General features: G+C 39.1%; 1 protein-coding gene across 2 annotated transcripts; it reads left to right on the forward strand.

Annotated features, from left to right (window-relative positions):
* The first annotated feature begins 60,337 nt into the window (after nt 1-60,337).
* LOC107760230 (DNA ligase 4) lies at nt 60,338-110,839 on the forward strand. Of its 2 annotated transcripts, none has more exons than XM_075236837.1 (26): nt 60,338-60,840; nt 62,812-62,903; nt 76,691-76,776; nt 76,861-76,997; nt 80,120-80,194; nt 80,341-80,432; nt 81,346-81,417; nt 82,143-82,222; nt 82,380-82,421; nt 82,653-82,808; nt 86,673-86,748; nt 89,590-89,714; nt 89,796-89,830; nt 89,926-89,984; nt 91,620-91,703; nt 92,387-92,482; nt 92,558-92,606; nt 92,870-92,957; nt 93,080-93,283; nt 93,631-93,756; nt 94,312-94,411; nt 94,517-94,622; nt 94,762-94,892; nt 95,008-95,172; nt 108,230-108,385; nt 110,026-110,839. In XM_075236837.1, the coding sequence occupies exons 1-26, from the start codon at nt 60,466-60,468 to the stop codon at nt 110,720-110,722; spliced, it is 3,504 nt and encodes a 1,167-aa protein (XP_075092938.1). In that variant the 5' UTR covers nt 60,338-60,465; the 3' UTR covers nt 110,723-110,839. The 2 variants fall into 2 exon arrangements, with proteins under 2 accessions (XP_075092938.1, XP_075092937.1); XM_075236836.1 differs by having other exon boundaries at nt 60,341-60,840; nt 86,670-86,748.
* Nucleotides 110,840-144,179: the final 33,340 nt, after the last annotated feature.

The following is a 144,179-nucleotide window of genomic DNA, read 5'->3' on the forward strand; positions in this document are numbered from 1 at the left end:
ATTCTGACAAGTGGGGCGCGTTCATCAGTGCCATGTTCCGATCGAGCCTGGTTCTGTTGACGAGCCCTCGAGGGTCTTGTCCTCGATCTATCCTCCGGTCGTTGCGGGGTAAGTTGCGCCTCGGGGCATTTCTTCTATCTTCGAGGTATGGTTGGTATCTTTCTTTGTTGTTTCGTCTCCTTTGCTAGGAGTCTGTTGGGGTATACTAAGCCTGAAGGAGCTCCCAGGTGGTCATCCTCGGCCCTGATCTTCGACTGGTATCGATTGTGAACGTCCGACCAGGTTACGGCTGGGTATTCGATTAAATTATGCTATAGTTGTTTTGAGGCCATCGAGCTTCATTCGTTTAGGCCTTGGGTGAAGGCCTGTACCGCCCAGTCATCGGAGACTGGTAGTAGCTCCATTCGTTCCATCTGGAAGCGAGATACGAATTCCCGCAACATCTCATTCTCCCTCTATTTGATTTTGAAAACGTCGGATTTCCTTGTTGCTACTTCGATGGCTCCGGCATGTGCTTTTACGAAGGAATCTGCTAGCATGGCGAATGAATCTATGGAGTTGGGAGCCAAGTTGTGATACCATATCATGGCCCCCTTTGAAAGTGTTTCTCCAAATTTTTTCAACAATATTGATTCGATCTCATCGTTTTTTATGTCGTTGCCTTTTACCGCACAGGTGTAAGCGGTGACATGTTCGTTAGGGTTGGAGGTGCCGTTGTACTTAGGGAGTTCCGACATTCTGAACTTTTTCGGGATGGGCTTTGGGGCTGCTTCCTCGGGGAACGGCCTTTGAATGAACTTCTTTGAATCCAAGCCTTTGAGGACTGAGGGCACACTTGGGATCTGATCGACCCTGGAGTTGTAGGTCTCAAACTTTTTATCGTTAGCCGCAATCATTTTCTCTCCTGATTCAATTCTTTTGGTGAGGTCCTCGAGCATTTTTACGATGGCGGGATCGGCCACCGATCAGTTGTTGCTTGATCTTTCGAGTATTCGCTCGATGGGGGGAGCCATCTCTGGTGCCGCTGTGCTGGGGGTCCTTGGGTGGCTTTGCAGCTGAGCGATGGCCAGTTGTTGTGCCTGCAACATTTAAAAGATAACGTGAAAACTAACTTCCCGTTCTTCCTGGGCTAGGGTTTTTGTGCTTCCTGTTGGTCGTCGTGTCGTACGCTCCTGTCATTGTGAGAGGTTTCGTCGACTTGTTGTGCGTCTTGTGAATCTGCGTCTGCTAGGATCGGTCCGGGGGCGATACCAGGATTCTGTGGAGGTGCTCCAGCGGCCGGGACGGCCATGCCATTTTCCCCGTGATTTTCGAGGTTATTGTTTTCGTCTCCATTTATCGAGTCAGACATTTTAGCCTGAAATCAAAGGATCTTGGACAAGAAAAGTATGAAAAGATAATGTATGTTTGTGTGACGAAACCAACAAGGAAATAATCACTATTATTTTTAGACCACACGGTGGGCGCCAAACTATTTACTATGAAAATGGTAACAACAACTAAATTTGTAAATGGGATTCTAAAAATACGTGATCTATTCTCGAGCTAGTTTTAAGGGCGGTTTGTGTTAAGATTATGCAGTATAACGATAAAATACAAATTAAATCGAGGCAGTAAGCAAACCGAAAGGCCTGTTGCCCGAGCGTGGGGCGGACCGATAAAGGCCTTGGGGCTGAGGATTGAGTCGATATCGAGCTATCGGGGACAGTCGGGGAAGGGATGATAGGCAGAAATGCGATTAGGCAAGGCTTTTCTCAGCCAATATCGAGCTATATAATGAAGAGCAGGCTAAGAGACAATGGATACAAAGGCGGCTTCGAGCCAATAAAAAGGACGATCGAATATGAATAACTTCAAACTAAGGAGAACGAGCAATTTAGAAAGAGAGAGAGAGAAGATATTATTGCCTTTTGTGGAGAAGTGGAGCTCTGCCCTACAACGCATTAATGACTCCCTTTTTAAAGAAAAGGGGATGCCCAAACTTAGTATAGAATCTTTTGACATGACAAAAAGGGACGAGATGTGACAGTTCGTTGTCTTTTCGTCGTGTGAGGGCTGGCATCGAACCGTTTGAGGAGATTCGACCGACCCCGGGTGCATTCCTAGGGGGATTTTTGCGCTCGTCGGGTCTCTAGTAATCCTTTTTTTCTTGGCAAGGCATCGACGGGCTTCGGGGGAGGCGACCGACTCGAGATCCCGTGCTTCCGGGGTCATTCTTCAAAGTATCTCGTCGGGGGAGGGGGAATCGGTTCCCCAGTTTTCACCGCATACAATTTTCTATGGCATTATTTGATGATTTTGAGTTGCTTTTGGCTAGATTCGGGCCGTTAAGAGGTCGATTCGGGCGGGATGGCATTTTAGAGTATTGTTTTGGCTTGTTCGAGGTAAGTAACATATATAAACTTGGATTTGGGGGTAATTATTCCTGAGAACTGTGACATTTGAGATGTGTTGAGAGTGACGCGCGTGCTAGGTGACGGGCGTGTGTACGTGTACCGGAGTATTCATGGTTCTGGTAGACTTTGGATTATTATGGGACTTGTTTTGCTATCATGCCTCGTTATATCCGTGTTTTCTTTATTGATACTATTATTTGAGCTATGATTTATGTTATAAATCATGTCTAGGCTATATGTTTATTTGTTTGTAACATGATAGGGTTATTCTTGCTGTTTTGAGCTATTTGTCTTAATTGTAGACATACTCGCAGTCATGACGCTACATCCGTGTATGATATCTTTGTCTTAGTGCATTCTTATTATGATTTCTCACATGTTGTTGATGCCTCATATGTGTAACACTGTTGGACTGAGTACTGTGAGATGTGTTTAATTGAGACTTGAGCGGCAGTTACATATATGTCATAGTTCTTTATTCGCATATTATATCTCAGTCTCTGTATATTATTTGTTTGTCCTATCACATGTTGTTGTTGCCTTTTATATGTGAGACTGTTTGGGATGAGTTCTATGAGATGTGAGCCGTTAAGACATGAGCGGTTGGTGACTGATGTGGGTCATAGAGCCGTATTAAGTTATGTTGAATTGGGTTACACGTTGCAAAAAATTGATATTTAGATCGGATTGCATGCCGCAACTGATTGATATTTGGATCAGGCTGCACGCCGCAACGGTTATATTGATTATTGATTAGCACTTGGGCCAGGATCCACCCTTTCGGAGTCTGATATTACAGTGAGTGTAGGCACAATGATATATAGGTGTTTTGGTGAGGGGCCTTTGTGCCAGGCACCCATACTGTGCTTAGTGATTGTCTGTGATGGTTTGGGTCATTTGTGCCAGGCACCTTGAGTGTGCTGAGAGTGAGTGTACTTTATAATTTTACTGTGATGTTGTTGACTTGACATGTATATTTGACATGTAGACATAGAGATGTGTCTTTCCTCATGCTAGATTGTAATTAAATGTCTTACCAATTGTTGAAAGTTTGAACAAAATCACAGTTCCTTGTTAAACTCATGTTTTAGTGATTTCGATGAAATATTTGGGCTTTAACTGTTATGCTTGTAAAACATGTTTATTTTTACGTATTTATGAACGAGTTGAACATAATTTCTTTTGACATTATTATATCATGTATTGTTATTGATTAGTGATGTTGGACATTGACCTTCTTCTAAGCTCGTCACTACTTTTAGTTCGAGGTTTGGTTTATTACTTAGTGAGTACATATGGTTGGTTGTACTCATACTACACTTTTGCACCTTGTGCGCAGATCTTAGAGTTGATGTTGTTGATGTTGTCCTTAGTAGTTTTAGATTCGTATTCTGTTTATGTATATTCTAGATAGATGTTATATTTATTTTCATACTAGCTTTGTAAATTTAAGTTTTAGCGGCTCATGACTTGCACTACCAATATTTAGGTTATTATATGGGAATTCAATTATTTTACTTGTTGATTTGCTTATTATTTTTATTAGAATTGTGTTGACTTTTGACTTACCTAGTGGGTTGGGTTAGGTGACATCACGACTAGGTGGATTTTTGGGTCGTGACAAGTTTTTATCAGAGTCTAGGTTCATAGGTTCTACGAGTCATTAGCAAGTGTCTAGTAAAATCCTGCAGATCGGTATGATGACGTTTATACCTATCTTCGAGAGGCTATAGGGCACCTAGAAAACTTCCCATCTTTCTTTCCTTACCGTGCGACAATGATTCAGCTTGAAATGTATCTCTTTGAACCCCTTCCATCCACTTGTATGTGATGTTGAGTACTCAGTATCAGCTTTGCACTGACGGTTTGTGATGTCATGGACGAGATGCGAGATGTGTTCTCTGTGTTATGGAGATAGGTCGGTCTGGAGGCCTTCTGGCCAGGTTTAGACTGCAACTTGGGCTCGATGGTTTCAGTTGCGTGAGCATATACTTTTGGACTTATATGTCCGGTAATGTCCGTAGGAGTAGGATTGATGGCTTAGTGAGTGGTTAGATAGCTATATGATGAGTATTATATGACTACGAAATGTGCTTAGATGGTTTGGATGTGACGAGAAGAATTTTGCTCTAAATGCGAAAGGACTATGGATGCTTGATTTCCGTCTTGATGTGTTGTACAATCTTGAGTTATGAGTGTGTTGAGGGATCTTTCATATGTACATTTCTTGAACAAAATATATTTTTATGCCTTGATGACGAGTTCTGACTCGGGAGGATTAAATGATTTCATAGTGGTGGTGGCCATGATGGGGTCACAGAGAGATGCATGTTTGAGCCTAAGCAGGTGGGTTATCTCTTAGGTGTGGTCTACGGTTGTGTGATCCCTATGAGATTTATATGAAGAATTTTACGTGTGCCAACGAGATGTGTAGGTGCTGCAATTTGAGCTTAGGTCGCTAGAGGAAGTTCGCACGATTGTCAAGAGGATGGACATGCGTTTAGCATATGGTATGAGGTATTTTATAGTTAGTGCTACATAAGTGTATTAAGGATTTAGTTGAATTATAGTCAGGATTATGGCAGTTATGGAGTAGGGATATTGTGGGTTATCAGATGTTATGTTCTATAGCTTCAAGCTAAGCGGAGGTGTCTGCTATCAACGATCAGGTTGAATGGTCATGTGTTATATTAGATTCGGTCTGAGGCATATTTGTGGATCACTTATGACTTGAAAAGGTTGGTTTTGAGCAAGGCAATTTCTAAATGCATGATGTGATACACTTTATGGATATATGGAAACTTGGAATGATTCGGGTTTGTTATTCGTGGTGGATGTAGTGTGCAAAGAGAAGAGATTCACTCGGTTGCTTAAAGGTGGTGTGGGGTTACTTCTTTAGATGTTGGTTTGCTAATGGAGCACAAGTCGCTCAGTTTCTGTTGTTAGTGCATAGGATATTGGGGCGGAGTGGATGACTCTCGGGAAGGTTCTAATGAGTTCAAGATTCACATGTTTTATTTGAAGATTTTTCCCGAATTTGTGCACTGCTAAGATCTGAGATTTGTGTTTGTTTGGTGCCGGAACTTACAATATTTCTATATCATTTTGGATTCTACATTTCAATATCAGATAGGTCAAGGAAACAACTTCAAATTCACAGAAGGTCTCTTTTGAATGGGTATTTTGGTGGCGGTACGATTGGGTGACTAAGAGGGTATATAGTGGCTTATGGGCTTTATGATGACGTGGTTTCATTCTAGGATCTCGTGTGGTGAGCTTTGGGTTAAGGATCGTAATGTACTGGCAAAAAGAAGTGTTAACTTAAAAGCAAGTCGAGAGGAACTCGAAGAAATAGGACAGCTTGGTACTGAGGTTGGATTAGCATAGTAATAGATGTGATCGGTTCCATTGGTGTGGTAAGACTCTACAGGTGTTATGTGGCAATACTCCTGGGTTTGGCGATATACGTGATTTGGTTTAGTTAAAGGGATTCAGTTTTGATGGCTTAGTTGTGTGCAAATGGAGTTAGAAGAGTTCTTGATGATTTCGAGCACGGCTTAGGTCGGATGCTTTCGACAGGCATGAGGAGTATGTTGCATGTTGTGATTTTCTCTTAGGCAGGGGTCAAGTGGAAGGTTTCTGGGTGATAGAGTATGTATCCTGCTTGTGATTCAGAGTTAATAATGGGGTTTTCATATTTTTGTATGATGGCATATTAGATGCGGTGCGACGTGTGGGATTGAGGTTTGCATATACAAGGTTGCGGTTCTATTTTGAAGAGAAGGGTCATGAGTTCTAGACAACATAGACATTCAGATGTTTAGAAGAATGTTGGCACTATCTGGTATCACCCGAGAAGGGTGCACATTACCGAAGGCGCTCTATGTTTCGACTTGTGGAAGCTTGACTGGTATTATGGTAATCGTCAGGATGATTGACCGCTGATATTAAAATTTTGCTATGTGGCATGGGGGTTTTTGGGGGGTATTTCCCGAGAGATGATTATACTTGAGAGATGTGTTACTTATTTGAGTGTCGGAGTTGAGATTGAATACGAAGATTCTTGTATTCTAGGGATTTGGTGGCTAGGAGTTCTCAAAGGCATATTGTTCCATGGTCATAGGCGGTGAGGATATGTTAAGAGTTTGATGGTTGATTGCATGTGCTTGGAAAGGTTGTTGTGGACTTTTCAGAGGTTATCTACCTATTTCGGGACGATCGGAATTGATTTGGTGGCCACTGGTAGACCTAATGAGGATTTGTTTACTTAGAACAACTATTGCTGAGGGGTGTGTCATTCAGTTGGAATTGGTCTTATTTGTGTTCTGATATGTTCCATGTGTTACTCCCATATGCTACGATGAGTTGTGAGACTGATGACTATTTACACGTGATGCGGTTTTGTTTGGGTTTTGTGGTGGAATTCGACGAGGTGGATCTTGGGGTGTTGAATGGTTGATTGCGCCTTGGTTATGGTCTTCCTATTTGGGATATATTGTACTACCCTTTTCTCTATAATTATGGTCATGCACTTCGTGTGTTTGTTATTGATATGCATATGGTTGTTGATTATGATCCTTTGTGTTTATTTCGTGTGCTTTGGTTCTCTCTTGTTCGATGGGTTCGTAGCATTGTGCTTGTGGTAATATCTGTTGATCTTATGGGACGGTTCTCTCATTTGATTATCTTTCCACCATTGGTTACATTTGAGTTGTTTCTTGTTTGATACACGAATGCGGGGTTATGTGGATCGAGGAAGTGTTAGTGTGGCATGTCAGTCGAGCGGCATGTAATGGATGAGATGGGATTATTGGACCTGAAATGAGTGCTATCGGATTTGATTAAGTTATGTATGGAGGAATAACATCACTAGTCAGCTCAGAATTTTGCAATGGTTCTTATCGGGTGAGAAAGCTCCACAACTTGTTGATCTGATGAGTGGTTATGAGTTTTTGCGTGTTTCTTTCATCATTGGCAGTGTACGAAGGTTTGGAACAAGGTTTGATTTGATATGAGGTTTGTTACCAGCACCAAATTTGTTATTGAGCAGCTATTGTGGTCGAAAGTTATTGCTATGATTGTTTGAGTTATACGATATATCATGTGATTAAATTTTGGGTTATGGTTATGACTTGATACAACTTTTTTAGACTTATAAAGTGCATAGATGTAAGAATCGGGCCTTATAATGAGTTCCAGATGTTGGAGATTGGGTTCTAAATTTTATGGACTGAGGTTGAAGTAAGGATCTTCAGTTAGGTTGTGTTGTCAGGCTTATATGGATTTGGGTGACATGGGATCACCCTTGGGTATGTTCATTGTGAGTTTGTACAGTGATTTGATGGCTTTGGAACGATTCTTGGCACGTTCGAGGACGAACATATGTTTAAGTGGGGAGAATGTAAAGACCCGACCGGTCATTTTGAGCATTTGCATTCAGCTCGGTGGTTTGAGATCATGAGTAGCTTCATATGGTGTATTATGTCCTGCGTGTATCATCCGATTTTGGTTTTCGAGTGGTTCGAGATTGATTTGGAAGAATGATTCTCAACTAGGAAGCTTTAAGTTGGAAGAGTTGATCAAGTTTTACTTTTGTGTATTTGACCTCGGATCAGAGCCTGAATTTGCATTTGGATGTTTCTAGAATGTTTTGGCACAATTTGGCGAAAGTTGGCAATTTGAAAGTTTGGAAAGTTCATAGGTTTGACCGGAAGTTGACTTCGATGTTATCGGGTTCAGATTGTTATTCCAGGAGCTGGAATAGGTTTGTTATGTCATTTGGAACTTGTGTGTGAAATTTGGGTGATTTCGAGTGGTTTAGACATGTTCGGTGTAAGTTTGGAATTTAGAAATTTGAAGTAGTTCGCTAAGATTGAACTGAGATGTGATTCATGGTTTTGATCTTATTTTATGGGATTTGAGGCCCCGAGTAGGTCCGTGTTATATTTTGGGACTTCTTGGTATGTTCGGATAGGGTCCCGAGGGACTCGAGTGTGTTTCGGACTGATTTCGAACCAATTTGGGTCATGTTGGATATTGTTGGTTAGCAGGGATTTGGTGTGGTTGCACTTGCGGAACTTTAGGCATGGGTGCGGAGCTGCAAATGCGGCACAAGAGGCGCGAAAGCACATTTCTGGGCGAGGGCAGGTCGGTGCACAGGTGCAGAGTTCTAGAGTAGGTGCGGAGCGGCGCAGATGCTCATGTGGAGCGCACTGGCGGTACCGCATATGCACATTTTGGCGCGCAGAAGCGTGGAGGAGGGAGATAAGTGTTCTTCGCATATGCAATGCATATTGCGCACATTTGATGTTGCAGAAGCGGAAATCCCTGGGCAAAAGCTTATATCTTGATGGTTTTGCTCATTTCGTCACATTTTCAGTTTGGGAGCTCGAATTTGGACGATTTTAGAGAGTATTTGCACGATTCAGATTGGGTAAGTACTTTGGACTCATATTCGATTATTTTACATGATTCCATCTTTGATTTTGGTATTTGATTGCACAATCTAAAAGAGAAATTGGAGGCTATTGTCAAAACATTTTCTGAAGCGAATAATTGAGATTTGAACGTCGGTTCGGAGTCGGATTTGAGTAAACTAGTATGGTTGGACTCGTATCGGTTGTCAGAATTTGTGAGTTTTGTCGGGTTGCGAGGTGCAGACCCGGGTTGACTTTGAGTATTTGATTAAATATTCGATATTTATTGTTTGGGTTTGTTTCCTATGACATTATTTGATGATTTTGACTTGCTTTTGGCTAGATTCGAGCCGTTCAGAGGTTGATTCGTGTTGGGTGGCGTTTTACAATATTATTTTGGCTTGTTCGAGGTAAGTAACATATCAAAACATGTATCTAAGGGTAATTATCCCTGAGAACTTTGATATTTGCAATGTTTTGGGGGTGATGCACATGCTAGGTGACGGGCGTGCGTGCATGCACCAGAGTATTCATGATTCGGGTAGACTTTAGACTATTATGGGGCTTATTTTCCTATCATGCCTCGTTACATCAGTGTTTTCTCTACCGGTACTATTATTTGAGCTATGATTCATGTTAGAAATCATGTTTAGGCTATGTACTTATTTGTTTGAGACATAATAGGGCTATTCTTGTTGTTTTTTATATGTTTGTCTTAATTGTAGACAAACTCGCAGTCATGACGCTACATGTGTGTACGATATTTCTGTCTTAGTGCATTCTTATTATGATTTCTCACATGTTGTTGATGCCTCATATGTGTGACACTATTGGACTGAGTACTTAATATATTAAGTTTACTGGACCTGATTTTTGTGTGTGTATGAACCCACCATTGTTGAGCTTGAAGCTCCTAATTTGAAATTTTATTTATTGTTTGATTTGATGTGGGTGCTATAAGATATTGCTTATAATACCTTAGAGTAAGCTTTATGGATCTGAATTTTTATGTATATTTGAATATCCACAATTGTTGGGCTTGAAGCTCTTGACTTTGAAAATTTTATTTTGAAGATTTCTTGTTTGATTCAAAGTGGGTGTTATTAAATATTGCTTAAAGTACCTTCAGGATTTTCTAGATAGGTGTTAGTGGATTCTTCGTTCTTTAGGTCTTTTGGACACCAGTGGGGTTGCATTCACTACATTTTAGCTGACAAGGGCAGTCTACAGATAGTGGCAGGCCTATGAGTTGAGCGAACTAGCCAGCAGAGCACTACTTATGTGGCATGAGTTCTCAGTTCTCTTCTTAGAGAAGTTTGTCCAACAGACTCACGGAGAGGAGTTGCCTAGGTAATTGAGCAACTGTGCCAGGAGGGTATGACAATGACTCAATATGAGATGAGGTTCACAGATCTGGATCGTCATGTAATATGGTTGGTTCCTACTGAGATAGAGAGGATCATGAGGTTCACTGATGGCCTCAACTATAGCCTACGCTTCAGTTTGGCTGGAGAGACTGATATAGATGTTAGGTTCGACCAGGTGGTCAAGATTGCCAGGCGTTTAGAGTCGGTTCACAGGCTTGAGCGCGAGGAGGGGGAGGGCAAGAGGATCCATTTTTCAGGTGGTTTCATTGATACCTCATTTGGAGGTCAGTCACATCACAACAGAGGCCGTCCTTATAGGACCCGCTCAGATGGCTCGTCCGGTTCATTGTGGTGCATCAACTAGCCATGGTTTATACAGTACCTATCCGGTTTAGTCATTTTTCAGTGCACTTCCAGCTCAGAGTTCATACCGTGCTCCATTAGTTCAGGATTCGTTAGTACCGGATTCTTCTAGTGGCTATTCTAGCTTTAGGGGTCCAGTTCAGGCCCCCACAAACATCCCTAGATCTAGGTTGCTTCGAGTGCATGGAGTTGGGGCATGTGAGGAGGTATTGCCCTGTCTTACCGGAGGTCCTATTCAGTATAGAGGTCAGGCTACTATTTTTGCACCAGTTACTACACCACCCACTCAGCTAGCTCAGGGTGGGACTCAGGCAGTTCGGGGTCGCCCTAGAGGGGGAGGTCGATCAGGTGGTGGTCAGGCTCGATGCCATGCCTTTTACGCCAGGCCAGAAGCCGTTTCTTCAGACGCAGTGATCCCAGGTATTATTCCAGTATGCCACATGGATGCTTCAATATTATTTGACTATAGTTCCACTTATTCATATGTGTCATCATACTTTGCTCGTTATTTGGATATACCCTCTGATTGTTTAGTTATGCATGTTCATGTATCTATGCCGGTGGATTATACAATTATTGTGGACTGTGTGTATCAGTCGTCTGTGGTGTCTATTAGGGGTTATGTGATGATGGTTGACCTTTTACTACTCAACATGGTTGATTTTGACGTGATATTGGGCATGGATTGATTGTCACTGTGTCACACTATTCTGGATTGCCACGCTAAGACCGTGACGCTAGCGATGCCAGGGGTGCGAGGTTGGAGTGGAGAGGCTCCTTGGATTATGTTCCTAGTAGTGTGATTTCACATTTGATAGCTCAACGGATGGTTGAGAAGGGATGTCTAACATATTTAGCCTTTGTGAGGGATGTTAGTGCTGATGCTCCTACCATTGTGTCAGTTTCGATAGTAAGAGACTTTTCGGATGTGTTTCTTGCAGACCTGTCGTGCATGACACCCGATATGGACATTGATTTTGGTATTGATATGGTGTCGGGCACCCAACCTATATCTATTCCACCATATCGCATGACACTAGCAAAGTTGAAGGAATTGAAGGGACACCTTTAGGAGTTACTTGATAAGTGTTTCATCAGGCCTAGTGTGTCGCCTTGGGGTGCGCCAGATCTATTTGTGAAGAAGAAGGAAGGTACTATGAGGTGTGTATTGATTACAGGCACTTGAATAGAGTTACAATTAAGAACAAGTACCCACTACTATGTATTGATGACTTATTTGACCAGTTTCAGGTTCTAGAGTGTTTTCGAAGTTTGATTTGAGGTCAGGGTATCATCAGTTGAAAATTCGGGATTCTGAAGATGGCATTGAAGACTTACTATGGTCACTGAGAGTTTCTTATGATGTCTTTTGGGCTGACCAATGCCCCAGCAGCCTTTATGCACTTGATGAGCAATGTATTCCGACCATATCTTGATTCATTCGTCATTGTGTTCATTGACGACATATTGGTGTACCCATGCAACCAGGAGGATTATGAGCAACATCTGAGTATTGTACTCCAGACCTTGAGGGAGAAGAAGCTATATGCTAAATTCTCCAAGTGTGAGTTTTAGCTTGATTCAGTGGAGTTCTTGGTCCACGTGGTGTCTAGTGAGGGAACAAGGTGGATCCGAAGAAGATTGAGGCAGTTCAGAGTTGGCTAGACCGTCTTCAGCTACTGAGATTTGAGTTTTCCTGGTTTAGCTGGTTATTATCGCCGTTTCGTGGAGGGTTTTTCATCCATTGTTGCACCTTTGACTAGATTTACCCAGAAGGGTGCTCCTTTCAGTTGGTCCGAGGAGTGTGAGGCAAGCTTTTAGCAGCTCAACACTGCCTTGACTATAGCCCCAGTGTTGGTGTTGCCTACGAGTTCGAGATCTTACATCATGTATTGTGATACGTCACGAGCTTTCCGCGGTGTTGATGCAGGATGATAGGGTGATTGCCTATGCATCTCGGTAGTTAAAGGTTCGTGAGAAGAATTACCATATGCATGACTTAGAGTTGTCAACTATTGTTCATGCATTTAAGATTTGGAGGCACTATCAGACAGTGTTCATTGTGAGGTCTATATCGATCGTCGGAGTCTTCAGCATTTGTTCAAGCAGAAGGATATTAATTTGCGGCAACGGAGATGGTTAAAGTTTCTGAAAGACTAAGATACCACCATATTATATCATCCGGAGAAGGCTAATATGGTGGTCGATGCATTGAGTAGGAAAGCTAAGAGTATGGGCAGTTTGGCATATTTACTGGAAGTAGAGAGGCCAGTAGCCATGGATGTTCAAGCCTTGGCCAATAAGTTTGTGAGATTGGATATTTCGGAGCAGTCGTGTTCTTGCTTGCGTTGCAGCAAAATCATCATTGTCGGAGCATATCAAGGCTCGCCACTTTGACGATCCTCACTTGTTGGTGTTAAAGGACACGGTGCAGTGGGATGGTGCCACGGAGGTTGTGATTGGTGATGACGGTGTTATGCAGCTTCGAGGCCAGATTTATGTTCCAAATGTTGATGGGTTGAGAGATTTTATCCTTGAGGAGGCTCACAACTCATGCTATTCCATTCACCCGGTGTCACGAAGATGTATCGTGACTTGAAACAACATTATTGGTGGCGGAAAATGAAGAAAGATATCATTGTTTATGTCTCTCGGTGTTTGAATTGTCAACGGGTGAAGTATGAGCATCAGAAACCGGGAGGGCTGATTCAAAGATTGGAGATACCAGAGTGGAAGTGGGAGCGCATCACTACGGATTTTCTAGTAGGCTTACCACAGACCTTGATGAAATTTGACGCAGTTTAGGTTATTGTGGATCGGTTGACTAAGTCCGCACACTTCATTCCGGTGGCGACTTCCTATTCTTTAGAGCGGTTAGCTCAAATTTACATCCATGAGATTATCCGCTTGCATGTCATGCCCATTTCCATCATTCCTAATGAGGCATGTAGTTCACATCGTAGTTTTGGAGAGCGGTGCAGCGAGAGTTGGGCACCCGGGTTGAGTTGAGTTCAGCATTCCATCCTCAGACGGACGCGGGTAGTCCGAGCACACTATTCAGATATTGGAGGATATGTTACGTGCATGTGTTATAAATTCCTGTGAAATGAACAAGATGATTGTGATAATTCTTTTGAGTTACTTATTGCTATTGTCCTCATTATATCTATGTTGTTTTTTATATTGGTGTCTAACAATCTTCTTCTGAGTTTGTCACTACTTTCAGCCCAAGGTTAGTTCTGTTACTTATTGAGTACATGAAGTCGGTTGTACTCATACTACACTCTGCACATCGCGTGCAGATCCATGTACATCTAGACGTGGTGATTGCTAGATCCATGCTGGTGCCAGTACTGGGTGACTTTGAGGTAGCTACTATGACGTCCGCAGACCTTGACTCTCTTTCCTTTATTTTTATTATTACTGTTCTATTGTTCTGACAGTTGTACTACAAATTTGGTTTATATTTTGATACTCAGTAGTGCTCATGTACTCGTTGACACCAGATTTTGAGGATGGTTGTAGCAGTATTGTTATTGTTTTTATCATATAATTATGATAATTCTGTTGTTATGTTTATTGAACCATGTTTATTCAGATGTTTAGTTATTATGTGACTGTTATCTTGCCTGAAAATTAGTATTAGGCACCGTCGCAGCTCCGGTGGGAGTTGGATCATGACAATTTGATGCAATTTATGAATTAGTTAAGGGCTCAATGATGTGGAATAGAAAGCTTTTCCAACGGGCCCAATTAGTGTATGGAAGAATCCTAGTTTTGCCTACTTTCTCTTAGAGGAAGAAAGAATAAGGGACATAATGCAGGGAGTTTTTGTTCGGGTTAAGCAGTTGTGTCAGGCGGGTTATTCATAAGATAGGGAGAGTTTTTTTATCCAATGGCAAAATACCATATGGATTTTTAAGGCTTGAATGGAGGATTTAATGGATGAGGGGTAAAAATAAACCTAATGTATAATGATATGGATGGATGTACTAAGAAACTAAAACAAATAATAAATATAGCTTATTTTCGACAGTAAAATATTAAATATGGCCCTTTTTTATTTTTAAAATGGGGAAGTATTTTTTAGATTAAAAAATGGGAAAATCTCACTTTATACTCATTAAGCCCAAACTATTTATCCTTTAATACCCAAGCCTAGACTATTTACTTTTTCTACCTATGCGGCCCTAACTATTTACCCCGTCCACCCATTAGCTATTCGCCTTCGCATTTAAAGCACAAAATATTAAAATATTTAGCTTCATTTTGTAAGGTTACTTAGTAGCTATTACAGTGTGATAACTAAATAATTTAGTCTTTCTTTATTTTAAGTAGCACATACGATTACTCAATATATTAAGTTTATCAGATCTGATTTTTGTGTGTGTATGAAGACCCATTATTGTTGAGCTTGAAGCTCCTGAATTTGAAATTTTATTTTGAAGATTTATTTTTTGATTCGATGTGGGTGCTATAAAATATTTCTTATAGTACCTTCGAGTAAGCTTTCCGGATCTGAATTTTTATGTGTATTTGAATATCCACAATTGTTGGGCTTGAAGCTCTTGAGTTTAAAATTTTTATTTTAAAGATTTCTTATTTGATTCAAAGTGGGTGTTATTAAATATTATATATAGTACATTCTAGAAGTTTATACTGAAATTTGATCGTAGTTGGAACTAATTTGAGGTAATTGAGATCGAATTTGTTAGTTGAAAATCGAATACGGTATACAATATGCTGTAGGAGTGTACACTGCAACAATATACTGTTATAGTATATAATATACTACAATAATCAAAGAAGAACATATTTACCTAATAGTATACGGCTACGGTATAAAATATACTTAGGAGTATATAGCTATAGTGCAATAGTATACTGTGATAGTATACAATATATTATAACGGCATATTGTAATAATATGCAATATACTAACAAATATGCTATAATAGTATATAATATATGTCACACCTCCTTTTTGCGCACCCGGCCCCGAAGGGTTAAATGCGCGAGGGGAGTTTTTCCAATTTAAGTGACAATATTCGAAATGGGATTATTTATTTAATTCAGAGTCGCCACTTGGGAAATGTTTGGGTTTTGGTGTCCCAAGTCACCGGTTTATCTTGAATCCCAAATCGAGGAAATTTTCGACTTTTCCAAATGAAGTCTGCGAACCAGAAATTCTAAGTAAGGAATTCTGTTGACCCGAGGGAAGGTGTTAGGCACCCTCGAATCCCGTGGTTCTAGCACGGTTGCTTAAATTGTTATAATGGCTAAATATCTGATTTAAATACATGTTATGACTTACGTGCTTTCATTAAGTTTAAACCGCTTTTATTATTATCATTTATTTTTATAGAATTGCAACGTCGTGAAAATGTATCTCGAACTACGTCGCAATCAATGCACCCGTAATTGTTAAACACACTTCGACTCCGTTGAGATTTGGATTCGGGTCACATCAATGCGCACCCAAGTTTAAGAATGTAATTTAATCGAGCCGCGCCTAAAGAGTTTAACGCATTATTATTTTTGGAGAAGGCCATGAAATTCGCTAAACAGCCTATCCTGAATTCTAGATATTTATTATGGTTAATCATTGAGGGCCCCGCAATTTGCATTGTTTATTTAGCGAGGCTCGTCTCATTATTTTAGAAGAGGATATCCTAAAGTGACTACATTTCTATTATGTTTGTTTCCAGAAATAGAAGAAAGAAAATGTATGCTAATTGAAGTATATGCTTTGGCCTAAACCGGACTCTTATCAATTTCTGATTAATTACTTATAAAGTGAAAAGACGTCATACCTTACGAAAATGCTTTGGTTGAACAAAGAAATTACATATGAGATTGATGAAATGCAACACTTAATCTGAACAACATCCTTAAGTCGAGTTTAAATTAAATTGCTTAAACAGGATTAATAGAGTTCCTTATTAAAGGATGTTACTGATGATGTTCAAAACTAGTCCTATAAACTGCCTAAAGAAATCGAAACTGGATGATTCAAAACTGTATTATATTTGGCTAGATTTAACAGTCATTTGCCCCTACCTATTCAAGCATGCTAAAAGAATGAGTTTAAGTTTAACAATTGTATAAATAGTGTCACATTCCATGGATTGTATTTACATCCTGTATGCTACTAAACGAATCAAATACCGCAGTTTCAGATTAACATAAACTTTATTTAAGTACAAACTTACTAATGTATTCTCTATTAGCTATAAACTAAAATTTACACAATTTAACAACATTTATGAAAAGGCAGTCAGTAAATAACCGGTGATTATAACTCCTTCAAATCTTTCTATTCATGCTTTTCAATGTTACAATCAGCTACACCAATGTGAGACTCGAGATGTGTACCTGGAAATACTGAAAATGCAAAGGAGAAGAGGAAGAAGATAGGGAAATCAGCAGCAACAAGAAACAGAATAGCAGTAGCAGCAGGACACAGAATAGCAGCAGCAACAGGTAACAGAATAGCAGCAGCAACAACACACGAAACAATTGGAGTGGGATCAAGACCCCAACTAGACCAAGTCCCCGAGTAAAACAACAACAACCAGCAGACTCAGTTGGGATTTGGAAGAAATCAGTATTGCACAAACAGGTCAAGACCAGTGAAATCAAGACAGCAATCAAAAAATGTAATTTCTAATTCTGCCTGTCTGTGTTATCAAAGAGAATGCTTTTCCAGTTTTCTGTTTTTTTTTTTTCAGAACTTCAACTTTCAATCTCCAAACTAAATTTTCTGTGTGTATTCTCTTTGTCTCTGTCTGTGTGTGTGCATCTATGTCTCTCTTAAGGTCTGTGTGCCTGTCTATGTATATATGTGTATGTATTTTGCTCTCTCTTCTCGGATCTATATGATGTGTTTTCTTATGTCTGTCTGTTCTCCCCAAACTGATGGAAGTTCTTCCTTTCATAAGCCTAAGGTCTGCCCTTTAATAGCCTGTTCATCAATCACCAAACACCCTCCCATGTGCTCTCTTTCTTTTCAGTTTCCACTTACCATTTAAATAAAAACAAACCCCATCACATTCTCTGGCAAACTTACTTTTTAGTAAGGTTTATTATTTCTGAAACTAAAGCAGAGTATGGGCAGCAGAATATAGTCTGACAGCATATGCTGTCAACTATTTTATTCAAAAGCCCTTATGCAGGGCACAGGCTGTGCACAAATGCACCTGTGGTGCACCAATGCACATGTTGTGCACAAGTGCACATGCCCTCCAATTTCAGAACTGTAACTAAACAAAACATTTGATTTTACATTTCTGATTCAAATCAACAATTATAAGTACTAACTCAGTTCCTAATTGATTCAAGCAAATGTGTCCAGAAGCAAATCGATTTGTTATTGTTCAGGCAGTTAAAACTAATTGATGACACATGTCGACTCGACTATATTAATCATAACATGTACAATCGTAGCCAAAATCAGACCTTTAATAGTATCACACAAGGGGTTCGGATTGCAATGCTAAAACAGAAATGACCTTGGGAGCTAATTGAATGACCAATTACGAATTCAATTGAACACACAGTTTACACACACACATTATGAAGAAAGACTTGACCGAATACAGAGGTCCGGCCAAGGTGGACAATAGCAGTTCAAAAACACAAAACAAAAACGTTTGGCCATACGGACGGACCTTTAACAACACACAAACATACGAACTGAAATAAAGAAAAGAAAATTAACTCACCTTAAAGCTTTGAAAGAACAAATCAGAAAAAATCCACTGGTGTTTGAACAGACCCTCCTTAAGGCTGAACGGACTTTAATCGAAGTATTTCTCAGATGAGGAACACTTCGATTAAGGTCCATTAGACCTTAATCTCTTGGTTTAAACGAGATACGGACCAGTGACGAGGAACCCTAAGGTTCCAAAAATTAGATCTGGGATTCATGCTTTCCTGGTCAGATTCGGACCAAACCAAGCATGGTTTGGTCACGAGGGGGATCTGGGGAGTGTCTGGTGTGAAACTGGGGTTAAACGGTGTAAGTCAAGTTCCGACTCGAATCTTCAAACGAAGATTCGAGAAGGTGGGAAGGGATTCGAGCTAAGTGGTTAAAAGATCCAGGTTCAGGATGGCAAGGGGGTTCTATGGTGTTAAGGGTGTGGTCACCGGCGTCCATGCCGCCGGCTTTCATGGTGAAGAATACAGGGGCGGCTAGGGTTTGGAGGCCTGAGGTCTGATGAAGACGACCTAAGGCAGGGGGGGTTTGGACTAGGGCGCGGGGTGAGAGATCTTGGTTTATATAGTTAGTGGATAGATGGATCCTGGCCATTGGATGAGACACGATGAAGGGCCAGGATCCTTCGACTAACGGGGAACAGTGTCGTTTCAAGGGTAAAGGGTTGAGGTCGGTCCGGGTGAGACGGGTCGGGTCTGTTAGTGGGTACGGGGTGAGAGATCTTGGCCGTTGATCTCGGCTCAGATCAGCCTGGATTAAAACGGCGTCGTTTGGACGTTCTTGAAGTAGGCTGGTCATGGACCGGGCAAGCACGGGTTTTGGGCTGAGTTTGTTTGGGCCAATTTGTTTAAAATTGGACTGGCCCAAGTCCGAGAGTTCTTTCTTCTCTTTATTATTATTATTTTTTTTTTTTTGAATTAATTTAACACATAATACCATGTAAAACCATAAACAACATTTTACATTAATTATACTAACATCACTTAATGACAGAAATAAAAATGAAAGATGCACATTTTTTATTTATTTATTTATTGAATAAAATAAACACGGACGGGATTACAGATAACTAACGAATATGCCACACAAAAATCCAAAACCTGTACAGCAGGACCATTTGTCACATTTTTTTTTATTTCTTTTGGAGCGATTGTCGCGCGAAACAAAAATCACGTGCTCACAGCTGCCCCTCTTTGTTCGGAAACACGAAGAGTTTTCGTGCAAAGATAAAGTGAGTGGGTATGAGCGATTTTCGCCTATGGACTACTCCGTGTGAAGCATGTTTTGAAAGTTTTGACCGAATCTTGCTTCAAAGATTTTCTACATATCCTGGGCTAAACAAGAATCAGGTCAATGTAGTTCGGGAAGCTTCGGTAGCTGGGACTACCATGGGACTGCAATGCTTGCTGTTACTGCTGTTGCTGTGGTCATCACTGCTCTACTGACCGCCTTATTACAACCAAAGAAAAATTAAAACTTAACTAAACACTTATGTGCACGTCAACTGCTAGTTACAAGATTCATATCTATGATTCTTTGCGACTTGATCATGGGTCTTAGCTGATTTTTCTTGGAGACTTCGATCCGAATCTTGATGCTTGCGAGTTGTTGGTGCTTTTTTTAATCTCTGGGATACTCAGTGAGGCGTGACTGGCAGAGTTCTGACTCAAATGTTGGAGTCGATTCGTCTTCCATTTACTCCGATATCTCGGGACATCTTCTTTTTGTCTCTTTTTTTTCTTCTTTGATTCTGAGCTAAGACTCATCTCGTGGGTCATTTCGATCCGTGTGGCTCGAGGTTAGACCTGCGGGAGAAAACAAACAAACAAACGAACGAAATTTTCTGCCCCAGTTTCACTAGGAAAATTTCCTGAATTATTCGCCAGAAAATTCATAAAATTGATGAAGGAAGATAAAAATGCTCAGTTCAGGGTAGGAGCCCTAATACCGGTTAGCTGGGGAGAAGTTTAGTTTTAGAGTTGAAACTCTAATACTGACCAACTGGGGAGAAGTTCAGCTTAAGGTTTTAAAACCCAAATGCTGATTGCAAATAAAAGCTCAGTATAGGGTTTAAAACCCTAATGCTGACTAAAAGTCAAATTCAGTTTAGTGTTTAAAACCCTAATGCTGATTGCATGGAAAAGCTCAGTTTAGGGTTTAAAACCCTAATGTTGGCTGAATGGAAAAAAGTTCAGTTTAGGGTTTAAAACCCTAATGCTGACTAAAGGAAAAATTCAGTTTAGGGTTTAAAACCCTAATACTGATTGCATGGAAAAGCTCAGTTTTGGGTTTAAAACCTTAATGCTGGCTGAGTGGAAAAAAGTTCAGTTTAGGGTTTAAAACCCTAATGCTGACTAAAGGAAAAATTCAGTTTAGGGTTTAAAACCCTAATACTGATTGCATGGAAAAGCTCAGTTTAGGGTTTAAAACCCTAATGCTGGCTGAATGGAAAAAAGTTCAGTTTAGGGTTTAAAACCCTAATGCTAACTAAAGGAAAAATTCAGTTTAGGGTTTAAAACCCTAATACTAATTGCATGGAAAAGCTCAGTTTAGGGTTTAAAACTCTAATGCTGGCTAAATGGGAAAAAGTTCAGTTTAGGGCTTAAAACCCTAGTGCTGACTAAAGGAAAAATTCAGTTTAGGGTTTAAAACCCTAATACTGATTGCATGGAAAAGCTCAGTTTAGGGTTTAAAACCCTAATGCTGGCTGAATGGAAAAAAGTTCAGTTTAGGGTTTAAAACCTTAATGCTGACTAAAGTAAAAATTCAGTTTAGGGTTTTAAAACCCTAATACTGATTGCATGGAAAAGCTCAGTTTAGGGTTTAAAACCCTAATGCAGGCTGAGTGGAAAAAAGTTCAGTTTAGGGTTTAAAACCCTAATGCTGACTAAAGGAAAAATTCAGTTTAGGGTCTAAAACCCTAATACTGATTGCATGGAAAAGCTCAGTTTAGGGTTTAAAACCCTAATGTTGGCTGAATGGAAAAAAGTTCAGTTTAGGGTTTAAAACCCTAATGCTGACTAAAGGAAAAATTCAGTTTAGGGTTTTAAAACCCTAATACTGATTGCATGGAAAAGCTCAGTTTAGGGTTTAAAACCCTAATGCTGGCTGAGTGGAAAAAAGTTCAGTTTAGGGTTTAAAACCCTAATGCTGACTAAAGGAAAAATTCAGTTTAGGGTCTAAAACCCTAATACTGATTGCATGGAAAAGCTCAGTTTAGGGTTTAAAACCCTAATGCTGGCTGAATGGAAAAAAGTTCAGTTTAGGGTTTAAAACCCTAATGCTGACTAAAGGAAAAATTCAGTTTAGGGTTTAAAACCCTAATACTGATTGCATGGAAAAGCTCAGTTTAGGGTTTAAAACCCTAATGCTGGCTGAATGGAAAAAAGTTCAGTTTAGGGTTTAAAACCCTAATGCTAACTAAAGGAAAAATTCAGTTTAGGGTTTAAAACCCTAATACTAATTGCATGGAAAAGCTCAGTTTAGGGTTTAAAACTCTAATGCTGGCTAAATGGGAAAAAGTTCAGTTTAGGGCTTAAAACCCTAGTGCTGACTAAAGGAAAAATTCAGTTTAGGGTTTAAAACCCTAATACTGATTGCATGGAAAAGCTCAGTTTAGGGTTTAAAACCCTAATGCTGGCTGAATGGAAAAAAGTTCAGTTTAGGGTTTAAAACCTTAATGCTGACTAAAGTAAAAATTCAGTTTAGGGTTTTAAAACCCTAATACTGATTGCATGGAAAAGCTCAGTTTAGGGTTTAAAACCCTAATGCAGGCTGAGTGGAAAAAAGTTCAGTTTAGGGTTTAAAACCCTAATGCTGACTAAAGGAAAAATTCAGTTTAGGGTCTAAAACCCTAATACTGATTGCATGGAAAAGCTCAGTTTAGGGTTTAAAACCCTAATGTTGGCTGAATGGAAAAAAGTTCAGTTTAGGGTTTAAAACCCTAATGCTGACTAAAGGAAAAATTCAGTTTAGGGTTTTAAAACCCTAATACTGATTGCATGGAAAAGCTCAGTTTAGGGTTTAAAACCCTAATGCTGGCTGAGTGGAAAAAAGTTCAGTTTAGGGTTTAAAACCCTAATGCTGACTAAAGGAAAAATTCAGTTTAGGGTCTAAAACCCTAATACTGATTGCATGGAAAAGCTCAGTTTAGGGTTTAAAACCCTAATGCTGGCTGAATGGAAAAAAGTTCAGTTTAGGGTTTAAAACCCTAATGCTGACTAAAGGAAAAATTCAGTTTAGGGTTTAAAACCCTAATGCTTATTGCATGGAAAAGCTCAGTTTAGGGTTTAAAACCCTAATGCTGGCTGAATGGAAAAAAGTTCAGTTTAGGGTTTAAAACCCTAATGCTGACTAAAGGAAAAATTCAGTTTAGGGTTTAAAACCCTAATACTGATTGCATGGAAAAGCTCAGTTTAGGGTTTAAAACCCTAATGCTGGCTGAGTGGAAAAAAGTTCAGTTTAGGGTTTAAAACCCTAATGCTGACTAAAGGAAAAATTCAGTTTAGGGTTTAAAACCCTAATATTGATTGCATGGAAAAGCTCAGTTTAGGGTTTAAAACCCTAATGCTGGCTGAATGGAAAAAAGTTCAGTTTAGGGTTTAAAACCCTAATGCTGACTAAAGGAAACAATTCAGTTTAGGGTTTAAAACCCTAATGCTGACTAGCTGGGGACAAAATTCGAGAACAACGACTGACCTCTTTTTTTTTGAATTTTCTTGTTTTAGTAAAAGACAAAAGGGAGTTTCGTAGAAACTTACCTTTCGAGTGAATTCCTTATTGCCAAAATATTTATTGTACCCATGTACCTTCTTCTTTGGACGACATGTGCTTCTTGCACAATTGTCTTGGATTAAACCTGTTTCAACTCTTCAGACAAAGAACAATTATTAGTTCGGAAATGACGGTCGGTTTGGTGACCTTGATCGTTCCCGGTTGCTTTATTGCGTCTTCATTTCTGTTGCGAAGTCCCGCCATTGATTTGATTCATATGTCGAAACCTTTTAGATTGCTCAGGCTTGTATTTCCAGATTCTATGATGATTTGCCTCGTAAGGCTCTTTTTCTTTCCCTCTTTTTGTGTCCCGTTTTGCTTGGAGGTTCTCAACGGGGATTTTATTGGAGGTATTCTGTGGGGATTTGTACAAAAGGAAGCTCTGTGGGAGAATATTTACAAAGGGGATTCTTTGTGTGAATTTTTGTACAATGGGGGCATGCTGGGTAATTGTTTCGAAGCGGGCTTTCTAGGCTTGGTTGGGGTAAGCTTGTTGGGGAATTTTTACAAAGGGACTCGCGGGGGATGTGTTGGGGAAATTCCAACGGGGATTTTTTTAATATATATTGGGGAGACTCTGTGGGAGGATTGTATAAGGAGAGACTCCGTGGGGGTTTGTACAAGGAGAGACTCTGTGGGGATTTGTACAGAGGGAGACTCTGTGGGGATTCGTCCGAAGGCGGACTTGCTGGGGGAAATTTCTCTTTCTCCTATTTACTTTGAATATCATCAAACATCATGATTCATCAAGCTTGGACAAACGTACCAGCGAAACGAAGCGTTTTTCCTTCATGAAACGGACTTCCGTGCACCCAAACTTGCCACCTGTCCTTTCCGGTACATCTAGAACTTGGGCTTAAACATAAAAGAGATTCGAAGAAAAACAAAGAAAAGATAAAACGAATTTCAGAAAAGGAGTGCCCCCTTTGGGACGAGAAAGACTTATCTGAGGAAGATAACGCTGGCTTTAAATGACATGAGATGCTCTTTGGACTGGACGCCTGACCTTCCATGAACTTGCGCTTCCCTGAACCAGAACGGAATCGTGATTCCAAACTGGTGGAACTTTGCCGAGACCTCTTTGGGGTGGAGTCATTCTTTTCGGCCAACAGCGCCCTTTGCGGGTTTTCGCTGGCTGACCTCTCTCATTTCTCTTCATGTCATCGCTTGATAGCACTCTTTGTGAGTTTTTACTAAACAAGCTCTCTCATTTTTATTTCTCTACTCCCGTCGCCTCGTGGTGCCCGAAGGTTTTCACCGACGAGACTCTCTCATTTTATCTCTCTCAATTCAGAGTGTGCCGGTCTCCATTTGTGACGCTTATTGGTTCCCCACTATCTTTGGTAATTGATTTAAAGGCTGGTGCTTGGTAAAGAAAGGTAGATGATACTAACTTCTCAACTGCTCGACGTGCCCCGGTTTCAATTTCAGGGTGAATGGGATTTTATTGTTGGTATGACTGAACCTCAGGGAGAGGCTGCCTACGTATCCTTTCGGAATCAAGTCAAACGTAGTTCAGGCCTCAATCAATGTTTTTTTTTTTTTTTGTAAGAGGCTCAAAGGTTTGTAGAGAGGATTGGACAGTGTTTGGGGAGTAGTGGGGAATAAAACCTTCATCATTTCAAATGTGTCAAGACTACTGGAGTATAATTCAGACGTAGTATCTCTTGACTGCATCTGCATTTACTGCTGCGTCGGGGTCATTTCCTTCGATATCACCTAAATACAATGCTCCTCTCGGCAATATCTTCCTTATGATGTATGGGACTTTCCAATTTGGAGCAAACTTCCCTTTTGCTTCCTCATGATGCGGCGGAATACGCCTCAGTACTAGCTGACCTACTTCGAAATTCCTGGGTCGAACTTTCTTGTTGTAAGCACGGGCCATCCTCCGTTGGTATAACTGTCCGTGAAAAACTGCGGCCATTCGCTTTTCATCAATCAAAGTCAATTGCTCTAACCGAGTCTTGACCCACTCGCTGTCTTCGATTTCTGCTTCGACAATGATTCGAAGCAAAGGAATTTCTACCTCTGCCGGTATTACAGCCTCGGTCCCATAAACCAAAAGATAAGGAGTCGCTCCTACTGATGTGCGTACCGTAGTGCGATACCCCAACAATGCAAATGGTTACTGCTCATGCCACTGTCGGGAACTTTGGATCGTTTTCCTCAAAATCTTCTTGATGTTTTTGTTCGCCGCTTCCACAGCACCATTGGCTTTCGGCCGATAAGGAGTAGAATTCCTATGCGTTATCTTGAATTACTCGCATACATCTCCCATCAAGTGACTGTTCAAGTTTGCTGCGTTATCTGTAATGATAGTCGCAGGAATACCGAAACGACAGATAAGATTTGAGTGTACAAAATCCACTACAGCTTTTTTAGTGACCGACTTGAGAGTGACAGCTTCTACCCATTTTGTGAAGTAATCGATGGCAACCAGTATAAACCTGTGTCCATTCGAAGCCTTTGGTTCGATTGGTCCAATGACGTCCATGCCCCAGGCGACAAATGGCCAAGGTGCAGACATGGGATGCAGCTCCGTGGGAGGTGCATGAATCAAATCACCGTGCACCTGACATTGATGACACTTCCGAACGAAGCTAAAGCAATCCTTTTCCATGGTCATCCAGTAATAACCTGCTCGAAGGATTTTCTTTGCTAAGACATACCCGTTCATGTGAGGTCCGCACACACCTGCGTGTACTTCGTGCATGATCTTTCTTGCCTCCTCGATATCGACACATCTTAGAAGATTGAGGTCCGGGGTCCTATTATACAACAATTCACCGCTCAGAAAGAAACCACTTGCATGTCGCCTAATGGTCCTCTTTTGATCTCCAGTAGCGTGCTCGGGGTATTCTTGTGTCTTCAGGAACCTCTTGATGTCATGGTACCAAGGCTGCATATTTGATCCCGCCTCGATTACATTGCAGTAACCGTGTCTTTTCTTGAATTGGATTTCCAAAGGATCGACGTGGGCGCTGCCCGGGTAGGGTAGCATTGAAGCCAAAGTAGCAAGTGCATCTGCTAGTTCATTGTGTCACCTCGGGATATACCTGAACTCTATTGATGTAAAGCGCTTGTTGAGGTCCTCCACTTGCTGTCGGTAAGGGATAAGTTTGACATCCCGAGTTTCCCATTCGCCTTGAGCTTGCCGGATAATCAGGTCAGAATCTCCCATAATCAGTAAGTGTTCGACATCCTGATCAATTGCCATATGCATGCCCATGATGCAGGCTTCATACTCGGCTGTATTATTTGTGCAAAAGAAACGAAGTCTAGCTGTGGCGGGATAATGTTGACCAGAAGGCGAGATCAAAATTGCCCCAATCCCTACACCCTTGGCGTTCACGACTCCATCAAAGAACATCTTCCAAATATGAGCTTCCTCCGAGACCACTTCTACGGTGTTTGCTTCTTCATCTGGAAAGTAGGTATCCAATGGCTGGTATTCCTCATCGACCAGATTTTTGGCCAAATGATCTGCTAGCGCCTGGGCTTTCATTGTCGTGCGAGTGACATAGACTATGTCGAATTCCGTAAGCAAGATTTGCCATTTAGCCAGTCTCCCAGTAGACATCGGTTTCTGAAATATATACTTCAAAGGATCCAACCTGCTTATGAGGAATGTAGTGTGGGCTTGGAGATAATGTCTCAGCTTTTGAGCAACCCACGTGAGAGCGCAGCATGTCCTTTCCAGCAGAGTGTATTTGGCCTCGTAGCCGGTGAATTTCTTGCTCAAGTAGTAGATTGCTTGCTCCTTCTTTCCGGTTACGTCGTGTTGCCCGAGGACGCAACCGAAAGAGTTCTCCAAGACTGTCAGGTACAAGAAAAGTGGCCTCCCCGATTCTGGAGGGACCAAGACTGGGGGATTCGAAAGGTATTCTTTGACTTTATCAAAGGCTTCTTGACACTCATTTGTCCATTTAATCGCCGCATCTTTCCTTAACAGCTTGAATATGGGCTCACACGTGCTTGTCAGCTGGGCAATAAACCGACTGATGTAGTTCAACCTGCCCAACAGACTCATCACGTCTTTCTTTGTTCTTGGGGGAGGTAGATCTTTGATGGATTTTATCTTAGTTGGATCTAGCTCGATACCTCTCCTACTTACGATGAAGCCCAAAAGTTTGCCCGATGGAACTCCGAAAGCGCATTTGGCTGGGTTCAGCTTCAAGTCATACTTCCTTAATCTCTCGAAGAATTTCCTCAAGTCTTGGATGTGATTATCCTGCGTCCTGGACTTGACTATCACGTCGTCCACGTACACCTCTATTTCCTGATGCATCATGTCATGGAAAATGGCAGTCATGGCCCTCATGTAAGTAGCCCCAGCATTCTTCAAACCAAATGGCATGACCCGGTAACAGTAGGTGCCCCAAGGCGTGGTGAAGGCAGTTTTCTCGGCGTCCTCTTCATCCATCAATACCTGATGATACCCAGTGTAACAATCTACGAAAGACTGTATCTCGTGTTTGGCGCAATTATCAACGAGGATGTGGATGTTGGGCAGCGGGAAATTATCTTTAGGACTTGCTCTGTTCAGATCTCGGTAATCTACGCATACCCGAGTTTTCCCGTCCTTTTTTGGTACCGGAACCACATTCTCCAACCATGTTGTATATTGGACTACCCGAATCACTTCCCTTTTCAGTTGTTTGGTGATCTCCTCTTTAATCTTGTCACTAACCTCAGTTTTGAACTTTCGTTGCTTTTGTTGAACTGGAGGACAATCAGGATGAATCGGCAATTTATGAACCACTAGATCAACACCTAGTCCCGGCATGTCATCATACGACCAAGCAAACACGTCTTTAAATTCAAAAAGAAGTTGAATTATCGCCTCTCGCGTTTTCTTGTCCATGTGAATGCTTATCTTGGTCTCCCGGATTTCTTCCGGGGTTCCTAAATTTACCGGTTCAGTGTCATTCAGATTTGGCTTAGGTTTATTCTCGAAATATTCCAACTCTCGGTTTATCTCCCTAAAAGCTTCTTCCGCATCATATTCTGGTTCTAGGTTCATTAATTCGCAGTTAAATAGCTCATTGTGATCTGGGCGTGAAGTCCGCAAGCATGTCATATTTAAAGCCGCATTATTATAACTGAAAAGAAAGATAAAAGGAAAAATAACAAAAATCAGAACAAAAGAAAGAATGGGAAAGCAATGATGATTTTTTTTATTTTCTTTGGAAAGTTGGAAGACAACACTGTTTACAACTTAGGAATTCAAAACAACAATTGAAAGGAAGAAAACGTTCAAGTTATGTCCTGGAGATAACTTGTGACACAGGAAAGGTGGCAGGACAGGTCTACCCGGACTTCCGTCTAGTCGGGAATGGCGTGGCCTCCCAGTTTTGAAGTTGGGCGTTCGGCCCCATGTACAGCATCTCAGCAGTGCTTGTGCCTTCACCTGGTTGAACCATGTGGACCTCGTAGAGCATCTCTCTCATCGCCCCACATATCTCCTCGATTTCCTCAGCTGTGAAGACCTCATCATCTTCTTCTTCAACGTACCTTGGCCTGATGAAAGTTGCATATAAATCCGGCAGTGGTCGAGGTAACTTCCAACCCTCATTTTTCCTTTTCTTTGCCCACTCTTCGTCTGCTGGAGTAGGTTTGAAACCTAGTCCAAAAGGTTTCTTGGTGACCGGCAAGGTAATGGGTTCTGTTATTCCCTGAAGGGTTTGTCCAAGCCCCTTCCCTGGCCTAAATCCGTGCCGGATCATCTCTTTGGCCACCATAACCGAGGCGTTAGATAAGAAAGGCTGGGGGTAGGGTATTCCCTCTTCATGCTGCTCTGCCAGTACAATCTCAAAAGCTTGATAGACCGTATGTTCGCTCCCTTCTCTCGGCTCCAGATATGGGATAGATGGGTCCCGATAAATAGCATGCTCATCTTCCCCATAGACCATGATCTCTCGGTCTTCGTACTCGAACTTCACCATCTGGTGAAGAGTGGAAGGCACGGCTCCTGCCGCATGGATCCAAGGTCTGCCAAGGAGAAAATTGTAGGATGTATCCATGTCGAGCACCTGGAAGGTTACTTGAAATTCGACTGGTCCTATGACCAACAACATGTCTATTTCTCCCATGGTATCTCTTTTGATGCCGTCGAAAGCCTTTACGCAGACATTGTTGGGTCGGATTCTTCCGGTCCCAATTTCCATTCTTTGTAACGTGGAGAGCGGGCAAATATCAATGCCTGATCCCCCATCCAACATTACCCGCTTGACATAATAGTCTTCGCATTTAATTGTTAGATGCAAAGCCTTGTTGTGTGCCGCTCCTTCCGGGGGTAGATCGTTCTTGCTGAAAGAGATTTGGTTGACGGCGAAGAATCTTTCTGTCATCCGCTCTAATTGCTCTACCGAGGTTTCAACTGGCACATATGCTTCATTCAGGGTCTTTAGTAAGATCTTTCGATGCTCGGTTGACCTCATTAACAATGACATCATAGACACTTGCTCGGGGTACTTGCGCAGTTGATCTATCACTTCGTAATCTGGCATTTTCATTTGTTGGAAGAACACCTCCGCTTCTTCAACACTTACGGGCTTCTTTGGCGGGAAGCGCCTTTGTGTGGCGTCGTTCAGTTCTTGGGTATTTGAATACCTTCCAATGAAAGTATTTTCTGGAAGTTCTCCCATGACCTCTTTGCCCTTGTACATTACCAAAGTCTTTTGATAATTCCACGGCACTGTGGACGGGTTGGTCATTGGCTTTTGTGGCACGCGTCCGATAACCACTGGCTCATTCAGCCGAGGTGGTTGAATCATTCCCCGGACCACATAGGCCCCTTTCGGCACGTACATAGGTTTTGTCTTTTTGATTGCGAAGTTTTGCGTCTTCTCAGCTCGACCTCGTGGTATGTAAAGAACTCCATCCTCTTCCGGTACCACTTTCTTCTCCACCTTCTTTTCAGGCTCTTTCTTTATAGCCTTGGCCTCCTCCCCCTTTTCTGGTTTCTGATCTGTTTCGGGCCTCTTCCTCGTGTCAACAATGGCAATTATGGCTTTCAGAGCAGGGTCGAACTCTTTGTCTTCACAAATCATTCCGATCAGCGGCCCATTATTGTGAGGAGGTAATGGATTGTTAGTTACATTCGGGATCTCCTCGTCCCTTAGCACTATTTTCCCTTGCTCTATCAAATTTTTGACCACTCTTTTCAACGACCAGCAGTCATTTGTATCATGTCCCTCGGCCCCTGAATGATAGGCGCATCTGACTCCAGCTTTGTAAGAAGGTGACGTCGGGTTTTGCCTTGTTTGAGGGATTGGTTGAAAGAAACCCAATTGGACTAGCTTAGGGAACAAAGTTGAGTATGGTTCACCGATGGGCGTGAAAGTCCGCCTTCGGGGTGGCTCTTGAGGGCGGAAGTTATTCTGCGGGGGTTGTGGGTTATAGTGGTTGCGGTAAGGAGGCTGATTTCTGGGAGGTGGAGCTGGGCCTCGGTTGGCTTGTTGTGGTGGATGGGCATAAGGCTGGGCATTCATGACCATATAAGGTTGATGAGCATATGCCAAATTGGAGTGGGGGTAGTAGTGTTGTGGGGTTCTTTCCAGGAAACGGGGCCTGGGATGACAATACTCCCTTGCTTCCGAGGCTGCCATAGTCGTTTTTCTTTCTTCTTCCCTCTTGTCATTCCTCCGGACCCGCTTTGGACGGCCTGGGAGGTTGCCCTTATGGCTGCTTGACTCAAAATCCTACCTGTTTTCAGACCATTTTCTACCATCTCTCCAATCTTGATCGCTTCCGCGAATGGCTTACCCATGGCTGACATCATGTTTTGGAAATAGTCAGACTCTTGAGCCTGGAGAAAGGTAGTGACCATTTCCACTTCATCCATGGGAGGCTTCACTCTTGACGCCTGTTCACGCCACTTAATAGCATATTCTCTGAAGCTTTCTAACGGTTTCTTCTTCAAATTCGACAGAGAATTTCGGTCTGGCGCAATGTCAATGTTATACTGGAATTGTTTCACAAAATCTCTGGCGAGATCATCCCATATGTGCCATCGGGAAATTTCCTGGTCCATATACCATTCCGAGGCTATCCCTACTAGACTTTCCCCAAAATACGCCATTAGCAGTTCTTCTTTTCCGCCGGCTCCCCGCAATTGGTTGCAGTATTTTTCTTAAGATGTGCAATGGGGTCACCGTGCCCATCGTATTTTTCGAACTTTGGGGTCTTGAAACCCGTTGGCAGGTGCACGTGAGGGAATATGCATAGGTCGGCGTAAGAGACGCTCTTCTGTCCGCTCAATCCTTGCATATTCTTCAAACTTTGTTCAAGACTTCTCATTCTCTTGGCAATCTCATTTTGTTCTGCAATTCTGGGGTTCTGATCCTGCCCGGGTGCAAGCTCGCACTGAGGTGGTAGAGGATTAGTGCTGGTAGCGAACCTAGTTGGTTCCATTGAGAACGATGGTGCTTGAAATGTAAAAGAGGATGAGTCAAAGCTTGGCTTGTACGTGGCAGGCTGTGCCGTAATCGGGCAAGGCGATGCAGTAAAGATGTTCATGCTTGCATCAGTGGATGACATTCGGGGATGAGGCTCAGAAGGCGATCCAGCAGAGAAGGCTGAGGTGGCTGGGTACCCGAATGGGGTAGCAAGATAATTTATGGGGACATTAGAAGTCCCACTCGACCTAGAGAATAATTCAGGGAATCCGGGGACGACACTTGGCGGTTCTTTCCCATTATTCCAGTCGTCCAGCATTTCCAACATGCGGAGCCGTAGGATTCTATTTTCCTCCGTAGTTGCGGATTCAGGTGTGAGGACGGCTGAGATTGAGCTCTCCTCAGAAATAGGGATTGTTTGCAATGGAATTTCTGAAGACATTTGCACACTTCCTTTTGACCTGGTGAAGTAAGTGTGAGTACTGCTTCTGGTCCTAACAACATGTAGTTGAACACTTCTCCTTGACCTCGTGAAGTATGAGTGCGAGGCCAGACTTTCACCAAACCAACCGTCTTTTCAAAAAACCTTGGAGGATACTCAACGACAAACGCACGGTTAATTTTGCAGCAAATAACAGATAGTTAATCTCACGTTGGGCATGATGCACCTATACAGTTAAGTGGATTACTACATGTTTGCTACGAGTGCATGCGTCCTTCCGGCATTTTTCCTATTATTAGTTTTCCCCCATTTTTCTTTTTTTTTTATCATTATTTTTTTATTATTTTGCAGTAAAAGAAATGCGACCGGATCCGATGAGGATTGCCTACGTATCATGATGCCTACGTGAATCAGATCATTACGTAGTTCGAAAAACACAAATGAGCGTAAAAGAAGCAACCTCTTTATTGTTGAAATGGTCTATTACAAACTACATTTTGCAAAAGAAAGAGCAAACTTTGAAAATAAACCTAGACTCAAAATAGACTAAAAATCACCCTGATGGGAAAAACAGGCAGAAGATGCTAAGATGCAGGCTTGACTTATGAGTGCATTATGGTTTTGAAAATTGGTGTCCGCGGGGCATCGTTCGGCCTCGCCGCGGTCCTAGGCGTGAGATCCCTCTCAAGTTGCTCCAGCTTGTGCATAGTCTGCTTGACATAACCCATCACTGCTGAGAGGACGGTAACGCTGGACATGTTCTCACATCGTAGACATCGTCTGGTGATGGCATGGGCAATGGCCTTGATCCTATCTCCGGTTTGCTTCTTCTCTACGAGCAGGCATTTTATCTGATCGCTGCATATCTTGAATACTTGAGCATCCTGTAAATGCTGATGCTTTAGTCGCCGTACTTCCAACTTCATCTGGGCTATTGAGTCGTACCAATATCTGCTCTCAATCTGGAAATCCTTGGCCTGATTAACTGCTTTGATCTCAAGTGCAGCCATCTCTCTCTTTATTTTGGCAACAGTTTTCTCGTGGTCGCCTTCCAATTGATTAAGGTATTGGCGATGCTTATCTACTCTTGTATTCCACTGTGCCCTGAGCTCTGCTATGACGTTTTCAGATTTCTCCAAACCATCTTGCCATTCCCTGATTTCACTTTTTAGCCTTTTTATCATCTGCTCGTCTGATCGATACCTTGGCTGTTTGTCCGCATCCACTTTTATCTGTTTGATCTGGGCTCTGAGCATTTCGTTTTCCTGAATTAACCTGTTCCGCTCTCCCAGATTGGTAGCAACTTGCACGTTGTGCTCATATTTCAAGCCTTCCACTTGTTGCTTTAACCTGCTGATTTCGGCGCAATAGCCTCTTTCCTTTGCTAACCAATCCCACTGCCTTTGCGATGATTAGGTGAAATTCCGGATGTGGGGTCTCTTAGCCGGCCTTTCATGCTCAAATTCCCTTCTATACCATGCAAGGTAACCTGGCGCCGTCTCTCCTTTGGCTCGATCCCGCACGCAAGTATCTGATTTCAAATATTGACACTCACTCCAGATTTGGCGAATCTTTGCTTCTGGGAATTGTCCGTTAGGACTTATCTCAACTGCTTGAGTGCTAAGATCTTCCTCATGAGGTACTGTCTGGCATCTTCCGAACTGTCTCAAAACTCGGCAGGGTGCGTAAGGTTGAATGCTCTTAAGCCCCATCAGTAAGAAATAAGTTTTAGCTGCCGACATATATAGGATCTCATCAACAGGCAACCATCCTAGCGTCCATTGTATTTGGCTGGCCATAAGAGCTTGAAAGAACGAGGTCCATGCCAGGACTCCTTTGGGCAAACTGATCTCTTTGGTTCTCGTGTAAGATTCTTCTATGCAGGTCTTTTCCGGGGAACCATGGCTCAAAATCTCGGAATGATGGCAGAGGTGCTCGGTCATCCATATCTGTAGGAGCAAGTTACAACCTTCGAAGAAACCTCCCCCAGCTTTACAAACTGTGAGAGCTCGAAAAATGTCAGATACCACCATAGGCGCGAGAGTGCTGTCACTTTGCGTGAGTAAAGTGCTGACGACCCCGGATATCTTCAAATCAATGTTTCCGTCTTTCCTTGGAAATACCAGAAGGCCCAGGAACATTATCATGAAAGCTACCCGTCTGTGTTTGTCCCACTTCTGACGAACACCTTTGCTGCACAGTTTGTTGATTGGATTATTGAATCCCCCCTCATGACCGTACCTATCATATATGAACCATGGAGTACAAAATCCGGCCGCTAGATCCGGGTTGTGGACTGTTCTGGGTATCTTCAATGAATCTAGGAACCGATGTACCGTGACAACTCTTGGGGCGACCAAGTATTTTTGCCTCAACGGAAGTTCAGCATTCCCGATGTACCCGGCCATTTTTTCCAAAGTCGGGGTGAGTTCAAAATCAGAGAAATGGAAAACATTGTGTGCCAGGTCCCAGTAGGTAACCAAAGCTCTTATGATATCTCCCCGAGGTTGGATTTCCAACAAACCCACGAGACCTTTCAAATATTTCCTGACCTCATTTTGTCCTTCAGCACCTAGATCATTCCACTATAGCCGTAACTTGACAGGGATTTTGGTCATTATTGAAAAATGTTCATTTTGCATCGTGCTCATCCTGCACATTTATTAAGGTGATTTCAACAAAAATGACTTGACTCAAAAAATATTTTACAAAAGGGGATCAAGTTTTGAACACGGCCTTTAAACACTTTGAGGACGAAGATTTTAAGGCCGTGTGGGTCAACTGGACAAAAATACTAAACAAGACCCAAAGGTAGCTATTTATGCAAAGTCAGCCTTCCGGCTTCCCTTTCGGGAACATTCGGCTATTTATGACAAAACAGCATCACCCGATTTATTTATGACTCTTTTTATCGTTTTTCAAATTAGAAAACTCAATATTGCCAACACGGCCTTTCAACGCCTCGGTGACGAGGATTTTAAGGCTGTGTGGGTCAATTGGACCAAACCTTAAAAAAAATGACTCAAAGGTGGCTGTTTATGCAAAGTCAGCCTTCCGGCGTCCCTTTCGGGAACATTCGGCTATTTATGACAAAACAACATCACCTGATTTATTTACGACTCTTTTTAAAGTTTGAAACACATTTTTTCTTTTATTTATTCATTGATTTTGGCTACTTTAACTAAAAAAAATAGGGTTGAACCCGACGAGGGTTGCCTACGTATCTCACATCCGGTGAGAATCAAACCGGCGTAGTTCGGGAATATCGTGAATAGAGAAAATCAAATAAACCTAGAAATCAAGAATACGTATTTTTATTATATTTTTTTTGAAAAGAGATAAAGACATAAAGAAAATATTTATTATATTTTTTTTTGAAATATTCGGACTATTAGTCTGAATTTATAAAAAGGGGTACTGCGAAAGAAACAACATTTTTTTTTTGAATTATGAATTTTCCGTTTTTTTTTTACTTTTAAATAAATACCTTCTCTTTTTTTGATTTTGAAAGTGGTAAAAAGAAAATTTTTATATTATTTTTTTTTTACTAACTCAAACTAGAAGACAATCTTTTTTTTCCTTTTTTTTTATATATTTTTTAGAAGAAATTCCGGCGAGGTTTCGTCACTACTCGGACATTGGTTTTTCCAAAAGAAATAATTATCTCCCTACGCTGTTATTTTCCCTTTTATTTTTAGAAACCGGTCAGCATGCGGAACTGAAGCAAATAAATGCGCAAAACAAATAGGATGCAGCAGGATGGTCTTTTCATCTCAGGTTGCCTGTCCTAGACAGACCCAACCCCTGTGTTGAGTCCCCTAAGTCCAATGCAACATGATGCAAACAAGCGTTCCTACTAGGGATCCGGCATGAAGTTTCGTTATACTAGGTTCACAACCTGGGTATTTGTTCTAGACTGTGTACCCGAGCGGACAACTCGAGTCGAGGAGGGGGCTACGTACCGGGGACCCGCGAGATCGTCCGGCTTTGTAACTTGTCCGACCTCTTTCTTATTTCAGGTATTGACACTAACAGAATAGGGAGTCTCGACCAGCGAGCTTCTCCCCGGAGGTAAGAAGAGAAAGGTTTCGGCACAGTTTATATACAGTTCAGATAATATCAAAGCGGTAAAAGACAACATTTAGCACGTTATGCAAAAACATGTAATAAAGATCAGATAATAAAGCCAAATATAACAATTATTCTAAGCTCGAATTCTTGAACCCTGAACCAGAGATTCTGGGTTCGTAATCCCCAGCAGAGTCGCCAGAGCTGTCACACCTCCTTTTTGCGCGCCCGGCCCCGAAGGGTTAAATGCGCGAGGGGAGTTTTTCCAATTTAAGTGACAATATTCGAAATGGGATTATTTATTTAATTCAGAGTCGCCACTTGGGAAATGTTTGGTTTTTGGTGTCCCAAGTCACCGGTTTATCTTGAATCCCAAATCGAGGAAATTTTCGACTTTTCCAAATGAAGTCTGCGAACCAGAAATTCTAAGTAAGGAATTCTGTTGACCCGAGGGAAGGTGTTAGGCACCCTCGAATCCCGTGGTTCTAGCACGGTCGCTTAAATTGTTATAATGGCTAAATATCTGATTTAAATACATGTTATGACTTACGTGCTTTCATTAAGTTTAAACCGCTTTTATTATTATCATTTATTTTTATAGAATTGCAACGTCGTGAAAATGTATCTCGAACTACGTCGCAATCAATGCACCCGTAATTGTTAAACACATTTCGACTCCGTTGAGATTTGGATTCGGGTCACATCAATGCGCACCCAAGTTTAAGAATGTAATTTAATCGAGCCGCGCCTAAAGAGTTTAACGCATTATTATTTTTGGAGAAGGCCATGAAATTCGCTAAACAGCCTATCCTGAATTCTAGATATTTATTATGGTTAATCATTGAGGGCCCCGCAATTTGCATTTTTTATTTAGCGAGGCTCGTCTCATTATTTTAGAAGAGGATATCCTAAAGTAACTACATTTCTATTATGTTTGTTTCCAGAAATAGAAGAAAGAAAATGTATGCTAATTGAAGTATATGCTTTGGCCTAAACCGGACTCTTATCAATTTCTGATTAATTACTTATAAAGTGAAAAGACGTCATACCTTACGAAAATGCTTTGGTTGAACAAAGAAATTACATATGAGATTGATGAAATGCAACACTTAATCTGAACAACATCCTTAAGTCGAGTTTAAATTAAATTGCTTAAACAGGATTAATAGAGTTCCTTATTAAAGGATGTTACTGATGATGTTCAAAACTAGTCCTATAAACTGCCTAAAGAAATCGAAACTGGATGATTCAAAACTGTATTATATTTGGCTAGATTTAACAGCCATTTGCCCCTACCTATTCAAGCATGCTAAAAGAATGAGTTTAAGTTTAACAATTGTATAAATAGTGTCACATTCCATGGATTGTATTTACATCCTGTATGCTACTAAACGAATCAAATACCGCAGTTTCAGATTAACATAAACTTTACTTAAGTACAAACTTACTAATGTATTCTCTATTAGCTATAAACTAAAATTTACACAACTTAACAACATTTATGAAAAGGCAGTCAGTAAATAACAGGTGATTATAACTCCTTCAAATCTTTCTATTCATGCTTTTCAATGTTACAATCAGCTACACCAATGTGAGACTCGAGATGTGTACCTGGAAATACTGAAAATGCAAAGGAGAAGAGGAAGAAGATAGGGAAATCAGCAGCAGCAAGAAACAAAATAGCAGTAGCAGCAGGACACAGAATAGCAGCAGCAACAGGTAACAGAATAGCAGCAGCAACAACACACGAAACAATTGGAGTGGGATCAAGACCCCAACTAGACCAAGTCCCCGAGTAAAACAACAACAACCAGCAGACTCAGTTGGGATTTGGAAGAAATCAGTATTGCACAAACAGGTCAAGACCAGTGAAATCAAGACAACAATCAAAAAATGTAATTTCTAATTCTGCCTGTCTGTGTTATCAAAGAGAATTCTTTTCCAGTTTTCTGTTTTTTTTTTTTCAGAACTTCAACTTTCAATCTCCAAACTAAATTTTCTGTGTGTATTCTCTTTGTCTCTGTCTGTGTGTGTGCATCTATGTCTCTCTTAAGGTCTGTGTGCCTGTCTATGTATATATGTGTATGTATTTTGCTCTCTCTTCTCTGATCTATATGATGTGTTTTCTTATGTCTGTCTGTTCTCCCCAAACTGATGGAAGTTCTTCCTTTCATAAGCCTAAGGTCTGCCCTTTAATAGCCTGTTCATCAATCACCAAACACCCTCCCATGTGCTCTCTTTCTTTTCAATTTCCACTTACCATTTAAATAAAAACAAACCCCATCACATTCTATGGCAAACTTACTTTTTAGTAAGGTTTATTATTTCTGAAACTAAAGCAGAGTATGGGCAGCAGAATATAGTCTGACAGCATATGCTGTCAACTATTTTATTCAAAAGCCCTTATGCAGGGCACAGGCTGTGCACAAATGCACCTGTGGTGCACCAATGCACATGTTGTGCACAAGTGCACATGCCCTCCAATTTCAGAACTGTAACTAAACAAAACATTTGATTTTATATTTCTGATTCAAATCAACAATTATAAGTACTAACTCAGTTCCTAATTGATTCAAGCAAATGTGTCCAGAAGCAAATCGATTTGTTATTGTTCAGGCAGTTAAAACTAATTGACGACACATGTCGACTCGACTATATTAATCATAACATGTACAATCGTAGCCAAAATCAGACCTTTAATAGTATCACACAAGGGGTTCGGATTGCAATGCTAAAACAGAAATGACCTTGGAAGCTAATTGAATGACCAATTACGAATTCAATTGAACACACAGTTTACACACACACATTATGAAGAAAGACTTGACCGAATACAGAGGTCCGGCTAAGGTGGACAATAGCAGTTCAAAAACACAAAACAAAAACGTTTGGCCATAAGGACGGACCTTTAACAACACACAAACATACGAACTGAAATAAAGAAAAGAAAATTAACTCACCTTAAAGCTTTGAAAGAACAAATCAGAAAAAATCCACTGGTGTTTGAACAGACCCTCCTTAAGGCTGAACGGACTTTAATCGAAGTATTTCTCAGATGAGGAACACTTCGATTAAGGTCCATTAGACCTTAATCTCTTGGTTTAAACGAGATACGGACCAGTGACGAGGAACCCTAAGGTTCCAAAAATTAGATCTGGGATTCATGCTTTCCTGGTCAGATTCGGACCAAACCAAGCATGGTTTGGTCACGAGGGGGGTCTGGGGAGTGTCTGGTGTGAAACTGGGGTTAAACGGTGTAAGTCAAATTCCGACTCGAATCTTCAAACGAAGATTCGAGAAGGTGGGAAGGTATTCGAGCTAAGTGGTTAAAAGATCCAGGTTCAGGATGGCAAGGGGGTTCTATGGTGTTAAGGGTGTGGTCACCGGCGTCCATGCCGCCGGCTTTCATGGTGAAGAATACAGGGGCGGCTAGGGTTTAGAGGCCTGAGGTCTGATGAAGACGACCTAAGGCAGTGGGGGTTTGGACTAGGGCGCGGGGTGAGAGATCTTGGTTTATATAGTTAGTGGATAGATGGATCCTGGCCATTGGATGAGACACGATGAAGGGCCAGGATCCTTCGACTAACGGGGAACGGTGTCGTTTCAAGGGTAAAGGGTTGAGGTCGGTCCGGGTGAGACGGGTCGGGTCTGTTAGTGGGTACGGGGTGAGAGATCTTGGCCGTTGATCTCGGCTCAGATCAGCCTGGATTAAAACGGCGTCGTTTGGACGTTCTTGAAGTAGGCTGGTCATGGACCGGGCAAGCACGGGTTTTGGGCTGAGTTTGTTTGGGCCAATTTGTTTAAAATTGGACTGGCCCAAGTCCGAGAGTTCTTTCTTCTCTTTATTATTATTATTTTTTTTTTTTTGAATTAATTTAACACATAATACCATGTAAAACCATAAACAACATTTTACATTAATTATACTAACATCACTTAATGACAGAAATAAAAATGAAAGATGCACATTTTTTATTTATTTATTTATTGAATAAAATAAACACGGACGGGATTACAGATAACTAACGAATATGCCACACAAAAATCCAAAACCTGTACAGCAGGACCATTTGTCACATTTTTTTTTATTTCTTTTGGAGCGATTGTCGCGCGAAACAAAAATCACGTGCTCACAGCTGCCCCTCTTTGTTCGGAAACACGAAGAGTTTTCGTGCAAAGATAAAGTGAGTGGGTATGAGCGATTTTCGCCTATGGACTACTCCGTGTGAAGCATGTTTTGAAAGTTTTGACCGAATCTTGCTTCAAAGATTTCCTACATATCCTGGGCTAAACAGGAATCAGGTCAATGTAGTTCGGGAAGTTTCGGTAGCTGGGACTACCATGGGACTGCAATGCTTGCTGTTACTGCTGTTGCTGTGGTCATCACTGCTCTACTGACCGCCTTATTACAACCAAAGAAAAATTAAAACTTAACTAAACACTTATGTGCACGTCAACTGCTAGTTACAAGATTCATATCTGATTCTTTGCGACTTGATCATGGGTCTTAGCTGATTTTTCTTGGAGACTTCGATCCGAATCTTGATGCTTGCGAGTTGTTGGTGCTTGTTTAATCTCTGGGATACTCAGTGAGGCGTGACTGGCAGAGTTTTGACTGAAATGTTGGAGTCGATTCGTCTTCCATTTACTCCGATATCTCGGGACATCTTCTTTTTGTCTCTTTTTTCTTCTTCTTTGATTCTGAGCTGAGACTCATCTCGTGGGTCATTTCGATCCGTGTGGCTCGAGGTTAGACCTGCGGGAGAAAACAAACAAACAAACGAACGAAATTTTCTGCCCCAGTTTCACTAGGAAAATTTCCTGAATTATTTGCCAGAAAATTCACAAAATTGATGAAGGATGATAAAATTGCTCAGTTCAGGGTTGGAGCCCTAATACCGGTTAGCTGGGGAGAAGTTTAGTTTTAGAGTTGAAACTCTAATACTGACCAACTGGGGAGAAGTTCAGCTTAAGGTTTTAAAACCCAAATGCTGATTGCAAGGAAAAGCTCAGTATAGGGTTTAAAACCCTAATGCTGACTAAAAGTCAAATTCAGTTTAGGGTTTAAAACCCTAATGCTGATTGCATGGAAAAGCTCAGTTTAGGGTTTAAAACCCTAATGTTGGCTGAATGGAAAAAAGTTCAGTTTAGGGTTTAAAACCCTAATGCTGACTAAAGGAAAAATTCAGTTTAGGGTTTAAAACCCTAATACTGATTGCATGGAAAAGCTCAGTTTAGGGTTTAAAACCCTAATGCTGGCTGAGTGGAAAAAAGTTCAGTTTAGGGTTTAAAACCCTAATGCTAACTAAAGGAAAAATTCAGTTTAGGGTTTAAAACCCTAATACTGATTGCATGGAAAAGCTCAGTTTAGGTTTTAAAACCCTAATGCTGGCTGAATGGAAAAAAGTTCAGTTTAGGGTTTAAAACCCTAATGCTAACTAAAGGAAAAATTCAGTTTAGGGTTTAAAACCCTAATACTGATTGCATGGAAAAGCTCAGTTTAAGGTTTAAAACCCTAATGCTGGCTGAATGGGAAAAAGTTCAGTTTAGGGTTTAAAACCCTAATGCTGACTAAAGAAAAATTCAGTTTAGGGTTTAAAACCCTAATACTGATTGCATGGAAAAGCTCAGTTTAGGGTTTAAAACCCTAATGCTGGCTGAATGGAAAAAAGTTCAGTTTAGGGTTTAAAACCCTAATGCTGACTAAAGGAAAAATTCAGTTTAGGGTTTAAAACCCTAATACTGATTGCATGGAAAAGCTCAGTTTAGGGTTTAAAACCCTAATGCTGGCTGAGTGGAAAAAAGTTCAGTTTAGGGTTTAAAACCCTAATGCTGACTAAAGGAAAAATTCAGTTTAGGGTCTAAAACCCTAATACTGATTGCATGGAAAAGCTCAGTTTAGGGTTTAAAACCCTAATGCTGGTTGAATGGAAAAAAGTTCAGTTTAGGGTTTAAAACCCTAATGCTGACTAAAGGAAAAATTCAGTTTAGGGTTTTAAAACCCTAATACTGATTGCATGGAAAAGCTCAGTTTAGGGTTTAAAACCCTAATGCTGGCTGAGTGGAAAAAAGTTCAGTTTAGGGTTTAAAACCCTAATGCTGACTAAAGGAAAAATTCAGTTTAGGGTCTAAAACCCTAATACTGATTGCATGGAAAAGCTCAGTTTAGGGTTTAAAACCCTAATGCTGGCTAAATGGAAAAAAGTTCAGTTTAGGGTTTAAAACCCTAATGCTGACTAAAGGAAAAATTCAGTTTAGGGTCTAAAACCCTAATACTGATTGCATGGAAAAGCTCAGTTTAGGGTTTAAAACCATAATGCTGGCTGAGTGGAAAAAAGTTTAGTTTAGGGTTTAAAACCCTAATGCTGACTAAAGGAAAAATTCAGTTTAGGGTTTAAAACCCTAATACTGATTGCATGGAAAAGCTCAGTTTAGGGTTTAAAACCCTAATGCTGGCTGAGTGGAAAAAAGTTCAGTTTAGGGTTTAAAACCCTAATGCTGACTAAAGGAAAAATTCAGTTTAGGGTTTAAAACCCTAATACTGATTGCATGGAAAAGCTCAGTTTAGGGTTTAAAACCCTAATGCTGGCTGAATGGAAAAAAGTTCAGTTTAGGGTTTAAAACTCTAATGCTGACTAAAGGAAAAATTCAGTTTAGGGTTTAAAACCCTAATGCTGACTAGCTGGGGACAAAATTCGAGAACAACGACTGACCTCTTTTTTTTTGAATTTTCTTGTTTTAGTAAAAGACAAAAGGGAGTTTCGTAGAAACTTACCTTTCGAGTGAATTCCTTATTGCCAAAATATTTATTGTACCCATGTACCTTCTTCTTTGGACGACATGTGCTTCTTGCACAATTGTCTTGGATTAAACCTGTTTCAACTCTTCAGACAAAGAACAATTGTTAGTTCGGAAATGACGGTTGGTTTGGTGACCTTGATCGTTCCCGGTTGCTTTATTGCGTCTTCATTTCTGTTGTGAAGTCCCGCCATTGATTTGATTCATATGTCGAAACCTTTTAGATTGCTCAGGCTTGTATTTCCAGATTCTATGATGATTTGCCTCGTAAGGCTCTTTTTCTTTCCCTCTTTTTGTGTCCTGTTTTGCTTGGAGGTTCTCAACGGGGATTTTATTGGAGGTATTCTGTGGGGATTTGTACAAAAGGAAGCTCTGTGGGAGAATATTTACAAAGGGGATTCTTTGTGTGAATTTTTGTACAATGGGGGCATGCTGGGTAATTGTTTCGAAGCGGGCTTTCTAGGCTTGGTTGGGGTAAGCTTGTTGGGGAATTTTTACAAAGGGACTCGCGGGGGATGTGTTGGGGAAATTCCAACGGGGATTTTTTTAATATATATTGGGGAGACTCTGTGGGAGGATTGTATAAGGAGAGACTCCGTGGGGGTTTGTACAAGGAGAGACTCTGTGGGGATTTGTATAGAGGGAGACTCTGTGGGGATTCGTCCGAAGGCGGACTTGCTGGGGGAAATTTCTCTTTCTCCTATTTACTTTGAATATCATCAAACATCATGATTCATCAAGCTTGGACAAACGTACCAGCGAAACGAAGCGTTTTTCCTTCATGAAACGGACTTCCGTACACCCAAACCTGCCACCTGTCCTTTCCGGTACATCTAGAACTTGGGCTTAAACATAAAAGAGATTCGAAGAAAAACAAAGAAAAGATAAAACGAATTTCAGAAAAGGAGTGCCCCCTTTGGGACGAGAAAGACTTATCTGAGGAAGATAACGCTGGCTTTAAATGACATGAGATGCTCTTTGGACTGGACGCCTGACCTTCCATGAACTTGTGCTTCCCTGAACCAGAACGGAATCGTGATTCCAAACTGGTGGAACTTTGCCGAGACCTCTTTGGGGTGGAGTCATTCTTTTCGGCCAACAGCGCCCTTTGCGGGTTTTCGCTGGCTGACCTCTCTCATTTCTCTTCATGTCATCGCTTGATAGCACTCTTTGTGAGTTTTTACTAAACAAGCTCTCTCATTTTTATTTCTCTACTCCCGTCGCCTAGTGGTGCCCGAAGGTTTTCACCGACGAGACTCTCTCATTTTATCTCTCTCAATTCAGAGTGTGCCGGTCTCCATTTGTGACGCTTATTGGTTCCCCACTATCTTTGGTAATTGATTTAAAGGCTGGTGCTTGGTAAAGAAAGGTAGATGATACTAACTTCTCAACTGCTCGACGTGCCCCGGTTTCAATTTCAGGGTGAATGGGATTTTATTGTTGGTATGACTGAACCTCAGGGAGAGGCTGCCTACGTATCCTTTCGGAATCAAGTCAAACGTAGTTCAGGCCTCAATCAATGTTTTTTTTTTTGTGAGCGGCTCAAAGGTTTGTAGAGAGGATTGGACAGTGTTTGGGGAGTAGTGGGGAATAAAACCTTCATCATTTCAAATGTGTCAAGACTACTGGAGTATAATTCAGACGTAGTATCTCTTGACTGCATCCGCATTTACTGCTGCGTCGGGGTCATTTCCTTCGATATCACCTAAATACAATGCTCCTCTAGGCAATATCTTCCTTATGATGTATGGGCCTTTCCAATTTGGAGCAAACTTCCCTTTTGCTTCCTCATGATGCGGCGGAATACGCCTCAGTACTAGCTGACCTACTTCGAAATTCCTGGGTCGAACTTTCTTGTTGTAAGCACGGGCCATCCTCCGTTGGTATAACTGTCCGTGAAAAACTGCGGCCATTCGCTTTTCATCAATCAAAGTCAATTGCTCTAACCGAGTCTTGACCCACTCGCTGTCTTCGATTTCTGCTTCGACAATGATTCGAAGCAAAGGAATTTCTACCTCTGCCGGTATTACAGCCTCGGTCCCATAAACCAAAAGATAAGGAGTCGCTCCTACTGATGTGCGTACCGTAGTGCGATACCCCAACAATGCAAATGGTTACTGCTCATGCCACTGTCGGGAACTTTGGATCGTTTTCCTCAAAATCTTCTTGATGTTTTTGTTCGCCGCTTCCACAGCACCATTGGCTTTCGGCCGATAAGGAGTAGAATTCCTATGCGTTATCTTGAATTACTCGCATACATCTCCCATCAAGTGACTGTTCAAGTTTGCTGCGTTATCTGTAATGATAGTCGCAGGAATACCGAAACGACAGATAAGATTTGAGTGTACAAAATCCACTACAGCTTTTTTAGTGACCGACTTGAGAGTGACAGCTTCTACCCATTTTGTGAAGTAATCGATGGCAACCAGTATAAACCTGTGTCCATTCGAAGCCTTTGGTTCGATTGGTCCAATGACGTCCATGCCCCAGGCGACAAATGGCCAAGGTGCAGACATGGGATGCAGCTCCGTGGGAGGTGCATGAATCAAATCACCGTGCACCTGACATTGATGACACTTCCGAACGAAGCTAAAGCAATCCTTTTCCATGGTCATCCAGTAATAACCTGCTCGAAGGATTTTCTTCGTCAAGACATGCCCGTTCATGTGAGGTCCGCACACACCTGCGTGTACTTCGTGCATGATCTTTCTTGCCTCCTCGATATCGACACATCTTAGAAGATTGAGGTCCGGGGTCCTCTTATACAACAATTCACCGCTCAGAAAGAAACCACTTGCATGTCGCCTAATGGTCCTCTTTTGATCTCCAGTAGCGTGCTCGGGGTATTCTTGTGTCTTCAGGAACCTCTTGATGTCATGGTACCAAGGCTGCATATTTGATCCCGCCTCGATTACATTGCAGTAACCGTGTCTTTTCTTGAATTGGATTTCCAAAGGATCGACGTGGGCGCTGCCCGGGTAGGGTAGCATTGAAGCCAAAGTAGCAAGTGCATCTGCTAGTTCATTGTGTCACCTCGGGATATACCTGAACTCTATTGATGTAAAGCGCTTGCTGAGGTCCTCCACTTGCTGTCGGTAAGGGATAAGTTTGACATCCCGAGTTTCCCATTCGCCTTGAGCTTGCCGGATAATCAGGTCAGAATCTCCCATAATCAGTAAGTGTTCGACATCCTGATCGATTGCCATATGCATGCCCATGATGCAGGCTTCATACTCGGCTGTATTATTTGTGCAAAAGAAACGAAGTCTAGCTGTGGCGGGATAATGTTGACCAGAAGGCGAGATCAAAATTGCCCCAATCCCTACACCCTTGGCGTTCACGACTCCATCAAAGAACATCTTCCAAATATGAGCTTCCTCCGAGACCACTTCTACGGTGTTTGCTTCTTCATCTGGAAAGTAGGTATCCAATGGCTGGTATTCCTCATCGACCAGATTTTTGGCCAAATGATCTGCTAGCGCCTGGGCTTTCATTGTCGTGCGAGTGACATAGACTATGTCGAATTCCGTAAGCAAGATTTGCCATTTAGCCAGTCTCCCAGTAGACATCGGTTTCTGAAATATATACTTCAAAGGATCCAACCTGCTTATGAGGAATGTAGTGTGGGCTTGGAGATAATGTCTCAGCTTTTGAGCAACCCACGTGAGAGCGCAGCATGTCCTTTCCAGCAGAGTGTATTTGGCCTCGTAGCCGGTGAATTTCTTGCTCAAGTAGTAGATTGCTTGCTCCTTCTTTCCGGTTACGTCGTGTTGCCCGAGGACGCAACCGAAAGAGTTCTCCAAGACTGTCAGGTACAAGAAAAGTGGCCTCCCCGGTTCTGGAGGGACCAAGACTGGGGGATTCGAAAGGTATTCTTTGACTTTATCAAAGGCTTCTTGACACTCATTTGTCCATTTAATCACCGCATCTTTCCTTAATAGCTTGAATATGGGCTCACACGTGCTTGTCAGCTGGGCAATAAACCGACTGATGTAGTTCAACCTGCCCAACAGACTCATCACGTCTTTCTTTGTTCTTGGGGGAGGTAGATCTCTGATGGATTTTATCTTAGTTGGATCTAGCTCGATACCTCTCCTACTTACGATGAAGCCCAAAAGTTTGCCCGATGGAACTCCGAAAGCGCATTTGGCTGGGTTCAGCTTCAAGTCATACTTCCTTAATCTCTCGAAGAATTTCCTCAAGTCTTGGATGTGATTATCCTGCGTCCTGGACTTGACTATCACGTCGTCCACGTACACCTCTATTTCCTGATGCATCATGTCATGGAAAATGGCAGTCATGGCCCTCATGTAAGTAGCCCCAGCATTCTTCAAACCAAATGGCATGACCCGGTAACAGTAGGTGCCCCAAGGCGTGGTGAAGGCAGTTTTCTCGGCGTCCTCTTCATCCATCAATACCTGATGATACCCAGTGTAACAATCTACGAAAGACTGTATCTCGTGTTTGGCGCAATTATCAACGAGGATGTGGATGTTGGGCAGCGAGAAATTATCTTTAGGACTTGCTCTGTTCAGATCTCGGTAATCTACGCATACCCGAGTTTTCCCGTCCTTTTTTGGTACCGGAACCACATTCGCCAACCATGTTGTATATTGGACTACCCGAATCACTTCCGTTTTCAGTTGTTTGGTGATCTCCTCTTTAATCTTGTCACTAACCTCAGTTTTGAACTTTCGTTGCTTTTGTTGAACTGGAGGACAATCAGGATGAATCGGCAATTTATGAACCACTAGATCAACACCTAGTCCCGGCATGTCATCATACGACCAAGCAAACACGTCTTTAAATTCAAAAAGAAGTTGAATTATCGCCTCTCGCATTTTCTTGTCCATGTGAATGCTTATCTTGGTCTCCCGGATTTCTTCCGGGGTTCCTAAATTTACCGGTTCAGTGTCATTCAGATTTCGCTTAGGTTTATTCTCGAAATATTCCAACTCTCGGTTTATCTCCCTAAAAGCTTCTTCCGCATCATATTCTGGTTCTAGGTTCATTAATTTGCAGTTAAATAGCTCATTGTGATCTGGGCGTGAAGTCCGCAAGCATGTCATATTTAAAGCCGCATTATTATAACTGAAAAGAAAGATAAAAGGAAAAATAACAAAAATCAGAACAAAAGAAAGAATGGGAAAGCAATGATGATTTTTTTTATTTTCTTTGGAAAGTTGGAAGACAACACTGTTTACAACTTAGGAATTCAAAACAACAATTGAAAGGAAGAAAATGTTCAAGTTATGTCCTGGAGATAACTTGTGACACAGGAAAGGTGGCAGGACAGGTCTACCCGGACTTCCGTCTAGTCGGGAATGGCGTGGCCTCCCAGTTTTGAAGTTGGGCGTTCGGCCCCATGTACAGCATCTCAGCAGTGCTTGTGCCTTCACCTGGTTGAACCATGTGGACCTCGTAGAGCATCTCTCTCATCGCCCCACATATCTCCTCGATTTCCTCAGCTGTGAAGACCTCATCATCTTCTTCTTCAACGTACCTTGGCCTGATGAAAGTTGCATATAAATCCGGCAGTGGTCGAGGTAACTTCCAACCCTCATTTTTCCTTTTCTTTGCCCACTCTTCGTCTGCTGGAGTAGGTTTGAAACCTAGTCCAAAAGGTTTCTTGGTGACCGGCAAGGTAATGGGTTCTGTTATTCCCTGAAGGGTTTGTCCAAGCCCCTTCCCTGGCCTAAATCCGTGCCGGATCATCTCTTTGGCCACCATAACCGAGGCGTTAGATAAGAAAGGCTGGGGGTAGGGTATTCCCTCTTCATGCTGCTCTGCCAGTACAATCTCAAAAGCTTGATAGACCGTATGTTCGCTCCCTTCTCTCGGTTCCAGATATGGGATGGATGGGTCCCGATAAATAGCATGCTCATCTTCCCCATGGACCACGATCTCTCGGTCTTCGTACTCGAACTTCACCATCTGGTGAAGAGTGGAAGGCACGGCTCCTGCCGCATGGATCCAAGGTCTGCCAAGGAGAAAATTGTAGGATGTATCCATGTCGAGCACCTGGAAGGTTACTTGAAATTCGACTGGTCCTATGACCAACAACAGGTCTATTTCTCCCATGGTATCTCTTTTGATGCCGTCGAAAGCCTTTACGCAGACATTGTTGGGTCTGATTCTTCCGGTCCCAATTTCCATTCTTTGTAACATGGAGAGCGGGCAAATATCAATGCCTGATCCCCCATCCAACATTACCCACTTGACATAATAGTCTTCGCATTTAATTGTTAGATGCAAAGCCTTGTTGTGTGCCGCTCCTTCCGGGGGTAGATCGTTCTTGCTGAAAGAGATTTGGTTGACGGCGAAGAATCTTTCTGTCATCCGCTCTAATTGCTCTACCGAGGTATCAACTGGCACATATGCTTCATTCAGGGTCTTTAGTAAGATCTTTCGATGCTCGGTTGACCTCATTAACAATGACAGCATGGACACTTGCTCGGGGTACTTGCGCAGTTGATCTATCACTTCGTAATCTGGCATTTTCATTTGTTGGAAGAACACCTCCGCTTCTTCAACACTTACGGGCTTCTTTGGCGGGAAGCGCCTTTGTGTGGCGTCGTTCAGTTCTTGGGTATTTGAATACCTTCCAATGAAAGTATTTTCTGGAAGTTCTCCCATGACCTCTTTGCCCTTGTACATTACCAAAGTCTTTTGATAATTCCACGGCACTGTGGACGGGTTGGTCATTGGCTTTTGTGGCACGCGTCCGATAACCACTGGCTCATTCAGCCGAGGTGGTTGAATCGTTCCCCGGACCACATAGGCCCCTTTCGGCACGTACATAGGTTTTGTCTTTTTGATTGCGAAGTTCTGCGTCTTCTCAGCTCGACCTCGTGGTATGTAAAGAACTCCATCCTCTTCCGGTACCACTTTCTTCTCCACCTTCTTTTCAGGCTCTTTCTTTATAGCCTTGGCCTCCTCCCCCTTTTCTGGTTTCTGGTCTGTTTCGGGCCTCTTCCCCGTGTCGACAATGGCAATTATGGCTTTCAGAGCAGGGTCGAACTCTTTGTCTTCACAAATCATTCCGATCAGCGGCCCATTATTGTGAGCAGGTAATGGATTGTTAGTTACATTCGGGATCTCCTCGTCCCTTAGCACTATTTTCCCTTGCTCTATCAAATTTTTGACCACTCTTTTCAACTACCAGCAGTCATTTGTATCATGTCCCTCGGCCCTTGAATGATAGGCGCATCTGACTCCAGCTTTGTAAGAAGGTGACGTCGGGTTTTGCCTTGTTTGAGGGATTGGTTGCAAGAAACCCAACTGGACTAGCTTCGGGAACAAAGTTGAGTATGGTTCACCGATGGGCGTGAAAGTCCGCCTTCGGGGTGGCTCTTGAGGGCGGAAGTTATTCTGCGGGGGTTGTGGGTTATAGTGGTTGCGGTAAGGAGGCTGATTTCTGGGAGGTGGAGCTGGGCCTCGGTTGGCTTGTTGTGGTGGATGGGCATAAGGCTGGGCATTCATGACCATATAAGGTTGATGAGCATATGCCAAATTGGAGTGGGGGTAGTAGTGTTGTGGGGTTCTTTCCGGGAAACGGGGCCTGGGATGACGATACTCCCTTGCTTCCGAGGCTGCCATAGTCGTTTTTTCTTTCTTCTTCCCTCTTGTCATTCCTCCGGACCCGCTTTGGACGGCCTGGGAGGTTGCCCTTATGGCTGCTTGACTCAAAATCCTACCTGTTTTCAGACCATTTTCTACCATCTCTCCAATCTTGATCGCTTCCGCGAATGGCTTACCCATGGCTGACATCATGTTTTGGAAATAGTCAGACTCTTGAGCCTGGAGAAAGGTAGTGACCATTTCCACTTCATCCATGGGAGGCTTCACTCTTGACGCCTGTTCACGCCACTTAATAGCATATTCTCTGAAGCTTTCTAACGGTTTCTTCTTCAAATTCGACAGAGAATTTCGGTCTGGTGCAATGTCAATGTTATACTGGAATTGTTTCACAAAATCTCTGGCGAGATCATCCCATATGTGCCATCGGGACATTTCCTAGTCCATATACCATTCCGAGGCTATCCCTACTAGACTTTCCCCAAAATACGCCATTAGCAGTTCTTCTTTTCCGCCGGCTCCCGCAATTGGTTGCAGTATTTCTTAAGATGTGCAATGGGGTCACCGTGCCCATCGTATTTTTCGAACTTTGGGGTCTTGAAACCCGTTGGCAGGTGCACGTGAGGGAACATGCATAGGTCGGCGTAAGAGACGCTCTTCTGTCCGCTCAATCCTTGCATATTCTTCAAACTTTGTTCAAGACTTCTCATTCTCTTGGCAATCTCATTTTGTTCTGCAATTCTGGGGTTCTGATCCTGCCCGGGTGCAAGCTAGCACTGAAGTGGTAGAGTATTAGTGCTGGTAGCGAACCTAGTTGGTTCCATTGAGAACGATGGTGCTTGAAATGTAAAAGAGGATGAGTCAAAGCTTGGCTTGTACGTGGCAGGCTGTGCCGTAATCGGGCAAGGCGATGCAGTAAAGATGTTCATGCTTGCATCAGTGGATGACATTCGGGGATGAGGCTCAGAAGGCGATCCAGCAGAGAAGGCTGAGGTGGTTGGGTACCCGAATGGGGTAGCAGGATAATTTATGGGGACATTAGAAGTCCCACTCGACCTGGAGAATAATTCAGGGAATCCGGGGACGACACTTGGCGGTTCTTTCCCATTATTCCAGTCGTCCAGCATTTCCAACATGCGGAGCCGTAGGATTCTATTTTCCTCCATAGTTGCGGATTCAGGTGTGAGGACGGCTGAGATTGAGCTCTCCTCAGAAACAGGGATTGTTTGCAATGGAATTTCTGAAGACATTTCCACACTTCCTTTTGACCTGGTGAAGTAAGTGTGAGTACTGCTTCTGGTCCTAACAACATGTAGTTGAACACTTCTCCTTGACCTCGTGAAGTATGAGTGCGAGGCCAGACATTCACCAAACCAACCGTCTTTTCAAAAAACCCTGGAGGATACTCAACGACAAACGCACGGTTAATTTTGCAGCAAATAACAGATAGTTAATCTCACGTTGGGCATGATGCACCTATACAGTTAAGTGGATTACTACATGTTTGCTACGAGAGCATGCGTCCTTCCGGCATTTTTCCTATTATTAGTTTTCCCCCATTTTTCTTTTTTTTTTTTTATCATTATTTTTTTATTATTTTGCAGTAAAAGAAATGCGACCGGATCCGATGAGGATTGCCTACGTATCATGATGCCTACGTGAATCAGATCATTACGTAGTTCGAAAAACACAAATGAGCGTAAAAGAAGCAACCTCTTTATTGTTGAAATGGTCTATTACAAACTACATTTTGCAAAAGAAAGAGCAAACTTTGAAAATAAACCTAGACTCAAAATAGACTAAAAATCACCCTGATGGGAAAAACAGGCAGAAGATGCTAAGATGCAGGCTTGACTTATGAGTGCATTATGGTTTTGAAAATTGGTGTCCGCGGGGCATCGTTCGGCCTCGCCGCGGTCCTAGGCGTGAGATCCCTCTCAAGTTGCTCCAGCTCGTGCATAGTCTGCTTGACATAACCCATCACTGCCGAGAGGACGGTAACGCTGGACATGTTCTCACATCGTAGACATCGTCTGGTGATGGCATGGGCAATGGCCTTGATCCTATCTCCGGTTTGCTTCTTCTCTACGAGCAGGCATTTTATCTGATCGCTGCATATCTTGAATACTTGAGCATCCTGTAAATGCTGATGCTTTAGTCGCCGTACTTCCAACTTCATCTGGGCTATTGAGTCGTACCAATATCTGCTCTCAATCTGGAAATCCTTGGCCTGATTAACTGCTTTGATCTCAAGTGCAGCCATCTCTCTCTTTATTTTGGCAACAGTTTTCTCGTGGTCGCCTTCCAATTGATTCAGGTATTGGCGATGATTATCTACTCTTGTATTCCACTGTGCCCTGAGCTCTGCTATGACGTTTTCAGATTTCTCCAAACCATCTTGCCATTCCCTGATTTCACTTTTTAGCCTTTTTATCATCTGCTCGTCTGATCGACGCCTTGGCTGTTTGTCCGCATCCACTTTTATCTGTTTGATCTGGGCTCTGAGCATTTCGTTTTCCTGAATTAACCTGTTCCGCTCTCCCAGATTGGTAGCAACTTGCACGTTGTGCTCATATTTCAAGCCTTCCACTTGTTGCTTTAACCTGCTGATTTCGGCGCAATAGCCTCTTTCCTTTGCTAACCAATCCCACTGCCTTTGCGATGATTCGGTGAAATTCCGGATGTGGGGTCTCTTAGCCGGCCTTTCATGCTCAAATTCCCTTCTATACCATGCAAGGTAACCTGGCGCCGTCTCTCCTTTGGCTCGATCCCGCACGCAAGTATCTGATTTCAAATATTGACACTCACTCCAGATTTGGCGAATCTTTGCTTCTGGGAATTGTCCGTTAGGACTTATCTCAACTGCTTGAGTGCTAAGATCTTCCTCATGAGGTACTGTCTGGCATCTTCCGAACTGTCTCAAAACTCGGCAGGGTGCGTAAGGTTGAATGCTCTTAAGCCCCATCAGTAAGAAATAAGTTTTAGCTGCCGACATATATAGGATCTCATCAACAGGCAACCATCCTAGCGTCCATTGTATTTGGCTGGCCGTAAGAGCTTGAAAGAACGAGGTCCATGCCAGGACTCCTTTGGGCAAACTGATCTCTTTGGTTCTCGTGTAAGATTCTTCTATGCAGGTCTTTTCAGGGGAACCATGGCTCAAAATCTCGGAATGATGGCAGAGGTGCTCGGTCATCCATATCTGTAGGAGCAAGTTACAACCTTCGAAGAAACCTCCCCCAGCTTTACAAACTGTGAGAGCTCGAAAAATGTCAGATACCACCATAGGCGCGAGAGTGCTGTCACTTTGCGTGAGTAAAGTGCTGACGACCCCGGATATCTTCAAATCAATGTTTCCGTCTTTCCTTGGAAATACCAGAAGGCCCAGGAACATTATCATGAAAGCTACCCGTCTGTGTTTGTCCCACTTCTGACGAACACCTTTGCTGCACAGTTTGTTGATTGGATTATTGAATCCCCCCTCATGACCGTACCTATCATATATGAACCATGGAGTACAAAATTCGGCCGCTAGATCCGGGTTGTGGACTGTTCTGGGTATCTTCAATGAATCTAGGAACCGATGTACCTTGACAACTCTTGGGGCGACCAAGTATTTTTGCCTCAACGGAAGTTCAGCATTCTCGATGTACCCGGCCATTTCTTCCAAAGTCGGGGTGAGTTCAAAATCAGAGAAATGGAAAACATTGTGTGCCAGGTCCCAGTAGGTAACCAAAGCTCTTATGATATCTCCCCGAGGTTGGATTTCCAACAAACCCACGAGACCTTTCAGATATTTACTGACCTCATTTTGTCCTTCAGCACCTAGATCATTCCACCATAGCCGTAACTTGACAGAGATTTTGGTCATTATTGAAAAATGTTCATTTTGCATCGTGCTCATCCTGCACATTTATTAAGGTGATTTCAACAAAAATGACTTGACTCAAAAAATATTTTACAAAAGGGGATCAAGTTTTGAACACGGCCTTTAAACACTTTGAGGACGAAGATTTTAAGGCCGTGTGGGTCAACTGGACAAAAATACTAAACAAGACCCAAAGGTGGCTATTTATGCAAAGTCAGCCTTCCGGCTTCCCTTTCGGGAACATTCGGCTATTTATGACAAAACAGCATCACCCGATTTATTTATGACTCTTTTTATCGTTTTTCGAATTAGAAAACTCAATATTGCCAACACGGCCTTTCAACGCCTCGGTGACGAGGATTTTAAGGCTGTGTGGGTCAATTGGACCAAACCTTAAAAAAAAAATGACTCAAAGGTGGCTGTTTATGCAAAGTCAGCCTTCGGCGTCCCTTTCGGGAACATTCGGCTATTTATGACAAAACAACATCACCTGATTTATTTACGACTCTTTTTAAAGTTTGAAACACATTTTTTCTTTTATTTATTTATTTATTGATTTTGGCTACTTTAACTAAAAAAATGGGGTTGAACCCGACGAGGGTTGCCTACGTATCTCACATCCGGTGAGAATCAAACCGGCGTAGTTCGGGAATATCGTGAATAGAGAAAATCAAATAAACCTAGAAATCAAGAATACGTATTTTTATTATATATTTTTTTGAAAAGAGATAAAGACATAAAGAAAATATTTATATTTTTTTTTTAGGAAATATTTGGACTATTAGTCTGAATTTATAAAAAGGGGTACTGCGAAAGAAACAACATTTTTTTTTTGAATTATGAATTTTCCGTTTTTTTTTACTTTTAAATAAATACCTTCTCTTTTTTGATTTTGAAAGTGATAAAAAGAAAACTTTTATATATTTTTTTTAAAAAAAAAAACAAAGTAGAAGACAATCTTTTTTTTTCTTTTTTTTTAATATATTTTTTAGAAGAAATTCCGGCGAGGTTTCGTCACTACTCGGACATTGGTTTTTCCAAAAGAAATAATTATCTCCCTACGCTGTTATTTTCCCTTTTTTTTAGAAACCGGTCAGCATGCGGAACTGAAGCAAATAAATGCGCAAAACAAATAGGATGCAGCAGGATGGTCTTTTCATCTCAGGTTGCCTGTCCTAGACAGACCCAACCCCTGTGTTGAGTCCCCTAAGTCCAATGCAACATGATGCAAACAAGCGTTCCTACTAGGGATCCGGCATGAAGTTTCGTTATACTAGGTTCACAACCTGGGTATTTGTTCTAGACTGTGTACCCGAGCGGACAACTCGAGTCGAGGAGGGGGCTACGTACCGGGGACCCGCGAGATCGTCCGGCTTTGTAACTTGTCCGACCTCTTTCTTATTTCAGGTATTGACACTAACAGAATAGGGAGTCTCGACCAGTGAGCTTCTCCCCGGAGGTAAGAAGAGAAAGGTTTCGGCACAGTTTATATACAGTTCAGATAATATCAAAGCGGTAAAAGACAACATTTAGCACGTTATGCAAAAACATGTAATAAAGATCAGATAATAAAGCCAAATATAACAATTATTCTAAGCTCGAATTCTTGAACCCTGAACCAGAGATTCTGGGTTCGTAATCCCCAGTAGAGTCGCCAGAGCTGTCACACCTCCTTTTTGCGCGCCCGGCCCCGAAGGGTTAAATGCGCGAGGGGAGTTTTTCCAATTTAAGTGACAATATTCGAAATGGGATTATTTATTTAATTCAGAGTCGCCACTTGGGAAATGTTTGGTTTTTGGTGTCCCAAGTCACCGGTTTATCTTGAATCCCAAATCGAGGAAATTTTCGACTTTTCCAAATGAAGTCTGCGAACCAGAAATTCTAAGTAAGGAATTCTGTTGACCCGAGGGAAGGTGTTAGGCACCCTCGAATCCCGTGGTTCTAGCACGGTTGCTTAAATTGTTATAATGGCTAAATATCTGATTTAAATACATGTTATGACTTATGTGCTTTCATTAAGTTTAAACCGCTTTTATTATTATCATTTATTTTTATAGAATTGCAACGTCGTGAAAATGTATCTCGAACTACGTCGCAATCAATGCACCCGTAATTGTTAAACACACTTCGACTCCGTTGAGATTTGGATTCGGGTCACATCAATGCGCACCCAAGTTTAAGAATGTAATTTAATCGAGCCGCGCCTAAAGAGTTTAACGCATTATTATTTTTGGAGAAGGCCATGAAATTCGCTAAACAGCCTATCCTGAATTCTAGATATTTATTATGGTTAATCATTGAGGGCCCCGCAATTTGCATTTTTTATTTAGCGAGGCTCGTCTCATTATTTTAGAAGAGGATATCCTAAAGTGACTACATTTCTATTATGTTTGTTTCCAGAAATAGAAGAAAGAAAATGTATGCTAATTGAAGTATATGCTTTGGCCTAAACCGGACTCTTATCAATTTCTGATTAATTACTTATAAAGTGAAAAGACGTCATACCTTACGAAAATGCTTTGGTTGAACAAAGAAATTACATATGAGATTGATGAAATGCAACACTTAATCTGAACAACATCCTTAAGTCGAGTTTAAATTAAATTGCTTAAACAGGATTAATAGAGTTCCTTATTAAAGGATGTTACTGATGATGTTCAAAACTAGTCCTATAAACTGCCTAAAGAAATCGAAACTGGATGATTCAAAACTGTATTATATTTGGCTAGATTTAATAGCCATTTGCCCCTACCTATTCAAGCATGCTAAAAGAATGAGTTTAAGTTTAACAATTGTATAAATAGTGTCACATTCCATGGATTGTATTTACATCCTGTATGCTACTAAACGAATCAAATACCGCAGTTTCAGATTAACATAAACTTTACTTAAGTACAAACTTACTAATGTATTCTCTATTAGCTATAAACTAAAATTTACACAACTTAACAACATTTATGAAAAGGCAGTCAGTAAATAACAGGTGATTATAACTCCTTCAAATCTTTCTATTCATGCTTTTCAATGTTACAATCAGCTACACCAATGTGAGACTCGAGATGTGTACCTGGAAATACTGAAAATGCAAAGGAGAAGAGGAAGAAGATAGGGAAATCAGCAGCAGCAAGAAACAGAATAGCAGTAGCAGCAGGACACAGAATAGCAGCAACAACAGGTAACAGAATAGCAGCAGCAACAACACACGAAACAATTGGAGTGGGATCAAGACCCCAACTAGACCAAGTCCCCGAGTAAAACAACAACAACCAGCAGACTCAGTTGGGATTTGGAAGAAATCAGTATTGCACAAACAGGTCAAGACCAGTGAAATCAAGACAGCAATCAAAAAATGTAATTTCTAATTCTGCCTGTCTGTGTTATCAAAGAGAATTCTTTTCCAGTTTTTTTTTCTTTTCAGAACTTCAACTTTCAATCTCCAAACTAAATTTTCTGTGTGTATTCTCTTTGTCTCTGTCTGTGTGTGTGCATCTATGTCTCTCTTAAGGTCTGTGTGCCTGTCTATGTATATATGTGTATGTATTTTGCTCTCTCTTCTCGGATCTATATGATGTGTTTTCTTATGTCTGTCTGTTCTCCCCAAACTGATGGAAGTTCTTCCTTTCATAAGCCTAAGGTCTGCCCTTTAATAGCCTGTTCATCAATCACCAAACACCCTCCCATGTGCTCTCTTTCTTTTCAGTTTCCACTTACCATTTAAATAAAAACAAACCCCATCACATTCTCTGGCAAACTTACTTTTTAGTAAGGTTTATTATTTCTGAACCTAAAGCAGAGTATGGGCAGCAGAATATAGTCTGACAGCATATGCTGTCAACTATTTTATTCAAAAGCCCTTATGCAGGGCACAAGGTGTGCACAAATGCACCTGTGGTGCACCAATGCACATGTTGTGCACAAGTGCACATGCCCTCCAATTTCAGAACTGAAACTAAACAAAACATTTGATTTTACATTTCTGATTCAAATCAACAATTATAAGTACTAACTCAGTTCCTAATTGATTCAAGCAAATGTGTCCAGAAGCAAATCGATTTGTTATTGTTCAGGCAGTTAAAACTAATTGACGACACATGTCGACTCGACTATATTAATCATAACATGTACAATCGTAGCCAAAATCAGACCTTTAATAGTATCACACAAGGGGTTCGGATTGCAATGCTAAAACAGAAATGACCTTGGGAGCTAATTGAATGACCAATTACGAATTCAATTGAACACACAGTTTACACACACACATTATGAAAAAACACTTGACCGAATACAGAGGTCCGGCCAAGGTGGACAATAGCAGTTCAAAAACACAAAACAAAAACGTTTGACCATACAGACGGACCTTTAACAACACACAAACATACGAACTGAAATAAAGAAAAGAAAATTAACTCACCTTAAAGCTTTGAAAGAACAAATCAGAAAAAATCCACTGGTGTTTGAACAGACCCTCCTTAAGGCTGAACGGACTTTAATCGAAGTATTTCTCAGATGAGAAACACTTCGATTAAGGTCCATTAGACCTTAATCTCTTGGTTTAAACGAGATATGGACCAGTGACGAGGAACCCTAAGGTTCCAAAAATTAGATCTGGGATTCATGCTTCCCTGGTCAGATTCGGACCAAACCAAGCATGGTTTGGTCACGAGGGGGGTCTGGGGAGTGTCTGGTGTGAAACTGGGGTTAAACGGTGTAAGTCAAGTTCCGACTCAAATCTTCAAACGAAGATTCGAGAAGGTGGGAAGGGATTCGAGCTAAGTGGTTAAAAGATCCAGGTTCAGGATGGCAAGGGGGTTCTATGGTGTTAAGGGTGTGGTCACCGGCGTCCATGCCGCCGGCTTTCATGGTGAAGAATATAGGGGCGGCTAGGGTTTGGAGGCCTGAGGTCTGATGAAGACGACCTAAGGCAGGGGGGGTTTGGACTAGGGCGCGGGGCGAAGGGTTGTAGGTTTATATAGTTAGTGGATAGATGGATCCTGGCCGTTGGATGAGACACGATGAAGGGCCAGGATCCTTCGACTAACGGGAAACAGTGTCGTTTCAAGGGTAAAGGGTTGAGGTCGGTCCGGGTGAGACGGGTCGGGTCTGTTAGTGGGTACGGGGTTCTCAGATCAACCTGGATTAAAATGGCGTCGTTTGGACGTTCTTGAAGTAGGCTGGTCATGGACCGGGCAAGCACGGGTTTTGGGCTGAGTTTGTTTGGGCCAATTTGTTTAAAATTGGACTGGCCCAAGTCCGAGAGTTCTTTCTTCTCTTTATTATTATTATTATTATTTTTTTTGAATTAATTTAACACATAATACCATGTAAAACCATAAACAACATTTTACATTAATTATACTAACATCACTTAATGACAGAAATAAAAATGAAAGATGCACATTATTTATTTATTTATTTATTGAATAAAATAAACACGGACGAGATTACAGATAACTAACGAATATGCCACACAAAAATCCAAAACCTGTACAACAGGACCATTTGTCACATTTTTTATTTCTTTTGGAGCGATTGTCGCGCGAAACAAAAATCACGTGCTTACAATATACCATAATAGTATCCTTCGACTGCTATTTGTTGAATCATCTAGGTGCTATTGTGCAAAGCTAAAGTCATGGTTATAGTAACACTATACTGTTATAGTATACAATATAATATAATAGTATTCCGTAATAAATAAGTCATTTTGACTTTATTTTTAATTTTTTCAACTAGGACCTTGCAAATGTTTTCTTAAATGATATTTTTGATGGAGTTCCCTGAAAATAATATTCATTGTATAAGAAGTAGGTGTTAGAAGACATAAAATAGTAATATGAAAAAAAAGAAATTAAAAAAATAAATAAATGAAATTAGAAAAGGAACACGAAATTAAAAAATAAAGAAAACGAAAGAAAAATAAAAAGAAACAAGCCAGATTGAGTATAAAATCATATTATGATTAATAAAGAAAATAAAGAATAATATAATTCTGGAAAAATATATGAAAAGAAAAAAGTAAAAAGAAAGAAAAATCAGAAAAAATAAAAGGAGAAAAGAAAGAAAAGAAAAAAAGCAAAGAAGTAAAAAGGAAAATGAGAACAAAAGAAATAATTACCCACTGCAATGGAAGGGTAATTAGTTTGGTGGGTAGAAAGGCCAATGGGTATAAAACTCCCTAAAAAAATATGAATTTCGAGTGAAATTCATTCCCAGCAAATTTGTCGAGTACGCTTCAATTCGAACTGTTCGAAATTGGCACCCAAAACCCCCCAAGAAAATGGCGACTTCCGCCGTAGATGGTGGTGGTAGTAGTATTGGCGGAGAAGACATAAAGTTCAGCGTAATGGTTAGCCTATTCCAGTGGATACAGAAGAGCAAATCATCAGCTCAGAAGCGGTCCAAGTTCCGGAAGTTTCTAGACGCCTTCTGCAGGAAGCCTCAGGACAATTTCGCTGCTATGCGGCTCATTCTTCCTGGTCTCGACCGAGAGCGTGGCTCTTATGGACTCAAAGAGCACGTGCTTGCCACGTGCCTTATTGATGCCCTTGCCATGTCCCGTGACTCCGATGATGCCCGACGGCTCCTCAACTGGCGTAAAGGCGGCCCCAAAACTGGCTCCAATGCCGGAAACTTCTCTCTTGTCGCTGCCGAGGTAAATTCTTCTTCGCTATTTGGAGGTAAATTTACAGATTGATTCTTGTATGGTTTTAAACGGTAGGCTTGCACTAATTTGGTGGTAGCGCTAGAGAAGGTTTTACTCTTTACGTACTCGAGTCTGAAATGATCAAAGCTGTCCCTTCAATCATTGCACGTGACCCAAAACCACCTGGGTCACTCAGCCTCACACACTTGACTCTTATATTCCTATAAACATAACAGATTTTCCCTGTTATTATCTCTCTACATTTATTTATGCTGCTAGTTCAGTCATCACATTCCCTTCTTCTTAGAGATTGACCTTGTCCTTAAGATCTTTGCTGGTCCTGAAACTCAAGGAACTGCTGTTTGATGTAGCTCCAATCTTCCCAAATTGTTTATTTTTGGAGCTAAGTTTTCCCAACTAATAAGCTCCTTGATAGCTAGACCACTATTTTCCGTAACCATTTATATCTTTAAAATGACCTAGTGTTGAATGAGAACCTGACCTTCTGGACTGGAGGTGGAAGTTGATACTGAGGGCTCACATCAGCGGTCTAATATGTTTGATAGCTGTGTTGTTATTGTTTTTGTTTATTATTGTAGTTATAACATTATTACTGCAGTGATAATACAACATTATTATGTTTTCCCCTGAGTTTGTCATGTTGTTGATGTTTCTGGTTAACCTTTTCTCTTCTTAAGAAAACTGCAAGATGTAATATACGCATAGATAAGTACACATTTATAATTGCCACTTGTGAATAGGTCCTCAAGCACAAACATGGAATGACCTCTGCCGGGCCAGCAAATAAGAACTAAGACCCCATTTATTTTTATTAAGATTAAGACAATTGAATTTGAATAGGCATTTGAATATTTAGATGTTTATTATTATTTAGACGTCTGAATCTGAATACAAATTTAAATATTAAGATGTTATATTAAGGTCTGAATATTAAATAATTAAGACTGCATCTGAATGTCAGAAGTTTGTCTTTCTTCAAAATTAATAAGTTTAAAATTCAAATAAAATTCTAATTAATCTAATACTATATCAGCTAAATATTACAAAAATTAAAATTTATACGGTGGTCCGTGCGATGGTGGTTATGATTAGTAGCTAGTGGTGATGGTAGCTGACAGTAGTGGTTGGTGGTGGTAGTTGGTGAGGGCAATTGATAATTATGGTGGATGATGGTGATAGATGATTGGTGACGAATAATAGCGGTGATTGATGGTGGTTGTGATATTGATGGTTGGTTGTGATGATTATTGACGGTGGCCAGTGGCGCTGACAGCTGACTGCGGCGATTGGTGGTGGTAGTGGTTGTGGTTGAGATTGGCGGTGGTAGTTGAAAGTGACGGGCAACAATGGCGGTGAGTAGCAGTGTAAATGGATGGAATAGTGGTGAAATGCCTTATTTGCAAAAATTCGAACCAATAGCATCTTAATAATATTAAGACTTTGTTATAAGTCTTTATCATTCAAATTTATTTAGATGCATTAAGTAGTTGCAAGAGGAAAAAACATATGCACTTAATGATAGAGATTTGAATGATTAAGATTTCGACCTAAAAAACAAACACTTAATAACTAAGATTTGAATGATTAAGTGCAAAAAAATGAGACCTAAATGACTTCTGAAGCATCCTATTAATACTCAAGAACAAGCTAAAATAACAGGAAACAAATACTAATTAACACATTATAAGCACTTACCTTTTCATGAGTTTTTTTTGCTGTTATTACAACTTCTTTTTGTAAGATCCATTAGCAACCGTGTTGTTATTGTTATTTTTTTATCGAAATTATTGTTGCACTTGTTATTACATTATCACTATGGTGATAATACAACTTTATTATTTTTTCCCCTCAGATCGTTATGTTGCAAATGTTCTTGGTTTACTTTTTCTTCTTCAGAATGCTAAAAGTTGTGACATATATATGGATAAGTAGCCACATTAAAATGCCACTTGTGAATAGGTCCTCCAACGTAGACAGGGAATGGCCTCTGCTGGGCTAACAATTAAGGAACTAAATGAATTCCTTGATCACTTGGCGTCCAGTGAAAACAGGTGATGAAGTTTCCATATTTGTTTATATCTTTATCATTGTGATTTCCATACTTATAGCCTACCAGTTTCTGTATATCTTTATCCTCCTGATTTCTGTAGTTATACATTAAGAAGCTGTCTTTACCTCAAATATATTCTTCCTTGAGCAATGTATGGTTATAACTAGCAGTTTTAGTATGAATCTTTGGCCTCAAAATAGGTAGATATGTCTAATCCTAGTTGAGCTGTGGTAGAAGTTCTTCAAATTTATCGGATTTGATTCCTAACATGAACCGAAGTATGTCCTTAAAAAAAAGAATTGATCTACTACTTGGATTTGACCACGGTTGTCAGAGTGATAAGAAGATAGCTGAGGTGTTATCAGAAGTTAGAAGAGATGTCTATATTATGTCCTTATCTTTTGCAACCCAATTTTATGGCCTCTTAATGTAAATTATGCGTTCTTATGTCAATTTCTTTTGTCGGGGGAGGGGAAAATGGGAAGTTGAGCTGTAGATATTGCTCTTTTGCTGTTCTGCTTGTTGTATTTATCTTAAAAGTTGCTATTTCTTTGTAGTACCATCTGGTTACATCTCACCCATGTTATTGTTGCAAGTGTCCATGTTATTCTTGTTTTCGTTTAATTGGATTTGGATGTCCCGCTAGCCTTTTGGTGTGGGAAAGCAAAAAAGAAAATGATACTTTTAAATCTGAATATTAACCTTAATATATAGTATAGTGATAAATGGATTGCATAATACCATTGCTTCTGTTTTCACTTCTCATTTTGTTTCTATTCTATTATGTTGTGCAGCAAAATCAGAGTAAACTTTAGGATCTTTTAGTTGACAGATGGCAATTAGGTAGTATTTTACTATTTTTAGTAGTGAGATACTATGCTTTTTTGGTTGATAAATAGTAGCGAGATACTATACTAACGGGCTGATTATATTCTCGGTGAAGGAATTGTTGGATATTTATCTTTTTTTCTTATCGAAAGTTGTTGGATATCTTATCTTAGGTTTGGCTCATTGGACTCAAGGTGGGACTGGGGTATGGCCTTGTTTTTCTTTAGATGATAAGTCAATACAAAACTGGGTAAAATGGAGTTACAAAAGAAAAAGAACGGTACGGGCAATCTCTGTCCCAGAAGTAAAAGGACTCTAATAAAATATTGAGGTTGCTTTGGTGGGATTTTACATTCCCACTTAGCACCAAGTTGTGTGTGTGTGGGGGTGGGGGGAACAAGTCCTAGGCCATAATTTTAAAATGGGGGATAGTCCTAATTTACTCCACTTTGCTCTGGACAAGAACTCCTCAATTGCTCAAAACAGAACTAGCAATACCTGGGATGTGCACTTTAGAAGAGCGACTCAAGACCGGGAGATTGAAAGCTTGATGGAAATTATAGCCAAAGTAGAGGCTTACGATATTGATGGGAATTATTAAAGATCTTGGGGCAGCCCAAAATGTTAATTATTACAAAGCCCCAAAAAAGAAGGCCCATTCCAAGTCTAAGGCAACTAAGCCCACATTTATTCAGAAGTGGAATGCTAAAGGGCTCTTGCCAGACCTCGGTAAACAACTGCGTGGTAAAACCTTCTTCTACAACTATTTCTCAACAGACCCAAAACACAATAACAATCTCTGAAACAACTCCTCATGCTGAAAACTTGGATACGCACTCGGAAGCTGATGATGAGACCGATTATGATGCATAATCTTTTATCAACAATCTCAAGGGTCTCTCCCATTGTTTATGTTGGTCTGATATGGCTTTAACAACAATTGTGTGCTCAGACACCGATTTTTAGCGAATCTCTTCCTCTATCTTGGCACGAAGGAGAACAACTGGAATTGCAAGGAATCCAGCAGGGTATTCAACAACCCACTACAGTTGAATCCTCGAAGTGGACAAAGTTAGTTATGGGGAAAGCATGCAAGGCTTTTGGGATCAATATAGCAAGGTTCGAACATGGAATTTTTGACCTAATCATGAGAATGGACTAGAAGAAGCAGGTTCAATTACAACATTGGGATTCACATTCTTCATCTAGCTGGAAGGGGAAAGGGAAGAAAAAAAGGGAGAATGAGGTTCAAAACTTGATATCTGGCATCAATTATGATAGGAGGAATAGAAGGGATAAGGGCCGGCACGGAAAAATTATATTCAGATGAGAGTGAAAATTCTTAGCTGGAACATTAGGGGTCTCAATGATAGAGTAAAAGGAGTACTATCACTTCATTTGTTAGGAAACAGAAAGCTGACATTTTGTGTCTCCAAGAAACAAAAATGGACAACTTACCATCTAGTTTAATTTATCAGATTTGGGGGAATAGGTGGGCTGATTGGGTAGAATTGAAGGTTAGTGACGCTAGAGGGGGTATTATCATTGTATGGGATAAGAGAGTCTGGAGACGTATTGACTCTCATCAGGTTTACTACACAATCACTTGCTTCCTTGAAAGTTTACAGAAGGACTTCAGGTGGGGTTTTACAGGAGTCTATGTCCCTCATTCTAATGCAGAAAGGAAGGGCTTCTGGCAAGAATTAGGTTTATAAGAGGAATTTGGAGTGATCAATAGGTGGTCGGAAGGGACTTCAATGCGCATATATGAATCAGAGAGGCTAAACTGCACTAGAAGGACCAACGCTATGAGGAACAACAACAACAACAATAACAACAACCACCCAGTATAATCCCACAAGTGGGGTAAGCTATGAGGAACTTTTCAGAAATTATTGAAGACCTTCGGCTAATGGATTTACCTTTACAAGGGGCACAATATACTTGGTCAAGAGGGGAGGACACTTTACAAGCCTCAAAAATTGATAGGTTCCTTGTCTCTGCAGAGTGGAATGAATGTTTTAAAGCAATCAAACAACTGGCTTTACCAAAAGTCATATCGGATCATAAACCTTTGTTGCTTGAAAGTGGTGTTTGGGGCTCAACACCATCCTATTTTAAATTTGAGAATATATGGCTACAAAAAGAGGGGTTCATTGATTTGATATGATCAAAGGATGGTGGCAGAATTATGCTATTGGTGGCAGTGCAGACTTTGTGTTCATACAGAAGTTGAGAAACTTGAAAAAGGACCTCGGAACAAAGAAGTGTATGGTATGCTTGATACAAGGAGACACAGGGCTCTAGATGAACTTGCAACATTAGAGCATGCAACAGAAACTAGAATTCCAAATCATTTCGAAAAGCAAAGGTTCCTGAATCTGAAAATAGAGTTGGAGGAAATTGCTAAAGCTGAAGAAACTTCATGGAGACAAATGACGATGCTTGTGGTTAAAGGAAGGGGACAGGAAAACAAAATACTTTTGGTCATAAGCCAATTCCCACAGGAGATATAATTCAATTGACAAGCTCAAAATTGGCAACGACATCACAGATGAGAAAGAAGTGATCAGGGAGGAGATCCTAAAGTACTATCTGAATCTTCATAAAGAGAATGAAGGGTGGAGATCAACGGTCAGTTTTGAGGATGTAGCTAGACTCTCAGTGGACGAAAGGGAGATGTTAGAAAGAGAATTTGTGGAAGAAGTGCATGCCATCATCTAATCATGTGCTCCTGTCAAAGCCCCAGGACCAGATGGTTTCACTATGGCTTTCTTTCAAAAAGATCAAACCTGATATCATGGTTGCTCTCAATCACTTCCATCAGCACAACTACATTGTGAGAGCATGTAATGCTTCTTTCATTATTGCCTTGATATCTAACAAGAAGGATGCTATTGAGTTGAGGGATTACAGGCCAATTAGTCTTATTGGCCGTGTTTACAAAATTGTTGCCAAGCTATTAGCAGAACGATTGAAGAAGGTAATTGGAAAGTTGGTGTTGGCTCATCAAAACGCCTTTATTAAGCAACAACATATAACTCATGCAACTCTTATTGCTAATGAGGTCTTGGGCTGCAGGATTAAAAATGGGGAACCTGGTGTAATGTGCAAGCTAGATATAGAGAAGACATTTAATCAATTAAACTGGTCTTATTTGATATCAATTCTGAGAAGAATGGGGTTTGGTGATAAATGGTTAAAATGGATTAAATACAACTTCTCTACAGTCAAATATTCAGTTCTAATCAACAGAGGTCCTGTGGGTTTCTTCTCCCCACAGAAAGGGATCAAACAAGGGGATCTACTTTCCCTTTTTTTGTTTATATTAGCCTTGAAGAGTTTTAGTCAAATGTTGGAAAAAGGCAAGACAAATGCAATGGATTCACGGTTTCAGTATAGGGTTTCAATGTTGGCACAAATGCAGGAAACACAATCACAATCTCACACCTGTTGTATGCTGACGATACATTGTTATTTTGCGAGGCTGAAAAATCACAGATACAATTTCTAAACCTTACACTACTGCCTTTTGAAGCCTTATCAGGGTTGCATATCAACATGATGAAAAGCATTATTTACCGTTACCCGGTCAATAGAGTGACTAACATTGATGAGTTGGCAGGAATCATGGGGTGTAAAATAGGGACGCTCCCTAGTACATACTTGGGTCTCCCATTGGGAGCCAAATTCAAAAGTTGTGAAATCTAGAATGGAGTTGTAGAAAAATTTGAAAAGAATTTGCTTCATGGAAACCGCATTACCATCCATTGTGGGGGGGGGGGGGGGGACCCCTCATCAGGAGTGTACTGGATAGTACACTACCTACTTCATGTCCTTGTTTCCCATCCCTAGTAAGGTGCTATAAAAGCTAGATAAAATCAGAAGAGACTTCTTATGGGAAGGAAATAACAGCTTTCACAAATACCATCTGATAAAATAGGAGAAAGTTTTACAACCAAAGTGTAATGGAGGCTTGGGGGTAAGAGATCTTGCAATTCACAACAAAAGTTTGCTAATGAAGTGATTATGGAGGTATGGCACAGGTGAAACAAGCCTCTGGAAGGAGGTGATCAAGGCTAAGCATGGTCCAAAAGACAATTGGAGTACTAAAATTGTCAATGCACCTTACGGAGTTGGGCCTTTGGAATATATCAATAAGTTGGGGAATGAATTTTTCCAGAATGTTCACTTCAAGCCAGGCAATGGAGCTCACATCAGGTTTTGGAAGGACAAATGGCTCAACAATAATGCTCTAATGGAGGACTTCCCTAGCCTATTCAACATTGCACAGGACAAGAGCTCTTCAATTGCTCAAAACATGATAAATAACAATTGGGATGTGCATCTTAGAAGATTTGTTCAAGACAAGGAATTAGAAAGCTTGATGGAACTGTTAGCAAAAGTGGAGGCCTATAACATAAATGAAAACACTTCAGACAGGATGAGATGGGGCGGCAAGGGTAATTTCACTGTCAAAGAATGCTATTCAAAGTTATACTCTCAAATCCAGGTACTTGATGCTTGGCCTTGGAAACTGATATGGAGGACCAAATTTCCTGTTAAGGTCATATGTCTCAATTGGATTGCCTTTCATGAAACTTGTTTAACTCAAGACAACCTTAACAGAAGAGGGTTTTAGTTGGTCAACAACTGTTATCTCTGTAGGAGACACCAGGATACTGTTAACCATCTTTTCCTGCATTGCCCAGTAGCTACTGACATATGGAACATGTTCTTCTGCATTTTTGGGCTAAATTGGGTAACGCCACAAAACATAAGAGAGCTTATATGAGTTGGAGTCTTTGGAAAGTTGATAAGGCCATCAAGAAAATCTGGCTTATGATCCCTGCAACTATTTTTTGGTGTCTTTGAAATGAGAGGAATAGAAGATGTTTTGATGACATTTCAACTCCAAACCACTCTCTTAAAACCTTATGTTTACTCAATCTTTTTTGCTGGACAAAGATGTCCCCAGTAATTAGTACTGACCATTTTTTGGAATTTGTTAGCTCTCTTGTTCTAGATTGAGACATTGTATTGGGGCATACAATGCACTTCTGTATTTTTGTTATTTTGTGATTATGTATCTTGTAATCTTGCATCTCCTTGATGCCTTTTTTAATGAAACACATTACTTCATCCAAAAAAATATCACACTTATCTCTACACAAACGTAAAAGTGAATAACTTGAAAAAAAAAAGACCCCTGTCAAGCAGCAAACCTAATATAACTACAATTAAGCCTCGATACCAACTATTCTTTTTTTTTTTTTTTTTTTGGCTTAATCCGGTGGTTATGCATTTGCTTTGACATTTTGAATTATTTAACGTTCATGTTTTTTAATCTTCTAATATTTTCTGCCCTTTCAATGTATTTGTCATGTGGCATGGCAAGCTCCGCCAAAGCAAAAATGCCATGCTTTGAGACTTGTCTTAGATTCATCCATATTGACCAATAGTCTTTACCATCAATCATGGCACATCAGTTGAATTATTGATCAACATTCTTTTTCAATAATGGCTAGTTCTCAAACAAGTTGATCTTGTCAGCTGCATAGGCCAACTTGTTGTATGGAAGAGCGTGAAACTCGGTCTTGTGATCTGACGTAGAATGCAAAAATTGTAGACATGTTGAAATTCATTTTTATCTCTAGCTTTCAAGTTTCTAATATGGTCAAAGCGATTGCTTTTTTATACCAATATTTTAGTTATAGGAGTGCATATTACCAAATTGTTAATGAGGAAGAAGCAGATCTTGTAAAGCCATCATGCTCAAGCATATCAAAAACTTAGTCACATTGTATTCTTATTTTTGATAGGTAAACTTAGACTTGTTGTATTGTTAAACTTTAGGGGGTCATTTGGTTCGAGTGATAAGAGATTATAGTTCCAGGATTAAATTTGGGATTAGTTATCCCACATTTGGTAGGATTTTCACTTCCAGGATTAACAATCTCGGGATAGTTATATCAATATTGTGACATTATTTTTATCCCACATTGAGGGTGGGTGGGTTAACAATCCGGGGATCATTAATCCTGGGATAAGAGACTAAAATGGCACATTTGCCCTTTTCCAAAGTTTTTTTCCAAATTAATTTTAAGAAAGGAAAGGTTAAAATTGAAAATAAAAGTTTATCCCAATTTTTTTTTTGTTGAAAAGGTAACATTTGTATATAAATAATAAGACTACATAGAATATGTGGAGTCATCCATAATTACAAGGTGAAGCGTAGGAGAAGCTCTCCTAATCCTTTTTCTTCTCATAAGGATTCTAATACATCAAAAATAGATTCATGGTTTTCTAAGTATTCTCCTTTACACCAAAAGTAAAAAAGAACTAAACAATTCATTTTCATCTTTTGGACATTACTGGATCTATCTTCAAAGCATCTTCGGTTTCTTTCTTTCCAAATTGTCTACCAAATGCAAGCAGGGACAATCTTCCATCTCTGTCTATAACCGGGAAGGTTGCCTTCTATGTTCCAGCAAGCTAGAACTTCACTAATTCTTCTTGGCATAACCCACAAAAATCCCCTCAAGTTGATGAACATCCTACATAGGTTTGAGGTAACCCTACAGTGTTGTCTCTGCCTCCTCTCCACATAAGTAGCATCTAGAACAAAATTGGTATCCTCTCTTGACCAAGTTATCCTAGGTTAGAACTGCCTCCTTTGTCAACAACCATGTAAAACAGGCCATTTTATAAGGAATTTTAACCTTCCAAATCAATTTCCATGGCCAACAACCAACCTGATTATTTGAAATATTGAATTCCTTATATGCTGCTTTGACGAAGAACTTTCCTTTGCTATTCCCTTGCCATGTAACACCATCTTCAGCATTGGAGGTCCCTTTGAATTGTTCCAAGATCTTGTAGAAATCTGATATCCGATCAATCTCCCAATCATACAGTAATCTCCTGAAGGTAAGACTCCAACCCTGGTTTGACCACACATCTCCTATTGTTGCTTTTTGCTGTTGATTAAGTAGATATATGTCTGGAAAAAGTTGTTTCAGTGAAGCTTGGCCTAGCCAATTATCCTCCCAGAAAGATACTTTCCTACCATTTCCAACTCTGAAGCTTGACTTGTTAATGAGCTTAGGCCACAAGTTTCTAATAGACTTCCACAAACTGACCCCGTAGGGGCTTCTCACATGCTTGGTTGTCCATTTTTCTTCCATACCATACTTTTGTTTGACTACCTCTTTCCATAGGGATTGTTCTTCTGAAGCAAATCTCCATAACCACTTCATATGATTCTGAATCTTCAAATTCATTCCCAGCCCCCCTTCCTTCTTGTTACAAGTAAGGGAATTCCATCTGACCAAGTGAATTTTCTTCTTATCACTATTTCCTTCCCATAAGAAATTTCTTCTCAAGGCATTTATTCTATTCACCACATTCACTGGGATTGGGAATAAAGACATCATATATGTAGGCATAACATCAAGTACTAAGTTAATCAAAATTAATCTTCCTCCCATAGAAAGGTATTGGCTCTTCCAATTAGCTAGCTTCTTCTCACATTTCTCTAAGACCCCATTCCATATCCCTTTTGACTTGCTTTTAGCCCCCAAAGGCATCCCCAAATATACTGTAGGTAACGACCCAATTTTTCCACCAAGGATTTCAGCCAAATTTTGAAGCTCTGTCACCTCATTAACCGGACAAATAAAGCTTTTATTCCAGTTAATACGCAAACCAGATATGGCCTCAAACAAAATAAAAATGATCCTTAGCATTAGCAAATGTTCTTTATCAGCATCAGAGAATACAAGAGTGTCATCTGCATATTGCAAATGAGAAATCTCCAATTGACTATCTGCCCTGGAGTTTACCCTGAATCCCCTTATCCAATTGTTTGTTTGAGCTGTCTTAACATATTATTCAAGCCTTCCATAGCAATGATGAATAAAAAAAGAGACAGGGGGTCACCCTGCCTTAGGCCCCTTTGCGAAGGAAAGAAGCCAGTTGGTGTTCCATTAATTAGAATTGAGAATCTTATCGTACTGATGCAAAACTTAATCCAATGAACCCACCTACCACCAAAACCCAACTTCCTCATGGTGTCAAGCAGAAAGTTCCAAATGATCATATGCCTTTTCAATGTCCAATTTGCATAAGATGCCAGGCTTCTTGCTTAATATCCTTGCATCCACTCATTCGTTGGCAATTAAAATGACATCCATTATTTGCCTACCTTTAATGAAAACCTTCTGTTGAGCATCCACCAGCTTATTCACTACTTTCTTAAGTCTCTCTGTCAATAACTTGGAGATGATTTTATAGATGCTACCTATCAAGCTGATACGCCTGAAGTCTTTCAATTCCCTGGCTCCCTCCTTCTTTGGAATCAATGCCACAAATGTGGCATTGAAACTCTTTTCAAAAATACCCTGCTCATAGAAGTTTTGAATTGCAGCTATTACTTCCTCGTTCACCACTTCCCAACATTGAATGAAGAAGGCCATTGAGTATTCATCAGGTCCAGGGGCTTTATCCCCTCCACATGCCTTCACACTATCCCAAATTTCCTGAATACCAAAATGACTTTGGAGCAATTGATTGTCTTCTGGAGTAAGAATAGGATAGTTCCTAAGATTACCTTGTGGTCTCCAAACCTCTTCTTCAGAATATAACTTTTGATAGAAGGTGACAATCTCTTTCTTGATATCACCATGATTCTGTATTAACTCCCCCTGTACTACCAGCTGCTCAATATGATTATATCTCCTATGGGAATTGGCGGTTCGGTGGAAAAATTTTGTATTCTTAAACCCTTGCTTCAGCCACAAGGCTCTGGATCTTTGCCTCCAGGCTACCTCCTCATGCTTTGCGATGTCCTCAAACTCCATAGCTAGGGCAGTTTTTGCATAAATTTCCTCTTCATTCAGAGGCCTCTGGTCATGAATCTCCTCCAATTGTGCAAGCTGGTTAAGCACATTTGTTTTCTGCAACTCCAGGTTTCCTTGTAAAGTTTTGCTCCATTCTTTAAGTTTTCCCTTCAAGGCTTTGAGCTTGAAGGCCAAAATAAAGTCAGGACTTCCTTCACAACTAAAGGAATTCCACCAATCTCTAACTCTATCTGTGAATCCATCTGTTTGCAGCCACCAATTTTCAAACTTAAAGTAAGATTTGACTGGATCCCAGTTGCCACATTGAAGCATCAGTGGTGAGTGGTCTGATGTTACTCTATGAAGTATTGATTGTTTGATGTTTCTAAATCCTTCATTCCAGATACCAGAAATCTGTCCAGTCTAGCAGCTATATTATGATTGTCACTTTTTCTCCATGTGTAGTTGCCTCCTGCTAATTGCATATCTACTAGTTCCATATCTTCAATAAAATCAGTGAAATCCTTCATCCCTCTTGTAATTCTGTTGCAGTTTTTCTTTTCTGATGGAAATCTCACAGTATTAAAATCTCCACAAACCACCCATGGTCCATCAAATAAACCCCTGGCCCCTGCCAATTCCCACCACACTTCTTCCCTGTCTCTACTGTCATTTGGTGCATACACACTAGATAAGTGCCAAATAAGTTCCTGAGATCTACCAGAAAACTTACATGTGATAGTATGAGACCCCAAGCTGCTAATTTCCCCATCCCATACCCTTTTGTCCCACAAAACAACTATACCCCCTCTAGTCCCACTAGCTTCTAATTGTGCAAAATTCCCCCACCTATTGGCTCATAACTCTTTTACAATCTCCCTGATATCCCCTTCTAACTTGGATTCTTGAAAACAAAAAACATCTGCTTTCCAGTTGTTCATCATACTTCTTATCAGAACTCTCTTCCTTTGACGATTTAACCCCATAACATTCCATGATACAATATTTACCTTCATTGTTCACTTATGACAATACATCCCCCCTTACTTCTAGTTCCATTACTCCTGAAATTACTCCCAATTTCCGGCCCCTTTCACTCTTTGAAACCCTTTCTTTTTGGGGTCTCCATCTCCTATAGTTCTGATTTCCCTTTGTTCTCTTGTCTTTTATTGTCGATTTTTGAAAAGAGCTCCAAAGCTTCTCTTTCACAACCTTGAAAGTTGACACCAAATTCCTTGCTAAGTCTAATAATGTTCTGATGAACCCAGATAGTTGCATCAAATTCTGGATCCTTCTCTTCCTCTAAACTTTGAAGGTTTAGAGGTACTGCTTCTTCAATTGCCCATCCAACAGCTTTCTCCATTTGTTTTGCTTGCATGTGTGTGTTGTAGGTTTCCAGTAGTTCATCTTGTGTACCTCTGTCTTCAAAAAGAGTCATATCATTGAACTCTTCAATTGGATTCTGTTGATCGTACTCCTTTCCTCCTTCCTGTTCTTTTCTGTTGTTGTCTCCCTCTGAAGACTCTTCTAGGCCTGATTTGATCGTATCTATTTCTTGACTATTTGCCTTTATCTCTTCACTAAAAGGATCGGGCCTGGGCCCTAATCCGGGTTCGGAATTATGGACCCTAAAAGAGATCTCCTCCGATACACATTGGGCCAAAATATCTGGGCTCAATGTCCTCTTAATAACCTGTTGTTCCCTATCCGGATTTGGAGTTAAAACTTGTGCCCCTTTCTCACGTGAGCTGTCACGTGTGGTTTTTAAATTCACATTACATGAAAGCTTTGAGCATCCCACGTGCCCCGTCATGTCAGAAATACATTGAGCCCCTCCCCTGGTACTTTGAGTAGCCTCTGTTATCCGAAGGTCCGATTGCCTCCCTCCTCCGTCTTCTCCGATACTGGTACGTACTGGAGCTTCACACCAAATTTGGATCTCCGATATTAAACCTTCAACTCCACCTTCACAGCTTTAGGATCTGAACTGCCATCACCTTTAACTTTTATTCTCGCCCATTTTAGGTGGTTTTTCAGTTCTGTTTCTTCTTCAGTTTGAATCCACCCACCGCAAAAATCCCCAACGTTTTTGAAAACATTATGGGACCACAATTGAAGAGGAAGCCCTACAATTCTGACCCCCACATGATTAATCTTCTCTTCTCTTGGAATAGAGCACACCGTCGGAAACCACCATTGAAGGTTAATTTTATGCTTTTTCCAACTCCAGTCTCCTTTCAGAACGTGGTCAACCACTAATTTAGAAGAAAATTCAAAAAGAAATCGATTGTAGCCCATCTCATAGATGTTGGTGCCGTGAGCCTGCTTCCAGTTGCTACTAACCCAACGACGAATTTCCGATAAGGCAGGGATATCTGTAATTTCTTCTGGCAAGCTACCCACCAAGCTCCTGCTTAGGAGATCATTCTGCATAGTGTTGGAATCTCCAGGAATACTAATGATATCACCTTTCGTTTGGATCGTAGCTTCATTCATCTCTCTGGAGGACCATTTATATCTTCTGGTAGTATCCGAGTACAAAAGACCTTTCTCTGTAATTTTGGGTGCATTTATAACTGTTTGTCTGACTTTGTAATTAATGAATCTTTCAATCTTCAAGGCAATGTCCAGCCATCCAGTATTAAATGCTATCTCCGGGATAATAATGACAGATCTCCTTCTCCCTTGAACACTGATTATGGTTATTTAGCGACCATACGTATTATAATTTCTTGCACAGAAAAACTCAAAAAACTGATCATGAAATTTCCATCTTTTCACGTGGTTCCCTTTAATTTTCGATGCTTCCTTCAAGGCCTCGCAAAGCCACGCCATTGTCTTCCTGCTGAAAGTGGTTCTTCTAATAAGATTTCTGCCGCGCTCCGTCCATTCATACCATTCCTCAGCTCTGGACTCACTTCTGATGATTTCATGACTTAAAACCCACTGCAAAATAAATGATATTAACACCATCTTTATTGGATAGTACTCTTAAACTTATATTGGTAAGGAACTGGTTAAAATCCGGCCACAACACCGGATTTCCCCCTGCAAAAGAGGATGGAACGAAAAGAAAGACTAAGAAGCTTTAGTCTTGGGAAATGTGCCTGGGAGCTATCTTATTATTATCTTGCTGCTGTTGTTTCTTTTTATCCCAATCTAGTGCTGGCAATATGGATAAAAGAAAATAGTTATCCACCCATATTACCCATTAAAAAATGGGTTGGATAATGAATTTTTTAAAACGGGTTGAATATGGATAAAAACCATATTATCCATTTAGAAAATGGATAACCAATGGATAACTAATGTGTTAACTTTTACATTTGTAAAACCTCAAATTAGAGGTTCCTTAAGTTTGGGAGACTAGGAATTCTCCCAAAAGTGATCATACTCAATAAGCCATGGATAATATGGATATCCATATTATCCGCCGGTTAACCTGTTTTTCATCTGTATGAAATATGAGTTGGGTCGGATAATTTATCCGTTTTTGCATTACCCGTTTTCGACCCGACTCACCCGTTTGCCACCCCTATCCCAATCTCTCTAGTTTAAACCAAACACAATTTATTTATACCCCGTATATCTCATTTTTAGTCCAATGAACCAAACATCTACCAATAAAAGTATATCCACTAAATAATCCCCTCATTATTATTCCCTGTATTATAATCTCATCATTATTAATTCCCATATCCGACCCGACCCGCCTGTTTGCCATCCCTATCCCAATCTCTCTAGTTTAAACCAAACACAAGTTTTATTTATACCCCGTATATCTCATTTTTAGTCCAATGAACCAAACATCTACAATAAAAGTATATCCACTAAATAATCCCCTCATTATTATTCCCTGCATTATAATCTCATCATTATTAATCCCAGGATAATTTGTTTCCAACCAAACAACCCCTAGATCTGTTGCATTGTTAACTCAAAGCCTAGATCTCCTGCAGGAAGCCTGTAAATGCATACTTTAGTTGTAGACTTTGGTTGCTTCTTCAGAGACCATTGTTTTAGAAAGAACTTGATCAGATACTTTGTTGCTCCACTATTCACTATTCACTTAGCTTGTTATATTATGCTTCATGAAGATGTATTTCTATTGTTTTAACAGAGCAGAGAAGACTTCAATTCTGTCTGATCTCATCAGAAAAACAAATGCCCAAGAAATGAAATGGATTATAATGATAATTCTGAAAGGTGTGATGATTTTTTGTCAATGCTTAATCTGTAGGATCTCCCTCCATACCCAATGATGCCAATTTCAATGTCTTCATCTTTCAGATCTTAAGTTGGGAATTAGTGAAAAGAGCATCTTCCATGAATTCCATCCTGATGCAGAGGACTTATTCAATGTCACATGCGATTTAAAACTAGTTTGTGAAAAGTTGAGGGACAGAAGTCAACGGCATAAACACCAGGTTTGCTTCAAGTTCTCATATTGAACCTTATGACATACTTCTTTTCCTGACTCGGTACTTTTGTTGGATATGTTATTCCACCAGATTTTTTTAAAATACAAATTTAACTGTAAAATCTCTTCTTTTTTTCTCACTTTAGTGACTAAGTGTATATTCCTGACCTATAATTTGGTAGATATTTGTTCACCGCTTGCAGTTGGTAAAGATCCTAAAGTCACTTCTTGGCCTAGAGATGAGCAAATGTGTTATTTCCTCAGCTAGAGTGCTTATGTTAATGGTCAGGTCCTACTAAATTCGTCTCTCATTGCCTTCCGTGGTCGAGCAATCTACTCTTTTATCAAAGCTTGATTTAGAAAGTCACCGATAAATGATTGGGCGTTTTGGGAAGAAAGGATAAGATGACAGGTTTTGTGAAGTGTTGGAAGCAATGGCTGAAGCAGTGATTAATTGATTTTCCTATGCTACATATTTAGATTTAGATTTCATCAGCAACTTTACTCTTGGTTGAAGGACTTTGAATTCTGAAGTAGGTGATTTTTTATCCTGCCTCCATTTCAATTTATGTGACACGCTTTCCTTATTACTCCTTTTTGAAAAGAATGACATATTTCTATACTTGGAGACAATTTAACTTTAAACTTTTCATTTAACCTATTTTACCATAATGAAAAGCTTTTATAGCCACATAGATGCTATGGCCCCACAAAGCTTTTACCCTTCAAACTTTTAAGTCCACAAGTTTTAACAATCTTCTTTTTTCTTCTTAAAACTCCGTGCCGAGTCAAACTACGTCACATAAATTGAACAGAGGGAGTATCTTTGTACTTTGTTCAATGTTTAAAATTAAAGAATTTGCAGTCGTGATTGAAGTTTTCAAGTGTGTTCCTTTACCTAGTGTGATGTAGATTGTTTAGGCTTGCATTGACCATTCTTTAGTATATTGAGTTTATTCATGCCTTAAAACAGAGCAATTTGGGAATGAGTTAGCTCTTTCAAATGGGCAAAGAAACTTGCTGCGTTGACCATAAATTAGTGCCCAAATTGTTGCATTATAAGTCATCCGGTTGTTTTAAACTTGCAATTACTTGTACGATGTACCCTAAGTAGTATTGACATGGTCGTGTCACTGCTTTGATTTTAAAAAAAAAAGGATGTGATGACAACATCATTTCAAACATGATACAATTTATGAGGGAAAAAAGGAACTAAAACTAAGCGTGCACGGTATGGCTAGGACACAAATATACTATGTAGAATACGTATGTCATTAAGTTATTATTGTTATGTGAGATTTGTGTATATGAAATCTCTTGTATTGCATATGTTGAAGTTATTAGAAGTAGGTATTATTTTTATGAGATGTTCTTACATAAATGGTTAATGGAAAGTGCAATGGAGTTCGACTATGGGTTGTTCTTTCTTTTTGAAGCTGAAGGGATGGCAACCTTGCATAGTCTACTGAGTCGAATCATGAATGGATCCACTAATTAGTTTTTTTCGATCAACCATGTTTGTCTAAGACTATAGCAAAGTAAAGCTGTTGCAACAAAGTACGACTGACGAGGCAATTGTTTGGCTTAAATCAACAACAACAACAACAACAACAACCCAGTATAATCCCATAAGTGGGGTCTGGGGAGGGTAGTGTGTACGCTGACTTACCCCTACCCTGGGGGTAGGGAGGCTGTTCCCGAATAGACCCTCGGCACAAATTGTTTGGCTTAAATCACAGGTACATAAATTTAGTAGAAGAAAAAATTTCAGGAAAAGATAGTTTTCTCAGTCTCAAGTAACTTATGCATTTATAGTCAATAGAACCATCAGCAATCCAGTGAAAATATGTGATGTTCCTTAAATTATAATAATTGTAGTTGAAGGCAATTTAGGGTTGGCTAACTCCTAAGCAATCTTCAACATCAATCCTGGTAGGAAATTCCTGAGTGTAGAAATCCAGATAAGGGTTATTTTCTCACAGTGAAGTAACTTGTGCAGTTACAGTAATGAGAAGGGTAAGCTATCCCCTCTCAAGGTCGTGTCCTACCTTTTGGAGATGAAAGAAATGAGGAAAGTTTCAATTTCGGTCCTTTTATAGGCTGAAGATATTGGGAAATTCCTGTAAGAGAGCCCATTTTTTTTCACCCGCACATAAGAAACAATGAAAGCAGAATTGTTATTTTTCTGCTATTACGTGCAGACGACAGGCCTCCGATGCATGCACATGATTGTCCGACAGACAGCTTTCAGTAAAATGCCCACAATTTTTTGTAGGAACGTCCAAATATTACGAACCATTTGATGCATTGTAAACTAGACTCCAAGTTCTACAAATTGCTTCAGAAACTATAGTCAAATTCCTGTTATATCAATAGTTGTGCATCCTTGAAGTTATGCTATGTTTCGCATTTCCCCCATCACTCTTTCAAAACCACTCTAAACTACCTCTACCCTTTGTCAGACATCCTTATCACCTTTCATAAGATTTCAGTGTTCTTACACCTTCGCAACACGTCAAACACCTCTTTGCACAACTAAGAAATGAATGTGAACGTAAAACTTAGCTAAAATCTTAGAGTGTGCAACAGTAAAGGAGTGGGAAGGTAAAGAATTTGTATCATATGCAGGGCAGTTGTAGAGAAGGCAGTAAAAGAGTGCCAAAGTAGAGAATTAGTATTTTATTGCTGTCAACAAAGTGATATAGAAATGATTCTGACATTTGTATCATTGTTCAAGTCGAATATGAAAATAATTTATCAATCAGGCAACTATGCTTCGAACCCATAATAACAATATTTAATCTTTATGTTATCCGTCATAACACAACCATCCTCCTTTGTTCGAACTTGGGACTGACTATGCGAAGCTCTCGTAAGCGGAATTTGAATGTGACAAGCATATACAAACATATTTCATATCAAGAAACAATGTTGAAAAGGTCTTTCCACGAAAGGAACTTGTTCCACAGCTCGTGGCAAAATTACAACAGTTAGTATGATCCTTTTAGTTTTTGAGGTGGTATGTCATTGATTACATCATGATGTTAATATCATTTAAGTTCTCCCGTCTCTAGTTTTACATTCTATACATGTCCAGCTGATGATTGCACCTGGTGTTGTTTTCCTCAGGACATTGAAGTTGGAAAAGCGGTCCGCCCTCAGCTGGCTCTTAGGGTCAGTAATGCATCTGCTGCGTGGAAAAAGGTTTTCTCAGATTTGCTATTTTATCTCGTTGTTTATCCCCTCTCTCTCTCTCTCCCCCTCCCTTTCACACACCAAGTCTTTCTAGCGATGGTAGATTTACTATTAATTAACTTTGTCTCATGCTAAACTTGTTAATATGTCAACAGCTTCATGGGAAGGAAGTAGTTGTTGAGTGCAAATTTGACGGGGATCGTATCCAGATTCATAAAAATAATTCTGACCTAAACTTCTTCTCAAGGTACCATTTTCATTGCTTTATATCTAGTTCCTTCCTTTTGTTGCATTTCCTTGGCATTATTTAATCCTTGCTATTTTGGGTCACAAATATTTGCTCAATTTATCTAAATGAGTAAGGGGCATTTTCATATATACCCATTTTTGGGCCACCAGTGAAGTTATACCCGTATTGCACAAAATTTTGCAAAGTGTACCCGCTGTCCCAATTGGATCTTAAGTAGTTCAATCTTTTCAATGCAACTTCAGAAATCAAATCTGAAATTCTTCTTTCTTTTAAATGCTACTTCTGAAATTCGAATGTAAAGTAGTTCAATCTTTTCAATGCAACTTCACAAATCAAATCCGGTGTTCTTCCATCTTTCAAATACAAATTTAGAAATTCAAATCTTAAGTAGTTCAATCTATTGAATACAACTTCAGATTTCGAATCTTGAGTTCTGAAACATAAACTTGTTCTTCGAATTTCAACAATCCAATACACGATTCAATACCCAAATCTTCTCCAAATGAGCTCAAATTTGAAACATAACTTTTAAATATCATAAAGAACAAATGTCAATCATCAAATTGTCAAAACAACAATAAATTTAGCAAACTCATTTTGCAACTAAGAAGAAGAAGAAAACAATAGTAAAGAAGAAGAGAAAAGTGTATGTATCTGAAGTTATCCCAAAATTGGGTATCAGTTAAACTTTTTTAAAAAGTGGGTACAAATTCAATTGGTGGCGCAAAACTGGGGGTCAGAAGAAAATTTTACGATGAGTAAACGAATTTTTTCTGTTGTGTCCTACTGAATTTTAATTTTTGTACTTTCCGAGTAAATCTTGATATGCATACGCTATGGTTCTCATAATGAATTATTATAGGCTTATATTGCTTTTCTGAGCGCGATTATTTACTCAATTTTCATGCAGAAACTTTTTTGATCATCAAGAGTATGCTCATGGAATGTCAGATGTTATTACACAGAATATTCTTGTTAACAAGTAAGCGAACAGATATCTCAATCGCAAAACTTCCCTTCTTCTCTTTTTACCCATTGTTTTTCAATATCACCCTGTGATTTGTTTATTGTTGTTTCATGTCTAGATTTGCTACCAAATCCACCAAATGCCTATCAATCTTACCCTGGACTCATATATACTTTGTTTGCCTGTTTATGAACTTAGTTTCAACTCTTGACTGTGAAAATGTTGTGGGGCTTGATTTTATGATCACGTCATGTCTCTCATTTCCCTGTCGGTCTCTCTCTCTCTCTCTCTCTCTCTCTCTCTCTCTCTCTTTCTCTCTTTCTCGGTCAATTTGGGATGGGATGCAAGGTTGTATAATGAGAAATTTTGGGCGATTGGCCCAGATTGATAATGTAGCATAAGTTCTGTTTAAAGAAGAGAGGAAGAATTAACTTACTTTGTGGAGGAGCTCCGAACAGCCATGAGCAGCATGGTGATAGAAATCTTTCTTTCAGCTTTTGGACGCTGTACATCCCTAATATCTGGTGTGAAATGAAGTGAAGTTTTTAGTTTATCTTTTATTGATGGCATCAAGTATCTCTAATAACTTGTTATTTTCTGAAATTAAAAGAATATGCATTGTTATTTTCTGAACTGGGCAGAGCTTGGATAGCTATATCTATTGCCTTTATCTTGCTTGTAATGAAGGGCACTTACCTTTTTGCAACTATGGTTCGCCTTGCCTCTTTTCTTTTGATCAGGTGCATACTTGATGGTGAAATGCTGGTTTGGGATGCATCAATGAACCGCTTTGCAGAGTTTGGTTCCAATCAAGAAATAGGTATTTATGATCTTTGATTGACATTTATTTGAAATCTATTTGTTTTGTCTACAGATGCATTTTCCATTTTTGCTGATGATATCTAATCCATTGTGAACCTATCTTTGCGTAATTAATTGCCTGACTTCTCATTGTGAATTTCTTACCTTTTTCATAGCAAAGGCTGCAAGAGAGGGTCTTGATAGTGATAGGCAGGTTTGTCACGAGAACATTACTATTTTATTGAGTCATTCCTACAAAAACTTAGCATAATGACTTATGTTTTGGTTGTGATGCAGTTGTGCTGTATCCTTTTCTCTCGGCAACTGTGTTCAAGTTTGGCAGTGTTCTCAACAGGAGATGAGTGAGTGTGTTGATGTCAGCGATTCTTGTATTTAGAGTTCCATACAGTTGGTTGGCTTCTATCTTTCTTAACATTAAATGTCAATAGACATTGCATTCGATATTCTTTATGTTGGGGATACCAGTGTTATTCACCGAAGCTTGAAGGAACGTCAAGAGATTCTCCAGAAAGTCGTGAAGCCCATAAAAGGCCGTTTAGAAATTTTAGTCCCTAATGGCGGTCTTAATGCTCATCGTCCTTCTGGTAAGGATGCTCTTCGATTCAATAGGTTGTTAGTTATACTTCTTTTTTGCATGCTTCACATTCTATTCAGCAATAATGGTTGTTTCAATCTCCTGAAGTTTCTGGTGATATTAAGATCTATATGTGGTTTTATTTCAATGAGATGCCCGTGCCAAGAACCAAAGCTTCTCCATTTGTCCTCATCCCAGCTGGGGAATATGTGAAAATCCACCATGGTCTAATGCTGTAAACTTTGTTATATTGTTCAGACTCAAGAGTATGTGCCTAGAAGTGTGACTAGTATAGTCCTCCCCATAATTAAGTTAATTGCAGAAATCTGAAATCTATATAACTTTAGAAAGCACCTAAAGAGTTCCCTAATTGTCGACGTTCATGTCCCATCAATTTCAAAAAATAATACATCTTTGTTGTGCTTTCTTTGGTAATATTACATCAATAAAAACAAAATTAGTAAAAGCTTCTGGATGATTATTTTTTTAAATTTGTTCGACAACTTAGGGTTCCCCCCACTGAGCACATGCCCAATTGCAAAGAATAGCTTGTTTTCTTTCTTTTCTTTTTCCCTTATCTTTTTCAACAAAACAGCAGATGCTACTATTATTGAAGTAAAGCAATAAGCTATACAACAGAGTTGAAGGTCTCATTTAGGCTATGTTGCGCGGACTCTCCAAAATGCTGCCGCACTCGTGTCGTATCCTCCAAAAATATATTACTTTTGGAAGATCCAACACACACCCAATGACATTTCGTAGAGTCCGAGCAACAAAGCATTTAGGCAGGAAAATAAGTGAGTCAGACACTTTGAAGAGAGAAGTGGATAAACGTGTCATATGATGACTACAAGTCTTTCGTTTTCGAAGGAGACATGATTCAGGAATAGCTTTTGATCTGATTTTTGCTCCTCTTTCTTACATGTATACATTAAAAAAGCCAGTCCTTAATAAATGCTTAGATGTCTCATTATATTGGAAACAAGACTAACAAATTGGATATAAGTAACTATCTTGTGAACACGTAGAACTTTTGCACACAGTTTTAGTATGGCTCCTTCTTTCTTGGACTACATGCTTTGACATAATTATGCATATTTTAGTTCTCATCCCTCGAAGGTACCTATTATTAAAACAAAACAGGAGATAATTAGCACACATACAACAACAACACGTCTTAGTTCCAAACAAGATGGATCAGCTATATAACTCTTCACTGCTGATGTTATTCCATTTAAGCTCACCTCATGTCAATATTATACAATTACAAATAAAAGATATTAGAAGTTCTCTATAGTTTCTGAACATATAAATCTCTTAAAGGCTAAACCACTCCTAGAAAGCACACGATCTATAGTAAAAGTGCTAACATGTTTAAACCATATTCTCAACTAATAGGTATCGCCTATATAGAACTTTTTCTTTCATTGTGCCTTATCGTTCCTTAAGTCTGCAGGGATCTATAAAGATCGTTGGTCTTTTGAGACAACTTCCTTCCATGTGATTTTAGGTCTACTTCATCCTCTTTTAACACTTCAACTCACTATAGTTTCACATCTACCAACCGGTGCATCAGAGGTCGACATAGGAGATGACCGAACCATATCAAGCGACCTTCTCTCATTTTATCCTTGATTTGTGCTACTTGAACCTTCTTGTGAATATGGTCATTTCTACTTTTCTCTTATCTTGTATGACTATACATCCATCTTAACATTTGCATACCTGCAACAATTATCTTATGGATGTGTTAACTGTAGAGGCCCAAAATTCACTCTCATATAGCATTGGTGGTCTATGTTTGTTTTATAGAAATTACCTTTTACTTTGGTAGGCATCTTTCTATCATATAAAACCCCTGTAGCACTTCTCTATTTTAACCATTAGATTTTACTTCTAATTTTTTTTGATGAAGAACCATGCGATTGTAACTTTATGTTTAACATCTTTATCAATCATTCCATTCTCCTGGAACAACAAGCCTAAACATTTGAATTGTTTGCATTAAGACACTAAATTCCATCTAATTTCACCTCAATTTTCTTATGTCGATTAAACTTGCAATGTATATATTCGGTCTTTCTTCTACTTGTTCTAAAACTCATACTCGCTATAGTGCTTCTCCAAAGTTTAAGCTTTTGGTTGATATGCTCGCTGTTTTCATCAATTACCACAACATCATCAGCAATTACTATCCACTATGGGACCTCATCTTATATTGTGTTGGTTAGCTCATCCATAACTACAGTGAATAAGTAGGGGTTAATGCCGATCGCCGAAGTAAACCCCAGGCTACGAGGATCTCCTTTGTATCTCTTACTACTGTTCTCACGCTAGTGACGAGGCATTTATATATATTTATTTGAAAAATATGAACACCCACTAAGAGCATTTCTTGGCACTCTATCATATGATTTTTCCAGATCAATGAACACCATGTGCAAAACTGCAGATCGTCCTTCCTCTCGCGATAAACTTCCATCAATCTCCTTAGCAAATTATAGCCTTCGTTTTAGATCTACCGGGCATAAATCCAAACTGATTCTCTGTCATTCTTGTAATATCCCCAAGTCTACGCTTTATCACTCTTCGCTAGAGTTTCTTTGTATGTCTCATAACTTTAATGCCACGATAGTTTGCACAACTTTGAATGTCTCCTTTGTTTTTATAAATAGGAATTAGGATACTCTTTCTCCACTCGTTGGGCATCCTACTACTTCTTAGTATAACATTAAATAGCTTGCTAAGCCTTCTACTCCTGCCTCTCCAAGACACTGCCAAACCTCAATGGAGATACCAACTAGAACACGAGCTTTTCTAATCCTCATATGTTTCATGGCATCCCTTACCTCGTATCCTTTACCTATGCTGGCCTAATTCTATGTGTGTAGCTAAAGTTTCTATTGTGCACATATATTTGGAGACCTAGAATGTTGTTATCATGGTTCAAGTTGAACAATTTATCACCGTAGCCTTTGTTATCTCCCCTTGATCTCATTACCTCCTGTCAACACTCGTTGAGAATCGTCTTTAATACACTTACCTGATTTAAGTCCTCCTCTTCTCTATCAATCGTGTTAGTTTAAACATCTCTTTTTTCCCTTCCTGTTTTCCTAGATTTTTCATTTTTGTACAAGCTATCTCGGGCTTCCTCTCGAGCTTTACTAATAGCTTTCTTAGCTTTTCTCTTAGCTCTCTTGTACTCTGCAAAGGTTCTCCACCTTCTGCTTTTGACAACTTCCTATAGCACTGTTTTTAGCTCTAATTCTTTGCACCTCCTCATTCCGCCACAAATATTCATGATGCCGAGGTTCTACACCTTTAGACTTACCTAACACTTTGCTTGTTACTCTTTTAATGCAACCTGACATTTCCTCCATGGAATGTTCCATCACCCTCCATGTCCCACGCTTCCTCCCTAGTTTTTCTTGAAAAGCTAACTGGTTAGCATCCTTTAATGCCGACCACTGAGTTCTCGGTTGCTTGCAAGTTGTCTCCTTCCTCACTCTCCCCTTACGATTTACAGTTTACATCCAAGACCACCAACCTATCTGGGTGGTCATCGCTTCTCCTGATATAACCTTATAGTCCTTACACGTGGTCCTATCACGCCTTCTAGTAAGAATAAGTTCCTGTTTTTTTGTAGAGTCAGCTAAGTTTTCTACTTTCACATCACAAACGTGTAGTACTCGCAGCATGATTGTACTGAAATTCCCAAATTGCTTATATGTCAGCAGGTAGGACGATGGGAAACTCCTCAAAACAAACTGCCTCTTTTATAATAGTATTAACTTCTAACCATAGTAAGTGGAAGTTGCATATATTGCTTGCTTTAGTTGTGTTCTTATTTGTTTATTGTTTGACTGCTTAGCAGGGGAGCCATGTTGGTCGATCGTTGCTCATAGTGTTGACGATGTTGATAAATTCTTTAAAGAAACTGTTGAGAACAGGTTCGCATTGTGTTTCTGTTCTAACTTTCTCGAGTCAACAACAAGACTCTTGTATTACATATAGTGGCATAAGTAATAGATTTGAAGTTAATATATTGAGCATGTTTCCATTTCGATATATATATATATATATATATATATATATATATATATATATATATGTATGTATGTATGTATGTATGTATGTATGTATGTATGTATGTATGTATGTAGTGTGTGTGTGTATTATATATGTATGTAGTGTGTGTGTGTGTGTGTGTTTGTGTGTGTATATATTATTTTTATTTCCTTGGACACACATGTAGCTGCTGATGTTCAAAGGTAAAATGTGATCTTGCTTCTTGATGTTCAAATGCATGGAAGAATTACTTGAAACTTTTAAAGAACTGATTGGAGAATAGTTTCTATGTCAAAAATTATTTTGACTAGTAGCATTGCAATTTGAGGGATTAAGGAAAATATGTGCGTCATAAAATGCAGAGAGTATGATTGTGGACGTATATTCTGGCTTCATGGCTGTGCAAAAGCCAGATTAACATCGTATTTTCAAAAGTTGTCTTTGCAAATACATTTCAAACTAATTTTGAAGCTAAAATCTTGGAAGTGTAGTATCTTGCGAATGAGAAAAGAAAAGAATGACTTTATACTCTCGTTTAGAACTAGCTTTTACTGGAAAGTTAAATGGATAGCCATCATATTTTCTGGCTGTATTTGTTTTGAATCTGATTTCCCTTCTTCAGAGAGCCTAATATATGTGATAAATTTGGTTCATTTCAGAACAAGTTTGTGAAATTACCTGATGATCTATTAACAGCTATGCTTTTAGAGATCTTATGTGCTACCTGTAGTAGCATCGCTACTGTTCAACTACTGGGTGACTGGGGAAAGGAAGATGTCACAAAAGGCGAAGATGCAGAGACAAATGCTTTTGCGCCTAACTTCCGCTCTTCGTTTCTTGTGGTTAAGAATTGGTTCTTACTGGAGTACTTGAAATTTCTTTTACCTGTAACATAGAAGTAATCAAAGTTCGGTAACTGACTGGTGATTCTAGCTACTTTTTCTTGGCAAATGAAGAGACATATAACAGAGTGCATTTGATTTTCAATCCCTTTCTAGTTTTTTCTTTAAGCTGTCACTTTGGGTGAAACGTTCTTCATTGCTGAACTCCTATTCATGCTTTTAGGATTTCTACTTACAGTGTATCATCTTTTTTTTTTTAAACGGTAACGTTTGTATATATTAAAGAGGTCTGTACATAGGTTGTACTGAAAACCATATTTACAAGTGAGCAAAAGAGAGAAGAAACTGTTCTGCAGTCCTAGCTAGATTCTAGAATTTCTAGGATTGATATAGTATCTTCTATGTAAACCTGTTTACACCAAAAACAGAAAAGCAGAACACAATTTAGTTTGATCTTTTGCACTGAGTTGCAATGTATCATCTACTTTTAATCAATGATATATCATGTTACCTTCCAAAAGAACCTACAAATTATAGTTTTAAGAGTATATGCAGATATATATGCTTTCCCTTAAGTGTCCCACATTGGTGGAAGAAATGAATTGTTGTCTCCCTATATGGTCATGGACAATTCTCACCTCATGAATTAGCTTTTGGGATTAAGTTAAGCCCAAGGTCCATGTCTTGTCATGGTATAAGAGCCAGATCCATTCTTATTCTTGATTTACCCAATGTTGAGCCCCCATGTTATGTTATCTGTGCTCCAGTGGTGTGCGGCGGAATGTTAAGTATCCCAATTAGGGATGGAAGCTGTTCTCTCCTTACATGGTCTTGGCAATCCTCAATTTATGAGTTAACTTTTGGAGTTGAATTAGGCCCAAGGTCCATTTTGTATTGGGTACAAAATAGCCAATGTTCTTGGTGGTGAAGCGTCCTTTTTCCTTTTCTTTTAGTTGTTTTGGTCCAGCCAATGTTCTTTTAGCTTTTTGAAGCATGACACTGAGGGGGTGACCACCCGACTCTTTGAACTCCAATTAACAATCAGTTCATGACCATCCATTGGAACCTCAATCATTTGTCATGCTGTCTATCCCTTGATTTTAAACAGCATGAAATAATTTCTAACTTAATATATTTGTACTGATTATGAAAGTAACATGCTTAATATATTTGTACTGATAATCAAAGTAACATGCTTTTCTCCAAAGATGAGTTAGTTTCCTTAAGAGGTGACCTCTTGGACACCTTGAAATACACATTAGGAGGTAAGGGCAACAAGTTATAGTAATATATGAACTTATCAAAAAACAAATGTTATAGTAATATATGTATATTACTACTTACTAGTGTATAATCTATATTTATGCTATCTCATTGTCCAAACCTGTTAAGTGTAGTGGTTTTCTGTCTGGTTTATTCCAGCAAAGAGTTCTGCAATGTAATTAGCTCCAAATATCATGGATCTATTTAGATTTTTCTTGATATGATTATCGGAGATTCTCAGTGGTGTTGTGCTTCTACACGAGGTTTTTAAGGGAATGTTCACTTACACGAATAAGAAGTTTTGGGTTTAGGCCTCGACCTTTTTTCTTCTTTCGTTCCTCTCTCTCTCTCTCTCTCTCTCTCTCTCTCTCTCTCTCTCTCTCTCTTTGTGATCGGATATCTAGGGCTTAAGCTTATGGGTGAGTAAACCAGAGATCTGGCCATTGGTCAAGAGTTTCGTATTATTCAGTTTCAACTACAGATATTCCCATGCCTAACGAATAATGACTAAGTTTCCTAATGATTATTTAGTGTATGAGTTTCTTATTTGATTTAATGTGAACTGTTATTCCCAGTAGTTATGTAAATTCTTATGCGTATAATTGGTGGTCTCTTCAGAGATGAAGGAATTGTTTTGAAAGACCTAACTTCAAAATGGGAACCCAGTGATCGGAGTGGAAAATGGCTAAAGTTGAAGCCTGAATATGTTCGAGCTGGCTCTGATTTGGATGTTCTTATTATTGGTTTGTATTGCTTATGGAAGGTTTCTGTTTCTGCTTTTTGTGCCAAGTATTCTCTCCAGGCTAACTTTACATTGTCAACAGGAGGCTACTATGGTTCTGGGCGCCATGGAGGAGAGGTGGAAGATTCCACCTTCTACATTACTTATTTGTTTGTCCATTTATTTGTTTATATTTTTATGAGTTAAACTCTAAATTTGCCATTGGATATTAGGTAGCTCAATTTCTGGTTGGTCTTGCAGAGCGTCCAGCTCCAAATACATATCCCCGAAGGTATATATATGTTTTTGAAAAGAAAGAGTCGCCTTATCTTGTCAAATATTTATCTCTCTTTTGAAAAATAAATTTGTTGAATTGAATGCGTGTGAAAATTTTGTCATTTCTTTTATGATTTTGTGAGTGGAACAAGAGTTTTTGAAAATTCTTTCAAAAGCACCTGGAAACGACAGCTTCAAAAAACAGTTTTGCAAATAAAGTTCCAAAAAACTTAAACAAATACCAACTTGAAGATTTATTTCACAAGTTCTGGAAAAGAGTTCATGGACGGATGTCAGATGTTACAAAGTAACTATGTCATACAAGTTTTAGTGAGGAGAGTAGTGTTTTGGTCAATTTGTGTATGCACCAATATGTACTCTAGTTGAGATGCCTATTCTTCCAATCTCTACTTTGAAATGTTTGCTATTCTTAAGTATAGCAAGTCTTTAAATTGAAAGGTTGCAAAGACTTTAAGCAAATGTTAACTTGACAATAATCTTTTGCTAATTTTTATTAGAGGGTGATATGCATTCAAAAGAAACAAAACGTGTCTAAAAGAAACAAAACGTGCCTAAAAGAAACATAAGGATTGTTTCCTTTTGCTTAGTTTTACTTTTAAAGTGTTCCACATTAGTTGAGAGAATGTGTTGTTGTCTCCTTATATAATTGGCAATCCTCATCTCATGAACTAGCTTTTGAGGTTTCTTAACATGGTATTCAACATGGTATCTGAGATAGACCCATCCATATTCTTGGTTTACCAATTTTTGGGCCCCTATGTTATATAATCCACACACTAGATGTCCATTGCTGACCGTACAACAGAGTGTTAAGTGTTCCACATTGTTTAAGAGAATGGTTGTTGTTTTCTTATATGGTCTTGGAAAATTCTCACGTTATACTAGCTTTTGTCTTTTGCGACTGAGTTAGGTCCAAGATCCATTTTATTAGCAATATATATATAGTCTGTTATCTGTTAGACTTAATTCTTCTTTCCGTCATATAACTTCTCTAAAGAATATTTTTGCTGTATACATTGGCTATTATAGTAACTGTAGTCCTATCAGTGGAGTCATTTGTTGCATCATTGTGTTAATATCATGGCTTACACCAGAGAGGAGACATAACCTATCATCTTGATCCTATTAATAAGTTTGTTTTCTTTGAACATCATTCCTGGGCTATTAATAAGCATTCTTGACAAAGTCAGGAGTAGTTGTTGATTTAATGATTGGTAATGGAATTGTATGTTGCTTGAGATTTGGCTTTTGACTGCTTCCGTAGATAAGTTAAACTTGACTTCACCACTGATGTATAGTCGGTCTTGAGTAAGTGTTATACTCTATGCTGCATCAGCTAGTTTAATTAGCCTTAAATTTCAGGAAAGGAACATTTTTTTTTGAGCATTACAGTGTTATATCTTTGAACATTGAGTTTGAAATTATATCTAGCATGGAAAGCATCATATCTATATCTGAATTTCGTTCTGTGAAGTAATTCAGTGGGATTATGAGCCTTTTCAGTTTTCTGAAAGGTTTTCAACGTCTTTTAATAGTGAAAAGAGTGTAAATCATTTGGATTAGGATGACTGATGTGTATTTCCCTATACTTCAATACTCTGTGGATTCTGATTTTTGCATAATTTTGCAGGTTCATTTCTTTTTGCAGAGTGGGCACTGGAGTTTCTGATGAGGAACGTAATACCATAGTAACTCGATTAAAGCCCTATTTCCGGCAAGAATTCCGTCGATGCAGCTTGAGTTGGATATTGTTTTCTGTTGTACCTTTTGTTCTTGCACTATCCAAGAATGCTTTTCTTGCTTGTTGCACCTTATCTAATGAAAAAATTATACTCCCTCCGTTTCAATTTAGATGAGGTAGTTTGATTCGGCACGGAGTTTAAGAAAAAGAAGAAGACTTTTGAAACTTGTGGTCTTAAAAGCTTAAGGGGTAAAAACTTTGTGGAGCCATGACATTTGTGTGGATATAAAAGCTTCTCATTAAGGGTTAAATGGATAAAATGAAGAGTTTAAAGCTGAATTATTTCCAAATTTAGAAATGTGTCATTTATTTTGGAACAGACTAAAAAGGAAAGTACCTTATCTAATTTGAAACGGAGGGAGTAGTGTTTTACTTTTGGTGACTGTCAGAGTTGCAGAGTATACCAATTTCGGTAAAAGTGCTTTTGTTTCGGTGGACTTCTGGTTGTCCACCGACATTATTATCCACTTTAATATTCTTTCAGATAAATGTTGTATAAATGTTTGAAGATTTGGAAAATAAAAAAGAGAATTTTAAATGTCTATATAACATAGTCCACCACAAAGCTGCATGGATCTTTGATTAGGTGGATTACTTTAGACAGAATACTCAGTTTGTTGCATATCGTGCTAATACTGGCGCATTCATTTTGGCAGGAAGTATGAGTACCCGAAGCAGGCACCACCAACGTTTTATCAAGTAACAAATAATGCAAAAGAGCGACCAGACGTGTGGGTTGAAAGTCCAGAGAAGTAGGCCACTTTGACGAATCTCGCAATTGGTGTTAATCATGCAATTATGTATCTGACTCCTGTGTATCATTGCAGATCCATCATTGTTTCGATTACAAGTGACATTAGAACAATAAGAACTGAGGTACAGCTGGAGTAGAAGTCTTTCCTTCCCCATTTGTTAGCAATATATGCTTATTGCTCATATGAAAGCAGTGAGAGTTGAAAGCCTGGGGAATTTGTTTTCTGTAATTTATTTTCTATTCAATTATTTACTCAATAGTTGCATGAATTGATCAATTTATGAGACGCTTGAAATCCGCATCACTCTATCTATTCCAGTATGCCTATATCTCCAACGTGATGATGAAAGTTTGATCAGTAGAATTCATTTTCTGTTCTTTCCAGGTATTTGCTGCTCCATACAGCTTGAGATTTCCACGTATTGATCGAGTGAGATATGAAAAGCCTTGGCATGAGTGTCTTGATGTGCAATGTTAGTGTCTTGTTACATTGGTTTTTGATGTGTATTTTTGCAACTTTGTCTGGTGCATTATGTTCCTTGATTCTATTCTCGTGTTCGACTTATAGCAGAATGTTTTGTTATTCCTGTCCCAGCATTTGTTGACCTGGTACATTCGAGCAATGGTACCACGCAGAGGGAGGCAGATTATGGAGTTGGGCAGGATCATGAACCAAAGGCCATTAGGTCGTCAAGAAAACGAGGGAAAAAGAATGTTTCTGCAGTTCCTTCTCATTTTGTACAGACTGACGTGTCTCACATCAAGGGTGAAACGTCAGTGTTCTCTAACATGGTGTTCTGTATCCTCATCTATGATGTCAAAGCAAAAATATACATTACTAAGCTGTCTTGTAGTTTTAACTGTAAGATGTACTTTGTAATTTTGGTCCTTTTTTTTTGCTTTAGTCTGGTCAATGGGTCATATCATACGTGATGTTTGTATCATAGAACAGAGAATTTTGTCAGTTGTTTCTTAAGTTTATTCTGCCTTAAGAATGGATGGGGGAATTAGCTTTTGTGCCTCAACTTTTAGCTCTATGTGCTTATTGCATGTTATCTGTCAGTCGTATTACATGCTAACATATATTTAAATTATTTTAAGAAATATTTGTCACCTAAGTATAATGGGTATCCTTGACGATACCAGATTTTGCTAATGTGCCTTCATCACATACACTTGATTCCATGCACAAAATGGTGGTCGAGCATGGGGGTTCTTTCTCCATGAATTTGAATAACTCAGTTACTCACTGTATAGCAGCTGAAAATAGAGGTTTCTCTCTCTCTCTCTCTCTCTCTCTCTCTCTCTCTCTCTCTCTCCCCCACCCCCCTCCTTCCAGCTGCATGCATCGTTATTTAAAGCGACTGCATTATTGCTTGAAGCGATGAAGCGAGCGGTTATCGCTTCATTGGTGAAGCCATGCTCTTTAGAGAAGTTTGTGCTTCAACAATAGAGCATAAATTGATTCCAACGAGAATCAGTCACCTCTTTGAATATCAACTTTCAGGAGTTAGATTAGTCATTAGTATCAACATTTAGTATATTTGATGTTGAAATAAGTTATTTTAGTTGAAATTTAACTTTTATTGTACTTAATTGATTGATGTTTGATATTTTATCAAATTTCATGTAAATTGTGCACTTCACTAAACAGAAGCGTGCACTTCACTTCTCTCTTTCGCTCAAGCCTCATGGAGCTTGTTGCTTTTTTTGCGCTTTTCGCTTTAGAAAACATTTGGTGTGTGGAGATAGAAAAGTTCATGTGAAAACCCATATCAGCTTTGCTCCACTATACATTACTAGGAATTATTCTTTTTGTAAAAACAGGTATCAAGTTTCAAGCTGCAAAACTTCATGGAGATGTTATTCACTGCTCTTGGCTCTTTGATTGCTGTCTGCAAAAGAGGCTCCTTCCTTTACAGCCAAAGTTAGTTTGCATTTCAGTTTTTCTCGTCTTGTTCTCTCTTCCTGTATTTGGAGTTCCATGTGATCTGCGATTCCTTTGACTTTTCTTTCTTGACTCTTACTGAAGGTATTTTCTTTTCCTTTCTGATTCAACAAAGAGAAAGTTGGAAGCAGAAGTGGATGAATATTGTGATTCTTTCTACTCTGACCTCAGCGTCAAAGACATTAGAAAGGTATAATTTGGTATAATTATCTGCTACAAAATATTATACGTATAGCTTCAGCATTAGGAGCAGTTACTGTAAATTGTTTATCAAGCAGCTGACTGCCTATCTTCTTTGATTATGTCCGTTTTATGTCTTTCTTATTCAGCTTTTGAGCGACATAGAACGCTCCGAAGACTCCAAAACTGTTGAGTACTACAAGAAAAAGTACTGTCCCAAGGATAAATGGGCTCGATTTCATGGTTGCTGCATTTACTTTTTCATTCCAGAGCAGTGTTTGTGAGAATTTCTATCTTTTCTGTTTAATTGTGGAATTAGATTCTGTATTTGGGTATCAGTATGTCGATGTGGTTGTTATTTGGTAGAGGCTTAATGGCTCTGCTTTGTGTTTCAGGAAATATTCAGATTGCAAGGCTTTAGTGGAACTCGCTACGAGAAGGATGAAAGTTGAAATTTCTGTGGGTGGTGGGAAAGTTGGTGACAATCTTTGTCATGTTACCCATGTGGTGGTCATGTCTCTACCAGACTTTGATGTAAATTTCAGTGAAGTTTTAAATAGGTAATTTACCAATCTATTTTATTTTTCAGAAAGTAAGATGATCACCTTTTATATTGAAACTTCAAAACCGGCATCCTAGTGGTTACCAACCTCTTCCATTTTGTAGACTTCGTGACTTGTAATTTTATCTCAAGTTGCAAAATAGATTTTATATCTAATAATTCTCTTGGGAAATTGTGATAGTGAATGTTGGGCTGCTAAAGTACGACATATCCACAAGATAAGTGTTGCACAAACGCAGATGATGAGATAGATGTGCGGTGGTGCAAGATTAGATAAATTAAAAATGATCACATCTGCGAGAAGGTGCATTGAGGATGAAATGAGAGAAAACCGCTTGAGATGGTTTGATCATGTCCTACATTGGCCTACAGATGACTGGTCTGTTGGTGTGAACTATGATGAGTGTAGGTGTTAAAAGGGGATGGGATGGACCTAAAATCACATGTAAGGAAGTTATCTCGAAAGACCAAAAATTCTTGGAATCAATGTAGACTTAGTGAAAGATAGGGCACAATGGAAGGAAAAAAATTTCCATATAGGTGATTTCTACTAGTTGGGATTAGGTTTTAGTTGTTAGAGAACTTCTAGTATTATTATTATTACTATTATTTATATGCTGACTTGATTGTTTTTATTTTATTAAGTATGATAATGACATGATTTGAGTTTAAATAGAGGAGGATTTATATAGCCAATCTCAACTTGTTTGGAACTGAGGCATAGTTGTTGTTGTTGTTGTTCAATAAAGGTAGTATAACCCACCTGCAGCATTAGTTAAATATGGTCCATCTACAGCAACCGTTAGACTGTGTTGGCTAATATTCTTGTCTATGAAGATTGAAGATCATTGTTTTTATTATCGAGTAGCTTTGTCACGTCCCAAATGATATATTGATTGTGAAGGTATAACACAATGTTCAGCTGGAAATATTTCATGTAAACTTCTCCATTATTAGGCATATTTCTGTTGACTGTGTATTGATATTCCCATAGGAAACTGGAGCAAAGTGGTTAAGTTATTATCCTCTTTGTGTATGTGCTAGTCAGATCAGTAGTAAGACTTGTTGAGACTTGAACCTCCATATCGTTTTGTTCAGGTTATAGGTTATACGATACATTTAAGATTTTCACGAAATTTTTAGAGCTCTAATGCGCTATATTAGTTCTTTTCACCAGATGCCAATAACTGCAAACAGTAGCTTGCCTGCATTACAGGGAGAACAAAGGAATGAGATATAATTGTGTGTCCTTCCCTAGTCCATTTGGGCAACCCCCTATCCTCTTTTGAACACAAGTCTGTGTCTATTTATATTTTTTATGTCGAATGTCTGTATTTATATTGGGACTAATTTATGGCATTAATTTCATAGATCTGGTTTTACTCCAATTTCGCTAAAGAGTAAATTGTTTCAGTTTTTTTTTTGGTGTTGTCAAATGTTCTCCACTTTCTTTACTAACCTTTTTGTTACTGTCCTATGCTTTTTGGATAGTTTCCCTTCTCCAAAGTTAATGCGATCAACCTTAAAAAAAAAGGAAAAGAATGTAGTCTGTAGCTAAATCAGTAAAATCTTTTGCTAAACCGGCTTAATGACGGATTTTAATCGATAGGTAAAACCGCCTTAGCTAAGATTTAGCGATCTTTGTTTTTAAAAGCAAAAAAAAACACAAAAGACGGATAAGATCCACGGGACTCAAAGCATATGGTGAGGAATGAAGCGCACATATTATTGAAGTGAAGTGCACAATCTACAAAAATTAAAAAAATACTAAAACATATATGAGTTTGGTATTCTAAATATGAAATTGCAATCGAATAACTAATCTCAGCATCCAAAATACAATAATGCCAATATTAAGTTGAGCTCTACAGAACGGACCACTTTCTAGCGGAACACTTTGCTCGTCATTATTTTAAGTAGACACTTCTCTAAAGCGCTTGGCTTCACGATAACACCTTGCTTCGTATTGGTTTTTTTACTCATAGCTTATCACAATCTGCTAGAGTCCGGATTTTGTCCATTGCTTTTTTTTTTAGTTGTGAATAACTGCAACTAGTGGTCGTTGAGTAACTTAAGCCTAGTATAGGACGACGAGAAATGTGATTGTCCTAGAAACTAACAAAATAATATGAAGAAGAATTCTTTCTTTTTGGCTGGTAACAAGTCCTTCGGAATACTGGAAATAAGAGGGAACTGGTATGATTTAAATGAGAGAAGAAAGAATTTTATGAGCAGGAAGAATTTTATGAGCAGGACTTCCTTTGATAGATTCAGTTTGCTGGAGCTTTGCAAGTATCTTAAATTGGCATTGAAGGAGAATAGTAAAACCTGCCGAAAATGGGAGTTTAATAGTCAACTATATTCATATTTTATACCTGAACTTTAGCGTATATGGTAGATACGTCAGAGTTGTTTCTTATAAGCGGAGGAAAATATCTATTAATATCATCCCGGAAATAGGAGAAAATTTGGGTTGGGATGATTTTACAGAAAAGATCCTTAGATTCATCGAAAAGGGGGGGAATCTACAATGACCAAAGTAATGATAAGATACAAGGCAAAAGGAAGTTTGCTCAAGTTACACAGATTAAGGGTTGGCCCAAAAATGATGTCAAAGCAGTAGAAAAAGAAGGTGTTGAAGGAAATCAATTCATAATAGACAAAAGTTCGATCAAGTCAAGGGTGTAATAATCTGCATAGCTTTTTAATTGGCTATTTCGGGGACAATACAACTGTGGCTCCCATCAAATATGAAGTCTCAGAATGAGTTTGTAGAAAATAGCAGATTCCTGCTGGAGTCTTTGTAAAGGAGCTAAATGGATGGTTTTTATTATTTGAGTGTCCTTCAAGATCTGAGCCTCTGAGGCGGAAAGGATCAAGAAGGAAAATTGGTTCTTTAAGAATTTAGAACTGAGATTGGAATGGTGGTCACCGATTTGCAACTGTTATCGTGAAAAATTCCGACCTAATCATTTGTGGGTCAAATTGGTAGGCTTGCCGATTTACTTGTGGTCTGAGAGTTTATTCAGGAAAATTGGAGATCGACTTGGGGGGTATTTGGAAGTTGATGATTATTCTAGATTTAGAACACATATGAGATGGGTAAGAGTTTGTGTTCGATTCTCCGGAAATAAATTTCCGGCAAATCTAAAATTCATAGTGGAAGATCTTACTTTCACGGTTCCGGTGTGGGTAGAATCTACAGTTTGGGTGGAGAAAAGTGGCCGGAAAATTGAAGAGTTTCGCGTGAAATCGGGATTAGTAACGCAATAATTCATTGGAAAAAGAGAGATGGTGGAGCAGAGTCCCGGGGAAGGCGGAACTTCAAAATTGGGGACGTGTACGATACACATGCACATCCTTAATAATAAGTTGAATTAAAAAAGAACTTTCAAAGGCCTCAGGTTATGGGTAATGAAGTGGAGGGAGTTGGGCCAAGTGCTAATATGAATAGAAAAAGGCCCAAAGGCCAAGTCAACAGATAAAGGGACCTTAGTATGGACAATAAAAAAGGATAATAGGCACAGTCCTTATAATCAGGTGGACCCAAGTTCTGCCCTTCATTATAATCAGAGTTACGATTGTGGCTTACGATCTTTACCAAATAAAGACCCCGCGGATATCGAGATAGTGGCTCTCGAGAAATTTCATCTTCAAAAATGTCAGGAACAAATAATCGAAAATCTTGAGGATGTGCATTATAGCGATGAAGAAGCAAAGAAATTGGAGGAAGAAAATTTAGGTCAACTAGTCAGCGAGTAGTCAGAGGACGATATGATTACTGAAGATGATAATATGGAAATTATGGGAACAAAGCTGATCGTAGTTGATGATGACGATGAATTACTAAAATACTATGATGTTTCAGCGGATAATAGTAAAGAGGAATTGATATCTGAATACGAAGTAGATGCACGTGGGGATATTTTAATGCTTCTGTGGTATGAAGGATATCTGAATACGAAGTAGATGCTTCACTATACAGATATGGAGAATTTTCATCAGTCTAAGGGGAATTCCATGGGCAATGCCGGGAAGAATTCTTGATATTCTAGCTAGCTGGAATAAAGAGGGCACACTTTCGAGAGATAAAGAGAGATGGAGAATTGTCCCAACTTGTATATGGTGGACAGTCTGGGAAGAGAGAAATCAAAGATGTTTCGAAGAGAAGTCCAACAACATCCCGAAGATAAAGATAAAATGTTTAGCTCTTTTTTATTTTTGGTGTAAAGGAAAACTTTTGGAGGATAGCGTATCCATTTTAGATGCCCTAGATTCATTGTAAGAAGAATAAGGGTGAAAAGTGTCCTTTTTTGTGTAGTTTTGTATGGGCACTTACATTGTAATTATGGGTGACTTCACAATTTTAGTGAAGTCTTTATATTAATATACAAATATGTTACCTTTTCAAAAAAAAAAAAAAAAGAAGGTGGTGTGGATTTGAAAGACAGATTGAATCAGGTGGAAGCTTCAATTTGGGTGAGGCATAATATGGTGAACTTGTGCGAACAGCTAGGGGTAAAAGGTGACCAAGATGAGGAAATTTTTTTAGAGCTCTTGATGCATATAGAAAAGAGCAAAGTGAAGAAAAAAGAGAGCTCGAGTAGTAATCCATCCCCTAGTAGATCTGAAAGAGAACTCAAATTATTGGAATTCAATATGGGGTTGAGGATGTAGAAACATGAACAAGGGTAGGGATTTGATTTGTTACACAAAATGAAGATGAATATTATATGCTGGAACATCAAGGGTCTGAATGATAAAGAAAAGAGGTGGATCGTAAGAATGCTGGTGAGGGATTGGAAAGTTGATGTCTTGTGTTTTGTGGAGACAAAGATTAAAAAAGTTAATAACTCACATATTAGAGAAATTGGTGGTAACAGATGGGTTGAATGGAGGTCTATAGAAGCTCAAGGTCGAAGTGGGGGAAGTATTATGTTCTAGGTTAAGAGGAGATGGAGATGCTTTGATGAGTTACTTGGGGAAGCATTCAGTCTCAGTTTTTCTGGAAGAAGTCAATATTGGTTTTAGAGGTCTTGTTAGTGGGGTCTATGGACCATGTGATAGAAGGGGCAGGAAGGAGTTGTGGAGAGAACTTGCTGATATAAGTGGATTGGCTTCAATGCCATGGCTATAGGTGGAGACTTTAAAGTTGTTAGATTGAGTGATGAGAGGAAGGGAAGGGCTAGAAATACAAGGTCTATGAGAGATTTTGCTAAATTTGTTGAAGATTTATCTCTTATAGATATGCCATTACATGGAGGCCAATCCACTTGGTTTAGAGGAAATAATAATAGTTGCGTTTCTAGAATTGATAGATTCTTAGCTAATGATGAGTGGGATGCACATTTCAATTTCATTAAACAGAGAATACTCCCAAGACCTATCCAATCATACTTGAGTGTGGTAACTGGAATAATGGAAAGGGCTACTTCAAATTCGAAAACATGTGGCTGGATGTGGAGAATTTGTGGAACAATGGTGGAGTTCTTATGAGGTAAAAGGAAGGCCAGATTCAACATTTGCTAAAAAACTTCAAATTCAAATATGTGGCTGGATGTGGAGAATTTTTTGGAACTAGTGGAACAATGGTGGAGTTCTTACGAGGTAAGAGGAAGACCAGATTCAGCATTTACTAAAAACCTTAAGTTGCTGAAAGAGGATATTAAGAAATGGAATAAGTATTCGGAAGAGATGAAGACAGGAAAGAAAGCACTTGGAAGATTGGAGAAGCTGGACCATCAAAAGTTTGGCGTACAAGATGTTGCTGAGTTAAAAGCTGAAAAAGAAAGTATCTACAAGGAGTTGGAGGAAATTGCAAAAGGTGAAGAAACATCTTGGAGACAAAAGCCTAGATGTCTATGGGTGAAAAAGGGAGATAAAAACACAAAATTCTTTCACAAGATGGCTAATGCACATAAAAGATTTAATACCGTTGAGAAGTTACAGATTGGGGGCAGGTTGGTTGAAGATGGTAATGAAATAAGAATCATATCCTGGCTTTTTATGAAGATCTTTTTTCAGAAAAGGAGCAGTGGAGGCCTGATTGGGAGATAAAAGAAATAGCAAAACTTACAAAGGAAGAAAAGAACTGGCTGCAAAGATCTTTCTCAATTGAAAGAAGTGGAGGCAGCAGTTAAACAACTTGAAGGAGATAAAGCACCTGGTCGTGATGGGTTTAACATATATTTCTTCAAAAAACGTTGGAGGATAGTCAAGGTGGATGTGATAAAAGTCATTGACTGGTTCTATCAAAATGTACTTCCGGAAAGAGCTTTAACGCTACTTTCGTATCTTTGATTCCTAAGAAGATAGGTGCTGAAGAAGTTAAAGATTACAGGCCAATAATTCTACTGGAAAGTATTTACAAAATTATTTCTAAGACATTAACAGAAAGATTAAAGAAGGTTATTGACAAGCTTATCTCTAATAATCAGAATGCAATCATCAAGGGGAGACAAATCATTGATGCAACATTGGTGGCAATTGAGTGTTTGGACCATTATTTAATGAACAGGAAAGCTGGAGTAATGTGTAAGTTAGATTTGGAAAAGGCATATGATCATGTTAGTTGGTCATTTCTGATGGGAATTATGAAACAAATGAATTTTGTGGGACAAATGTAATGGAGACAGTGGACTCTTGAGTTGTATTTCGACTGTTAGATTTTCTGTCCTAATTAATGGGAATCTTGAAGGTTTTTTCCAGTCTCAAAGGGGTTCGAGACAAGAATGATCCTTTGTCTCCATATCTATTTGTGATGGTTATGGAGGCTTTCAGTCATATGCTCAAAAGGGCAGAGGAAAGGGGTTGGATAAGAGGGTTCAGTATTGAAGGACATGGGAATAACAAGGTGGAAGTTTCGCATATCCTTTATGCATATGATACTTTGGTGATGTGTGAGGCGGTTAGAGATCAAAATTTTCATTTGAGGGTAATTTTACTAGCCTTTGAAGCTATCTCAGGACTGAAAGTTAATCTGTCAAAGAGTAATGTTTATGCTGTATATTCTGATGAATATATAGAAGTGGCTGGAATTTTGGGATGCCTGGTTGATAGGTTTCCTGCAGTTTATCTCGGTCTTCCTGTAGGGGCTAAGCAGAGGGATCAAGCATTGTGGCAAGAAGTGTTGGATAGGTGCGAGAAAAAATTATCTCACCTGAAGAAGAAATATTTATCTTCTGGGGGTAGGCTTACACTTGTGAGTAGTGTTCTTGATGGCATGCCAACTTAATGTCCCTTATTCCCATTCCAGTAAGTGAGAAGAAAGTTAATAGATTGAGGAGCAGCTTTTATGGGAAGGTAATTAAAAAAAAACGAAATTTCATTTAGCTAGATGGCAAGATGTGATGGTATCTAGAAAAAGGAGGAGGAATGGGAGAGAAGAATCTCAGATTGCATAATAAAAGCTTGATGTATAAACAGCTTTGGAGATACAATGAGGATTAAGTTGAGCTATGCAAGGAGGTTATCAACACTAAATTTGGCAAAGTGGACGGCTGGAATCCAAATCCTGTACTACAAGCAAGTAAAGTGACAATTGGGAAAAACACCAGTAAGTTATGGAGGGATTTTCATACAAATGTCAAGCTGGAGGTAGAGAATGGTGCAAGGATAAGATTCTGGGTAGATAAATGGATAGGCGATGAGAGACATAGAGATAAGTTCCCTATTTTATATAATCTCTCTGTGACCTTATAAAAATAAAATAAAAAAATAAACTCTCTGTGCATAAAGATTGTGTGGTTTCAGAGTGTTACTCTGAAGCTGGTTGGAATATTCAGTTTAGAAGGGATTTTAATGATCGGGATATGGATGAGATCAGTCAGTTGTTATCTATTTTAGAACCTCTCAAACTGGACAGTTCGAAGAATGACTCACAGGTGTGGCTGGCAAACAATGAAGGAATTTTTACAGTAAGTGGCTTGCTAAGTTTGAATAATTGGAAGGAGGCATGGCCCTGGAAGATGATCTGGAAGAATGAAGAACCATCAAAGATGGCATGCTTTGGCTGGGTTGCTACTAGAAATGCCTGTCTAACTCAAGATCTTCTTTAGAGGAGAGGATTTTTAATGTATAGCAGGTGTTATCTATGTGAGAGGGAAGAGAATCAACAAATCACATTCTGATTCACTGTGGTTTTGCCTGGCAGATCTGGGCTGTCGTGTTATGTTTATTTGGAGTGCACTGTGTGATGCCTAGAGTTGTGCAAAGTTTATTATCAAGCTGGCAAGCACAGAAGATTGCAGAAAGAAATTTGGAGGCAACACCTTTATGCATCTTATGTATGGGTGGCAAATGGGCTGTATTTGGGCTGGTCAAGATGGACTGACTCATTAAAATGGGTAATTGTCCAACCCTGCCCAAATTTGGGTCAAGATGGGCTAAACAATGGGTTGTAACCCAACTCACCCAAATTGACCCAAATCTTTGCAATATTCTCAACTTTTAAACAAGCATATATAAAAATTATCTTATTGTCACGACCCTAACCCCGAACCCGGTCGTGATGGCGCCTCTCGTGAAGACAAGGCCAGCCAATTAAACCCAATTCACTTTTTAAAGCAGTTAAACAATATAAAAGCAGTATAAACATGATTTAATGATAATAAGTAGCGGGAATACAACCCGACACAGCCCTAACCGGGGTGTCACAAGTCACGAGCATCTACTAGGGTATAAATACAACTGAAAGTCTGAAGTGTACAAATACAGACTAATGAAATGAAGAGAGAGAAAAGCAGTGCTGCGAACGCCGGCAGCTATCTTGCTAAACTCCGATGACTCTGCCTCCGATCAGCCAAAACCCGCTACCGGGTGTATAAATACCTGGATCTGGACATAAGGTGAAGGGAGCAAAGTGAGTACTCCAACTCAGTGAGTAATAATCATAACTAAAGCCTGAATGGTAAGAAATCACGTAAAACATATCAAGATGCTGTATAGAAGCAGTTCAAAAACCAGTAAGAAAGCAGTGAAACTATAAAAATCTCTTAAAACATCTTAGTTCAGTTTAAATTTCTTTGAAAATGATTTTTTCAACAGTTACGCAAATGAATGCAAAACAGTTAGTGCAGATAAACACAAAAATCCGCTCTTCGGGCACAAATACCATAGTGTAACAGGTAAATGACAGGTAAATATGAAAGATAAACACATAAAAGTTCGCCCCTGGGGCACAATGTCAACAACTCCGCCCCTCGGGCCATATCTCAGAGCAATATCAGCTCCTCGGGCAATCACATAGAACGGTACCAGCCCCTCGGGCAATCACATAGAACAATACCAGCCCCTCGGGCTATCACATAGAACAATATCAGCCCCTCGGGCTATATCTCACATCACAATGGGTACCCGCGCTCACTGGGGGTGTGCAGACTCCGAGAGGGACCCCTTACGGCCCAAGCAAAATATCAAGCCCAATATCAAGCCACCTCGTGGCATCATAACAGGCTCTCGGCCTCATATCAATATCAAGCCACCTCGTGACGCACAATCTTAGGCCCTCGGCCTCATTATTATAATCAGTATCTCACTGCTGCGGCGTGCAACCCGACCCAAAAGTATCCTTACAATACAGGCCCTCGACCTTACTCAGTCAAAAATCACATAAGCCACTCGGGCAACAGTAAAACATAACGCTCAGCCCAAAATATTATTTAAAATATCATTTCAAGTGTTAGAGCAGAGTAAACATGGCTGAGTTTTGAAAACAGTGGAAAATAACATGACTGAGTTCAAGTATAAAGTTAAAACAGTGAGGAAATATCAACAAAATCCCCGAAAGGTTCAAATAGCTGGCACTAGGCCCAAATATGGCTTTCAACCCAAATAATGATGATAGCAAATAGTTTTCAATCAAATACGCGGTAAAATCATCAATCGGGACGGACCAAGTCACAATCCCCAATAGTGCACGACCCCACGCTCGTCATCAAGCGTGTGCCTCACCTCAATATAGCACAACGATGTGCAATCTGGGGTTTCAAACCCTCAGAACATCATTTACAATCATTACTCACCTCGATCCGGGCCGAACTCTAGCCCGCAATGCCTCGCCCGCGCGAATCAACCTTCGGATGCTCCAAATCTAGCCACAATCAGTACATAATCATTAAAATATGCTAAGGGAGCGAAGTCCACTCGAAAATATCCAATTTAACATCAAAATCCCGAAATTGCTCAAACCCGGCCCCCCGGGCCCACGTTTCGGAATCTGACGAAACTCACAAAATCCGACAACCCATTCAACCACGAGTCCAACCATACCAAAATTTACTAAATTCCGATAACAATTCGGCCTCCAAATCTTATTTTCAAATCCCTAGGTCCAAATCCCCAATTTACACCTCAGAAACATGTAATCTAGTCGGATTATTCGATGATAATTCAATATTATGGAGTAGAAATGATCACAAGTGACTTACCTCAATATTTTCCATGATTTCTTGCTCAAAAATCGCCCCAAGCCGTGTTCTTTCACCAAAAAAAACGTCAAAATGAGCTAAAAAAACGTAATAGCTTTAATAAATCCGATTCTGGTCGCTAAAGGCTTAATTCCCGTCGCTAAAAGGTCCAATCTGGTCGCTAAAAGGGGCACACCAGATCTGATGCACCAGCAGTCTTTAATTTCACTAAAAAGACTCTAACTCCATCATACGAACTCGGAATTCGATGATTCTTGTTCCTATGAGTCACAAATAATGATACGAACATAGTCCTTCAATCGAAACTCAATTCGGAGCTCCTTTGATCAGTGCGATATCCATTTCACTCGTTAAACAATTAACTCATGATTCGCGTCAAAAACCCAATCGCGACTTGGTGAAATTAGACCAAACTTTCCAGATCACTCCTATAATTCTTTATCAAAATTCCGGAAGTCTCAAAATCAAATTTCGATATCTTGAACAAAAAATGGACCTTTGGATCATTACATGCTTATGCTCAAAACGCCAAAATCTTCCAAAACATATCCGAGCCTCATGGGACCCCGACCAAACATGCCAACACACCCCATAACATAATTCAAACTTGTTCCAACATTCGGAACGCTCAAAACAACATCAAAACATCAAAATCACCCTCGGATTCAAGCCTAAGAAATCCAAAACTTCCGAATTCTGAATTCGATCAAAAAGTCTATCAAACCTCGTCCGAATGACCTGAAATTTTGCACACACATCACAAAAAACACAACGGACCTACTCCAATTTCCGGAATTCCATTCCGACCCCGACATCATAATCTCACCTATCAATCGGAAAACGCTGAAATCTCAATTTCGCCAATTCAAGCCTAAACCTTCCACGGACTTCCAAAATACATTCCGATCACGCTCCTAAGTCCCAAATCACCTAACGGAGCTAACCAAACCATAAAAATTCCAATCCGAGATCAAATACAAAAAAGTCAAATCTTGGTCAAACCTTTCAAATTTAAGCTTTCAACTGAGACTGTTCTTCCAAATTCATCTTGATTAATCTGAAACCCAACATCAACGATTTAATAAGTCATAATACACCACACGGGGCAAGTCATGCCCGAGAACTGGCGAGCAAAGTGCAAAAGCTCAAAACGACCGGTCGGGTCGTTACACTTATGTTTGAGAATAAATGTCAATTCATGCCAAATGATTTCTTTCCTCAATTTGCATTTAGAATTTTATTTGATAGTTCTTCATCTTATAATTCTAAGATCAGAATAATAAAAAAGTAGTAAAATTAGAACTTCCCACCCACCCTACCCACTTCCCACCACCCCAACCCCCACCTTACCTGCGACCCCCACCCCACCCTAAATAGAAATATTTATTTAGAGTACATTCTTTTAATATTGTAGATAGAGTGTTTTCTTTTTCATTTCAACAAAATGGATATCTTCTGTAGAAAAAATATTTTCTTTCATTTCAATGAAATAAGTACTTTATTTTCATGATGTAGAAATTTTTTTTTCTTTTTCACAAAATGAACACTTTCTTTTCATGTTGTAGAAAAAGTATTTTCTTTTGTTTCAATAAAAAGAGTACTTTCTTTTATGATGTAGAAAAAATATTTTCTTTTTTGCAAAATGAGTACTTTCTTTTCATGTTATAGAAAAAGTATTTTTTTTTATTTCAATAAAAAAAATATTTAAAAAAAGAAGTAACTCCTGTCTCGTGAGTTAAAAATTATATTCATATGTTCTTACTTCTTAAACATGTGTCAGATGTTTCTTACTAATAAGAAAGTAAAAAACAAAAACATATGATCACTGCAACTGTTTCTCAAATACCCAACAATATGTATTTGTGCAAAAGATACAAAAGAGTTCTACAAAAATCGGATGGAAGAAATTATTCACGGGTCAGGTTTGGGCTAGAAAAATAAATGGCTTTAGTTGGGTTGTGACCAAACTCAGCCCATCACTAATATATCTCATGCCCAACCCATTAAAACTTGGGCGGGTTGGACGGGTCAAATGGGTTTGGGCCGACTTTGACACCCCTAATCTTATGGAGTATATGGTGGGAAAGGAATAGGAGGTGTTTGATGGAGAGAGGAAACAAATAGCAGTCGTAAAGTATAATTATTTAGAATCTATTTCAATGGTGTAAGGCGAGGATAATAGAAGATTTATACGATGTTTTATACTTTTTGGATGCACCGAGATTAGTGTACTTAATTTCTATATGGTGATTTCTGTATTGTTGTAAATTTGTTTGTTTGCAGTACCATCTTGGTACTTGCCTTAATAATATTTACTTATCTTATCAATAAAAATAAAATAAAAAATAACTGCAACTTGTGGTATTTCTCATATAGTTTCAAAGTATCCAAATATCATATAAAAAATGAATTACTCTTCAGTCCGATTCAATAATGAAATGAAGAAGTTGACGCTTGATAAACTAAATGTAGAGTATCATGCAATATCTAATTTACTCAAAACCTTGTAATTTTGTGTCTGCCAGCATACATTTTGATGACAAATGATGTTTTTCTTTTACTGAATGAGGATAAGAAATATGCTCTCGTTTTTTATTCTTGATAATTTCCTAAGCTTTCATAGTTCAGTTTCTCAGAGGCAGAGAAGCATGTTTTGTACAACACAAAACTGCACGTTGTCAGGGCAAGTTGGTTGGAGGATTTCTTTAAAGAGGACCGGAAGTTACACGAGGATAGTTACAGCCTAAAGCCTAGCAATTTTCAAATGTCAATCTCTGAGAAGAGGTCAGTCATGTATTACTTATAGATCATGGTAAGGAGTTGGTGTATTTAATATTGGAGTTATTTCTCTTCATTTTTGTCTTCCATATTTGTGTGTGTGTGTGTGTGTGTTTTTTTTTTTGGGGGGGGGGGGGGTGAGGTATGCCAACAGCCATACTTGAGGGAAGCTCCTTAGGTTGGTTATTTTTTTTTCTTTTTTGATAAAGGAGCCTGGGCTCGTTATGCAGATATGCTACCCGTTACCTACTAAATAACATGTAGGAAGATTCTTCTTTCCAAAATGTTTGTCGCTTCTCCCATTCTAAAATATGTCCTGTCGTCTTTCTTATGCAAGTAAAATTCCGATGTATAGTATGTGTCATGCAGTTTTTGGATATGTATATTTTAGTTTTTGGAAAATGAATTAATCTTAATCCAATTTAGCTCCAAAATTGGTCAAAAAGGCAGCCGATAAGCGAAAAATATGGACAGATGAGTATAAAGGTAAGAATGAGACCCTCACATTTTATATGATAGAGTTTGACTATATACGGAGTAGAGTATAATTATAATGATAATAGTATAATGAAAATAAAGATTATGTTAGTATAATAGGCAATTGATACGTTGGATAGGAATGAGACTTTATATTATAGTGTTTGACTTTATATGGAATAGAGTATAATAATATACAGAGTAGAGTATAATAATAATGATAATAATATAATGCTGGTAAAGATTATTAAGAGATAATATGCATGCCGCTGCTGCTGATGTTGATAAGAAGCAGCAGTAATTGCATCTGCCAATAGGAAGAAGTAATTGTATGCCGATAGAAAAATCCACGTTGGGTCTTACTAGCACTTGGGCGAGAATTGAAAAATACTTAATTGGTATGCTAAAGAACCAACTATTGGGAAGTAATATTGAGCTGTGGATAGTACGAGCCCTGTGTTTGACCAAAAAGTACGGATCTTGGTTCAAATAATTAAATTTATGTAATTAGGGGTTAAACTTAATTAACAATAATATCTATAGATGAAGCTTTCAAGCGTGCAATGAATATTAGAGGGGTTCGGTCAGATAGAGATAATAACATGCAGTAACTGTTCTAGAAAGTACGAGCAATAATGTAGCATTCAGTAACAATGAATAACAATAAATGACATTTGAGTAAATAGGAGGAATGATTCACCCAATAAAGGATGAGATAGATGGATGTTCCTCCTGATAACGATGAATGACAGACAAATCCTTGAATATTCGAGTTATTCTCGGATCTGATGGAAAAGTATGGAATAGTATATCCAACGTAGGATTCTTTTTCCAATATAGGTGGATTTTGTGCCTGGAAATTGTGTGTCAAAAGTGAAGAAGGATGGAGGATATTTATGTCCATAACAAAGAGTCAATTAATTGAGAAATGCAGTCCTAGCAACGAGATTCCTGCAACCAAATTACCTATCTTTTGTCCTATAATTTGTACATATTCATCTTCTCATACTTGAACTTACTAGCTTTGCTATAAAAATTATTTTCCTAGGAAAGCTAGAAATGCAGAAACTTCTGCTAGTAAATTCAAGCATGCATGACCTTTTCCTTTGCTGGCATTTTGTTGTGTTTAGCCAATTTACTCGGTGCTGATGTTTTCTCTGATTTAATAGACATGATAAGGTAAGAGGAAAAGCCGTAAAGTGCAAAAGAGCATCTTCCCCTGATAATCACGGAGTACAAATCAAAGCAGAAGGAATTTCAGAACAGTGCCAAGCCATCACGCTACCTAAGGGGGATAGAAAGAGAAATAGATTAAGACCTACTGGTACTGCTACAGCAAAAGCAAAACCAGCAATCAACATGCCATGGAGAGTTAGGCGCAAGGCCACAAATAGACGTGCTAAGATTCATGAAAATGAATCTGATGAAAGTGCCACTTCAGGTGAGCACCTTCATAATGATGAGAGTGAAGGGGCTGCTGGGACTCGTGGAAGTCCTGAAAATGTTGGAGAGCATGGCTCAGGAATTCAGAACAAGGATGTTGCAGATGATTTGGAATTGTCACCACATGGTGAAACATTTCCACAAGGCACTTCTGAATGCAGTAGGAGCCGTGAAAGATTGGACGAAGCTCACGAAACTTCATATGAAAGTGCAAATATTGCCAGTGGTAAGCTGGAAGACCCTGTTGATCCAGTCCAAGCTATGTTATTGCATATGATACCCCAGCTGGATGGTAAGCCAAGCCATAGTGTGGACAGTCTTGTAAAAGACGACAAACCAGAGGCAGATGCTAATCCTAGTCCTAAAAAGAAAAAGAAAGTTAGCTATAAGGACGTAGCTGGTGAATTGCTCAAAGATTGGTGAAACACTTTATATCATGTATGTTCCCTTCTTACCCTTGACTAGATGATTTATAGCCATACAATTATGTAAGACTTGTTTTAAATCACAAGTTTCAAACGTTTAACTTTCTTTCTTAAACTTCATGCCTAGTCAAACGGTGTCTCATAAGTTGGGACCGCGGGAGTTTTTTTTTTTTTTAACTGAGAGCAGCTAATGGGTTGCGGTCACATGATATTTTAGTCTATGCCTCTTCTCTTCCGATTCGAGAGACCTAGCTCTGGTGTCTTACTCTTTGTATATAGTCATTTATGCAAAGAAACTATCTCATTTGCACAGACTTGATGCTGTAAAACAAAGTAAATAAAAACCAAATCCCTGGAACTAGAGGTCGAAATCATGCTTTAATTAGCGAGGTACTTCTACCTCGATTACTGAGCATCAACTATTGCGGCATAGTAAAGAATATTTTTAAAAAATAGTAAAGAATAAAAAGATCTGTTATTCCAGGTGAGTAGAATGAATCACATACAAGTTGTCTTAATGAAGCATAATGGAGTATCCTCTAACTGCTACTAAGAGTATGATGCTTGTTGAGACTAATGAATAGTTCCAGAGGCAATGTTAAATATGATTATTCATTCAAAAATGTAAAACTTAAGGTAAATTAGAAATCCCATAATGGATGGATGATGTCGAATTCATGTGCTCAGTGAAGACCTGAGTGTTTCAAAAGGAAGCAAATTTGTTGATGACTGCGTGCAATCCATGATGCTTGTTGAGTAAGACCTGAACTGTTAAAACGGCAGGTAATTCATAAGAAAGAACAAATAAAAGGATTATTGAGGCTGCAATATACAGTAAACCTCTCTATATCAGTCTTATTTATTCCAAAACTTATGGCTACTATAATGAAGTACTATTATAAAGAATATATATTATAATATAATATAAAAAATTAGTTCCAAAGAAAATTTGACCATTATAGTGAAGTACTATTACAGAGGATAACTGTTATATAGAGGTTTGACTGTAACATCAATTATGACGTACAACTTCAGAAATAACTTTCCCACTCTAAAGAAACAATCAAAACAGATATGGGGTTTAGTGGGGTAAAACATCACGACCAGCAGCTCTCTCCGGTTAAAAAGTTACTGCCCGTTGGGTAGAGAAAAAAAATGCACTGCTTTGGCAAACAATGAGGACTATTTGTGCTCCAAATAAAAAGTAGGAATATTTTTACATCTTTTAATAATTTTATAGATAAATGGATAGACATAAATTGAGATAGGAGGAATGCATTAAAAATGACAAGTTGGGACCAGTGGCGGATCCATGTGGTGGTTTGCGGTGCACGTGCGCCCATCCACCCTAGGCTAAGACACTGTAATTAGTTCATCTTTTTCAGATAATTATTATGAAGCCCAAGAGGGCACCCAGCAGCACAAGCAACCGATTGGTGTACTTGTTTATAGCAAGATCTGAAGGCTCTTTGGCTCTTTATGGACTGAGTTCAAAATCGCTTCATAGTAATTCACCCAATTCTTTTCCCTTTGTCATGATTTTATTTCCACTACTTGAATTTTCAAATATATAGTACCTATCAAGGTTTTTTATTTCACTCTTTCTGACATTCATTGGTGCCGTAATTTCAAACTCTTTTATACTATCTAATTGGTCTAAGCTTCCTCTTATGTCCTATGTTTTCATATAGGAAAAGCTTTAAAGGTTGCTTCTCTTAGATCTAATTGTCTTTTTAGATATTTTCCCTCCTTTTTGCACTTGTTTCATATAGTTGCTCAAACCAAATCGATCCAAAGCTAGCTGAACAGGCTGATTGCAAACTCTTGGTCGTCTTGGCTTGAGATAATTTACATAAAATTAATGGTGCTGTCACGACCTGAAATCCCAACCACGGGGTCGTGATGGCGCCTAACATTCACTTGCCAGACAAACCAACGTTAGCTAAAGAACTAACCATTTTTTAACAGTTTAAATGCAAAATAGTAATAATTAACGACTGATTAACTCTGAAATACGTGAAATAATTACATAAGTAACGCAGTCTATACTAAGCCAAAAAATCTGGAGTCACAAGTACATGACTATCTAGAATATTACAAACGTGGTCAGAAATGAAATATAATTGTCTGAAACTAGATAAACAGTAAAACAAGATAGAAGGAGATTTCAGGGACTACGAACGCCGTGCAACTCTATCTCAAATCTCCTGAAGAAGTCGGATCCGAGCAATCACCCCTACGCGTCGCTAGGACCAACACCTGAATCTGCACAAGAAGTGCATAAGTATAGTATGAGTCCAATCAACCTCATGTACTCTGTAAGTGTTGGGTCTAACATCGACGAAGTAGTGACTAGGATATGATAAGATGCTCACTATAACCTGTACAAATAATAATAAAAGAACAAAAATATAGGGAAAGCAAATAAACTCATAATAACAGGACTAGAAGGTCAACTAACAGTGGGCCCCAGAATAATATCAACTCATGACCTTATATCACAGTACATAAATAGAACACCCCAGCTATAAGCAGTTACAACACATCATACTCTGTCGCACAATATAAATCCAATATTTGTTGCAGCGTAATTCGATCCCAATATTATATCAATATCTGTTGCGACATACAACCCGTTCCCATTATCAATTCATTCCAATACTGTTGCGGCGTGTAACCCCTTCCCAATATCAACTCACTAACATAAACAACTCAACACAACCAAATTTCGTAATCTCAGCACAAAAGAAACTAAGCGTATAAAACATCAAGGAGCTACCAGTACCAAAAGAGAATAACTAATACCTCATATTCACAAACCTCGATAATTCATTAATACAAGAGTAGCTAAAGCACTCACACAATCGGATAGCACATAATAAAGTGCAACAAGTAAGATAAAAGGAAATAAAAGCAAGTAAAGACAAGAGACAATGCAGATATACAATTAATACATGTAGGAACATATAGCAGGTAAGCAGATATTGAGCGATAAATGAATAAATCGAAGCATGTAACAATCACGTAATTAACAAGTAAAGACATGTAGCAAGTAAAGCACGTAACAAGTAAAAACATGGAATAAATGAAGACAAGATACAATTAAAGACATGCAATTAAGTAGCCCAACCTGCATGCTTAAACCCATGACAATGCATATACACTCGTCACCTTGCATATACGTCGTTCCAACACATAAGTCATGTAGCAAATAGACTAATCAAGTACTTGGTAAATAGACCAACAGTCCTAATTCCCTCTAGTCAAAGTTAAATATGACACTTACCTATCAAATCAATAATCAACCACGAATTTTCCTTTTGAACAAGCCTCCAAACCAACCGGATCTAGCCGATTATTCATCAAATAATCCAAAATAAGCTTTAAAAACTATCCACGAATGAAAAAAGTTCAATATTTAGCTAAACTAAAAAAGTCAACAAAAGTCAACCCTGCTCTCCCTTGTTCAAAATCTGAGATTCGGACCAAATCTCGATTATCCATTTAACCCCAAGCCCGGTCATGTGATTTGTTTCAAAATTCGACCTTAATTTGAGGTCCATATCCCAATTTCATAATGTCCCTAAATTATACCCCAAACCCCTAATTTCTACCATAAGATTCATAGATTTGATTTTAAAATTCATGAAAAGGTATTTTGGAATAATGGAAAACAAATTAAAGTTACTTACAAATGATTTTGAGGAGAAAAGCTCTCAAGAAAATCGCTTCTATAGAGTTTATGGTTGGAAAATGGTGTAAAATGAGCAAAGTCCTGACATTTTTATCTTTTACCCAGCTGCAGGTATCACAATTATGAACCACTAATCGCAATTGTGATCAGTGTCTGAGCGTCAGAAGTATCGCAAATGCAAAAAATCTTTCGCATTTGCGAAGGTCCATCCCTCCGCAAATGCGAAACTTCTCCCTAAGCTGTTAGAGTCGCAAATGCGAGACTCCGGCCACATTTGCGATTTCCCAGCCTTTGTAAATGCGGCTCCTTCTTCACAAATGCAAAGTTCTCCAATCCCAGCCTCATCGCAAATGCGATCCTTTGATCACCAAAGAGCTGCTCGTAAATGCAAGCCAGACCTCGCAAATGTGAGATCTAAAGGCTACACCAGCAACAGTCTAGCACCAACAATTCCAATTTCAACCAAAACTCGTCTAAAACTCACCTGAGCCCCCCGGACTCCAAACAAACATGCATAAAAGTGTAATCACATTATATAAACTCTCTCGTTAACTCAAATCATCAAAATAACATCAAATAATAAGAATCAATCATAAAAACTTAAGATTTCAACTTGAAAACTCATTTTCACAATCTTTCACACAATTTGCCAAAATACACTCGGTCACCCGGGACCCCAACCAAACATGCGTACAAAAAATATCATACAAACCTACCGTAATTGTCAAAATACTGATCCGGGGCCTTTTATCAAAAATATTGACCATGGTAAACCCAAACCTTATTTTAAGTCAAAAATCACTTTTCCTCAAATTTTACACAAAAGCTTTCTGAAAAGCGACACGAACCACACACTCAAATCAAGAAATATCAAATGAAGCTAAGAGAGGTCTCGAAACACAAAAATTAAGGCTAGTACTAAAAACGACCTATAGAGTCATCACATTCTCCACCTCTAAAAGCAACATTCGTCCTCGAACGGACATAAAAAGTCTTTGGGCTAGTAAAAAGGTGGGGGTATCTATTTTTCATGTCGGACTCGGACTCCCATGTAGCCTCCTCAATTGGCTGACCTCTCCATTTCATTTTTACAGAAGGAAAGTATTAGATCTCAACTTTCAAACCTGTCGGTCTAGAATAACTACCAGCTCTTCCTCATAGGTCAAATTCTCTTCGAGTTAAACCGTGCTGACGTCCAAAACATATAATCTATCCTCGTGGCACTTCGAAGAATGGAAACGTAAAATACTGGATGTACCCCTGCTAGGCTAGGAGGCAATGCAAGCCTATAAGCAACTTCCCAACCCTCTCTAAGATCTCAAAAGGCCAATTAATCTCTGGCTCAACTTGCCATTCTTCCCAAACCGCATCACGCCCTTCACATACGACACTCGTAGAAGAACCTTCTCACCCACCATGTAAGCCACATCTCGAACCTTTCGGTCCACATACCTCTTTCGCTTGGATTAAGTTGTACAAAGCCGCTCCTGAATCACCTTAACCTTCTTTATAATATCACAAACCAAATCAGTGCCCAACAACATAGCCTCTCCGGGCTCAACCCACCCAATCAGTGAACGATATCGCCTCCCATATAAGGCCTCGAATGGAACCATCTGGATGCTCAACTGATAGCTGTTATTTTCGACGAACTCCGCTAGAGGTAAAAACTGGTCCCACTAACCCCCGAAAGCCATAGAGCATGCCCGCAACATGTCCTCCAATATCTCAATGGTGCACAGACTGTCCTTCCGTCTAAGGATGAAACACGGTACTAAGCTCAACCCGCAACGTTGCACGACTCTTCAGAAATGCGATGTAAATTGCGTGCCTCAGTTAGAAATGATGGAAATGGGTACTCTGTGCAGGTGAATAATCTCCCGGATGTAAATCTGAGCCAACCGCTCTGAAGAATAGGAAGTCATCACCGGAATGAGATGAGCAGACTTAGTCAACAGGTCCATAATAACCCAAACTGCGTCATATTTTCTCAAGGTCCATGGTAAGCCTACCACAAAATCCATAGTGATGAGCTCCCACTTTCACTCCGGTATCTCCAATATTTGAGTCAACCCACCCGGTTTCTAATGCTCCCTGTTAACAATTTAAACACCGAGAGACATAAGCAACACTATCTTTCTTCATCCTTCACCATTCAAGTCATGGTACATCTTCATGACTCCTGGCTGAATGGAATAGCGCGATCTGTGATCCTCCTCAAGGATCAACTCTTTCAACCCATCAATATGTGGAACACAAATCTAACCCTAAAGCCGTATAACACTGTTATCTCCAATCATAATGTAATGATCTGACTGATCATTTTGAAAATTAGCATCCTGTTTGGTGGCTTAAGGTCTTGAGTAGCTTTGTATTGTGTATTATGACTTGTGTGTGTGGTTAGATTCGGTTTTCGGATGATTCGGGATTGTTTTTAAAGAATGATTCTTGATTTAATAGCTTAAATGACAAGAGTTGACCGGAGTTTGACTTTTGTGTAGACGATTCTGAAATGGAATTTTGATGATTCCAATAGATTTGTGTTCTGATTTTGGACTTAGGCGTATGTCTAGATTTGGATTTGGAGGTCCGTAGGTTGATTTGATGCATTTTGACGAAAGTTGAAAAGTTGAAGGTTTGGAAGGTTCAGAGTTTTGACAGGGAGTTGACTTTGTTGATATCAGGTCTTAATTGCGATTCTAGGAGTTGGTATAGATACTTTGTGTCATTTGGGAATTGCATGCAAAATTTCAGGTCATTCCGAGTTGATTTGAGATGATTTGACGCGAGTTGTAGAAGTTGAAAGTTCATTAGTTCATTAGGCTTGAATTGAGGTGCAATTCGTAGTTTTGATGTTGTTTGAAGCCTCGAGTAGGCCGGCATTATTTTATTGGACTTGTTGGTATGTTTGGACGGAGTCTCAGGGGCCTCGGGTGTGTATTCTTATTCACGTTTTTGACTGTTCTTCCGCGTTCGTGTAGAGTTATGGTGGAGTCACGCATTTTGTTAGTCGCGGTCGCGAAGAGTGCGAAACAGGGAAGGTTGTTTCCATCGCGTTCGCGAGCTATTTTACATGATCATATATAAGGAACTGGAAGGGGGAATCAAAGGTCTTACTCTCCGCGTTCGCGAGATTATTAACACGTTTGTGAAGGTTGATGGAGATTGTGGGCCGCGTTCACGATTGTGTTCATGCGTTCGCGAAGAGATTTTTGGCAGCTTCTATTTTTGTGCTTCGCGATCGCGAAGAATATTCCGCGATCGCGATGAGTAAGTCACTAGGCAGAATATAAAGTACTCTATATTGAGGGTTATGGAATTTTATTGCTTTTTAAGTTAGAAAGCTTGGTTTTGGGCGATTTGGGAGGGGATTTTCATGTGTTGGATTGGGGTAAGTGTTCTTCTCCCAGATTTGATTATATTTCATGATTCCATCTTTATTTTTATCATTAAATTAGTGATTTGAATTGAAGAAATTGGGAATTTTTGCTTTCTAAAATATAAAATGAAGATTTGAAGGCCGATTTGATGTCGGAATTGGATAATTTTAGTATGGTTTAGATTTTGTTAGTTTTGTCGGATTCAGAGATGCATGCCCGAGGTTAACTTTTTAGTTTTCATTAAAGATCGAAGCTTTATGGTCAAAAATTGTTTCCTATGATTTTTGTTTATGATCTTAAGTTATTTTGGCTAGATACGATTGTCCGGAGGTTGTTTCACACGATAAGGTCATTTTAGAGTACTAAATTATCATTGAATTCAAAATGGAAAAATCAAGTGTAGAAAGCAGCCATCCTCACCCTTGATACTGATGAGTACTGAACCTAGGCCAACAAGGAAAAGGAGCTTGGCCGTGTTTAACCAAAAAATAGTTTTTGTGGTCAAAACAATATTAGAATAAATCGGGTTTCTAATAACCAAGTTTAATTCAGTTTTCCAAAAATAAGAGAGTAAAAAGTAATTGAAATTCAATATTTAATAAACAAAGGAAAGAAATCTATTGATGATTATTGTTTTTCCCTAAGAATTGCGAACAAGAACCTTAAATCTAATAGAGAAAAAGTAAAAGATTGACTGCATATATTCGGGAGTTTTTGATGATCCTACAAAATAAGGTAAGGAGCGCTTATATAAGGATACAATAAGTAACTATTTCCCCTCACTTAATTCCTACTGTTACTAGCATGAACTACATTAATTGTCCGTTATTTAAATAATTTGTAACGATTAAGGTAATAATAAGCGATCATGTATAATCAAGGCTAATACTGATTCCCTTCCCATATTCGTAACAATTTATGAATCTTCCCCTTATGTAGTTGATGGTAAGCTATAATACCATATTTTTAGTCGCTTACTGCACTCTAATTTACTGCACTTTAATTGAGTTTGAGCTTTAATCGCTAATGTTTTGCACTAATTATGTGTTTTATGCCTTGTAGGAGTGATTCCGAGTGATGTAGATGCTATGGAGATAATTCAAGCTATTTGGAGCTTTGAAATCTGAGTAAACTCCCAAGGGATTAAGCCGGGATCGCGTTCAGGGATCGAGAACCACGTCTGGATTTCAAAAATGAAACAAAAAGATTCACTCTGAGAAAAGTACACAACCGTGGAGCTTGGGGCGGTGCATGGCGCGCCGCGGCTGCCCAATTTTGCTGCTGATTTATTTTGCAGGTTCTCTGATAAAGTCCACTACTGCTCCTCCTGGCGCGTCGCCCCATGCGGCACGCCTGTGCCATTTTAACAGTCACAATCCTATTTCGCGCAAGAAAAGTGTTTTCGTCTGGACCCGACCCTACATAGTATAAATACATGTAAAAATGTTATTTTGAGGACTTTTGACACATCTTAGACTTAAGGAAGCTAAGGAGGAGGTGGAGAAGCAAAAGCACAAGGATTTCATTATTCAATCCTCATTCAAGACAAGAGTTTGGATCGTTTTATATTTTCCTTTAACTTAAACATTGTTATGATGAATTACTCTATGTATATGGAGTAATTCTCTTTAGGGTTTGATGGATTTGGTGCATTGATACTTATTTGTGAATAATTAACTCTAGTTTTATGTATTGAATAATTTTGGATGTTTTAGTCGTTGCATCTATATTCGCTTGTTAATGTAATCGAGAGAGGCTTAACTTGTAATATCTTTGCATTATATTTTGTTCGTTGGAGTCACTCATTCTTCTTAGTAATCGAAAGAGGCTAGTTGAATTATTGATTAAACTTAGCTAGGAGGATAATCGATAGAGGTTCTCCTAAAGACCAATCCACTACGAATTCGTGCATATCTTCACCGATCTTAAATTAGTTCATCTTGTGAGGTTGAGACTTAATTGAGAGAGGAGTTTTTACTAAACAATTAAATTAATAACCAAGTGAATTCGAGAGACTCACTTGAACATTATAAGTGAATTGTCTAGAGTTAGATCCCAAATATTTATCTTGCACCTATCCTATCAACCCTATTTTCTCCCCATTTATATCTTCCTTTTCCTATTACTTGTGTTGTTTTCACTAGTCAATAGTTTAGACTCTTAGTTAATCTTTGTTTAAATCACATAAATCTCTATTGTTGATCATCTTGGATAGCAATTGAGCTATAAACTACGAAAATACTGTTTAACTCCAATCCCCGTGGATACGATATTATAATTTACTATATTCGACTAGCGAGCATATTTGTGTTTTGCGCTCGTCAGTAGTTTTCATGCATCCCGTGCCTATTTCTCTTTTCCCAGTTGTCAGATACGTTATCTTTCATAATAAATCCCGTGGGTTTATCCGCACCTCATACCTCTTCTTTATTGATCTCATTCCCACCTGTTACAATATCGTTAATCCTTGTGTCATATTAGTATTTCTACCAATACAGATAATTCTCCCACTTTTTGAATATTCAGAAAGTGGTAAGTTTATTTATGGTGGGAATGTCTTGCCGCCTCTTCCCAACATCATTATATTTTCTTCAGAGGCGAAGAGACGTACTTCTTTTCCATTTAATTTTCGAGTCATGTGTCCTGCTTTGATTTATTCTGCAGCTTATAGCGTCTTTTTAGGGTTTTCTGCAACTGCATCAGTTAAAGTAACAGTTCCATAATGATGGGTCATAATGATGGTTTTCTCTTATAAATACCTCATCTCATACCATCAAAAAATTTCTTCTACTTTCTTGCATTCATATTCGAACTCCTGCGATTTCTCTTCTCTTTCATTTTTTCACCATTAAAAATGGCTTCCCGTTCTTCGAATCCTTCTTTATCATCAGACCCCCATAAGGCAATCATCATTGATGAACTTCCTCCTCCTTATGCTCTAGTTTGGAGTAGAAAAGGTGGTAGATTCCGCAGTTTAGGTTCCATATCAAACCGTAGTACTACTCCTTCCCAGAAGAATACTTCAAAGTCTTATTCTTCCAAAGCAAAAATTTCATCAACCCCTAGATCTTTCTCTAGAGGTAAAGACCATAACGAACTGTTACAGGAGTCAATTCTTTTTGAAATTGTTCTTGAGGAATTCTCTTTCAAACCGGACAGTGAAGCATAGAGAAAACAATTTTCCTCCATAGCAACACTTAATCATGACCTCATTACCCTTCTTTAATCACTCTTGGCCTTCTTCCTTTGGTCCGCCGTGAATGCCACTGAAAATCTAATTTCCATGCTGTAGTTTCTAGTGCTGACGATCGAATAACCTCTTACCGTGAAGGTTATTTGTTTGTTTACACCTATTCTTTCACTCTAGGATTCAACCCACCTATTGACCCGGTGATCATTGAATTTTATCGTTACTTCAACGTGTGTCTTGTCCAAATAGGCCCGATAGTGTGGAGGGCAGTAGCTTGCCTTTGTTATTTATCAAACTTAGTTTCAACCACTTTTACTTTTCAGGGCTTACTCCATCTTTATTCCTCGAATCTTTTTCGCAAGGTATCTTTTCTTTTATGGCGAGAATCAAGAGATTTTTAGTTAGCCCTGAGGATGATCATAACCGTGGCCGGTATGCTCGGTTCATGGCTGTTCCCACTCGTGATTTAGTGGATGATGAAAACATGTCTTTCCTTGAGAAGTGGAATTTCACATGTGAGTATTTTTCTTCGCCACTTTCTTTTTTTTTCTCTTATAATTTCAATTTCCTCTTTCGTTTTTTCTTACTTTTCAGCAATCATGGAAGTTTTTGGCAAGCTTTTTGACTTTCGTAATTGGGTAGAAAAAATGTTGATTGTTGCCCCTAACGATCAGAGATCATGGAAATTTATTTCCCAAAAGTTTTGATGGAAATTGAAAACCCATGATATTTTATCTTGCCATGACTTCTTATTATAATAACTTCTCTTATTCTGATCTTTTTCGTTATTCTCAGGATTTACTATTCATGGCATTTGTTCCGCATCTGTTCATGCCGCTAGACTTCCTGTTAGCATAGCCCAGGAACAGATTTTGAGCGTAAGCCCGCGCCTCCGACGAAGAAGATGATGGCTCGCTGGTAAGGAAACCACAAGTTAGGAGGTGTGTGGTTTTAAATGATGAAGCCACCATTCCCCAGGATCAACCTTCAGGTCCCCTGCCTTTTAAACTTGTTGATAAACCTGATAGTGTCCGTTTGGATATCCTAGAAGATGAGGATGTTACCCATGCTTTTAACCCCCCCAAGTCCTATTGATAGGTTTTTTTCTCAAGGATTTGAGGGTGGATAAGAATTTGGCCCTGTTTCTAAAGAGCCAAACTTTGTTACTCTTCTAATGACCCCTGTTGCTCCTATTGTCATCTCTTATGTTACTTCTGCTACCATACTTCTGCTCCCGCACTTGCTGTTACTCTAGCTGCCATTCCTCGTGAAGAGGCTGCCCTTCTAGTGAAAGAAGAGGCATGAAGTGTCATGCCCAGAACTCGGGGAGCACGACTGGAGCTCAACCGAGTAAACTTGGTCGAGCAAGCCTACTTTACATCAACCTTTCATCATAACTCATGCAGAATTTGTCAAAACATAATCAGATTTTGACTTTTAAATTGAATACAATTGGCTCAATAGCTTGAAAGTTTTCTCGTGATGGGTACATAGCTTCATAAATAACACTAAATACTGTAAATATATTTACATGACAAAACTCAAAACTTAAATATATGACCCACATTGTACATGGAGCTTCTATGACAATAGATACCTAAGTACATAAATCAACTAAACTCAAACACCTACTGGAACCGTAGCGGGCTCACCATAATCTGCTGGGAAGAGGGTGTACTGCTATTACTGATCAATGCCACCTACTATGGAACCACCTGCATCCATTAAAGATGCAGGACCCCCAATAAAAGGGATGTGAGTATATGTGGAATAGTACTCGCATGTAAGGCAAAAAGAACAAAATATGAAATTATGGTAACTCAAATAAGAGACAACGAAACATCCCATAAAATCACATTTCAAGTCATATTATACTTGCATCATTCTGAACTTCTCTTAGGATCAACTAAGACATATGAACTACACGTGGAATACATAATATAATGAAAATATAACAACATGTACAAACAAAGCCAATGAAAATGGCACCTATTTTTCATGCTAGCTATGAGTCTCACTAGACCGTCCATGTCCCTCTTTTACTATGCACCTATGCGTTTCATAAACTGTCTATAATGTTCATATATTATATTACACACTGTTATACCCCACGTTTTCGTACATATAAGTACGCCATAAGAAAATTGAGGAAATCTAAGAAATGAGATGTTACCTCCCGTATTCTTGTACGTTAAAATTTTTATCGTAAGTTAATCGACGCAAGTTTGGGAATGAGATTATTTTGAGATGATACGTATTACACTATTTCAAACAAGTGATAAGTAACTTCGTGAAGGTGAAAGGGTAAGCGATAGAAGAAAATGAATATTCGCCCAAGTTTGACATATTGGGATAAAATACGGGCCGATCGATAATACCCAATATTGATGTACTAGTACCATACAAGATACTATATGACCATGATAGTAGGATGTATAAAGTGTATTAAAAATAAGTAGTATTTTAAATAATTTGAGATAATTCTTAATTGTACGGCATTAATCCACGTATAAGTGGCTAGAGTGACTAAGCAATGCTTAGTGGGTGGACGTGGAGGCTTGAAAACATAATAGATCTTAAAGTGTAACACATGGAACCGCCTAGGATGTGGGGGATTCAAATCACAACAGAATTTGTAAGACTGTTCAAAACTTATTTTAGAGCTTTATGACACTGAACATATGACAATACTTGACAAATGGGTTCATGGGGAAGGCTAAAACTCATTTTTTGCTTGCATTTGGATTTGTAACATATCTTATGAGTTTCCCAAGTGCAGTAGGCTTACAAGATGGAACTCTTTTTATTTGATACAAAATTATGAGAGTGAATGAGAAGTTACAAAAAGAAGATTTGGACATTAAGTTCGTGAATTGTTTTAGAACAAACAACACGCACTAGCATCTTTTTCATAAAATTTATGTGTTTCTTATGTAGGGACTTATACGCAGATTTTCCGGTACTTTTAGCAAAAATTATGTCCCAATTTTTCTTGTTCTGCAACGTCAACTTCCTCTTTCACTCCCTTGACACTAATATCTCATTAACCACCTTTGAAAACGTTCTAGCACTATGCTATAAGCCTCTAAATAACTTCTGTTACAAGGCTTTACCAAAATAGCCGGCATGCTATGTGATTATGATTGAGGAGTGGAAGAGATTGTTCATGGATACAAGTAAAAAGTTGGCCTTAAAGGTATGTTAAGGCTATCCCTTCTTTCTTTTGGCATGATCCATGACACGAACGAAACGTGCAAACGCACAAATTTCATAAATGACTCTATTCATAGAAGTATTAGAGATATCTATGTTCTTGAATTTCCATGTGTCATAATATTTTATCATCTGTTCATGGGTCTCAGAAAAATACGAAAGTTGAGAAGAGTTTACTTTATGATATTACTCAAAGGCAAAATGGTCTTATGACATTCCGAAAGATTTTAGTAACGTACTTTTCATGCCTTGCATTCATGTACATTGACCTGTGACCAGATGACATTATATACGCGTATATATGTATGTATATATATTTATATGGGATATGGGAAAAGGTTATATCGTTATATACGCACCACCACCTGATCAACTGGTATATGATGATGATATTGCCCACAGTGGCTAAAATATGATTCAAACGGCATTATATACGCGTATATATGTATGTATTCAAACAACGTTATATATGCTTATATATGTATGTATATATATGTATATGGGATATGGAAATGTTATGGTGTTATATACGCACCATCACCTGATCAGCTGGTATACGATGATGGTTTTTCCCGCAGTGGCCGATATGATATGATGGGATGCCCTCAGAGGCTGATGATATTATGAAACATGTACCTATGCACGACATGACATTCATACGCATATGCATGACGCTAAAAGTAATTTATGATTTACAAAGTTATTCAGACTTACGGGTTGAGTCATGTACTCTATATTTCTTCCATGTCTCTTATGTATTTATTTATGTGTCTTACATACTCGGTACATTATTTGTATTGACGTCCTTTTTGCCTGGGGATGCTGCATTTCATGCCCGCAGGTCCCGATAGACAGGTCGAGAGCCCTACAAGTAGGCTATTAACTCAGCGGAAGATTTTGGTGCGCTCCATTTGCTTCGGAGTTGCTCGTTTGGTTAGTATCATTTAGACGTGTATTGTTTTGTAAGGCGGGACTCTGTCCCAACCTTTATGACATTTATGTACTCTTAGAGGCTTGTAGACACATGTCATGTACGTGAAAGATTGTACGGCCCTTTCGGCCTATATTTTAAGTTTATAAATGATTCTGTTGGCCTATTATGCCCGTATGTCACGTGTATATAATGATGTAATAAGAATGATATGTTAAGTTAGTACTCGGTTGAGTAAGGTACCGGGTGCCCATTGCGGCTCATCGGTTTGGGTCGTGACAAAAGTGGTATCAGACATTTCCAAAGGATATTGCAAGTGTGCTAATAGATCTCTTTATGAGACACCTAGATGGTGCACTCTAAAATAGTGCAGCCAGATATGAGTGCTACAAAGACATGCACTATAAGCCTTGAAGGGATAAATATTAGCTTAGTGTGGCTCGTGTCCCTAGTAAAGCGAGAACGTTAAGCAACTTAAAGAGCCACTGGATGGGGCAAAGGAAAGATAAAAGCAAAAGAATGTCGTATTGAAGTTTTCACAAGAAATGGGATATGCAAAAATATTAGCAGAATAATCAGAAGAGAGATAAGAAAACATTGTGAATAAGGTGTGATACATGGATGGAAACGGTAGAGTGTTGCAGAACCTAGAGTCAAATGAAGGAAGAGACGAAAGGTGATGGGCCTTAAGACAACAAAAGAGTATAAGCCATAAGCTTATATCCTCATTTTGAGAAATAAGTTCTTGACTCCAACGCGACTACCAGAGGGGAGAGTTAATCCCTAGAGTAATAGAAATTAGTATGGACTGGTAAACAAGATAAACTAAATATGAATTAGGGACTGAATGATTGGAAATTACTCGACATCATGGGAATTTCAAATTTTATTTTGACGGTAATAGCAGGGACCACAGAAGAAGATTTACGATGAATTCAAAGAATAGTCATTCAGGGAGACGCTTCCCTAAAACAAGCAATGTCAGCAAAGTTAAGCTTAAGGGACTATGTGTGCCAGTTACATTAAGTGCCACCCTCGCGAGTAAGAAGTTTCATTTTCTTGGTATAGAAGGATTACCGCAAGGCGAGTAAGGGTCATCGATAATGTGAGAAGACACCAAGGCTGAAGAGGTAAAACATCTACAAGTAGATCATTGTAGTGTTAAATCTTAGTACTCCCCTAAATGGGGGAATATTGAGTGATGTGGCATGAAGTCAGAATTAAGTGGTTCTAGTAATCATGGAATGGTAAATGAAAAATGCGGTAAACACGAAAAAGGAATGAGATTACATTTATTCAGTTATGCAAATATGACATCAATGAGAGGAAGTAAGCGTCCCTGCCCGAGATGTTATTGATAGATAAAGAGTCAGTGCGAGACGTAAGTTAAGACAAAGGAAATAACCCAAGAAAGATTTCGCAGAATATTAACATGAGAATGGGCCAACGAGTAGTTAGTAGTTGATTCAGGAAGAGCCTAGTTACAGCTAGTCAAGAGGATACAGACAAGATAGCAGGTTGTGCAAGATAAAGATAGTAAAACCTAATATAGTGAATTCAGACCCGCAGTTATGACATTGTAATACTTGAGATGTATTCATATAGGAGTTGGAGAAGTTAAAAAGGTACCGTATGAGTGTTATGGAAATAAAAGAGAGTGCCACTAAGAAGACGATCAAAATATCAATCCAGAAGCTACCCCCAAGCACAAAGGGCATGGAGATAAGTAACTACAGATAAGTATAGGCAAGGAAGGACATCAGAAGGTCTGTCGAGTGTACAATGTAATAAGCTCATAGCTTTACAAGAGTCAGAGAGTCCTCCCTAAGTACTACAATGGAAGACAAGTTAAGGAAAATAAGGAAGAAGGCTGCAACCTGAACTCAGCGACCTAAAGAAGAAATGGTCTTGTAACAACAGTTTCACAACAACATTGTACGTCCTCCATAAGAAAGAGGAACCTACCGTGGCTAGTAAACAGGAAGTAAAATTAAAAGTAATATTCGAGATCATATGAGTTGCACGAAAACTCTGGCATGTATGGGCACTAAGATAAGCTAAGTATGGATGCAACAATGGGGCAGAAAGACCAGGAAAAGTAATAGCTTACATTGAAAGAAAGCTAAGATTGAACAAAAGAATTATTCGATCAATGATCCAGAGTTAGTACGTTATGGATACACTCAAGATTTTGGAGCATTATCCAGGCAGCATATTTGTTGACAATCATATAGCCATAGAAAACTCCGGTATAAGTTAAAAGAAAGAATTGAGCCCAGGGCATAGACAAAGGATTGAATTGTTAGAAGATTGTATCATGGATATTCCACAACGCCCATGAAAGGCTAAGGTAATAACTGATACCATGAGCCACAGATCGGAAGATAGCTTAAGCCTACATAAAGGATGATAAGAAGAAAGAGGAAACTAAAGAATTACATCAAAGAAGTAAATCAGGAATCTAATTATTGGACCCTGAAAATTATAGAAATCATGATTGAAAACATTGCAGAATCACTTTTACTATTAAAGGTACAAGAGAGATAATATAGTAGTTATATTTTATAATGGCTCTATGATTAATCCAGATAGAGGTGTCCTAACCTTATAAGAAGTTAGTATGAAGCTCTCACGAGATTGTGTAAAAAGGTGCATGTATTATAATAGAAGTTCAAGACATGGATGTGAATTATATCCAAGTGGAAGAGAAGGTCATGAAAGAGATAGAAGATGTGATGTCAGGCTTTAAGGAAAGTAAGGTAAAGGTGAACAATGAACGAGATACTCACAAGCAGAAGGTTGAGGATAGCCCATACTTGGAATAGAAGGCTAGAAGCGCGGGGATTCTATATCCAGGAATGATAGCAGTAGCGTCAGTATCATATCTTCTAGCTTATGGTCTAGGTATCGAAAAGCCTGATTATGAGAGTAAAGAATAGTTAGAGACAATGTGATGTCTCGCTTGATATTCCATAACAACATAAGGAAATCTATGGTGCAAGCAAGTTGAAGGAAGGACGTGAATAATATAAATAGATATGTATGGGTCCCAAGTTAAAGTATAGTAAAGTGACAAAGTTTTATGACAGAAGTAAGAACGAGAAAGGGCGAGTGAGATGGTGACGAGAACAGACAAGTCATCGGGATTAGGACCCATGAAAACAAGAAAGCTAATGGTTTCTCTAAGTTATAGAAAGTTCAGTATAACCTGAATGAACTCAAAGGAGTCTAAGACTAATAAAATTCAAAAGAGATGGAATGTTGCCCTGTTAATAAAAATGAGGGTGTAGTTATTGTAAACAAAAAAATGACGTTTGGGCCTTAGATTGAGTAATGATCCGACGAATAAAAGAAAGGGATCTCATGAATTGGACATGATTAAAATACCCACGGAAGGTGAATCACATTAGAATGTCGTGAGATACGGTTATGAAAGCAGGGTATCGCCCAAATGGATCAACCTAATCATTTCAGATGTTCCTCGATAATACGTGAATCCTAGTAGCAATATTACATAAAAGGTTAAGTTATCAGGAGTAGATTATGGATCGAAATTGAGGTGAATCAACAATGGATGGATAAAAGTTATAAAGTATAAAGTGATATTAGGCCGCCATTCTTAACATAAATAGTATTGAGGAGGCATTAAATTACTTAGATTTATATATATGGTATAAGCAACGAAAGTAACCTGGAGTTAGGTAGTACACCTTAGTAACTTATGACAATAAAGTCATAAAGATGGATAAACGGATCTATGATAAGAAGGTAGCAACAGTTTCGAGATTGGAAGAATTTCGACCACAAGTCGTGGTGTGAGAAAGTGGCCTAAAGGGGAAAATGTCATGGCCTTTGGGATCAATTCAGAGAATTATTGCCTAGATGGCAAGAGGGCTACTAAAGTATTCAAAAGACATAGGTTGTGAAAATGATATGTGCATCAGCCAACTAGGACGAATGTTCCAGGGGGGGGGGAATGATGTTATACCCTACGTTTTCGTACGTATAACTATGCCATAAGTAAATTGAGGAAAGATAAGAAATGAGATGTTACCTCCCGTATTCTCGTACGTTAAAGTTTTTATCGTAAGTTAATCGACGTAAGTTTGGGAATGAGATTATTTTGGGATTATACATATTACACTATTTCAAACAAGTGAGAAGTAACTTCGTGAAGGTGAAAGGGTAAGCGATAGAAGAAAATGAATATTCGCCCAAGTTTGACATATTGGGATAAAATACGGGCCGATCGATAATACCCAATATTGATGTACTAGTACCATACAAGATACTATATGACCATGATAGTAGGATGTATAAAGTGTATTAAAAATAAGTAGTATTTTAAATAATTTGAGATAATTCTTAATTGTGCAGACATTAATCCACGTGTAAGTGGCTAGAGTGACTAAGCAATGCTTAGTAGGTGGATGTGGAGGCTTGAAAACATAATAGATCTTAAAGTGTAATACATGGAACCGTCTAGGATGTGGAGGATTCAAATCACAACAGAATTTGTAAGACTGTTCAAAACTTATTTTAGAGCTTTATGACACTGAACATATGACAATACTTGACAAATGGGTTCATGGGGAAGGCTAAAACTCATTTTTTGCTTGCATTTGGATTTGTAACATATCTTATGAGTTTCCCAAGTGCAGTAGGCTTACAAGATGGAACTCTTTTTATTTGATACAAAATTATGAGAGTGAATGAGAAGTTACAGAAAGAAGATTTGGACATTAAGTTCGTGAATTGTTTTAGAACAAACAACACGCATTAGCATCTTTTTCATAAAATTTATGTGTTTCTTATGTAGGGACTTATACACAGACTTCCCGGTACTTTTAGCAAAAAATATGTCCCAATTTTTCTTGTTCTGCAACGTCAACTTCCTCTTTCACTCCCTTGACACTAATATCTCATTAACCACCTTTGAAAACGTTCTAGCACTATGCTATAAGCCTCTAAATAACTTCTGTTACAAGGCTTTACCAAAATAGCCGGCATGCTATGTGATTATGATTGAGGCGTGGAAGAGATTGTTCATGGATACAAGTAAAAAGTTGGCCTTAAAGGTATGTTAAGGCTATCCCTTTTTTCCTTTGGCATGATCCATATGACATGAACGAAACGTGCAAACGCACAAATTTCATAAATGACTCTATTCATAGAAGTATTAGAGATATCTACGTTCTTGAATTTCCATGTGTCATAATATTTTATCATCTGTTCATGGGTCTCAGAAAAATACGAAAGTTGAGAAGAGTTTACTTTATGATATTACTCAAAGGCAAATTGGTCTTATGACATTCCGAAAGATTTTATTAACGTACTTTTCATGCATTGCATTCATGTACATTGACCCGTGACCAAATGGCGTTATATACGCATATATATATATATGTATGTATATATATGTATATGGGATATGGGAAAAGGTTACAGCGTTATATACGCACCACCACCTGATTAGCTGGTATATGATGATGATATTGCCCACAATGGCTAAAATATGATTCAAATGACGTTATATACGCGCATATATGTATGTATTCAAACGGCGTTATATACGCGTATATATGTATGTACATATATATATATATATATGGGATATGGGAAAGGTTATGGCGTTATATATGCACCACCACCTGATCAGCTGGTATATGATGATGATTTTGCCCGCAGTGGCCGATATGATATGATGGGATGACCTTAGAGGCTAATGATGTTATGAAACATGTACCTATATACGACATGACATTCAAACGCATATGCATGACGCTAAAAGTAATTTATGAATTACAAAGTTATTCAGGCTTACAGGTTGAGTCATGTACTCTATATTTCTTCCATGTCTCTTATGTATTTATTTATGTGCCTTACATACTTGGTAAATTATTCGTACGAACGTCCCTTTTTCCTGGGGACGCCGTGTTTCATGCCCGCAGGTCCCGATAGACAGGTCGAGAGCCCTACAAGTAGGCTATCAGCTCAGCGGAAGATTTTGGTGCGCTCCATTTGCTTCGAAGCTGCTCGTTTGGTTAGTATGATTTAGACATGTATTGTATTTTAAGGCGGGACTCTGTCCCGACATTTATGACATTTATGTACTCTTAGAGGCCTGTAGACATATGTCATGTACGTGAAAGATTGTACGGCCTTGTTGGCCTATGTTTTGAGTTTATAAATGATTCTGTTGGCCTATTAGGCCCGTATGTCACATATATATGATGGTGTAATAAGAAAGATACGTTACGTTGGTACTCGGTTGAGTAAGGTACCGGGTGCCCATCGCGGCCCATCAGTTTGGGTCGTGACACCAAAATACTCTGAAACCAAAAATAAAACTTCCCGGATAGTCACATTGTAGTTTCATAGATCGTCCATAGGATTCCCATATCATACACCTATGCATTTCATAGCCCTTCCATAGGATTACATATACAATAAACCTATGCATTTCATAGACTGCCCATAGGATTCCATACACAATACACCTATGCGTTTCATAGACCATCCACAGGGTTCATAATACATCATTATGCACATAACCATATATAAAATCAAAGCGACATAATTAACATTACATTTAAGGTCATAAGTTCCGTCCATAATATTTATTCATACCCCACCTATGCGTTTCATATCCCGTCCATAGGATTCACATATTACACACCTATGCGTTTCATAGACCGTCCATAGGACTCATATATTATACACCTATGCGTTTCACAGCCTATCATAGGACTTATATTTACAATACACCAATGCATTTCATAGCCCGTCCATAGGGTCACATATTGTACACCTACGCATTTCATAGACCGTCCATAGTGTTTACCCATATTATACACCTATATGTTTCATAGACCGTCCATAATGTTTACTGACACAATACACCTATGCATTTCATAGACCATCCATAAGGTTCATAACACATTATTATGCATATAACCATATATAAACTTAAGCTACATGACTAACGCTACTTTTAAGGTCATAAGTTCCCGGATTATTGGAACACTTCATGTTCATGCTCATCATGGAGAAACATAGCTCATTACATTAGCACATGTATAGTAAATCAATAATTTCAATTTCAATGGCACATGGCCCAAATTTGTTTTCATAATAGTTATCATCATTTATCATAGGACATCTCTCTTCTACCTCATTATATACCCTCTTGTCAACTTAAGGTCACTAGCTAAGTTCATGATTCTTGGGGACTTAACATCGAATTCATTTGCACTTATTATTTTAGGAGCATACATACTATGATTGAAACCATTGGGACAAACAACACCTCATAATTCTCATTTTGGCAAACGGCCACATTTCACGTTCATACTATCACTTACTTGTAATTTCCATGGGTAGTCACAGGACATTAAGAACATTTAAAACATTTAAGAACACCATAGCCTTTACTCATGAGGGCGTAGGAGCTTATAGTACATTGGAAACACAAGTACGAATACGTTAATCTCATAACCTTTCACACCATATATCACATCATTAGTACTTTCAACTACTTACAATATCATTATTTCATTGGCTCTCTTGGACATACATATTATTCTTTATTCATGGCACTGTGGCTGTATATCATATTCCACAATTTCATTTCTTTACTTTCAAGGATTATCATCATAAACATCAACATATAGAATATTCTTGAAATACCTTTCCCCAAAAAGGGCAAAACATATTGGAAAACCTACCAAGCATAGCATTAGTTAGAACAACCACATTTGGACATGACTTGAGTACATAAGCTTTTGAACAATTTTATTTTCAGAGTCAATTTAGAACAGTTGAATCAATGCTGATTTCTTAATCTTTCACACATCAATTCATTTCATTGGCACTATTGGCCACAAGTATAACTTTATTCTTGGCACGGTGGCCACACTTTATATCTCTAACTCACTCCTTTCACTTTCAAGCATCTTTATGGATTATCAACAACAAAACATCTTTAATCACAACTTTTACTACACATATGAGTAATTAAGAGTCTTAAGCACATCGAGATTTCTTACACAATTTGGCATAATAGCCTTCACTTGAAACACGACTTAAAATCATAACATCTTAACACACATCCCATACTTGAACACATTCTCGTACGATAACATAATATGACAAGAGCCGCAACACAATTTGAACATATACCTTTCGACACAAAGCTTATTCGGAATAGTCAATTTATAATGAATAACTCGGGACTTACAAAAACATTATGGAATTCAATTCTAGGAGAGAAGTTTAGCCAAAATACCTTGATGGAGCTCTTTAGGGATACTAAAACCTCCCACTAGTCTTACAACTTCAATCTACACCAACATAATTCAATTGGACTAATATTAGTAAAAATTTCCACGTTTTTGGTTATTTTGTCATTTTATCAAACACTTAGAGTGCATCGCATTCAACTGCCTCTAGTAATGGTGTTTCTTCATCCAACAATCCCTCCTTCCCACCAACAAGAGATACTACAACATCATTTGACCACTTACTACCTTCTTAGCACCATTATAATCATCAATGAGCTCACATCCACCAAATTTTACTAATTAACTTATTACAAAATCTCTACAACACCCAATAATCTAGGTTAAGCATTTATGGCTTTCAAGCACCATCCAATAAGTGCTAATACTTATTTCTTGCTCATATATTCACTAACAATCCATGCATGTAGGTTTAAGAGTGAAAGATTACCTCTTGTAGACCAAATCTTGAAAGTCAACTTTTGGAGTGTTCTTGAGATTTTGAAGAAATCCTATGGAATCCAATACAAAACCTTGTTGTAACTAGTGATTGAGAAGTGTAAATCATCTTAAAAACACTCTTAAAAACTCACCTTAAGTGTGTATTGAAAGGCTTGGTCAGATAGGAGATGGAGAGAAATGCCCTAGCATTGAAATCCTTTTATTTTTGTATCTCCCCGCTCATGTATATTTATATTGCAGGAGACCTCATGCATATTTTCTAGCACACGTTGATCGTGCGTTACAGACTAAATGCGCTGGTTTGTTCCTTGCAACACTATTCTCCTTTCGCGCGCTATTTTTGCCAATTTCAACCAACTTTTCAAACTTAATGTTTTTACTTTCTTTTGATATTTTGACACTCCCAACAACCTCAACTTGAAATACACATACATTACCATGTTCTAATAACCACAATCCCCTAGTGTGGGTCCGCACGAACTTCGAGATTGACACTATTACCCTCTTAATCTCATATACATATCCCGAGTCAACTATGCAAATTTACGGGGATTTACATGAAGCAGGTCTTATTTGAAGTCCTTAATGGTGGGAATTTGCTAATTAAGTCCATCCAAGCTGCGATTTGGTTAAAATCGTTGATCCCCTCTGGAGAAGGAAAAGCTTAAATCTCATAGCTTTGTCACTTTAATGAATGATGTTATCCATTATTCCTTAAGGTATATTCCCTTCTCTTACTTTTTTTCTTCCCTTTTCTTTAAGTTTGTAATCCTTCCACCTTGCCTTATTTTGTAGATCAATTTAATAGGAATGGAGCCGATGAGGAGGATAGCCTAGACTGAGCAGCAATTTGCTGAGTTTCATACTAAAGGTGATAATTAGAAACAACAATTTGAGAGCCTTCAGCTGGAAATAGACGTGCTTGTTGAAGAAAGACCCTCCTTGGAGCAGCAACTAATGATTATCACTATCAAACTAGTGCTTTTGAAAGCTTTTTCCAATTAAGTTGAAAAAGAGAGGGATAGACTGGAATTCTCTTTTGCTGAACAACACTCGCAAGACATTGAAGAAATTAAGAGCTTGAAAGAGCTTTTAAATCAGAAAGATATGTACGCAGGTGATCTGGTTCAGTCATTAACTCAAGCTCAAGAGGTTCTGCATACTTCTTCTAACAGAGTTATGTTCCTCAATGCTACCCTGGAGCCTTTGAAAGTATCCTATGAAACCCGTGGAGCTTAAAAAGAAGACCTAAAGGCAGGTATAGAGCAATTGGAGAAAGACTATGAGGCTTTTGAAGACAAACTAACACTTTATGTTAGTTGGAATTTCTTAAACACGCATCTAAAAATTTGGATCGAGGCTAACCAGGAGGGTTTTGAACTCGAGGTTGTGATTGCAAAAGTTAAAGAGACAATTCAAAGCACTCAACAACGGCGAAGTTTTTCTTCACCCAAGGATGAAAGTTCCAAAGGTGATAAAGACGGTCCCAAAGATGATCAAGCTGTCGCCCAACCTTTCCCTTCTCCACAAGTTGATCCTTCCACACCTGCTGATGATGCTCCTTAGCTTTTCTCAATTTGATGATTTTCCATTTAGAAGTTTTTATGGAGTATTTTGTTTTTTGATGTTGGTTTTGGCAAACTTTTCCTCCCCTGTTTTTTGAATATTAATGATAATATTACTTCGTTGCATATCTGTCACGACCCAAACTACCATGTCGTGATGGTGCCTATCGTTGTACTAGGAAACCCGCCTCTTTACCAAAAACAACACGATATTTCATCTTTCAAAGATAAATTCACTCTATTTAATAATAAAACTTCATAAAGAAAATCTGAATAACGAAAGTGCAAAAAGAAAAGCCCGACATCGGGGTGTCACTAGTCATGAGCATCTACTACAATCTGTCTAAAATACTGAGACTAAAACAGTCTAGAAATGTAACTACAAACAACTATAGGAAGATAGGAGGGAGAAGAGCAGGGCTACGACTGCCAGCAGCTACCTTGCTAACTCCGAGAAAGGTCTACAATTGGAATAGTCAATAGCTGCTACCGGGTCCTGATACGCCTGGATCTGCACACAAGGTGCATGGAGTAATGTGAGTACACCAACTTAGTAAGTAACCAAAGTAAATAAAGGTTGAGAAGCAATGACGAGCAATAAAACATATAAAGTTCATATCATGAAATCTCAGTAAAAATACAACAGGTTTTTAAAAGCGTAGTTTGAATCAAATCATTTCGTTTAAACTCAGTTTCAGTAAAATCATTTGAAGATATTTTTCAATATCTCTCAAACAGAGGCTCAGTGCAATAGTGAGCAAAATGATGAAATCATAAACAGCCCCTCGGGCAAAACATCACTCATGTACAACCCCTCGGGTAAACCTCACAATTACTCATATATATCCCCTCGGGCATATCTCACCATCACTCACACTCAATGGGTACCCGAACTCACTAGGGGTGTGTAGACTCCAGAGGGGCTCCTTCAGCCCAAGCGCTACAACAAGCCACCTCGTGGCATAAAACAATCAGGCCCTCGGCCTCACTCAATCATGAATCAGTACAACATGTTGCGGCGTGCAGCCCGATCACAAAAAAATCCTCACAAATCAGGCCCCCGGCCTCACTCAGTCATAAAACTCTCAAGCCACTCGGGCTCCCAGTAAAAAAAATAGGGTACTCATCCCAAAACAACATTTATATGCATTAAAATAGAGTAATAAAGACCGAGTTATGAAATCAATGAGTATAACATAATTGAGTATAGATTTTTCAATCAAAAACAGTGAGAGGATAGTAAGGAAAAGGCCTCTAAAGGTCCAAACAGCTCTGGCACAAGGCCCAAACATGGCATTTCACCCAATTTACAGAAACTCTTTATAAAACACATAAGTTTCATATAGTTTCAACCAAATACGCAACTTTATAGTTGCTACGAGACGGACCAAGTCATAATCCCCAATGGTGCACTCCCACACGCCCGTCACCTAGCATGTACATCACTTCAAAATAGTAAAACGATAGGAAATCTGGGGTTTCATACCCTTAGGACTAGATTTACAATCGTTACTTACCTCAAACCGGTCAAATCTCTACTCCGCGATACTCTTCCCGCTTGACTCGGCCTCTAATCACTCTGAATCTATTTGCAACTAGAACAATATCATCAATATGCGCTAATAGAATGAATTCCACAAGAAAAACAATCAAATTAGACACAAATTCCGATATCTAGTCAAATTCGGCCCCGGGACCCACATCTCGGAATCCAACGAATATCACAAAACTAGAAAGCCCTTTAACTCACGAGTCCATACATACAATATTTATCAAAATCCGACTCCATTTGACACCTCAAATCCTCAATCAAACTCATCAAAAATCTCAAGCCTTAACCCTTCATTTTCACCCCTAATCTTCACTAATTACATGATTAAATAACGGGAATTTACCATGGACACGAGTATTAGGGATCAAGTAACTTACCTCACTAATAATCCCTGAAATCCCTCTTTAAAATCACCAAAAACAATCCAATCCCGTCTTCAAAAATGGTGGAAATAGGCAAAATTCGTGAAGGGTTCAATTTATACCTTCTGCCCAGGCGTTTCCGCACCTGCGGTCAAAATAGTGCACCTGCGGTGCCGCTTCTGCGCCCAAAAGTCTGCATCTGCGGAAGTCACTTAAATTTCCAAAATCGCACATGCGCCCCAGGTCTTGCACCTGTGAGCCCGCAGATGCGTCCAATCCTCCGGATCAGCGACTCCTCTCCTGGCCCTTCATTTCCGCATCTGCGGCTTTCCCACCACAACTGCAACCTCGCACCTACGGTCCGTACTCCGCAGGTGTGGTTAACTCAGAACCAACAGCTTCGGCTGCATTTTCCAAGTTTCAAACTCTCTGTTAACCATCCGAAATCATCCCAAGCCCCTCGGGGCCTCAACCAAACATACTAACAAGTCACATATAAACATACAAACTTAGTCTAACCTTCGGAACACTCAAAATAACATCAAAACACCAAATCACCCTCAGATTCAAGCCTAAGAACATCTAAAGTCCCAAATTTTGCAAACAATGCCGAAACCCATCAAACCTCGTCCGAATGACCTCAAATTTTGCAGACACGTCCCAAATGATACTACAAACCTACTCTAACTTCTGAAATTCCATTTCAACCCTGATATCAAAATTTCCATTGCCGACCAAAAATCGCCAAATTTTCAATTTCGCCAATTCAAGCCTAATTCCACCACAGACCTTCAAATCACATTCCGGACGCGCCAAAATCACCTAACGGAGCTAACCAAATAATAAAAATCCAAATCCAATATCGTTTACCCATAAGTCAATATCCAATTGACTATTCCAACTTAAGCTTCTAAATAGGAGATTAAGGGTCTCATTCCACACCGAAACCACTCCGAACCAAAATCAACCAACACAATACGATAAAAATACAGTTGAGAAATACAAAAGGAAGCATAAATGGGGAAAATTGGTCCATAAATCATGAAACAACTGGCCAGGTCGTTACAATATCTTGCATATGCTTTTTGCTCTTGAGTTTTCGAGCCTTTTCTTGAATTTAAAATTGATAAATGCTTTAATATGTTGCATCTAAATACTCATGGGCTTTTTATAAAAGAGGGACATTTTATATTAGCAACACTGCTGAAGATGACATCTCATCTTCATATTGGTGTAAATATATGAAATACGACATAATTTGAGAAAGTTTTATTTGAAATTTCAAACAAATATTTATGTAAAATTTTTTCATAACTGCTTTCTTCTTAGTAGGTTTACAAGTATGGGTCTGTCTATCCCATGACTAACTTTGTGGCCTTAACCTAAAAGCTCTTGGGAGGATTTTCATTGAATCTTCAATTCTTTACTTTCAATTCCTTCTGCGAGCTTGAAAACTTAAAATTTTCTTCAAGGTTTTTCCTTTGACTAAGCTATGCTTTTGTGATGTACACATTATTCTTTTTTGTATTTCTCCATATGTGTGGTCCCCCTAGTGCTTAAGCATTGAAGCATGAAAACTTCAACACTGGATCAACTCCTTTCTTTGGTCCTTTTCCTGAAAAAGGAAATACACACAAGACTCAAAGTTGACTTTTTAGATGTTGACTACTTTACCTTTTTGATTAGGATTATTGTAACCTAGTGCCACTCCCCTAACTCGGGGAGCACAACCGGCGCTCAACCGAGTGAACACGGTCAAGCAAGCCTATTTCATACTTCTACCCAGCTCACCCATGATCAAGATAAGACATGTTTTCATTAATTAGACAGTAGGGAGATCATGTATACAATACCAAATCATTTCATTAGTTACTTCTTTTCAAAGTCTCAAAATACACACATTTCCATAGTCTAAAGTGGAACAGTGATTCAAAGCATAACATGAATTGTTTGGCTTTTCCCTAACACCGACATACAACCCATACTATGTCTACGGAGCCTCTAATAATTACAAGGAGTATAATCGTAGTGCCAGTAACAAGTCTCCGACTATACCTTAAAACATGATAAGAAAATAAACAAAAGATACATGACCCCGGGATGAAGTGGGGCTCACCAAGTCTGCTAAGAAGAGGATGCGCGACTATTGCTGATCGACACCACCTGTTATGGGACCACCTGCATCCATTTAAAGATGTAGTGCCCCCGACAAAAAGGGACGTTAGTATTGTCGAATAATACTAGTATATATGACTGAACAACCTCTCAAAGAACGAACAATAATGCAAACACGGACAATCATAATATTAATTAAAGCATTGAACATTTACCAAACATCAAATAAGAGATAATAAGTTTTCAATTTAATTTCCATATTTTAAGTTGGGGAAGTCTTTAGAACCAATATGCCAATATTCACCATTTCGATTTCAATTCCCAATACAGTCACCACCATGTGCACGGCATGGCGTTCGATCAAGACCCGATCAGTTAGGCCATCTCATGTGAGACATCAACTACAATCACGATTTTAATTACAATTTACTAATAGAGTCACCAACATGTGTACGACATGGCGTCCAATCACGACTCGATCGGCTAGGCCATCTCATGAGAGACATCAACTAAAGTCACAAGTTCAATTACATTTTCCAATAGAGCCACCACCATGTGTACGACATGGAGTCCGATCACGACCCGATCGGCAAGGCCATCTCATAAGAGACATCAACCACAATTTTATTATTTCATTTGGCACGTTGGCCGTGTTTCATATTTCACATTTCATATTTCACTTTTAGTAATTCTCGCTTTGTATTTCATATTTCGTATTTCGTGCACACCTTTTTACTTTCAACAATCATCATTGATTTCCAACAATAAGGAATTTCTATTCATGACATTTAAGCACACATATGAACAAATAAGAGCGTTAGGGACATTGAGATTTCGTACACAGTTGTCATTAGTTTTCATTTGAAACACAACTTCATGTCAAGGCATTTGGACATGCAACCCATATTTTGAAGTCATTCTTCCAATAAGGACACAACATAACAAGAGCATTTAGATTACATATTGAACATGGATATCTTTTGACACAAGCTTATTCGGAATGTTCAATTCACAGTGAGCAACTTGGGACTTACATGGATATTGTAGGGTTCAATTCTAAGAAAAGAGTTTATCCATACATACCTCAATTGAGATTCCTCAATCTCTAAAATGTTCCGGAAACTCTTAGCACTTTGATATAATTTAGAAATGTAACAAATTGAACCAAAATTAGGAAGATGATCAAGGTTCTAGCTCATTTGAGCATTTTATCAACCATTAAGTGTGCATTATGGTTTCAATGTCCTTTTATGGAGGATTCCATCATCCTACAACCCCTTATTTAACATTTTAGCTGACAATCTACCTACTCCCTTTGTTAACACATGCATGTAAAGTAAACAACTCCATGCCCAAGAATTAACTTGCTAATTACCCATTCGTTTTGTTAAATTTCGAAATCAATAGTTAGGCTGTAGAATCTTACCTTTAGGATGAAGACCTAGTGAGTTTTAATTGATAATCTTCAATTTTTGAGCAAGAATTGTAGAACAAATTATTGGGGAACCATCCCTCTCTCCAGAGCACTCTGTCTCTATCTCTCTCAACAATATCAGATTTTTGCAAGAAAATGGTCCACAATGCCTATATAACGAGATTGGGTCGGGTTATAAAAATTAGAAAAATAGGAGCCCCGACACAGATCTGCGATTGCATATGCAAGCACATACTGCTTCTGCGGTCCGCAATATGGGCTGCATAATTGGCTCTACGAAACTGACATTTTCTGCCTCTCTCCAACTGGTCTGCGGTCTTACGGTCGGATAATGTGCCGCAGAACATCCCTCCGAGAATATTTTATGTGGGGCTTGCGATGAATTATACGGCCCGTTAAAGGATTATGCGACCGCTTAATGGACCGCAAATTGGTCCAAAAATTAGCTCAGATTTCTGCTTCACTTCGCGGCAGATCTGCGATCTGTAAATGAGGTCTGCGTTCGCAGAATTGGCCGCACAAAATGCCCTGCACTTCCAAAATTTTTCTTCAGCTCACGAACACATTACTCAGCCTAAAAAGTCTGCGCTAAGATCATTCATCCTCGAATAAGGGTCAAGGTTCTATCTTGGCACCACAAAATTCCCGGTTTTTAGGTAAAATTTTACGGGGACTTATATCCTGCCCCACTTAATATCATTCGTCCTCTAATGAGGGTCAAGTTCACTATTAGCATCCGATGCAACTCAACTGTAACACTACACACCAACAACCCAAATTTTTTACTAACTCCTAAAATTCCAAAATTTTTGCCAGAGTTTCCTTTGTAACTGGGCCTATCCACCTGCCAGAGAACCCCAGAAACACCTCCTAGCAACATATACATAATCCATTGATGTAACATAACACAAAACAACACTAACCATGGCCTCATAAGCAACATATAATAAAAAAGGAACACCTTTACATTAACTGAACAAGTGATACAAAATTCATAGGCGACAATTTCATAAATAGGATTACACAGCTATTCAAACAAGTAAGAATACTTCATCTTCATCTCTTCCTCGGCCTCCCAAGTAGCCTATTCAACCTTCTGGTTTTGCCATAACACCTTCACGGAGGCAATTTCTTTATTTCTCAACTTTCGGACTTGTCTATCAAGAATAACAACTAGAATTTCTTCATATGACAGTTCTTCATTACCTCTATAGTCTCAGCTGGCACAATAGTCAATGGATCTCCAACTACCTTCTTCAACATAGACACATGGAATACCGGGTGCACTAATGACATCTCAGATGGTAGCTCAAGCTTGTACACCAATCATCTTCTATAAACACCAAATCTATGTGACGAACATTCGAATAGGGCTTTTGACGACTCTGAGTAGTTTTCAACAGCTCCTTAATGATCTTAACCTTTTCTATAGCCTGATCCACGACGTCTGGTCCTATCAACTCAGCTTCCCCAATATCGAACCGCCCAGTGGGAGATTTACATCTCCTACCATATAACGCCTCGAATGGTGCCATCTGAATACTAGCATGATAACTATTGTTTTAAGCAAATTCTATGAGTGGAAAATGGTCATCCCAACTACCTTTCAAGTCAAGAACGCAATCACGCAACATATCTTCAAGCGTCTGAATAGTCCGCTCTACCTACCCATCAGTCTGTGGATGAAATGTCGTACTAAGATTCACATGTGTACCCAAACCTTACTGAAATTTCTTCCAAATATTGGTTGTGAACTTTGCCCCGCGATTAGAGATGATAGAAACTGGAGTGCCATGCAACCTGACTATTTTCTTGATATAAAATTGGAAATATTATTCCGCTATGTCGGTATATTTAACTGGAAAGAAGTGTGTTGATTTTGTGAGTCGGTCCACAATCACCCAAATTAAGTCAAACTTGTGTGGAGTGTGTGACAGTCCTGCCACAAAATCCATATTAATCATTTCCCACTTCCACATTGGGATCTCTATGTTCTGCCAACCCACCAAGCCTTTGATGCTCGCCCTTCACTTGCTGACAGTTTGGACATTTTGCCACAAAGTCTGCTACATTCCTCTTCATGTCATTCCACCAATATACTTCCTTGAGAGCATGATACATCTTCGTAGAACCTGGGTGCATGAAATAACTAACAGTGTGAGCTTCAGCCATGATTCTTTCCCAAAGGCCATCTATATTTGGAACACATAGTCTCCCTTGGTAGCATAGTGTACCATCATCCCTGCCAAGAGAAAAAGCTGTGGCTTTATGTTTATGAATCCCCTCCTTCAATTGCACTAACAATGGATTATCGTATTGCTTCTCCTTGATCTCCGCCACAAGCGATGATTCAGTTATATTTTGTACAATTACCCCTCATTCACTAGATTCCGCAATACAAACTCCCAAACTAGCTAACCAGTGAATTTCCTTGGCTAACGGCCTCTGATATGCATCCATGTAAGCCAAACTACCCATAGATTTCCGGCTAAGAGCATCCTCCACAACATTGGCTTTTCCCAGGTGATATAGAATATTGATGTCGTAGTCTTTGAGTAAATCAAGCCATCTTCTCTATTTTAGATTCAGCTCCTTCTGTTTGAAAATATATTGAAGGCTCTTATGGTCCGTGAATACATCCACATGGACCCCATACAAATAATGACGCCAAATCTTCAATGCAAAAACCACCGCCGCAAGTTGTAAATCATGTGTTGGATAGTTCTTTTCATGATTCTTGAGTTGCCTAGAAGCATAAGATATAACCATGCCATGTTGCATTAATACGCACTCGAGCCCTATACTTGAAGCATCGCAATATACTACAAACCCATCTGTACCCTCTGGTAAGGGTCAACACCGGCGTCGTAGTCAATCTTGATTTCAACTCCTGGAGGCTCTTTTCACAAGCATCAGACTTTTGGAACTTAATTGCTTTTTGTGTCAATTTAGTCAACAAAGAGGCAAGAGTACAGAACCCCTCCACAAAATTCCTGTAATACCCTGCTAAGCCAAAGAAACTGCAAATCTCTATTGGAGTTGTAGGTCTAGGCCAATTCTTTACCACTGCAATCTTCTGAGGATCAACCTTAATTCCTTCTCTGGAGATGACATGGTCCAAGAATGTGATAGATTCAAGCCAAAATTCTTATTTCGAAAACTTCGCATACAACTGGTGCTATGAAGGGTCTATAAAACTGCCCTGAGATGATCGTCATGTTCCTCTCGACTCCGTAAATATACAATGATATCGTCAATGAACACTATCACAAAGGAG

The sequence above is a fragment of the Nicotiana tabacum genome, chromosome 18 (genome assembly GCF_000715075.1).
Source record: "Nicotiana tabacum cultivar K326 chromosome 18, ASM71507v2, whole genome shotgun sequence".
Lineage (NCBI taxonomy): Eukaryota > Viridiplantae > Streptophyta > Magnoliopsida > Solanales > Solanaceae > Nicotiana > Nicotiana tabacum.

Coding starts and splice junctions, on each gene's coding strand:
- LOC107760230 (XM_075236836.1), top strand. CDS start 60,466: ATGGCGACTTCCGCCGTAGATGGTGGTGGTAGTAGTATTGGCGGAGAA. Junction 81,418..82,142: donor CAGAATATTCTTGTTAACAA/GTAAGCGAACAG, acceptor TCTTTTGATCAG/GTGCATACTTGATGGTGAAA. Junction 89,831..89,925: donor CTGGGCGCCATGGAGGAGAG/GTGGAAGATTCC, acceptor ATTGGATATTAG/GTAGCTCAATTTCTGGTTGG.